The sequence below is a fragment of the Arvicanthis niloticus genome, chromosome 28 (assembly GCF_011762505.2).
Source record: "Arvicanthis niloticus isolate mArvNil1 chromosome 28, mArvNil1.pat.X, whole genome shotgun sequence".
Taxonomy (NCBI): domain Eukaryota; kingdom Metazoa; phylum Chordata; class Mammalia; order Rodentia; family Muridae; genus Arvicanthis; species Arvicanthis niloticus.
The window spans coordinates 20345649-20489827 of record NC_133436.1 but is presented as its reverse complement, the minus strand read 5'-3'; the positions used below and the strand labels follow the sequence as shown (position 1 = coordinate 20489827).

Here is a 144179-nt window from a genome sequence, read left to right as displayed (position 1 = left end):
TCTCTCTGTGTGTGTGTGTGTGTGTGTGTGTGTGTTAATATCTGATCTTCTGAGAGTACTGGCAATATCTTCTTGCTTTGAAACCTCATGGTTATTACCTGTATATTTTCTCTTATTGTATGATCTGTGTTGCTATTCTCTCTTCCTTTGTGTGCTCTGCGACTGATTCAGCCAGTGCACTGAAACTTCCGACAGAGCTCCACCTACCTTCCCTGCTTAGTTTTCAGTTATGTGCACATCAGGAAGATGATACTCCTTTTGTAGATTAGAGCACAGGATCTCAGCAGCCAGTTCACTGCCCAGCCCCAAGCCTTGCTACTCATTCTTACCTCCTTAATGACCTCCTCTCAAGGTGTACTACCATGTTGTATGGCTTTTTCTTTTCCAACTTTGCCTCTAACTTTTGTAGGATCTGCCTGGTTTGTACATAGCTGGCAGTGACTGTTTTTAGGCATGTGTGGTAGTTACATTCATGCTTCTCAGTTCCAAATATACCTTCATTTCCTCCCTAAGACATGCAAACATTTTTCCTTCCTAGATGGTTTGGTATTAAGCCTTTTCTATTGAGGGCACTGGAGGGAAGGAGGAAGAGCTTCTTTTCTGGTCCCTGGTTGTTCTCCTCGTCATTTTTGTGTCTCAATAACCTGAAGCACAGACAAGACATCCTCTGAGAAGCTTCTCATGACAAGATTTCAGCAGCTACTTTTTCAATACTTCTTCAGCACAGCATCTTTAATAAGGGCCCCACCAGATGGGCATCATGGCAGCATCCTTTTCAGTTGGTTTGAATCTTATCATCAGTCTTCCAGATGTGTTTGCATTCTGGATGCCTTTCTTGGCCCTAGAAAAATATTCTGCTTCCAATATCTGTTATCTCTATATTCTTTAGAGTGTCCCTTACTCCTAAGTTGCTTTTCTTTTCATTCCTTGTTTAAGACATGACAGAATATCTTCCAGAGTTAAAACGTGACATTTGCCAACATTCTAAAGAAGCTTTCCCATATAATCAGGATGGCAATCACAAATGATCAGCAGCTCTTGTTCCCAGAGAAGACTCATTGTAAGTACATTCAAAGATGACTTTACTTTCAGCCAATAATAACCATGGTGCACAAGACTTCTTATTGCTTCTAGACATATATCAATTCTAAAAGCATCAGCCTTATCAAACTTTTCTTTGCCAGAGCAGTAATTCTGAGAGGCTAAACAAATGTTCTGGTAAATGGATAAATATTAAGACTCTACAAATGCCTCAGAATCTGTCTTTGGATGGGGATTTAAAAAAAAAGTGTATAAAGAGCACATGGAGCTTACTAAAAGGCCTTTAACAAGCTACCTGGGGAGCTCAGATCAAAAAAACAGAACTTGATGTACTGAAACAAAGAATTCACCACAGCTCTAAAACACTTTAAAAGCACAGACATTTGAAAGGATAATCCTGGATCAGAAGTGGTACCCACCATGTATCTACATTAAGAGTACATGTCTCAGCCCAGTTGTTGTAATTGTTTCTGTAATTGCATTTTGAGTAGCAATCATAACCATCCTGGCCTCCAGCACTGTGTCTGTAAACCATCTCTATCTATATCATCCAAGTTCATTACCATACCATACACATTTATAGGCCTGGTCCCCACCTCTGGTGCCCCAAGAAGACAGATCTGCATCATCCATATGGATCTGGCATCTATCCAGGGACCCTCCCTTCATGTGTCTCATGACATCTGAGATATGCTCTTAGTTGGTAAAAGTGACTATCCAAGTTAGCATTAACTGTAAACTTGGCACAGCCTAGAATCGTCTAGAAAAGCAGTCTCAACTGAGTAAACTGTCTTTGTCTGGTTTGTCAGTAGGCATGTCTGTGGGAGATTATCCTGATTGTTAATTGCAATAAGGTGACCTGGAACTTTAAACCAAATATATTTTTGCTCTCCTTAAGTTGGCCAGTGTGTTTTATCATAGCAAAAGGCTCTATAACAGTGGTGAAGCCAAACCTCCAGTATCACTGGATCTCCCTCATCTTGAAAACCTCTGGTATAGGACCAAAGCTGCCAAAGTTGTCTTCAAGCATGTCCTCATTGGTATTGAAACAGATCCTGCCCACAAAGAGCTTCCTTTCTTCTTAAGGCACAGCGGAGAATTCTGAGTCTCCACTGAGATTTTATAAGAGAACAGAAAATGGTTAGCATATGAGATAAGTAATATAATAAGGTGTCAAATGTGAGAACCAAGGATTAAAAGACTCATGGAGACTACACAAACAAAATTAAATGGGTAGAGACTCTGGGAAAGACTAACAAAGCAGACAATTGTTATTTCTTTATATTAATCTTTCCCTGTTTGTATTGCTGTGTAAATTTCTGGGTGCCAATTGATCCACGAATAACATGATAAACTATAACCTTCTTATTACCATATAATCTATAGAACTATAGTAATGACATCTACCAGAATTCACTTCAATTGTTTTCTACACTCTGGAGAGGGGCAGAAGTGACAGACATAATTGGTTCTTTTCTTTTCCTATGCCCCTTTTATTAAGAATAGATTTTTTTCCCACACAATATATTCTGATTACAGTTTAACCTCCCTCTACTCATCCCAGTTTCTCCCCCACCTCCCCTCCCATCTGGGTCCATTCCCTGTCTCTCATTAGAACAGAACAGATTTCCAGGAGATTAACAACCAAACACAAAATATGATATGCTAATAAAAAGAAAAACCTTTATGTCAATGTTGGACAAGACAAGGCACCAGGAAAATGAAAGAATTCCAAGAGAAAGTCCATGAATCAGAGACCCAATCTTTCAGATACTTAGGAATTCCACAAGAAAATACTTAAGCTGAGAGCTACAGTCTATATGCAGAGGCCCTGGTGCAGACCCAAGACATCACTGTGTGTGCTGCTTCAGTCTCTGTAAGTTCACATAAGCTTTGATCAGTTGATTTACGGGGCCTTATTCTTCTAGTGTCCTCCATCTCCTCTGGCTTTTAAACTCTTTCTGCCTCCTCTTCTGTGGTCTTCTCTAGCTTTGATGGGAGACATATCATTTATAGCTATAAATGTTCCAAGGTCTCACTCTTTGTGTTATGTCTGGCTGTGGGTCTCTGATTTTTTTCCCATATGCTACAGGAGGAAGCTTTTCTGATGATAGCTGGCATTGATCTACGAGTAGAGTAGAATATCATTAGGAGTCAGTTTATCGCTATCTTTTTAAATCAGTACTATTTGGATTTACCTTACGTCTTTAGGCTATCTAGTCTCTAGATCTTGGTCACTCAAGCAGTGTTGGACATGAATGAGCTCCAGCCTGTTGAGTGGGCCGACATTGTTTGGCTAGTCACACAAGTTTTGTGGCACCATTGTCCTAGCATATGTTACAGATTATAGATCAAAGGTCTTTGGAGTGGTTTGTGTTTGTTTTTCCTCTTTTGGTAGCCTACAGAATGACTACCTGTGCCAAAAACATCAGACATAGGGATAAAGATTCTAAATAGGTCAGTTCTTGCCCTCCCCATGTTCAGTGCATTATGTGGGTGTTATCTTCAGCAATGGGGCTTTGCTATCAGTTTGTGGGTAACAGTCTACTGTCTTGGCAATGGCCTGGGTTGTTGGAGGATTTCCACGGTACCACTTTTCTCAAAAACTAAACAAAATGTAATCCAGTCCCTGTATTGAATGCTTAATTTGATGACAAGAGATGGCCAGTTGGGACTTCATCTCCCTCACTGTTTGATCTCATTCAAATCATCTTCATACATTTGAGGAAGTTTCCAGTGCACTAGGTTTCAAAACCATCATTCAAATACCATTCAATTCTAACTGTCTCTCCCTAGGTACCCTTCCAAGCTTCCCCCAACTGATTCTTTCATTCCTACCCCAAGTCCACCCATAAAATCGATTCCATTTCACCCTCCAGGGAGATCCATGTTTCCCACCTTAATCCCTTCATCTCTACCTAAATTCTCTAGGTCTACTTATTGTAGCTTGGTTATCAATATTTATTTAATAAAAATATAAACATATAAGTGAATACATACCATATTTATTTTTCTCGTCTGGGTTACTTCACTCAGAATGATTTTTTTTTTTTTTTGTCTAGTTTCATCCATCTGCCTGTGATTTTCATGATGTTATTTCTTAACAGCTAAATAGTACTTGATTATGTAAATGGACCACACACTTTCATCCATTCTTCTGTTGAAGGAAATGTAGGCTGTTTTTAGTTTCTGCCTATTATGAATAGAGCAGCAATGAACATGGTTGAGCAAGTGGCCTTGTGGTTAGATAAAGTGTCCTTTGAGTATATGGACAAGAATGGTATAACTATATCTTGAGGTAGATCGATTCCAAACTTTCTGAGAAACTATCATATTGATTTCCATACTGACTGCAAAAGTTTGCTGTCCTACCAGCAATGGATGAATGATCCCTTATCCTACATCCTCAACTACATAAGCTATTGTTGACCTTAGTCTTCCTGACAAGTACAAGATGGAATGATGAAGTACTTTTGATTTGCATTCCCTGATGGCTAAGGATGTTTCTCAGACATTTGAGTTTCCTTTATTAAGAATTCTCTATTTAAGGCCTGGTCTTTTCTGAAGGGAAATGGCAGAGTATTTGAATGTGATGGTAGGTTGGGAGAGAAGTGGAAGGAGGGGGACTGTGGTCCAGATATAACGTTGGAGATAAGAATAAAGTATAAATAAATAAATAAATAAATAAATAAGAATTCTCTATTTAGATCTGTACCCAATTTTTAAATTGGATTATTTGAGGTTTGAGTATCTAGTTTCCTAAGCTCTTTATATATTTTGGATATTAGTCCTTCATCAGACAGGGAGTTAATGGGGAAAATAACTTGTCCCATTTTGTAAGCTGCCACTTTGTTCAAATTATGGTCTTTGCATTACAGAAACTTTCATGAAGCCACATTTCTTAATTATTAATCTTAGTGCCTGCATTATCAGTGTTTTGTTCAGAAAATTGTTAGCTGTACCCATGAGCTCAAGGCTCTTTCCCACTTTCTCTTCTATCAGGTTCAGTGTTTCTGATTTTATGTTGAGGTCTTTGATCCACTTACACTTGAGTTTTATGCAGGGTGATAGATAAGGGTCTATTTGAATTTTTCTACTTGAAGACACCCAGTTTGACCAGCACTCATTTATTGAAAATGTTATCTTTTTGTCAGTATGCATTTCTGGCTTCTTTATAAAAAAATCATGTGTCTATAGGTATGCAGATTTATGTCTTGGTCTTTAATTTGATTTCATTGATTAATGTGTCTGTTTTTATGTCAAAACCATGCAGGTTTTATTACTATAGCTTTGTAATACAACTTGAAATCAAGGATGGTGAGACCACGAGAAGCTCTTTTATAGTTCTGGATGGGTAAAACAATTCTAGATTTATTGGGTTTTGTTTTTCTTTTTTTCATGTGAAGCTGAGAATCGTTCTTTCAAGGTCTATGAAAATTTTTATTAGAATTTTGATGAGGATTGCCTTAAATCCATAGGTTACTTTTGGTAGGATGATTCTTTTTACTATGTGAGTCCTAAAAAAAATCCAAGAGCAGGGGAGATATTTCTGTCTTCTGCTATCTTTTTCAATTTCTTTCTTCAAAGATGAAGTTTTTATTATATAAGTCTTTTTACTTGCTTGGTTAGAGTTAACCCAAGATACTTTATATTATTTGAGGATATTGTATTGTGAAAGGTATTGTTGTCCTGACTTTTGTCTCAGTTTATTTGTCATTTGTCATATAGGAGGGCTACTAATTTTTATGAATTAATTTTGTTTCCAGCTACTTTGCTGAATGTATGTATCAGCTATAGAAGTTCCGCAGTGAAATTTTAAGGGTTATTTATGTATACTATTATATCATCTGCAAATAAAGATAATTTGATCTTCCTTTACAGTTTGTATCCTCTTAATCTTCTTCAGTGATCTTATTGCTCTAGCTAAGACTTCAAGTGCAATATTGAATATGTATGGAGAGTGGACTTGCTCTGCGTGGTCAATGTTCGAAAAAGTTCCATGAGGTGAAGAGAAGATGGTATTTTGCTTACATAAAATATTTTGTAAATGTCTGCTGGGACCATTTTGTTCATGATGAGTTTTAGCTCTAATATTTCTGTTTAGTTTCTGTCTGGGTGATCTTCCTATTTGTAAGAGCAGAATACTATCAGTATGAGTATGAAATACTTGGTAGTATGAAATACTACTACGCTGTAGTAGTATTTCCTTTACAAATATGGGTGCCCTTGTGTTTAAGGATAGATGGTAAAAACTAAAATGTCATCTTAGTGAATTTTTATGTAATTTTGTACATTTCACTGTCTCTCCTGATTAGTTTTGGTTTGAAGTCTATTTTCTTAGCTATTATATAGCTGTGCCAGCCTGCTTCTTAGCCTCATTTGTTTAGAATATCTTTTTCCAACCCTTTACCCCAAGTTAATGTCTATCCTTGATATTGAAATTTGTTTCTTGGATGCAACCGAAGGATAGATCCTGTTTTCACATCAATTCTCTCAATCTGTGTCTTTTTACTGGGAAATTGAATTCATTAATATTGAGAGAGAATAATGATCAATGATTGTTAATTCCTGTTATTTTGTTGCCGGCGATGGTGGTGGTAGTGTGTGTGTATGTCTGTGTGTGCTGGTGCATGTGTATTAATCTTGAGAGATATTAATGACCAATGATCATTAATTCCTGTTTTGTTGTTGTTGTTGGTGGTGGTGGTGGTGATGGCGGTAGTTTGTGTGTGTATTAATACTGAAATATTAATGATCAATGATCATTAATTCCTGTTATTTTGTTTTTGTTAATGGAGGTGGTGTTGGTGGTGGTGGTGTGTGTGGTGTTGGTGGTGGTGGTGGTGGTGTGTGTGTGTGTTCGTTCCTTCTTTTGATTTTGCTGGTTTGAGTTTCTTTATTCCCTGAGATTAGTATTTCATGGTTGCAATTAACCTTCTTAGGTTGGAGTTTTTCTTCTAATACTTTCTGTAGGCCTGGATTTGTAGATATTGTTTAAATTTGGATTTTTCATAAAATATCTTATTTTATCCATCTATGGTGATTGAGAACTTTGCTGGGTAAAGTAGTCTGGTTGGCATCTGTGGTCTCTTACAGACTGTAGCACATCTGTCTGGGCCCTTCTGCATTTTAAAGGCTCTATTGAGATGTCAGATATAACTCTAAATAGGTCTGCCTTTATATGTCACTTGGTCTTTTTCCCTTGCAGCTTTAATACTCTTTCTTTGTTCTGTATTTTTGGTGTTTTAATTATTATATGCTGAGAATACTTTCTTTTTGGTCCAATCTACTTATGCTTAGTGTTATTCTTGCACATTTATAGGCATCTCCCTTTAAAGGTTAGAAAAAGTTTCTTTTATGATTTTGTTGAAAATATTATCTGGACTTTTGAGCTGAATTTTTCTTTTTCTTCTATTCTTATGATTCTTGGGTTTTGTCTTTTCAGAGTGTTCCAGATTTCCAGGATGTTTTGTATGAGGAGATTTTTAGATTTAATGTTTTCTTTAATAGATGTATCCATCTCTTCTATCATAGTTCAACACCTGAGATTCTCTCTCATCTCTTGTATTCTCTTGGTGAAGCTTACCTCTGTAGTTCCTGTTCAAATTCCTATATTTTTTTATGTCCAGAATTTCCTCAGTTTGGATTTTCTTTATTGAACAGCTTTATTTGTTTCCTCCCACTGTTTGTTTGTATTGGTCTAGATTTCTTTAAAGGATTTATTGATTTTCTCTTTAAAGACCTCTATCATCATCTTTTAAGATTTTTTTCTTGTGCTTCAGCTATGTTGGACTCTTCAGGACCTGCTGCAATAGAATCACTGGGGTCTAGTGAAGACATATTGCATTGGCTGTTACTGGTTATGTTTTTATTCTGGCCTCTGGCATCTGAGATTGAGGTAATTACAAGTCTTGATGCTGATTTCTGCTTGTCTTTTTGGATGTTTTGTTTCTTGGTTTCTGTTTCCTCTGGGTTTTTTTAAAAAACTTTTCTAAATATAAAAATAAGGAGGTGGTAATGGTGGTACTTCAGTGAGATTTAAACATAAAACAGAAATGAGTGATCATAATAGGAGCAATATTGGTTACCTATCCTTATGGAAGAGCTGATTGTGTACCCTAAAGGATGACCCTGTATCTATATGGGTATGTTTCTGTGTTCTGTTTTTGTATGTATGTGTTTCCCAATGGCATGCTACTTGTCTTCCAAGCTTTTCTAATGTGCAGATTTCAATCTATAATAGCAACTTGTTACAAAGACTATTTTAGTGGAGATTTTGTTTTAAGAGTCTCAAACTCTTGCCTAATCTGGCCAAAAATTCACTGATTCTCAAGCTAGCCTCAAACTATACAAAAATATTGTCAATCATCTAATTCTTCTCAAAGTACTTAAAAATCCCCTGCTATGCAAATTAATTACCCTAACTCCATCTTGTCTTAAGCCAACTTCAAAACATCCCTAGGGCCTCTTCAAAAGTATCTGACACAGACAGTAGTTATAATGGGTTAACATGGAGCTAAAGAGACAAACAGTGATGTCTCAGTTGTTGGTACTGAAACGCTTGCTTTTTCAAATTTTACAGAGGTTGTGAATAAAATAAAAACCCAGCATTTTGAAAGCAGCCCATGCAAGTGAGGACCCTAAACTTTAGGCTTACATGTCTTTCTACCTATTTTGGTTTCCTTCAGTTTTCACAAGACTGCTTTGAAACGGCAGTACAAAGGCAGAGGAACTGGCATCTTCTTGCTGGCTGCAGTGTATACTGCCAACAGAGCTCTTAGTGGTGTCTGTGTCAGGCAGTGGAGACAACAGCATTACTGTAGCATCACAGTGATGAACTCTGATGTTATTATTTCTAGCCATGACACTCTATGCCTGAAACAAAACAGCAGCAGAAAATAGAACTTCAATCCAAACTCTTACTTGATAATGTAATTGAGCCCCATCCTTCAATGTGTTGTTTGTGAAAGACAAGAGGTCTGAGCTCCTCACTCCTATTTTACTGCCTAGTATTTGTAAGTGACAAATTCACATCTATCCCCCAAATCACTGGCTCTTCAGTTTAGTTGGCAGCACTCACCATCTGGCATGTACACAGTGGGGCACAACACGTGGGAAGTGAGTAGGTTACTCCCCGCTTGTTCCCTGAGCTCATCAGACTTGTTCCAGTTAACCAGATTTGCTAAAGCTTCCTCTTTCTGCATTTGTCCACCCAAAGGTTAGTGCTTTACATGGCTGACATCATTTCTCGGTTATTCAAAAAAAGAGTTAAGTACTCAGCAAATGTCTGCTGAGTATACTGTATCATGGTAACTGCTATTTCTGACGGACAGTTTACCTCACTTCTTTGTATTTCTATAAAATGAAGACATTGTTCTAGAGATGATTCCATAGGGTTTCTTACAGAAAAAAAAAGTTATGACTGTAAATACAGCATACACTTTCCTACCCCAAACCACCAACACTATCTTCAAAAAAAAAAAAAAACCTTAGTAACCTCCACCACCCTCACAATGGGCAAAGAACAGTGGCCAATGGGCAACTTGTTAATGGTGGTGTTCTTAAATCAGTCAGGGGCACAGTAATTGATAGACCTTTGTTCATCCTAGCTTGGTTCCTGGCTTGGTTCCAAAGCTGCTTATACTTAGGAAACAATACATAAAAGTCAAATCAATCCAAATTCAGGCAGTACTGCAGGGGAAGAGGAAGACTAGCAGAGAAATACATTCTGCTAGGCCACACAATGAAGGTAGAATAAGACACCCACAGATCTACCCTCCACCCCATGGCACAGGTGAACCGTAGACACACAGAGCCCTACCTATCACCACAGCACAACAGCAAGGAAGGAAGATGACATAGAGACCTGCTAACCATCACGCTACCCACAGACCTGACCTCCTGCACACAACACAGGTGGGCTGTAGACACCTGCTTGCCACCAAGCCACACATTGCAGACTAAGGATTTCACCCAGGGACCCTCCAACCGGGTAGCCAGCCTGCAGCAGGAGATACCTCAATGTGCAAGTTGTGTGGACAAATGGGAGAGAAAAAGAAGTGGAGCAGCTCGAACATTATAAAGAGAAATGGTACTGCCAGCCCTGTTACCGGAGGCCATAGTGAGGTCCCAGCCTAAGCTGCTACTGAGGGCCATGTCTGGGTCCTTGGCTATATATAGACGTCAGTGTCTCATATTATCACTAGAGAACATGGGGCTATCCCTGGTTAGGGCAGCCCATGGGGACCATGTGGATGTCCAGGGGCTATACAGAACTGGTCCCAGCCATCACTGGCTGCATTGCTCTAGAGATCTGGTCCCACCTCTCACTGGCAGCAGATGTAGAGAGAGAAAGGCCCTATGCGTCCACCAGGCAGCACAGTGGAGCTGACCCTTGTGGGAGTTTGGGTATGGATGAGCTAGCCTGGAGGAAATGAGTCGGGAAAGGTGCCCACAGAGTCATGAGCATTGAAGAGCTATCCCTGCCCCTCACCAGCTACAGCACTCTGGACAGAAGGCCTTGCACCTCACCTAAACAGCACAGCAGAGCCGACCCAGAAGCTGGGGGTGCAGTAGAGCTGGCTTAAGAGCAAAAGCATGGGAGAGCTGGTCCCACCACTCATCTTCCTTGAGGTGGCGTGGCCTGGGGTGGAGGGGTGATGCCCTCCCATACCTTGCATCTCAATACCTGCAGCAGTCAAAGAGTAGGCCCCAGGATCAAGGGAGAGGGTGAGCTGGCCCTGTCCCTTGCCGGCTGCAGCACTTGGTAAAGTGGGTCCCATACCTCACCTGAGTACAGGAGAGCTGTCCCTGGTGGCAGGGGCTGTAAGGGTAGGGGTGAGCTAACCTCAAGGGTGTGCACAAGGGAGAGCTGACCTACCCCTCCTCTGCTGTAAGGTTTACTGGGCATGAGGAGAAATCCTCCCTGCCCTTGCCCCTTGTCACCTTTGGCAGTCAGGACAGTGATGTTGGGTCAAAAGAGTGTATGAGCTGGCCTTTCCCCTCACTGGATGCAGCACTTGGGAAAGTGAGCCTTGTACCTTGCCTGGGCACCACAGTAGGGCTGTCCCTGGTCAAGAGGGTATGGGTGAGCCAGCGCTGAGAGTGTGAATGAGGAAGAACCGGCCCCAGCACTCCTCTGTTACAAAGCAGCAAGGGTAGGGGAAGATACCCCCCTCCTCCTCACCTCTCACCACCAGAAGCAGTTGAAAGAGCTAACCCCTGGGAGTTGTGAGAGCAGGTGAGCTGGCACTGCCCCTCACTGGCTTCAGCACTCTGGAGAGCAGGCCCTGCACCTCATCCTTGCATCACAGTAGAGTTGACCCTGATGGTCAAGGCCCCTCCCAAGCTGCAGCACTTGGGAAAGTGGGCCCCACACTTTGACTGGGCAGCACAGTGGAGCTGGTTCTGGGGGCATGGGTGCTAGTAAGACAGTCCCAAGGGCATGAGAGCAGAAGAGATGACCATGTCTCCTGCTAATGGTGACATTGGATGGCCTAGCTGGAGCACTGCAGGAGAACTCCCCCTGGTGGTTCTGCTGAGAGAAAGCCAGTGCAGTGTCCAGCTCAGCAACCACCCAGGCCCAGATCCAGGAATTTAAGTAGGCCCACCACAAAATCTATATCATCTGTGAACAGTTGGTGTTCCTGAAAATGGCCAGTGCTGCTGATCCAAAGCTGCAGGATCTCCGTGACACAGGGTAACAACAGAATAATAGGAAGGAATCCTGATAAGGATCCAACATTGATGGTGTCACAGAAGCCAGAGATCTGGAACCAGACCAGTGACTCACTGCAATGAGGATTTTCAAATGAAGATGTGTGGAAAGAGGGTATACTGTGGGACACACTGTGACACACTGCAGCTTCCACAGTGAGGTGTTTTCTGTGCTTTGAGTGCGTGTGTGTGCACATGAGTGTGTATGTGCTTTGTGTGTGTGTGGGGGGGGGTGTTAGTTATTGAGGAGGGTTGCAAGACCAAAGGGCAGATATAAAGGGACTGGGGCATTCTACGTGAAACTCAATAAGAATCAATAAATTTTTTTTTAAGGTTGAAATTTTTAAATGCAAATTAAAGACCCTCGAGGTATATTTGAACTTTCAGGGAGAAATTTCATCAAAGCAAACAGGATTGAAATGTGCTGATTATTTGATTTTTTTTACCCAAAGAAATTATAAACAATAAAATGTTTATTCATAAGAGCCAGGTTGAATAACCATAAAAACTTTATGTTGTTTGGGGGCTAAGATAAAAATTCTCATAATTTTAAAAACGTTTGGAAACCAAAATGTTTTGCATTTTGGGGGGAATTTGTCACCATTTTTATGCCCACTGTAAATATTACCATGCACATTAAAGGTCTCCTGTAGGAACTTCCTGTTGAATTAAAAAAATATATATATTTTAAACATGTGGGCACGTCAGACTATTTAGTAGATCTCATTTTAACTAAATTCGATTTCTGTAAAGAATAGATATAAATTGCACAAGATCTAACTTGACACAGAAAAAAATAGCTTATGATGCTCTGTATACTTAAAAAATGTTTTACCTATAAAGAATGCCTTCCTCATTAAGTTCCATTATAATCACTGAATGAAATAATTAGATAACTAGTAAATATAACTTGCTGAATTATAATATATAATATATAATTAAATATAATTATGCTATATCTAATCACACTGGCCCCAGAAAAGAAGAAAAGTTTCCAGAAGTTGAATAACTTAAAATGGTGTTGCAGAGCAACAGGATATCAAAGCAAAGTAATGCGAGGGTGGACGGAGGAGAGCAGGCACGCTATCTCTTCTCATACTCTATGCAAAAAGAGAAAGAATAAAAAACATTCTGTAGTTATTAAAGTTCAAGATCAAAACTCAGGCACTTATATCACCTCTAACAACAAATTAGTTGAATAAATCCAGAGGGCTAAGGAGAAAGGACCCTCATGCACATATCTACAATAAAAACTATTTGCAAAGTGTTTCTATATGTCCTGCAACCAAAACTTTTGCCAGGGGCTTTTCAGGCTGTAGCCTGCTGCACAGGACTCAAGGCCAGCAAACTTGAAGTTTGAGATACATCTCAGATACTGTCTCACTAATGACTTGATATCAATGCCTACAATAAGCCTCTGAAACCAATTGTTCTTTTTGTCTCAGAACAAATTATACTCAATCCTCTCTTTAACTCTAATAGTTTCCAATTTCTGCATCCTTCCTGGACATGTCCTTGGTCTGCCCTGGTAGACAGCCACACACAGCAATGCTTCGACTTCTTCCCTAACAAACTTACTATGAGGAATAATAAGAACCAATCTCTGTGCTGTTGTTTAGATTTGTGTGTTAACAATATTTCTTCCTCGCCGGGCAGTGGTGGCGCACGCCTTTAATCCCAGCACTTGGGAGGCAGAGGCAGGCGGATTTCTGAGTTCGAGGCCAGCCTGAATTTCTTTCTTTTAGAAAGTTAAAATAAGATTTTTCTAGCTATTACTTGTGACATCTTTCAAATGATTAAAATATCCTTAATTGTGAAGTTAAAAACAGTTTGATTTACAAACAAACAAAAAAAAAAAGATTAGAGAAGCACAAATATAGACCACTGTCCCCCTATAGGTCAGCTGATATAGACAGCCAGGGTATGCTTGCTGCTACTTAAAACTCATCCTTCAGTCCTTTCTCTAACTCCTCCATTAGGGACCCTGTGCTCAGTCCAATGCTTGGCTGCGAGCATTCACCTCTGTATTTGTCAGGCTCTGGCACAGCCTCTCAGGAGACAGCCATATCAGGCTCCTATCCACAAACACTTCTTGGCATCCACAATAGTGTCTGGGTTTGGTGTCTGTATATGGGATGGATCCCCGAGCTGCAGTTTGCAACCCCATAGGAAGAATAACAATATCAATCAACCAGACACTCCAGAACTCCCAGGGACTAAACCACCAACCAAAGCGTACACATGGAAGGGACCCATGGCTCCAGGTGCATATGTAGCACAGGATGGCCTTGTTGGACATCAGTGGGAGGAGAGGCCCTTGGTCCTGTGAAGGCTCGATGTCCCAGTGTAGAGGAATTCTAGGTCAGGGAGGCAGGAGTAGGTGGCCAGTGGGGAAGCACCCTCATAGAAGCAGAGGCAGGGGAGTATGTGCTAGGGTGTTTGGGGGGGGCACAACAAGAAAGGGGATAACATTTGAAATGTAAATAAATAAAATACCCAACTTAAAAAAAAAAAAAACTCATTCTTTGGAGATTTCCAAAGGTAAAAGGAATTTGCTGCTGCCTCTGCCCCTTCCTCCTCCTCTTCATCCTCTTCTTCTTCCTCCTCCTCTTCCTCCTCCTCCTCTTCTTCCTCTTCATCCTCCTCTTCTCCTTTTCCTTCTCCTCCTCCTCCTTCTCCTTCTTCTTCTTCTTGTCTAATTTTTGGAGGTATATGAACGCAGCAAAAAATTATCATTCTGTGACATTGTCAACTTAGAATGTGGTCACTGTCCAATCATGAAAACAGTTCACAGGAGGAGACACCACAATCAACAACAGACACATTAGAAGGAATGATGGGTCTGAACAGTACCAGGATGGGCAGACTTGGGAATGTGGGTAGACACAGGCACTCCTTGTATTCGGACTGTTGCTTGTTGGCATGTCTGGAGCCTCGGGCAAAAAAGGTTTGAGAAGGGACTTTGCTGCTATATGGACAGCAAGAGATAGAAAACTTTTAATTTATGGTTTTACTGATGACAGATGTACGTCTTATGGCCTGCTTAGTTTTAGAGACTTACTCCTGAAAGTCAAAAAATGATTCCAGTGCCAGCCTGTGCTTTATTTCCATTTGAGGAACTGGTAAGCAGCTCCAGTAACAACAACAACATCCTACACTTGAAATTCCAACGGCATCATTACAGCTCTGAGCAGGCTTCATGCAGAGTAAGTTACATACTGTGTCTCAGCGTGTTTCGCCTGAGTTCTCAAAGGGTTTTTTTTTTTTTTTTTTTTTTTTTTTTTTTTTTGATGCTCTTAACCTTTAGGAATGAATAGTGGAACATACTCTGAGCAATGTCAGTACTGGCCTGTCTCTCAAGATCCCTGGCTCCTGGTACATGGTGCTTGCTCACGCTTGGGTTTGATAAACTCTACAATGGCCTTACCTGTTTCCCTTCCTTCTTCACATCAGGGTCGTTACCCAGGGAGTCCCGAGAAAGGTGGGCATATGAGGATGCAAATCTCAGAAAGAATAGCCCGTTGTATTTCACAGAGATGAAGTCATTTAGGAGGGAACTAAGTTGTTTTACGATAACTGATCACACTGTAAACCCCAAGATTGTGTTGTTGACTGGGGGAAAAAAAAACCTGTTTTTAGTTACGGTGTCACTAGCACACACCTTGAATCCAAGAGCTTTCTGCTGATTGTAAACAGGATTAAATAAAGTCAACCACAGGTCAAGAAGGAAAGTAAGAAACCACTGGACAGGAAGTGAACAAGGGAAAAAACCATGGAGAGTAAGAGGACATCAGAAAGACAGACACACAGGAAGTAGAAGGGAGGGACATTGAGTTTGAAAGGTTTTTGAGATTACATGGAAAAGAAGAACTTCTTTTTGAGACAGCAGCTGTGGAGGAAGGTCAGCTGTGTGGTTTCTCTGACTCTCTGAGCCAGCAGGCTTTCGCACCATCATCTGGTTCCTGGGTCTTCTTTGGTAGAGTCGAATGATTGATATTTTGTTCAAACAAACAAACAAAAACACCAACAACACTATATATCACACAAATGGTAGAATTCCTTGGCGTTGAATTTTATTATGTATTTTATCGCTGTGTCTATGATATATAGAAGGATTAAAATTAAAAGCCCCATGGACAAAAAGAAACAAAAATATCCTGTTTTTTTACTTGAAAAAAAAAGCAAATATTAGACATCGAACACTGGCACATTTAACACGGGAAGCAAAATTGTACAAACAAAAAATTCTCTAGGCAACATCCTCTTCCAATCGCTGCCATCCTAGCTGGTCATTCAACAGCCTATATATATGTACATTAAATCAGATGCCTGGCTGAAGAAATTCACTTCCATCAGTTGATAATTATCCTAGCAACAGTGGACATTGCTAATCCTACATGTACCAAATCGATTTAAAAAAAAAAAAAAAAGGTAGTCTATCACACATGAAAACAAAATAAGATTGCTTGTGGGTTTTGTATTCTCTATTCAGTTAGTCCTGTGCCTTATGTGAGCTTTGGAAGTGCACATGTAGCACGTACTTTGCATTTTTTGGCGTTGTTTGAGAAGGCACAGTCTTCTCATATAATTTGGGCTAGCCTCAAACTCACTATCCTCCTGCCTCAGTTTCCTGTGTGCTTGGATTTTAACTGTGTGCTAGCATATCTAGCTTGCATGTTTGTATAGTGATAGGTCGACAGGTTTCAGGAGCCAGGTCTCTCCTCCTATCATGAGTCCTGGGATTGGTCAGTAGGCAAGTGCTTTTTCCCACTGAGACATCTTCTGAGCCCTGACATATACTTCTTAACATGTTAGAAAAACAATACTTAGTCCCTTGGTATAAATTTAAAATTCATGACTATAAAGCATGACAAGGAAGATGTAACTTGGTCAATTAGCTTTGAAAAACAAAACGTGAAGGCTGTGCCTAGAGAATCCACAGCCAGCTGGGCCTCTCCTGTGATCTGAGCTGTTTGATTTACAAACAGAAGTGACACTTTCCATGAGCTATGTCTTATACATCGATAGCAAAGAAAAATAAATGTTAAGACAGGCTAGTTAACCATCTACTAACTGTATTTATAGACCTAGGGACTTTCCAGCAGGAACGACATACAAAATAACTATGTGACTAGTTTACCTCTATGTTCACCCTGTAAAATTACCTTACCTCAATATGGCCTTTGTGCCAGTTTCTATTCTCAAGCTGCCCAATTCCCAGATATGTGTTTGCTCAAAAGATTCCTGAAACTCAAAATACTACTCAAAAACATATATATATATATATATATTATGCCCCACTTTACCCTCTTATTCTCTAAAAGATAAAAAAAAACAAACTGAAGCTTTTTGAGTCTGTTTTAAAAGATTTGGCATTTCCATGCAAATGACTATATTACAATAGTTGGAGAGAGAGAGAGAAAGAGAGAGAGAGAGAGATTTATCTAACATTACTGAAGGTCAGGACCCAAGAACAGAGAGTAGAAGAAACTTGGGCTCAAGTTTGTTTCCTCAAGGTGAGGCGTGCCATGTGTGGCTCTCTGAATTCTCCAGCCCTTGGTCCACTGTAAGACCCTCAGCTTTGAGGGAAGATAGGGAAGAACGTTAATTGACAAGGGGACCAGGAAAGTAAATACATTGGGCAGGGTCAATGACAGTGTCAAACCCAGGACTTTGTAGACAGGGAGTCCAGTACAAGAGGTATGCAGGGACAGACAGAGAATGTGGAGTCTGATGTGGAACAGAGAGCACATGTAGCATGAAGAAGGCAGAAGAGGTTAAACTGCTACTTGTCTGTGGCTTAAAAAACGAGAGTGCGGTGAGGCGAGCTCACTGCTTGACAGGAGGCAGAGGACATGAAATGAACTTGCATCTTTGTTGTGCCTTTGCACCTTCCACTGCCCCGAGAGCTCCATTCCAGCAACTTCTATAAACAGGCTTTCACAAATCAATAGGAAGAAGATGAAACAGAAAACTCTGTTTGTGTTTGTATGCCCTCACTGCCGTGGGGGGCCAACACTTACTAGCTTACCCTCTGTAGCTTCTCGCTGGTTAATACCACTTGTCCAGACTTAGACACTGTGACTGTGGCTTCTAAGTCCAGGGGAGGCCTGTGCATCAGATTCAAACAGTTTGATGAATACGTACATTCTGTCATACACACATACACACCTACCTACATAAGCTCACAAAAAACAGAATCAGAATTATGTTTAGGCTGCTCTATCATTCCCATTCCAATCTTTCATTATTCTCTTCTGTAAAATAACCATATGGGAAAATTCTTTGTTGCTTCTCCTGTGTGTTTCACCCATATTCTCCTCAAAAACCATTCATGATCTTGGTAGATGAGAAGAAATTGTTCCTTTTCCCTCCGTAGCTGGCTGTCTCTCTTCAAGCAAAGCATATTAACACTTTTTTAGTTTTGTTAGTACACAGGTAGTACAAAAGTAGGTCTGCTTTGGGGGATCATTTAAGCTTCATCTATTTTCAGAGCCATTAACAGTGCTGAAGACATAGATGTGCAGGTGCCTTGTGGGAGAAATAACGGAACAAAAAAAGCTCCTCCCAGAATGAGTCTGTAAGAGCTAACTCCTATCGAGAGCGAAGTACCTCTACTCCTTGATGGAAAGCAAGTATCCAGTTACCACAAATATCTAATTGCCAGAACTGAACTGACAGGAAATTACGTTGAAGCACAGATTAAAGAAAGGAGGAAACAGAGAGAAAGCTACTAAGCGGATTGTCTGATGAATAAGGTCAGATGCCCAAGCATGCTCATCTTTAAGCGTGCTTAGCTAACACTGTCATCATAGCAAGAAAGCGCTGCCCTTGGCAAGCAACAGACCCGAACTCCACTGAAGAAATACAAATGCATAACAATCTCACCACTTTTACACTTTTGCCTAACACAGAGGGTAATGTTATGTGCACTGTTGGTATATGTGTTGGGGAAGGGGAGAATATCGTGTAACATCATGTATATTCTGGGATAAAGCTTGTCTTTGGGAGTGAAGACACTGTAAAAAAATATATATATATAACTCCCTTTGTTATCCAACATGAGCATGTATACTAGACCATGGTGTGAAATGTTCAGTGTATGTGCCCTCTTGGGTGTGTGTTGACTTAATTGATGCACTGCCACAGTTAGCAGGCATGAGCTAGAATTCAGCCTTTCATCCCAAACTTCATCCAGAATGAAGTTTTCCTAGGCTAAGGAGTTAGGTGTTTGTCTCATCACACAGTCTCCATAATTTCTCTTAAATCAACAGAACAGATTATCTGGTGTGTCCCCTGACCTCCACATCTCCTCCATTTACTCTACTGATCAAAGAAAACCAAACCAAACATAGACAGGCCCCAGAGAGTCATAAATAAAACCCATAACCTCCTATATATCTGCATCTATCACCATTCCTAGGGTTTTGTAATTTTTATCTTGGCGTCGTAGGGCTGAGACCCCTACACGAGCAGCTCTGTTCAACCCTATGACAAGGAGAGAATCTAGTAGCACAACAGAAATGGCTACCCCCTTTTTAACCTGATTGCTTGGAAGTGCTAGCTGATTGACGACATCCTCCCCAGAGTAATATGTCACTCTGGGTACAAGCTGTACTAGAACATGAAAATCCTCAGGTGTATTTGTTTTTGTTTTGTTTTGTTCTGTTTTGTTTTGTTTTTTGGTTTTTCGAGACAGGGTTTCTCTGTGTAGTCCTGGCTGTCCTGGAACTCACTCTGTAGACCAGGATGGCCTCGAACTCAGAGATCCGCCTGCCTCTGCCTCCCAAGTGCTGGGATTAAAGGTGTGCGCCACCATGCCCGGCCTCAGGTGTATTTGTAACCAGGCCATACATGCCTGGAGTAAGCTCTGAAGTACAAGCCCACCAAGCATTCTGGAAGCAGCATGTATCCTGCAACAGTAGTGGTTACAGTGCAGTTGCAGAGGTGGCAATAAGCTTGGGGGAGTGGAGTGGTACCTTATTTCCAAAGCAGAGTCACTGTTCAGTAACCAACAGTTCTGTGTTAAGTCCAGGGCAAGAGGAATTAAGAACTGGCAGTCAAATCAGCCTTCTTGCCAGCCACTGTGAACTTGATAACAAAGTTGTTGCATCACCCCCTGGGGCTACTCAGGTAGTAAGGGGGCTACTGGCTGGCACAGCAAAGCAGCAAGCAAGAAGAATCAGGAGCACTGGAGTCAAAGTTTCAGCAGATCGACAGGGTGTGGGGTGACTGACTTTCCATCATTCTTGTGACAGTTCATCTGGAAGTCTCCTCTGCTGGGACTTCAATTGCTGGATCATATCTCTCTTGGTAGGCTTAACATGGGAGTGGGATATCCATGTCCTGATCCTGTCTACCTTAACAGTCGTCAATGTGGTCAGGATCACAGTGTGTGGTGCTTTCTGGGTTGGTTCCAGAGTCTGGTAGTTATGTCTCTTAGTCTAGAATTCATCACCCTCAAAGCAATGGGGGTTAGGGGAAGAGGCAGACTTGTAGACCTGGCAGATGGCAGGCCACAGTTGCTTATGGACCCTATGGAAGGGTTCCAAGGATTTTAAAAACTTATGTTGGTCATATTCAGCTAAGATATTAGATGGAGGTTAGGCAGCATAGGAGGGGGGCTCCCATATAGGATCTCAAAGGGAGAGGGGGGGACCTAAAGTATAGGGTGTTCCTAGCCCTTATATAAGGCATAAGGCAGGAGAGACACCCATTTACTGCCTGTTTCAGGGTTAATTTGGTCAAGGCCTCCTTCAGGGTCTGATTCATCCTCTTTACTTTCCCTGAACTCTGGGGTCTGTATGCACAATGTAATTTCCAATTGGTTCCCACAACCTGTGCTAGAGATTGAATTACCTGAGAGATGAATGCTAGTTTATTGTCATGTGCAAGCAGGTTAGGCAAACCATACCTGGGTATGATGTCTTCCAGAAGCTTCTTTGACACTACATTGGCAGTCACCTTCTACCCATCCTAAAAAGGTGTCTATAGAAACTAGCAAATACTTATATCCATATGTTCCTGTATATTATTTCTCTATACTCTATTTCCCAATTAGCTTCTGGCCATTGGCTCCTGATTCTGATTCCCGAAGTGGCTCCTGGATTGAGGCCTGAGGAGTTCGCAGTCTGGCAAGTGGCACAATTTGAGATTACCTGGTCAGCTTAGTGTCCTAAGTCAAATATTTTGTACCTTGCCCCTCACAGCAATTCCTTCAGTTTTTGATGACAAGTATAAAGGTTGTTGTATCTAATGGATGAGTTGCTTAGCAACCCCTTAGGTAGGATGGTGCAGCCTTCAGAGGTCAGCAACCATGCATCTCTTCTATAAACGTCTTGGCATTTTGCCTAAAGTTGTTTGTCTTCAGCAGTATAGTCAGGGATGCCTGGAGGGTGGGGGTTGGGGGGGGGCAGCAGCAAGGCTACTAGGATGTTGGCAATGGAAGCTTGGGTGGCCTCCCTTTCAGCTTTATCAGCTAGCCTGTTCCCTCGGGCTATTTCTGATGTCCCTTTCTGATGCCCCAGGGCAATGAGTTATGACCACTTTGAGAGGAAGCCATAATGTCTCCAATAAAGCAAGGATTTCCTCAGCAGTCAGTAATCCCATCTGCTGTCAGTGTAAATGTTAGCTATGGCTCCTTTTGCCAGTTTTAAAGCCTGGGTTAGAGCCTTTAGTTCAGCTTTTTGGGCTGGAGTTCCCAGTGGCAAAGCAGTTGCCCAAATAAAAGAGTCCATATCCACTACCGCTGCCCCTGCATACCTGATTCCATTCTGGATGAAGCTGCTCCCATCCATGAAGTAGACACATTCCACATCTGGCCGGGGTATGTATGTCGGTCAGGTTCAGCATGATGTTCTGGATGTGCCCCAGAACTACAGAGCAACCATGCTGTATGTCTGAGGACGGGTCAGGCAGCAGTGTGGCTGGGTTTAGGGCAGATGATGGGTCCTATCTTATGTGAGGGGGATTCAAAAGTAGAGCCTGAAAATGCACCAGTCTGATGTCGGACAGCCACTGGCTGGGTGGATTCTTGAGGGTGCCCTCAATACCTTAGGGGTGGTGATAACAAGCTCCTGTCCCACAGTTAGCATCCTTGACTAGCAGGGCAGTGGCAACTACAATCTGGAGGCAGGCTGGCCATCTTTGGACCACTGGGTCCAGCTTCTTAGATAAATAAGTCACGGGTCTTTTCCATGGTCTCAAAGTTTGAGTGAGCATCTCGTTGTTATTCCCTTTCTCTGATCTATATACAGGCAGAAAGGTTTGTGAATGTCCAGGAGGGCCAAGGCCAGCATCCCCAAAAAGTCTCTTCCTAGAGACTTAAAAGCCATGTCCATCTCGGGAGTCCATTGTCTTCTTGGCCCCTGGTAGCTTCATATAATGGTTTGGCTATTTCAGTGGTATCTTTTGGGTACCCTGGAACCCAAAGTCTACATAACCCAACATATCTCAGAAATTTCCACACCTGCCTTCAGGCTGATGGGATGGGGAGCTAAGGATGGTTTGCTTCCAGGAGTCCAACAACATGCATTGGCCAGCCCCCTTTGAATATGTACCCCAGATAGGTGATCTCACGTTAACAAAGCTGAACCTTCTTGGTAGATTCTCGGTAGCCAAGTTGACTCAGCTCCTGTAGCAGGGCGCATGTGGCCCCCTGGTATGTCTCCAAGTACCTGCAACCCTTTCCTCACAATCAGGATGCCATTTCCATACTGAAGCACAGTTATTTGGGAATGAGCCCACAAGTAATCACCTAAGTCCTACTAAAGTGCTTCCTCAAAGATGGTGGGTGAGTTCTTGAATCCTTGAGGCAGGCATGTCCATGTCAGTTGTTTGTTGAAGCCTCTCTCCAAGTCTTGTTATTCAAAGGCAAATAGAGGCTGGATTTGGGGTGCCAGAGGCAGGTCACAAAGCCATTCAGTGGCTGAAGCTTCCAATGGATGTCAGGGGCAGCTTGGTTAACAGAAGCCATGTTCACAGCTGATTGGTGCTCTCTGCCTTCTGGGTCAAAAGGATGTAGGTCCTATAGGCTTTAAAAACTCCTTCTAGATATTCCCTGAGGCTCTTGTGTTTTTCCTGCATAATTTTGACTTCTCCTGAAAGCACCTGCCTTCTTCTTTTTAGAATTTGTGAGAGTTTGAATAAAAAAAAAGTCCCCATAAACTCATATATTTGAAGGCTAGATTCCCAGTTGGTAGAACTGCTTGAAAAGGATTAGTAGGTGTGGCTTTATGGAGAAAGAGTGTAACTGTGATGAACTTTGAGGTTTCAAAAGTCCATGCCATTCCCAATATATTTATGGAATATGTGTGTGTGTGTGTGTGTGTGTGTGTGTGTGTGTGTGTGTGTGTGTGTGTGTATTCCATATATATCCACATATATATATGGAATGTATGTATGTATGTATGTAGATATTTCTCTGCCTCTGATGTTCACGTGTGAGCTCTTGGCTACTGCTCAGTGCCATGCCGGCCATGCTTCCCACCATGATGGTCATGGAACCTCCTAACCTTCTCAATCCATTGCCTTAGTCATAGTATCTCTTTCCAACAATATAAACTAAGACAGAAATATCATTTGGTTTTGCTTTGTCTCACTTTAGTTGTTTTTGCTTCTGCTTACCACAGTTTCACCAGTCTTTCCGTCAAGTTTTCCCCTACTAACAATACTGTTTGGTCTTGTTTGTGCAAAGCCTTCTTCTCTATTCTGCCACACCATGGTACGCAACTGACCCTTGTTCCCGACTTCCCCATTTCCTCTGGTCCTCACTGATAACATTTGCATTACGATATGGTGTTTCTGCTCTGCTTTTGCCTCTACAAAATAAAGGAAATGTACTTGAGTACCTTTAAAGGGAAGTTTGATTATAATGTAATTTCTCATCTTGTCTCTCTATTGCACAGTGTATGAAGAGTTCAAATTCCCATTTAGTTCTCTTTTGAATCTGTTGTTTCATTGTTTCCTTCTCATTCCCAGGCTCTTTCTTTCATACACTTTAAGCCCCAGTCACAACCCTCCTCCTCCCAGTCCCACCCTCACAAATCCCCCCTCCCACTACACCCTCCCTTTCTCCTCAGCGGACACCTACCCCTTCTCATTCCCAAAGTCATAAGTACATTTTTCTTTAACTTTTCTTTTCAGGACAAGCCAAGTGAAGAAAGAGAGAGAGAGAGAGAGAGAGAGAGAGAGAGAGAGAGAGAGAGAGAGTTAGTTTTGCTAAGCTTTTCTTTTTACCAGTTTGGCCCACAAAAGAATATGTTTGAAATCTAGAAGAAAGTAACAGTATCTTGGTGTGTTCCTTAACGAAGCATGAGATCTTAGAATTTCCTGTGAGAACTCTGAGAGTAAAAAGTTTCATTGGGCTAGAAGTAAAGTTCAGTTTACAGAGTCTCTGAGCATTTGTGAGGCGCTGGGTTCCATCCCAGCATCCCCACACATACCCACACCCCCAAAACATGCCTATAGAGAGAGGCTTGAGACAGGCTCTTCATTGCTCTTCTCCCAGACATTCTTCAGTTCCCCTTCACTGCTGTGTGGTGTTTCTACCTTTGCCTTCCTCTGTTGGCTAACCTTCTCATGGAAGGAGCCCACAGGTTAATGAGAAAGGACAACAGAGAGAAGGCGAGTTTGCTGAGCTGGGTGGCCCTTTTACGATAAAAAATAAATCAAAAGTATGTTCTTCTAGATTTCAGAGTAAGTTGACAGCATTAAAACAATTGTGTGCCAAAGTCTTTTTCTTATGTTTTTATTTAGCAAAACTCACTGAGGGCAAATTGGAGTCATTCTAAAATGTTCTTCAATAGTTCCAAACAATTTTCCAAAGCAATAGAGAAAATTCCACCTGAAAAGGGGCATGTACAGTAGAACTTATATAATCAGATTTCTTACGACATTAAGAAAATTACACACACACATATACCATTATACTTAAAATATTCCATTTAAAATTTAATTTTACATAATACATTATAACCATAAATTGGTTCTTAAACACAACGTCTACATCTGGCAATATTTCATAGGGGAGGCTGAACATCACTCGAGGCTGCTTCATAGACTTAATTTTGTCAAATTACAAGAGAAATGGTTCCTGTAGACAGCTCTGCCCAAAGCAAATGCCACCTCCCATGCATGGGTGTCATCATGCTGAGAAAACCTCCCTCTCTCTCTCTCCCTCTCTCTCCCTCTCTCTCCCTCTCTCTCTCTCCCTCTCTCTCTCTTCCTCCCTCCCTCTCTCCTTCCCTTCCTCCCTCCCTCTCCCTGTCTCTCTCCCTCCCTCTCTCTCTCTCCTTTGCCACATCCTCTGAGTGTCACGATGTTGAGACTATGCACCCTTTTCTGAGTACTACCTAACTTATGATGTAGCCTTATTGTCTCTGTACCTCCCAAACAACCATCTATGGTATCTATTAACACACACTCATAAAATAAGGCAGAGAAACATATTTAAACATCATAGGTTAACTTTTGGCAGTATGGGATTTGAGAGACAAACCTAGGTTTGCATCTGTTTTCCTGGACTCCATCCATGACAACAGAAATGAACATGTGCTTTAAATTCTTTGGGCCTCAACTTCCTCATCTGAACAGGGATGATGAGTTTCCCAGAGAGAACAGTGATGGCATTAAAGATAGGGACGCAACTGGTACACAGTGGCATTCAACTAAAGACAAGTCCCCTCCTGTGCCTTTAACATATCCGTTGTGGTTGGGCACTATCTTCCCGAGGGTGGCGCACAGCTGTTTCTAAATGTTATATCTTGGGAGCCAAAGTTGTGCTGATGTTTGTACTTCTGATGGAATCTAATGGAATTAAGCACATATTTGGGAGGAGTAGCAACTGTGTGTTATACTGCATTGAGTACCAGGTTCCGCCTGTAGCTGTACAACAATCTGTGGACAATCTCCTCAGGCTCTTCCCCTCTTCAACTATGGCTCAGATAAATTAGCCTTGAGAAAACACGCCACAGCTTAAAGTAGGTTAAACAAAATAAAACTGTTTTCCTACATTCTTTGGCAATGGATCAGAACACTGTTTCATTTCCCAACTACAGGGGTAGCAATGTTACCCCAAGAGAGGCAACACTGCAGCCATGACAGTATGAAAAAAAAAAAAACAAAAACAAAAACAAAAAAACCCTAACTTCAGTGAAAGCCAAATTCATTGGATTACAAGCTTCATCTCCTTTCTACTCACCATGCGACTGGGCAAGTCAGCTACACTCAACAAACCTCAATTGAAAAATGGTAGTGAGTAGGAAGGCACACACCTTTAAATCCCAGTTCTCAGGAGGCAGAGGCAGGAGGATTACCATGAGTTCAAGCCTGAGCTTTGTGTATTATACTAAACAAGTAGTACAAACTCTGCCTGTGGGGGGGGGGGGGGGAGCAATAAAAAGACAAGAAAAAACAGAGGGCAAACTCTATGACTGCTGTCCTATTGGGAAGACAGGACATTAGGAGGGTGGGGTAGAGAAGTCAACAACTATGAAAAAGGATAAAGAAAATTACAAAAAGCCATTGTTTTATGACCATGTGGAGCCTTTTGAGTTCTAGTCAGATTTACGTATTTATCCTTTCCACCAGCAATGACAATAATTCAGTTCCCTAAAAAGCTGTGTTTGTGCATGTATGCTCATACAGTGTGTGTGTGTGTCACATTCACAGTTAATGATAAAATCCACTCATCTACTCTCTTGTCTTCTGCATGCCAAAGAGTCACAAATCCATAACAACCTATGCAGAGCCTGTAAGCAAAGGCCCCAGTCAGCGGCAGCAGCAACGACGGGCATACATTGCATAGCCACTGTGCTTTGAGGTTTTCTCACGTGGCATGCAGTTTCCTTTGTAAAATATTTCAAACCTAAGCCCAACCAAGCCACAATAGAAGGTATCTCCAGGTGACACAGGGCAGAGTCCCCCTCAGTTCAGATGGGGTCTTTGTCTCCAGGTCTTCTTCTAGCCCCCCTCCCGCTGCTGGTCACCTACAAAGTGCATATGGAGGAATGAACCTTCCCGAACTTCTGAAAAAAGTCTTGTTGTGCTTGAGCCAAAGCTTCTTCATCAATGTAGACCGCAGGCCTCTTGGCCATGATGAAGTACTGCACCTTGCGCAGACTCCAGCCAATCACGTAGTGCAGCCAGCCGCATATTGCAGCTGTGGAGCGGCCCACCCCAGCGTTGCAGTGAACATACACAGTGTGACCGTTCTCCAGAAGCGCGTGCAAGAGACACACAGCCTGTGGCAGCATCTGCACGCGGCCTAGATAGAGAAAGCACAGAATGTACGTGAATAGAGAAACTGCCACATGTCCGCTAGTAATGATACCAGTACACTGTGGCAGACCACTGAGCTCGGAGGAGACGGCTTGCTTCGTTTATTTTAGATTGAAAAAGTAAAACAAATTTAAAACCTGAGACTACCAAAGGGAGAGAGTATCCCAGCGGCAACAGTCAGTTGTGAATCTGACTACTCCAGGGATACCACTGCTTTTTGAGCGTTAACTACCACGTTTTTTCAGTACGTTTTTTACAACGTTAACTACCACGTGTTTTTGTGAGAGAGTGGGTAGACAAAAAAGGATTTTAACATCTTTTTAGAAGGGTTTGCCAAGATCTGGCAGTGGCTTTAGAGGGTTTCAAAGAAAACTTGCTAAATCCTGTCCCCGTCCATTTTACTTCCTTCCAGGCAAACGGAAAGCACATAATTAGTTCCCACTGGTTAACGACTTGGTCGTACTCACTGATTAGACAAATGAGATTTGAAACCGAATTTAATATGCTGATTTTCATTCAAGTAATGGAGTGGCTAACTTACAGCCAATGCATGTAAGATAGCCAGCCACTCATGTACACCCCCACAGCACAGAGAATACTGGCACGCATTTAATTTCTTCCTGTGTTATTGGAAAGTTGTGGTCATCACTATGACAGTCCCTTGCTGCTATTTTGATGATTAGATTATCCAAATGTCTCCTCATCCTGAGAAGAAGAAGCCAGTACCACACCAGGAGCCAGTACCTCACCAGGAACCTCTTAAACCCCAATAGCTCCTGGCATCCTGCCAGGGAGAAGACTACCCAACGACCAGTTTTGGAGCTCTGAGACAACTAGTATTTCTGCTCACAGGTTCTCTCTACAGAGATACCTTAACAAGATTTTTATCTGTCTGGTATTTGGGTGGACAGCATCATGATCAATTACTTTGGAAGGAAATGAAAGAGGATCACTATACAGAATTATTGGACTTTAACTATGTAGCCGCAATTTAGCATTGTTGTCTAGTTTCTCTGTACCCCATAAAGGAGGAACACAACGGCCCCAGAAGGATCTCCTGGGACTACAGAGAACACACCCATCTAATCTTCATGTTGTGGTGCCCACTGAATGACTGAAGACATGAGAAGCCCCTCTCTGATCTGCAGATCTTTATGAAAGGCTAGATCTCCCACAGGAGCAGTCACTCCTTAGCTGTCCTCTTAGGAAGTATTAGTGCACCAAAAGGGCCAATATAGTACCTCACCAAAAATTAGTACCTCACCAGAGCCAGCACTTCACCAGGAGCAAGTACATTACCAGGAACCAGTACATCACCAGGTGCCAGTACCTCACCAGGAGCCAGTACCTCACCAGGAGCCAGCACCTAGGAACCAGGAGCCAGTACCTAGAAACTAGGAGCCAGCACCTCACCAGGAAACAGTACCTAGGAACCAGGAACCAGTACCTCACAACCAGGAGCCAGTAACTGTGGAAGGTGGGGTTTTCACAGGAACTCACATGGCTCCAAGGCCCCCTCAGTCTTCTATCTCACTTCAGGTTTCTCATGTTCTGAGACAGAAGCAACATGCAGCAAAGTCATGATGGTATTCCAGTCTTCCTGTCTGAATTCTGTCAGCCCCTCTGAGGAAGCTGTATAAAGTTACAGGCACTACACAGCAGTTTTTAAATGTTTTCTCTCAGTTTCTCTGTGTGTCTGTCTGTCTCTCTGTGTATGTATTGTCTCTATATGTGTCTCTCTGTCTCCGTCTCTCCTACAGGCACACACACACACACACACACACACACACACACACACACTCCCCATCCCTAAAAGCATCTGCATTAGTTACAGACCAGCTCCCAGATGTCCACAGAGGCCCAAATGTTAATTTCATTTAATCTGTATTCATGACTTCAGCTAAGTAGCCTGCCACACAATTACACAGGGGGCCCTCTGGGTGGCATTCCATATCCAAAGCATCAGATCAGCCAGTGGGTTCCTCGTGGCAATCTCAGTGTGCCATATCCACCATTTATCTCAAGATCAGAGGTAGCAAACATCCAGGGTATGTTGGAGTGACTATGCTAAGGGTACCATCTGCTCCATCACAGTGAAATCTGTGAGCAATTTCTGGTGTGAAGAGAAACCCCCTGATAATTATGGAATCATGGCTTCTTCCTGTTCTATTCCCCTTGGACAAGTCCCTTATAATAGTTGCCATGGCAGGAATATCTTAAATATACGTTTTAAATCAAATCTCCAATCCATAAAGAGACAGAGTGGCTGTTTGCAGTGGGAGCTACAGGGCTCAATTTCAGCGTACTAGTCTGCCATACTGTATCTTCCACAGAATCAGTCAAATGGCCTCTGTAGACAGACATTCCTCAAGGTCATATCTGCTCCAACAGCTCAGATGATATGATATACTACCCTTTCCCTTCCATCTGCTGAAAGGTTGTGGTGGTTCCTCAGGAAGCTGGGAATAGATCTACCTCAGGATCTAGCTACACCACCCTTGAGCATATACCCAAAGGGCTCTACATCCTACTACAAAGACACTTGCTCATTCTTGTTCATTGCTGCTCTATTCATGATAGCTAGAAATTGAAAACAGCCTAGAAGTCAGCCAATGAATAAATGCATAAAGAAAATGAAATACACATGATGAAATATTCAGCTGTTACAAAGAACAAAATGATGACAGTCCCAGGTAGGTGAGTGGAAGTGGAAGAAAAAAAAAGAAATCACAGAGTGAGGTAATCCAGACCCAAAAAGAAAAACATGGTATATGCTTTCTTATAAGCCATGTTTATGCTAGCTCTTGAGTTTTTGATTAGCAGGCTACAAGACTACAATCTACATAACCACAGAGGATAGGTGTAGAGGAAGGGACTGGTTGGGAAGCAAGGATCTCCATAGGAAGGGAAACTAGAATAGATAGTTGTGGATAGAGTTGGAGACTAGAATAGGAGGATCAAATGGGTACAAAGACTGTAGAAGCCCATGGAGATGGAAGGCAGCAAGGCAGCAAGCCTTTGTAGACACACAGGACTTACAGACATAGGAAGTCACTGAGACTGTGGCAGCACGCACAGGGCCTGCACCGGTCTAACCCAGATGGGGTTCCAGTGTTGAGACAAGTGGATACAAGCCCCCATCCCTATCCCAGGAGCTATCTCCAATCGATAACTGCTCCCAAAGAATATTTCTTTTCTCTGATGGAGTCTCACTGGGTATACAAACCACACTTAAGTACAGGCCCATGCTCAGTTAACTCAATGACATGGTTGGAGGTGTTTGTTTGTTTGTTTGTTTGTTTGTTTGTTTGTTGTCTGTCTGTTTGCTTTTTACCTTACAGAACCTTTGCTTATATATTATGGTGTCCAGTTTTGTCTTTTTTTGTGCATTCCCTGGGTGTGCAAATACACGTGTCCCTATGTCTGCTGTGTCTCTCGTGCCTTTTCTCTGCCTGTTCTCCCAGTTTGTTTTGTCCTATTCTCATTCATTCGTTTGTTTTGCATTTTTCTGTGTTCAGATTCTTGTTTTCTAATGAGAAAGAAAGGTTGTGAATTTGGGTAGGTGGGAGGGGGGCCTAGGAAGGAGGGGAGGGGGACCCATAATTGAATATTTCGTGTGAAAAAAAAATCTACTTTCAATAAATAAAGAAGCAAGACCACAGCTTAGGAGTTAGAGAAGGAGTCTTGGTTATCTGGGAGAATCCTATAGCAGATGCTATACCTTCTATCCTCAGCTTTTGCAGGAGGGAACTGGAGATCCATCTTGATTAAATCTTTAAGAGGCTACTCCATTGCAGCCAGTCTCACTCCAAAGCCAGGGCCTTAGCCCCTGTGCTGTGTTCCTGCCTCATCCACCAGGTTGCTGGTACCTTCTGCCCCATCTCAGTCTGTGTTCTCACAAGTCCCTCCTCGTGGCTGTGACCCTGTGGGACTGCATTGTCTTCCTGACTCTAAGAAGTTTGCATCCAAGGGCCTAAGTCACCAAGGTATGAGAAGAGGATCCTCAGTATACAAGACAGTCTGTGCCAGCCAGAGCACCAAAGGTAAGTTCAATCTGTGCATGCATGAGTGTGTGTGTGTGTGTGTGTGTGTGTGTGTGTGTGTGTGTGTATGTGTATGTGTCTGTGACAGAAAGTTGATAAAGGTTTCCAGCCTTAAACAGTACAGAAAAAAAAAAAAAAAAAAAAAAAAAAAAAAAGAAAGAAAGAAAAGAAAAGAAAATCTGATACTTCTGTAAAGGTTTATTTTATTGTTATCTTATGTGTATGATTGTTTCCCTCCATTTATACACATGTGTCCTAGGCAGATTTTATGCTGGTAGAGGCCAGAAGAGGGTGTCAAATCACTGAAACTAGAGTTGCAGACTGTTGTGAGCTACCATGTGGGTGCTGGGAAGCCAACCTAAGTCCTCGGCAGGACCAGCAGGTGCTCCCAACCACTGAGCAACCTCCCCAGTTACCAGATCCTTTTTTTTTATGAAAAATATTCCATATTTTAAATGTTGCTAACTGAATTTAAAAAAAAAAAAATGCAAACCTTATGTAGGTCAAGCAAAACACTCCACCATCTGTGTTTCTCTCCTTGGAAGCTAAAACAAGCGTTGGGTGTAAGTAGATGCTTGCTCAACAATCACTAGATGCCTCGGTAAAAAGTGAACAAGGAACAACAGTCACTTGTTTGATCTGACACACGATGACTTCTCTGATCTACCTTTTGCTCCTAACCTGCTAAGAGGCTAATCTAAGTCTGGGATGACTAAAAGCTCCCTGAAAGGGAAGCAGGTATTGAACAAGCCAAGATTACAAGAAATGGAAGAGGCTTTTAGCACCTGACTCTTTAGGGACCTGAGGTAAGGAAGGTCAGAAGCCTCCCAAGGCTTTGCTTTGTCTGAGGTTGACCAACAGTGAAATACACAGCATATGTGGATATATTTCTTTTATTACTCTGGGGGTGATATATAACGTACATTGTTATTTTCCTTGGAAAGTCTTGTTTTCCACATCTGAGACATAGTCCAGAGGAGGGTCTATCTTATCTGTAACATCTTTTAGTAGAAACATAAAGAACTCCCACCCCTAACTGAAGGGGCTATGGGCACTTGACAGCTCCTAAGCAGGGAGAGTCACTTTTCTTTGCAAAAGTGTCTCCTGTAGGTTGACCAGGCATCATACAGGCAGCACACTGTGGGCCCCATGATTTATTTACAAAACAAACAAAAAGAGAATCCAAAGTGGGAAATGTGTAAGAAATCGGGGTCTGGGGTGGATCTAGAAGGAATTACAGGGGGGCATGCGGGTGAGCGTGTTCAAAGTACATTTTAGGAAATTCTCAGAGAATTAATAAAATATTTTTTAAACTTGTGACTAATCCTACAGTCTATTATAATCTAGTACAGACCCCATTATAATTAGTACAGACCCCATCCCTGGATGGCCAGTACAGAAATAGACCTGGCTTCATCACAACAACGCTCAAGGCCGACCAGGCTCCAGCAGTCAGTGTTGTAGCAGAAAGGCACAGATGAATGAGAGAATGACTGAAGCTGTGGTAACAAAGCAATACCCAGAATCTTAGAACTCACTGGGAGGAAAGAGTTAAGCTGTCCCAGGAACAGAACAGGGATCACAGCTCAATGGGACTCTCCCTGAGAAGGGAGCTTTAATGAGCAAATGCAGATTATTTCTTTGACTTTGGAGATTTTTTCTTTTTCATCCCCCAGGTGAAAGAGACAAACCATTTTTTTAAAAAAAGAAGAACTGAAAAGCTGAAAAGGAAGAAGATGTCTAAGCCAGCCAGCCGTCCTTATATGACAAAATGTACAACAGAAAGGATCAATAGGACAATTGACTGCAGCCTCTCTATGACAATTGAGTCTAACAGACTCCCCTTCCAGACTTCACCTGACAGCATTATGCAGCAGCTCGGAATGCTTCCAGACAGATCCCACCCCTCCCCTGGAGCTCTAAAAATACCCAGGTGGGTTTATCCACATGTTCATTGCTCTATAATTGCAAGCTACATAGATTAATCTGTTGGGGGAAAGTCACCCTGCCACTCTGGAATGAATGATTAACTCTTTGATAACCTGCCAAGGTCCAACTGAAGCAAAGGAATCCTTTATTCTATGTCAGAGTTTGTGCTATTGCAGATGTGAGCTCCCTGGCTTTCATCCTGTCAGCTCTGCATGGGAGCTAGCCATAGACACCCTGACCTGGTGACTCAGTGGCCCGCCCACAACCATGCTTTGAATACAACTACAATGGCTCCCAGCCGAAAGATGACACCAAACTACTGAGCAAATTGCCTTTTAGACTTGGACCCTTCAGTTTGCAGAGCATCGGATGGGGTGGCCCCATAGCAGTTAGAATTGATGGCTCAACTGCTCCCTGCCTGTCCCCTCCTGTTTACCCAGGTGGGCGGCAATGCTGTGAAATTAGAACCATAGACGCCAAACCAAAGTCTCTGTGCTATAGTTGAAGGCCCGAACAATTCTTTGACTGTTTTAAAACCAGAGAGAGACTCTTCAGAGAGCTAATCTCTCCTTCTTTCTGTTGATGCAAACTCTGCTTTGTTTAGGGTTTAGCCTGAAGAAAAGGCAGGACCCTTAAATTCCACCTGAGGTCTTTTAAGTGTCAAGGTGGCCAGTGACACAGGTTTTCTCACACCGTCCTCGAGGTGTTCTGCTTTACAGACCTCTTGGTTGCTGGGAGATAAATATGTCCCCTCAATTCAAGCTTTGCATAACTGCCACTAATCATGAACACGAAGGACTTCAAACGTGTGGGTCTGGGGACTCTGCCTGAAGCATACAAAGAAGACCGCGGTTGCCACTTTGAAGCTGACTTTGGGAGCAGCTCTGTGAGTCAGAACGCCACCCTTGAAATCTGGGATGGGCCTCCTTCCTATTACATAACCATTTTGTATCTGTCTTTTCCTCTGTAAAATGGGGTGACTACGATATCTTCCTAGAATCTTCTCTGAAGGTGATGAGTTAATCCATTTCGCTCATGAGAAGGTCGGAGACATAGCATGCATTACACAGAGAGAGCTGGGTGGGGGGAAAATGTGTTCTAGCTTCCTCGCCAGGCTTCACTGCCATTCCTTACCCAGAAGAGCAAATCAATCGCCAAACTCCCCAAACCTATGCACTCTCTACAGCTCTCTGCTGCCCCCTGCTGACACGTTATTAATACTGTCGTCGAGAAGTGGTTCTTACTGGAAATGTTAGCTCTACTTTTTTTTCAGCAACTGTCTATCTTATCTATACATGGCTCTTCTACAAATCCAAGCTTCTGTGCCTTTGTCTGTGCTCTTCCTTGCCCCCACATTGCCCTCTCTCTGCTTACATCTCCCCATCCAAGCCAGGCCGACTTCAAATGCCATGGAAATCGTGTAGCCTGTCTGTCTGCCCTCGTCAGAGAGAAGCCATCATCTCCAGAGCACACGGCATCGTTCATTGTCCACTCTTCTCTGCGCTGTAATTGGTTCTGAACTTGCCTCACTGCCGCTTACTTACTATGTCACAACTATGACTTATTCGTCTGCTTCCCCAGAGGTACCCGACCATGTTAACCCATTCATAAAGACTCTTCTCACATGCTTGCCCAGTTAACGCTGACGCCATTACCATGCTCCTCTCCACACCCTCGGGGCCTCACCTCCCACATTATCGCCCATCTTACTGCACCTACGTCACTGGACTCGCAGACCCAGCTCCAAGCTGTTCGTGCAGCAATAGAAACACTTTTGGTAAACAAACTAAAGCAAAAAGAGGCTTCGTGTTCCTTGGCTTCTCGTCCTTTCTCCTGCTGAAGCCATTCTGAGTGTGACGTTGTTTTTGGTACTGTAGCTCAAATCCTGGGGGTACTTTCATAGTCTCAGTTTTTTATCCACATTGGTCTTTCAGATGTTACAACGTGCCACACCCTCTCCCGACACAAGAATTCTTCTAAATTGCTCTTTGTCCCGTCCTCTGCCATCTTGCCCTCTCCCCAGTCACTGCTCAGACAGTACCTCAAACATCACTGCCTCAAAGGCCTTTCTAGACTATCTACACAAGCTCCCCAAAATGTCTGTGTCTTTATAACCAACCCATTGTACTTCTAAACCCTACTTTAGCTGATTCGTTAACACTTACCATCCCCTTAGATTCTATATGTTCCGTGTGTGTGTGTGTGTGTGTGTGTGTGTGTGTGTGTGTGTGTGAAGCCACATTAAATGGAATCCTGTCAACGCATTTAAAGACATATTAAATCTAAATCTTTACATTGATTCCATTTTTGTAATTCATAGTTTAGATATTCAGTTATCGATGACTGAAAGACAAACGGGGCCCCATGAAGCAAGTTCAGCAAGGAACCAGACTGCTACTTCTGGCCCTTACCCTCGGTGCTCATGTCTGGAGTGGGCATCCAGATGTAGGCCAAGCCTTCTTCCTTATACAGCTTCATCATAGTGTCTGGAGTCATGGGTTCCGGGTAGCGGTTGCAGCCTGAAGAATTCTGGATGATATCCCATTCGGTCTGGAAATTCATGACAGCTGTAATTCCCAGTTCATGCTTCAATTTGATGGTCACATGTTCCAATTGGCGAGGGCAGCTGCCCAGCCAGATATTTGGTAGAATTCTAGAAAGAACATACAGGGTCAACAATAACTATGGCGCTAACATGAGTTCTCAGTAACTGCATATAACATATACTATTTAAGTACAATTCATCTTTCAAGCTGATAAGGAAAGGCTGAATTTTTAAGGATACAAGAAATAATACTATTTTTAACAACTACTTGTATTACTGTTTTAAGAAAACTTATTATGAGATCAACAAGCACACCAGGAAGTTGACATTAGAAACTAAACCCAGCAACACATGAAAATGAACTCACCAAGTTGTACGTAGTCTATGACCATTACACAAAATATATCAACTCATTTTAAATATATTAAATGTGAAACCACCTACACTCATCTCAAATTCCAAAATTAAAAAAAAAAAAGCTAAAATACAGCCATCAGGCCTGATCACTAGATAGACTCCTTCCAACAGTGTAAGACCCATGAAGCACGCTAAACTTGGGAAACAGAAAACTTCTGTTGAACAGATTTAAAACCAAGATTTAGTCCATTAGCCTCTGAACATTTTTCTATATGTTCATTAAAGATGTCTTAAAGGGCTCTCCCTTTAAGTTCACCAGTTTATTTTAAAACTATCGGTAAAGATAGATAGATGATAGATAGATAGATAGATAGATAGATAGATAGATAGATAGATAGATAGATAGATAAGAAGGGAAAAGAAGAAGAAGAAGAGAGAGAGAATACTGCCCATTGAGCTTCAGATTTCCAACTATTTCCCAGGTGACCTTGCTTATTCAAATTATAAACCTTGAGAAACATTTCCCTAGAGACTCAATTACACAAGTTATGTGATGTATTTAAATCATTCAGATTAAGATTTGTAGGTGAGAGAAACATAAATAGAGCTTTCTTTGGGCTTGCAACATACAAGGAGAAAAGTAATCGAAAGAAAACGATTCTTGTGTAAAAATAAGAACAAATTCTAAGGCAATGAGAAATATATTTAACTCATAAGAATAATAAAACTTACTGGAAGACAGAAAACAAACAAGCAAAGCTTATCAAAGCCATTAATTGAAAACTCTATTATCATGTATATAAATATTACCAAAAATGTAAATATTTTACAAACCAGCATGCATAATAAATTTATTATAATTTATATTTACATTCTTATTCACATAGCTTATTCCATATTTATGCATTCTCTCCGGAACCAAAGAATAGACACTGTATTCAAATGTCCTGAATCAGTTCATATAGAACTTAACTGAGGCTAGTTGATACACATTACTGAGATTCACCAGTAACTCCAGGTATTCCCTTCAAGCATGAAGAACCAAATGCCCTCTGCTTCAAATTTAGATGTGTTCTGTGCAGCTTGCTTTTGTGGCTAAATGAGTTGAAGCACCAAGTGCCACTTCCCACTGGGTATATTTAAAACTGCATTCACGATTCTCATCCTCTCCTTCCCTGATACAGTAACTGTGAATGTGCATGGGAATGAGCTCCTGAACCCTGACACCATCGAGAACGCCAGCTACTGTCAAAAGGACAGCTGGCCTAGAGAGCTAAGGGCTCGTTGCCTTGTGATGCACCTCACTTGTTCTGCTAAGACAACACCTAAGTCATTGGATGGTTTGAAATCCCTAGTATGTGAGACAGAAGCTGAGCAGAGGATTGCATTTGCAGTAAAGTCCCTTCACATTGGCGTCAGAGCAGGGGTGGTCTGCTGGACCAGCTGGCTTTGGCAGTAGTAATGAGTGCCCTGGGTTGCCACAGTGGGTGGTGGCACGTACCCCCTGGCAAGTTAAGACCAGTAGTGTTGCTGAGCATCTACAAGCAGAGAGGACAGGTCCCACAACAAAGAACTATCTAGTCCAAAATGTCAATAACACACATGTGAAAAAACCTTGGCTTATAAGAATAAAAATGGTATTGGACTCCTTCCCCTTTGAACAGAGGAAGGCCATCCGGGATGGTAGAACTCATAGTCCATACTGTTCTGACAGTAGTATGGTAGCTTATATCACATTTTAAAACACACATGTATGTGGTTGCAAAGGTGGCTCAGCAGTTAAGAGTACTTACTGCTCTTGCAAAGGACTCAGGTTCAGTTCCCAGCATCCACAGGGAAGCTAACAAGTGTCTGTAACTCCAGCACCTAGGGTGTCTGATGCCCTCTTTGGGCCCCTGTGAGTACTGCACACATGAGGTGCACAGACATACATGCAAGCAAAGCACTCATATATATAAAATAAGAACAAATACAGTTTATTGTGCGTCTACGTAAATAAAAGAAGGATCTAGAGAAAAATGTAAGTTCCATATTAGATATTTGAAAAACGCTAATGTTTTTACCTATAACAGAAACGGTATTCCATATAGCCAGAAAGACCAAGTTCAAATGCCAGTACTGGTATTTGGTAATTGTCATATGATTTTAGGCCAAGTCATTTACAATTTCTAAGCCTCTGATGTGCTCATCTTTGGAAGGGGTCTAAAACTAATTGAATCACAGACATTTTATACAAAATAATTATAATTAAGAAGCTATAATCCTAATTCATATTAATCATAATACTGACATATATGTATGACTATATCACACTGACCAAAATTTTATTTTTCTCTATTTTCTTCATTTGAATGCTGCAAAATATAAACAGTTGCGTACTTTTTTAATATGAAGTCCATGTTGGCTTTCTTTCTTTTGTCCTTTCTTCTGTCTAGTTTTTGTTTGTTTGTTCAGCTTCTTCTGTTTTTTTATTTTATTTTTTGCTTTCTTTCTTTTTGGCAATTCTTGCTGTTGTTGATGTGAACTTGAAAACAACCCACTCACTTCAAATATGGGTATTTCTCATCCTCAGTAGAAACATCTCAAAAGACTTAACCAACTTTCTAAGGCTAAGTCCCTGTTTAGCAGACAAGAGGTTATTTTTTTCTCTAGTTAGGTTCTTATCTAGAGGGCTTTTAGACATGTTCTTATGAAATATTCTTATTAGAATATTATGGATTAAATGAAGGTACAAAAGTAAAAAGAACCAAGAAAAGCATAATGATACTGGAGAGATGGGCATGGGATTTCTTGGTCCGGAAGAATTCTGAGATAGTCTACTGGGCACAGTAGATAAGGGAAAGACCAGAGCATGACATGCGCCGAATGTCTAGACCTGGGCTGCGCTGGGCAGGACGATGTCCCTGAGTGCTTAGTGTTCATACAAGTGTAGAACCTTCACAGTTCATTCTGGCCTGTCTCTTCCTCTGCTATGGAATGAGAACAAGTCTGACTACATCTGGACACACATCTATTCCTCCTCCAGGATCCTGCAGAACGCCTGTGCAGTGGTTGTCTGTGACCTCCGAAAGCATACTCTGGAGCTGAACTGAACACACTCAGCTATGCCACACTGTGAGAAAGGGAAGTAGGAACCTTGTTTATATAATTAAGTAGCATAACCTATTGAATAGCATCACATGGTTTGCTGGAAGAAAAATTTTAAGTGGACTGGCAAAATGTCAAAATGTGTATTGATGGCAGAAAAAATTAATTTCAAATGTTACTCAGAGTTCTCTTAGATTGTGTTCACTTTGAATAAGGGGCATTTAATATTTACCTTGTCAATACATGCAAAAATCAAGTGGCTAACTGGTTTTCCACAAAGGGTTTCATGAATGTAAAAAACAGTTCACTCTGATATGCAAAAGGTAAATTGAGTTGAGCACTGGGGGGCAGGTGAGAACAGAATCCCTACTAGAGTCAGGCTATAGAATCCCAATGTTGCTAAAAGGAGCATTGGTTATTCATTATTCTGTTTTCCCATTCAGCTCTACTCTTAAAATGATTTTTAAACAATGGAAAAGTCAAAGCAAAAATTAAGGCCAAAGTTAACATTATATAGATAAATAGAATATGTATCTGACATTACATTTCTAATGAAAATAAGTCTTTACATAACTACATGTGTGCATCACAAATAGACACCAGATTCATAGAATCTGGTATTAGGTATTTCCAATATTTTCATAACCTAAATGACTCTTCCTCTGGTGATATGATAAGCCAAGTTCTAGAATTAAGAAAGGAATATTAAGTGATATCTGATTGTTTTATTTCATTTACTTGTTAAGAATTGTTTATTTATGTATATGAGTACACTATAGCTGCCTTCAGACACACCAGAAGAGGACACCAGATCCCACTACAGATGGTTGTGAGCCACCATATGGTTGGGGGAATTGAACTCAGAACCTCTGGAAGAGCAGTCAATGTTCTTAAGTGCTGAGCCATCTCTCCAGCCCTGTCTGGTTATTTTAAACAAAAGGTTGTGAACCCAGGATACAAATAACTAAAGATAAACTTTGCAGAGACCACTGTACTAAAAAGTGAAGAATGAGTTATGAATAGAATCCAACCAAGAGTTATATGGGGTGTGAACATAAACTCTGGAGTCTGCTAGAAATGCACAACTCAAACACACAAAAGTTTGGTTCTGCTAAGCAAACAGCTGAAGTGTCCCTGAGGGCCATCCTGTTTCTGCTCATTCTCAGAGCAGGCAACATAGTCCTCCTTACATGACGCCCTTGAGGCAATGAGGTGCACACCGCACTTCCTAAACTGGAATTCAGCTTTTGCTTCACTCAGAAGGATAATTTGAAACCATTAAAAATTCATTTTTGTACATCTCAACTTGTGTCTAATCTTTTGGTGCCAGTGGTAATTTAAGTGGTTTTTAATATGAATGTTTTTAAGGTAAAAAATAATTATTGAAATATGAAATTTACAGAATAAAAATCCCCTCTCGATAAGTTTAAGCTTATAATTAAGGAACAGTGTATGCCTTACAGTTATATTATACATTATACTATAAGGCCCCCCCAGAGAAATATTGATGAATAATTTACCTTAGATTCTAAGTTATGATAGAGATTCTTGGCTGCAGCATTATAGATTATTTAGAAAGGTCAGATGGAAGCCACTGTGCCAAATGAATATTAACACTCAGTCAACCCTGAATGAAGTTCCCAAGCCAGGCTTCACCTTCATAATGCAGAACATACCTTTATACAAGCATCGATTCACCAGGATTTCAATGGGCTGCCTGCCTTTTCTGTGTTCTTAGAAATTACTCATTTAAATCTGTGGAACTCTATTTCAGACCCACTGGCCTGGTAAGTGGTGGGAGAAAGTGATTATATAAATTTTAGTTCCTTTTAAAGGGAGTAAATATTTGACAATTAAAAAATAGAAAATAAAAATCCAAGGACATTCAAATCTATATACAAATACACTTCTAAATTTAAATCCACACCCTTCTCCAAAAGACATACAGTCAGAATGAGAAACTAGAAACTACTAATGACATAGTTAAGAAGAGGAAGTGTGTCCATATTTTAATGTACACTGTTCTCAAAAATGTCTAAAATAAGCCTGCTTGTGAGACATGAGAAATATTTAATAAAGTTATATGCATTAAGAATAGAGTACTGGGAACTGCAGAGATGGCTCAGTGGTTTAGAGCAACTTTTGCTCTTGCAAAGGACCCGGTTTCAACTCCCAGCACCCACATGATGGTTCACAGCCATACATAACTCCAGTCCCAAGAGATCCCACACCCTCCTCTGACCTCCGTGGCACAAGGCAAACACATGGTGCGCATACATATTTGCATGCAAAACATGCATTCATATAAAATAAATAAATCTGAAAATATTTTTTGTGAGAACAGAACTTTGTGTTGAGGCAAGAGAGGTGGCTCGTGGTTAAGAGATTGTACTGCTCTTCCAGAGGAATCAAGTTTGACACCCAGAACCCACTTTATGTCACTCACTACAGCCTATAACTCCAGCTGCAAGGGATTTGATGCCATCTTCTGGCTTCTATGAGCACTGCACTCTTGTGCACACATATACACACACACAGAATTAAAAACAAAAACTTGACATGTTGTGGGGGAAAGTGGTATAAAACACTGTCTTCTGCACATTACAGGGATGTCACACACATGAACCCATAGCAGCAGAGGTACCTGGACTAACCCACACGAGATCAAGCCAGTTGAATTTTCCAGCATGGAGCAGGGAGGAGCTCCTCAGATGCCACCTCATGATCAGTTATTGGCAGTTGATGACTGATGGAGGGGGGGTGACTTTTCTTTAGGACTGTAGTCACTGGTAGACTTCCTATTTCCCAGTGGATGACCTCATACATGTGTGCATGTGGGCAGCACTAAGAATTCAGTGGAATAAGTACATAAATAAATTATGCAATTTATTAAGGAGATCATGAAGTTGGGAAGAAACTGAGTTAAGATGTTATAGGAGAAGCTGGGGGTGGGAGTAAGGGATAGAAATAGTCAAGATATAGATAGATATAGATATAGATATGGATATGGATATGGATATGGATATGGATATGGATATGGATATGGATATGGATATAGATAGATGGAGATGGAGATATGGAGATGTGTGTGTGTGTCATATATACCACTTTCAATGAATAATTTTTTAAAAAAAATAGAACATTGTAAAAAAAATACCAACTTGGATTAATATTGTTTCTTTTGTGATTCAATCAACTTCAACTTAAATAAAATCCATCCTAATAACACACCTTAATCAAAGACCATGGGAAATGGGTGGCTAACACTCTGGAATCTTTCTTGCTTATTGCAAATCAGCTTAATTCACCTGAATGAATATGGCTTTGTGGCAGTCACATCACAACACTGCTGCTGGCTTCACCTGACAGGTTGTCGCCTGTGGTATAAGAGCTACTGAGGCATAAGAATCAGAGCTGCTTGCTCTGCATCAGCTGTCAATCAAATCAGACCTCACTGGCAATAATGAGGCCATCAGGCAGAAGGAGCATCCAAGCACTCCACAAAAACTGCCTCCAGGTGTTGACAGGAGACGCTGGCATGGAAGAAGCAAGTCCATTATATGGACTTGCAGTGGATATGTCATCAACTAACAGCCATTAGAAACAGCAGAATAGTTTCTCCTAAAGGGGGGGAATTAGCATGATTGTCTGACCAGAGATAATTCAAAGATTAGGACACTATAGAAATGGAAGAATGGGTGTGTGAATATGGGCTTGGGCCTTCTTGCTAAGCATGCCAGTGAAATGTATTCCAAGAAAAGAAAATAGATCTTACTGAGACTCTGTTCAAAACCCAAAACCCAAAACCCCGTTGAAAACTCGAAAGAGAAAAAAACTGTGTGTGTGTGTGTGTGTGTGTGTTGTGTGTCTGTATATGTATGTATGTATGTGAGTCTGTTTATGTGTGTATGGGTGTGTGTGTATATATGGATGTGTGCATGTGTGTCTGTGTGTGACTGTGTGTATGAGTGTGTATGTGTATGGATGTATGCATGTATGTGTGACTGTGTATGGGTAGGTGTGTGTATGGATGTGTACATGTGTGTCTGTGTGTGACTGTGGGTATGGGTATGGGTGTGTGTATGGATATGTGTATGTGTGCATGTGTGTCTGTGTGTGACTGTGTGTCTGTGTGTGTGTGTATGGATGTGTGCATGTGTGTGTGACTGTGTGTATGGGTATGGGTGTGTGTGTGTGTGTATGGATGTGTGCATGTGTATAGGTGTGTGTGTATGTGTGCATGTGTGTCTGTGTGTGACTGTGTGTATGGGTGTGTGTGTTTGTGTGTATGGATGTGTGCATGTGTGTCTGTATGTGGCTGTGTGTATGGGGGTGTGTGTGGATGTGTGCATGTGTATGGGTGTACAGAAAATTTCACAGTTGTGTAACTGTGCTATATGTAGCTTATTTAACGTTTTATGGCCAACCCAATGTGATATTAATATATGACTTGACTATTAAACAATGAATAAAGAAGAAAATTCTATCAGTCCTATAATTTTGATCTCATTAATATAAAAAAGGAAATATTAAAATCTGCCTCTAGCATGTTCCTGGCCTTATGAGCACATACAGTTTCCATTGCTGAAGTGTGTCCTCTAGCTGCTCAGACGTCTGCCCTCTCTTGGTGCTTGTAACACCTGCCAGTGATCTCTGAAGAACTTCTTGAAGGGAACCTCCAGTCTGGAGAGCGGCACTGATCACTTTCTTAGCCAAAACATAGCTTTGTCCTAGTTTGCTGTAAGTCACAGGCGGCAGAACAAACACAGCACACGCTGATTGGGGAAGCGCTGGTAGCTTCTCATTTTATTTAGATGTGTGATGTAGGGATAATCTGTTGTGTACTGTGTGGGAGCATCACCTGTCAATGACCATCTGATGGCCAGTAAACTGAAGCAGGATTGAAAGATGGGACATCCAGCAGAAAGAGAGCGGGAAACTCAGAAATAATCAGATGCAGGAGGATTCACCACCCAGACTCTGAGGAAGTCTGACATCTGAAACTGAGGAGAGGTAACGAGCTATGAGGCAGACAGAATAGTATCAACAGGATAGTTGAGTTATACGCTACTCATGGAACAAGCCTACCTTTAGGCCTGAGCATCTGTCCACAAACAGTAAGCTCGGAGTCATTATCCGGGAACTGGGGTGTGGGTAGAAAAGCACAGGGTTACAGTGTTACATAGTTTATATAGGTTGTGGTGGTTCACATAAGAAATAGCCTCCATAGTTTCTGACATTTGAGTACATGGCTCTCAGTTGGTATTGCTGTTTGGGGAAGTTTAAGAGACATGGCCTAGCTGAATGAAGTAGGATACTGAAGGTGCACTTCAAGAGTAAACCACTTCATATCCAGTTTGCTCTATTCTATTCTCCTGGTACCTGTCTGCTGTCATGCTGTTCCTACTGTCCCTACTAATATGGACTTTAACTCTATAGACAAATAAATCTGAATATTCTCCTTTTTTTCTATAAGTTGCCTTAGCCACACTGTATTATCTCAGCAACAGAATCTTAACTTATAAAGATACTGTATGAAAAAAAATCTCTCACCTAATGTTCTTTCCATTTTTAATGTTACTAAGTAGTATGTAATTAAATCAATGTGAAGCCCTATTACTGATAGATACTTGTTCTAATTGTCTTCTGCTGTCAACTTCCCACATCAAAAAAAAAAAAAATCAGTAGTATCAGAAGTATCAGTTGAGAGATTGCAAAGATCCAGATTGGCCTGCAAAGGGTTGTCTTAATAGAAGACTGATACAGAGGTGCCCGCCCACTGGGGAAAGTAGCATTTCTAGGTATGTGGAGCTGGTCTATACAAAAAAGTTATCTGAGCATGAGCCTATGAACAAGGCAGAGAGTAAGCCAGATTGTTGACAGATGCTCTACAGCAGTCGTTCTCAACCTGTGGGTCACGACCCCTTTGGGGATTGAATGACCTTCTCAAGAGATTGCACATCAGATATCTTGCATATCAGATATTTACATCAAAATATATAACAGCAACAAAATTAAAATTATGAAGTAGCAATGAAAATAATTTTATAGTTGGGGTCACCACAACATGAAGAAGTGTACTAAAGGTTTGCAGAATTAGGAAGGGTGAGAACCACTGCTCCTTGGGTTCTGCTTCATGTTCCTGCCCTGACTTTCCTCACTGATGAACTATGACCTGGAAGTATAAGTAAATAATACCTATCCTCCTCAAGTTGCTTTTGGTCAAAGCATTTTTGTCACAGCAACATAGTGAAACTAGACCTATACTTTCCCCAAAAAATTCATGGGCTGAATTCTTGATTCAGTCTCTGAAATTGTGACCTTATTGAAGGTAGGTTCTCCACAGAAGCACTCAAGTTACACAAGGTCACCCATGGAAACCCTAACACAATATGACCAATGTTCTTTTAAGAAGAAAGAATCTAGATACAGACATTAAGAGACAAGAATGTGACAACGCAGAAGATGACTGACCACTTGTGAGCCAGGAAGAGGGGCTTGACAGGTACTGGTTCATAACCCTCAAAATAAATCAATGCTATAGACTTCTTAGCATCCAGGAAGGTAAAACACCAGTGTTGTAGGACAGATGCATGATGCTCTCTGTGACTTATTTTAAGAAGTAAAATTGTGTCGGGCAGTGGTGGCACACGCCCTTAATCCCAGCACTTGGGAGGCAGAGGCAGGCGGATTTCTGAGTTCAAGGCCAGCCTGGTCTACCGAGTGAGTTCCAGGACAGCCAGGGCTACACAGAGAACCCTGTCTCGAAAAAAAAAAAATAAAAAAAAAAGTAAAATTGTTGTCTTCTTTACAACTACAATATGTTAGGATAGAGTACAATCCAAATCTAAGGGGGCGAGGGCTCAAAACATGGAAAGACTAAACTACTGGACTGTTAACTGATAGGCCTAGCTTTCAGCTGATACTGGGGGACTGTAAACTCTTCTGTTTCAACTCACTCTTCACTGAGGTGAGTTTTCTGGAAACCAGATGATAGAACACATGGAAAGGACTCATTTGAAAGATCGACATTAGAACTGACATGGGAAAAAAACAGGACAAGTAAAGGACAAGGCACCCTTAAAGAAAAATCTAGAGACAGAGCAGATCCAACAGGATAAAAACATAATATGATAGAGTCTTGATGTTCTAGAAATCTATATAGCAATATAAGACAGTTAAGAATCAATAATGGACTTTTAAGTAGAAGGGTGACTTGGACTGCCTACGGAGAAAAATGTATAATGCAGGAAATGTAGTTCATCTGAGAGAAAAGGAACAACCTAGGGATGGGGAAATGGCTTGGTGTCTTAGTTAGGGTTTTATTGTTGTGAAGAGATTCCATGACCAAGGAATCTTTTCTCTTATAAAGGAAAACATTTAATTGGGGCTGGTTTACAATTTCAGAGGTTCAGTTCATTATCATCATGGTGGGAAGCATCCCATGGCACAAATAGACTTGGTGCTGGAGGAGCTGAGAGTTCTACATCTTGATCCAAAAGCAGCCAGAAGAAGACTAGATTCCACACTCCTATGCTAGGTGAAGCCTGAGCATAGGAGACCTCAAAGCCCACCTGTTACACAGTGACACACTTACTCTAACAAGACAACACCGTGCCACTTTCCTCCTAACAGTGCCACTTTCCATGGGCCAAGCATATTCTGACTATCACACTTGGAAGATGGTTAGTGTGTAGAGAGAGGACATGGATGCATTCAAGATAGGTGTCAGCAAAAGCAACCTTGGAACCCACACAGTGATTGTATGTGATGACTAAAAAAAGATTAAGTGACAAAGTCACTGTGGTACTATAGTTCACCTTCTACCAACAAGGTACTCTAGCAAGACACACTTTTCTAGGACATACCTTTCTTTGAAATCATTCATTTCGCTGAGCACAGGTGATTCATAGATGAAAACAGTCCTCGGAGTTTTATAAACTAAAATCTCTTCCATGTTTCACAGCCCAGGATACCATCATCTCTATTTCACACAAGAGTTTATTTTCAAGATTTGGGAGGGCGGAGGGGGGTTTATTCTGTACTCACTGCTGGGCCCAAGTGTGTATCTTCTAAGCTAGAGATGTCTGGATCTCAAACTTCTAAAACATATGTAGTATGTAAATCACCTGTCCTCCAAACAACAGAAACTATCATAGGCATCTCATAAGAAACCTCAGAGGAGTAGCCAGAGACCCAATGTCTACCTAGTCCTACTCATAAGCATTTCATAAGAGATCTCAATGCAGTAGTCAGAGGAGCCAGACACCCAATGTCTACCTGTCACAATTCTACATCACAGAGACACAGACTTTCTCTGTCCCAAACTGCATCACTGGGAATTGACACGCATCCCACTGACCACTTCTGTTGTTCTGTATTCCTTGTTTTTATCACACATGTCCTCTGTTCTCTGCAAACCTTGTAAGAGTGAAGGTTCCTCAGAGTTCCAAACTCTTGACTTTCCTTCAGTTCCTAGATACCTCACTCGAATACTTGAGCTGCGATCTACATTCTGGTAAACTCAGTATCTACTGCCTTCAGCTCAGACCTCACCTCTGAGAAGTGCTCACTGGATAACCTTCATCCTCACCAATCTACACTGCTTGCTCTCTACCTTCAGTTCTCTCTATCTATCGTAACTGCCTCCATGAACCTAAGCAAGGAAATTTCATTTGGTTCCTTCCACTTTTTCTTCCTATAACCATTAAACCATGTCCACGGGTTATTCTCCAAGGTTTTGATTCCTGCTGATCTTAAATGTCATGGTTTTCCTTCAGATCCTCAACATTAAAAAAAATAATAATAAATTACACCGATGGCCTCCTGAATGACCTCCTGATCTACCTTCTTTCCGCTCTGTATTGGGATGTTCTCTGTAAAACACAAACCATGCAAGTCTCCAGCCAAACACACTGAGGTAACTATTCATTGATTTCATATGACATCACAATTGTTCGTATTAACCCTTTCAAATCTAACACCTATGGATTTTTCTTATCCCATGCCACCACATGAGACTTCCATCTAATTTAGGGGAGCCATTGTGCTGACGCGTGTACCCTTCTCTCTGTCTGTTCTGCCGCTCTTCTTGGATTGCACTTGCAGTGCTCCTGTATTTGAGGATACCGACCAGATGACATGTCCCCATCAGTTCCCTGAACTCCTTCCTATACCCCACAGCAACTCATGCATTCTTTTGTTAAAAGCTAGTACAAGCAACTACCCCCTCTTTGTTTAGACTCCTACCCTTCAACTGTCAATCACTGGTTTTCTTTGGCACAGTGGTGAACTTCCCCAGAAGAAGACATAGCACATTTATTGCCATGACATCAGAGATTAACCATTTTATTCACCTTAAAAGCAAAGGTAATGAAGAAACAACAAAATTAATAAGCACCTGATGTTTCCTTCAAGTAACCCCAGTACCATAACATTGCTTCAACTTTTGTAAAGCTCTGCTGAAGTCATTTTCAACTGTATTATCTCAAGACCATATGTGTTAAACTACTGGTTGAGCTTTACTCCAAATAACAGTTTTCTCGGCAGACAAATGTGAAAGCTGGTTTTACCCAGCATATAGAACAACATAGCCCAACATGTCTCCCTTTTTGCCCTTACTGCCAGAAAACTCAAATTTCCAATTTAATAGTAGTAATTACACTGTCTGGAGTCCTGAGTAATTTGTACTCTACTTGTTCTTCTAGATGAGCTATTTCTGTCCTAAACTCTTCTACTATACGCTAGTGCATTTCTAAGGGCTTCTATTATAAGTAATTATATATTTGTGGGTAGGTGGAGAACTGTGACAAATCCTAATCCTTTGAAATGTTCGCCCCCTCCCCTGTCAGTTTCTCCCATGGTGACAGTCATAGAAAGGTAGAAAATAGCCTGTATGGCTGAGCCACAGATACTCATGGCCACTCATCACAATCCCTAAGCCTTGGTCAGTTTAGAACTACAGCTCTGCATTCAATCCAAAAGTCGCACTCAAACAGAACTGCTTGAATATCACGACTGTCAGTACAGTTCATCGGCAACAATAAAGGACCACTCCTACTTGGAATATGGTCAAGTCTTTTTTATGACTGTAACCCATGGATAGTAAGTGCAAGTTTTATTTCATGCCATATGGTATTTTAAATTCAAGCTGTTAATGAATATGGACATTTCAGCTTGCAAAGCTAAATGAGATTCCAGGGTAATGGTAATAGCCTGGAGTACATACTAGACTCTCCTGAGGGATCTGTTGTCATGATTCTGCTAAATCCTCGATGAAATTATTGAGTCTCTGAGCTGATGAGGGCTCACTCAGAATCCTTCCTTCTAATCACCTCTGAGTGATTCTTCTACACTCTGGGACTTCCGAGTCACAGATGTAGAGGCCATATGTCACCTTCTCGTTGACAGGGCACTGCCTCTCAAGACAGCAAGAATTAAAAATAACTCCACCTTGGAAAATTCCGATTGTGTATTTATCAAACTGAAGTGAAATCAACTTTAAAAATCAAATTTAAAATAAGAAGTTAAAGGTAATTATGCATTTTAAAGGGATTTTTGTCTTGGTGACTGCTAAGCATGGCTTCCACTTTCAGGTCTTCCAGTGGTGACTTCATTGACATCAAGACCTGTATATTTCAGTTATGACTGTGAAAGCTTTGCACAGTCTCTTGTATCTCTCTGGGCCTCTTGTTCCTAAGGTATGCATGAAGAGGACTGGGAAGCAACACCTTCTCAGCTCTCCTGCTATCACATACAGGTATCAAGATGATTCCTAGAGGTGGGAGGGAGGTAGCCAACTTGGAGTCCAGCTCCATTAATTCTGTCTCCTCAGACGGGTTCTTTAACTTAGCTGTATCTTGATGTCATCATCTATAGAATTAGATTCTTAGCACTAAATATTCAATAGTGTTGTGAGTTTAAGTGAAATAATACAGATAAAATAGACTAGTTCTGGACACCTACCAAGCACAATTAGAGCAGTATCTCTAATCTTATTATTGATAATACTCTTGAAAATGATCATGACCCTTAATTTGTTAATATTTGGTGAGCCTCTTCAAAATTATTGAGGGAAAGCTAGATCACATGACTGCCTGCCTTCTTTAAGCTCAAGAATAATGTGATACACCTCTATCTGTCTTTTATTGGGACATAGGATACATCTCTGTCTGTCTTTTATTACACTTAGCTGTTCACATGTATGTTGTCTATACTAAATTTTCTACAACCATAGCATGTTTGAATAGCTGAGATAGAAACTATGTCGTTCACAAAGCCTAAAGCATATCCTATTTACTAATTGAAAGAGAAAATGGTTGTTCTCCACCTTTGAGGTATACTAGACACCCCTATCCATAGTAACATAATCATCAAGGCCAGTTTTATTCCATGAGTGTGTATTTCTACTCTATCCACTTAGCTGTAAAAGGAAAGTACTGTGGTAAGGTGTTTGAGCACAGGGGAGATCAGCTATGGAGGTAGCAGGCTGTGTATGATACATGCTGACAAGACAGACAGTGAACAGCACAGAGATGCCTCTGATGGAAAAGAGACAAAAAGCAATAAAGGAGAAGGTGGGGTCAAAGTTATTAACTTGGACTAAGAATCTTACTGTATATCAACCTAGCCAGAAATCTCAGCAACGGAAAGAACATACAGTGCTAGTGGATGTGGGTGACGCTGTGTTCTGGTATCATCCAGAACGCATGGCCGTTGCATTCATGAGCTCACTAAAGCTACGGGTGTGGTTAGCTTCATGAAACCTGCACAAAATCAAGCCAGCAAGATCCCAGTGGGTAGCACTATCTCTACTTGGTGGTTTACAAAAAGGAGACAGACAGACAGACAGACAGACAGACAGACAGACAGAGAAATAGAGACACAAACACAGATACAGAGACCTGAAAGTGGGAAGAGGTATTCAGGGGAGTCTAGGGGCAACTGAAGTAGGTATAATCAAGATATGTGGTAGACATGTATGAGACTGTCAAAGGATAAATAACAGCTATTGTTTAAAATGCTCTAGTTTGCTGGGTGCTTTCTTTGCAGTGGTTTATATGGGCTGCCTCGAAAAATACTTTATTCACTTATTACTAAGTACACATGCAGAAGAGATGTTTTTGCTATGCTCTTTGATTCTTACAACATAGCAGTTATTGGCCTAATGAATAAAGCAAGGCACACACTTTTAAGCACACTCTGCCATCTAAGCAGTGGTTGACCTAGAGGGCAACTTCATTCTATGAGACTCAGATTTTCCATAGGCCCTGCTGAAACTGCTCCGCTCTAGAATTTGCTGCCATTCTTTTTTTTTTTTTTTTTTTCATTTTTTATTGGATATTTTATTTACACTTCAGATGCCCTCCGCTTTCCCCATCCCCCCCATTAGAAAAACCCTATCCCATGCCACCTTTTCCTTTTTGCATTTATATACTTTTTTAAAAATGTTAATCAAAGGCTTTATAAGTTTGGTAATGCTCAGTCAGAGGTGTAACCCACTACCCAACCTAGATATATCAACTATCTTTGACTGGTGGAGATATGTGGACATCTGCCTCCCTGTCTCCCCCCTCTTTCTCTCTCTCATCACCTAGCTTCTCCTCTCCTTCTTCCCCTCCTCTCCTTACTCCTTCTCTTCCTCTCAGTACTCCTCCCACCTTAGCTCCTCCTACATAGCACCCTTCCTGTTAAAATAAAACTTTTCTCTCAAAATACAATTAGAGCATAATTATGCCTATTTGTACCAGTGAGGTACAAGATAGTCCTAATACCCAGTCCATCATTTTGTTGACTAACCAGAACCTCTGTCATCTCTCTTAAATAAAAGACTTAGTTCTGAACCTGGCTTTTTCTTTGGCTTTAGAATGAAGGTCAGCTGAAAACCATCCACTCAAATCTTTTCTCTCAAGGTAAATAGCCAGGATTGCTGCCAAACTCTTTAAGGAGGAAGAAATGTTACCTAAAGTTCCGATGACCAGGATTTCTCATGCTGTGCTAAACAATGGTTCATCCCATGGCAAACCTTCATACTCTCTAGACATACTAATATTCTATTGCTTTGAGGATGTTCAGATCTCGTGGCAGGGTGGAGTCGGGGCATCTGACTGCATCTTGTGTAGACAGTAACTCTCCTGAAATTTATCTCACAAGGAAAGAGAAAGTAGTGGGGTGCATCCCATGTGAATGTAACACAGGAAGCTACTGAAGATAAAACCTGCACTGACTGAAAGCAGCAGGTGCAAACACGTCTCCTGTATGCCCCTGCCAGTCATCTTTTCTTAGCCAAATGTAAATGAGAAGAAAGAGAATTTAGTGTTTAAAAAATAAGTCTAATTTACTACTGCAGCTATACAATTCATCTTGAAGAAGGAATTCTACATAAGCGTTTTAGGATGATGGTGATTAAGTAGACTACAATGTACTTCCACTGATCCCAGCCTTTTGTTATTTGTGGCACCCTGATGAAAAGTAAGTATGCTTCGGTGAGTTTTCCTCTTAGACGCAATCTGGACCACTTATCTGGGATTCTCAGAAGGGAACTGCCTGGACGACTCAAAGAGAACACCTGCTTCAATCAATGTAAAGGGATCTTTGAGGGAGAGCCTGTTTCTCTGCTAGCCCTGAAATGGGCACTGATATATTCATGAACGGTCTTGCAAGGATTTTCATTTCAAAGAAATCAGGAAGCGCATGAAATGATGATTTATGTTTTCACAGGAGAGAATAAAGAACAGTCAGAAATATAAGATACCAAAAGAGGAAAGTGAGACAAGCTGACACCCACTCTAGTGACCAACACAGCCTCAATAACAATGTCCTTCAGGTGCTTGGGAACATCAAAGCATCATCTACGTAAGATTCTGATAGTTTAAATGAGTCAAAGGACATCAGCAGGAATGCATATTTCATCTTCTGCATGGAGGTTCTGTGTGTGGAAATTCCATCCCTCCTCTTTTCAGTGACGTGAAAAAAAAGTAATTGGCACAGTGTTTGTGCCTCACAAAAGAAAGGTGGTCCTGATGCTTTATTATAGCACTATATTATCCCATTTCTGACTAGGACGTGTAAAGCATCAAATATACCTTTCAAAGATGATTGTTGATATACGACCTATAAAAGGGCAGTGCTATCACCTGGCTTCTCCCCCAGGGTCTAAGAAATACCAAAGAGCACTTCCAACAAATAGAGCCTTTGGCCTCCCTGAGTTCTTGAAATGCACATAAGTAAACAAAATACCAAGGATGTAAAGCCCAATCTCAGATAAGGCTGCTCAAAATCCATCCATGGGTGGAAACGTTTGTCCCCCTTTGCCTATACTTTAGCATCTCTTTTTTTGCCATTAATGAGAACCCAATATTCCGATGGCAACTGCTGAAGAAAAGCACTGCAGTGAATTAGTTTTGTTTATTTACCTTTTATATCCATACTCTGTGAATTTTAAATGCATTTACAAAACAGGGTATACGTGCTGTAAAAAATCGTTTATTGAAATGTAACATTAACTAAAAGGGCTCATAAGTATACTGGTCAGCTATTCTTTCTTTACAGCCTGGGAACAGCCACACAGCGACACTCAGATCCCCAAAGAGGATGTTTTTCCAGCCCCAGAAAGGCTCTGTTCGTGCTCATTTCTAATATTAAAGGGATCGTGATTACCCTGACTTTTAACAGCACAGACGATTTACTTCCTCATTAAGGACGTTCCATACATTGCTTCATCTGCCTGCACAGACAAAGGCACAGAAACCTTAAACTCTCAAAGATCAAGCTTGAGACTCAATGTAGCAAATATTCATAGAACTGCCTTGGCCTCTAAAAGCCTTGCTAAGAAGCAGGAGGTAAAATCTGACAAGATGAACTTTGTTGCACATGAAGCCAATATCCGACTGCTTTAAATACCTAAGGATTAAATGATACTCTCCTTCAGAGTCTATCTGCAGTAGAACTTCTGTGTTATCCCTTCTTCCCAAACCTCTGCCAGCTCCCCATCAAGGAGAAAAAATTAAACATGGGAAAAGGAAAGCAAGACAATCCATATATTATAACCATGCTTTCCGATAATTTTCTCTGCTCAGAACACAGTACTCAAGTGTCATTGTTCTGTGTTAATCGGGATTCACACATGCCCATGAACACACATGCCCATGCACACACACCCTAATGTATCATAAACTCCACTCTATGTAGTTGTTTGTTTGTTTCTGAGACAGGCTTTTCTGTGTAGCCCTGGCTGCTCTGGAACTCACTCTGTAGACCAGGCTGATCTGAAACTCAAAAATTCTCCTGTCTCTGCCTTCTAAGTACTAGAATTAAAGGCATGAGCCACCACTGCCTGGCAATATAATTAGATTTTGTTGAATTTCCTTGATCATGGACTTTGGTAACCTCAAAACTCACTATATTTGTGAACTTGATGGTATATTCTTTATCAATTTTACATGGACTATGAAATCCAAATAGCATTTGAAAGCACAGACAAGAAGGAAACAATTTTAGCATCAAGTTATCAGGCTCCAAATAACAATTTGATATTATATATTACTGAAATCTTTCTTGAATTTGGGCAATACAAAAATTGTCAGGGGTCTTGAGTGGTGGCTCAGTGGTCTTTCAAGGACTGGAGTTTAGTTTACAGCACCTGTATCTGGTGACATGTAGCTACCTGTGACTTAGCTCCAAGGAATCTCACACTCTTCTGGTATCTGCAGATACACACACACACCATAAATGTTTTGACCTGCCACACTGACAGTTCAAGAAGAATCCCCAGTTGCTAGATAGCATGTAACAAAGTCTGTTTTATGTATATGACATCTGACCTACACTCACACTCTCTTGTTACTGCTGAAGCACGGGGAGGAATAAGGACTCTCCTTAGCAACAACACTGAAATGAACCAGAAAATTTGGCTTCTACAGAGAATTTGATAACTGGGTTGGTAGCTAATGCAGACTATGCTTGAATCTTAAATTCTAAAATTTTATTCTTTTTTTTTAGACTCTTGAAACGTCCACTAATATTCCTAAGCTTCCAGGATCCCTGTGTATAAAACTGCACTTTTGTGAAATTGGACAATTATCCCAGTAAGAGTGTCTGTCCACAAGTCACTTTCCTGTTATGGACTGTCAGCTCCTTGAGGGCAATTTTATTATGTATCATTATGGTTGGTTTCCTTGCCCCACCCCAACCATGGTTGTTCTGATTTTCTCAATCTGTCTTGTGTGAAAATGCATGTGTGCATGCACACAGACAGAAGCATGTGCAAAAGCCAACCCCACACTTGCTACCCTGGACAACAACAGAGCACAACCTCAGTTGTGAGGGCAGCAGGAAGCATGTGTCCAAACAGCAATGTTTCACTACAGAATGACAGCAGAATTGGGTTTCCTAATGACTGACTGCCATGACATTCTGTCATGTTTACTTAAGTGCTTAAACATCCATTACTGTACAACTAGGATGCTATCCAAGGAGCTGGGAAAGGGCAAACTCACTATTGAGCATGTCATGTTTACTCAGATATACGCAATAAATAACATCCCAAAGGACTGTCCGTGACTGTGGGGCATGGACTCCGTACCCAGGCATTAAATTAAGATGCAAAGACTCAAAGGCAAATAAGATACAGCCCCTAACTTCAAAATGCCCTCTCAACAGTGACATCAGTCCTTTAAAATAGTATTTGGGAGTCAGGGGTCACAATCTGAAAACAAACTGACTTCACAACAACATCATGACTGAATGAATAGCCAAAGGGCTCAAATTCATGGGTAATTTGAGTTCTTTTATGAAGATGTTGCTTCTTCTGGGTGAAGAGAATCTCTTTAAAACAGGCCCCCCCCAAAAAAAAATTTGGTTGGTGGTTTTATTAAAATTGTCCTTGCAAAACCAAAGAGTATGCTGAGTCAAAAACCTTGGAATTTACTAATTCAAAAATTTATTTTCTAATTAATTTATGGAATCAAAGGTATGTCATGAAGCAGGAAGAAGTCTGGTTCTTAGAGCGGAGAGTTGCTACCCCTGAAAATCTTCAGGTGTGTATTCAAAATGACAGCACAAACATGGAGCTAAGGCCTGCCTTTGCTACCAGATTTGAAATGAAAGTGTTCAGAGGAAACCAGAAGTGCGGTAGCTCCTCGTGGAAGAGAAAAATCAAGCTCAAGGTTTGGTTTTCAAAGTCTGTGGGTGAGGGTGAAACTGAAGTCAGGAAAACTTCAACAAATTCTGCCAGGGAAAATCTGAGAGCCTCCCAAGATCATTTTGTAGCCAAAAATAAAAGATGTATTCAGTAAATATAAGTCTTCATCTCTCCCTATTCATTTCTGAGAATTGGTGTTTACTTTTAATCACATTTTATGAGACAGTAAGACACACAGACAAACCTCTCTAAAATCAGACAGTTCTGTGATTGAATCCCCTCACTGGTTCTGTAAGGATGGTTAATGGGTTAGTTTATGAATGACGAGCTTCCTTGCCAGTCGAATAAGGACACTGAAAGTTGAAAGAATTAAGGGAATTTGCCTAGAGGTAGCCCAGCAATCAGTTTCCCCAGAAAGGCAGCAAAGAGGTTGGAAGTCGGCAATTGGGTCCAAAAGATGTTTACTTCTGGCAATTTAGCTTTATCTTGCTATTCTAGGACTAAAAGCCAGTGGCTTCTGGCAATTTGACTCTTGCTGATAATAGTAGGGGATTAAGAAGAAAAAAGGCTTTGTTACTTGAGCTCTTTTCTTTTTGGCTCAAGGGTCCCTGGCCAGGTGAGAGGCTTGGAATTTGTTAATTCTTTGTGAGCCAGAGAGAAAAAAGAAGGAAGAAAGGAAGAAAGTCTCTGTGTCTGCCTCTCTCTCTCTCTCTCTCTCTCTCTCTCTCTCTCTCTCTCTCTCTCGCCCAACAACTTGTTTCATCAATTTCACAAGTACACATGCATACTGATATATACTTATACTTACATATAGCTGTACATACATATACACAGACAGACATTTGGTGGATGGAGCAGAGCCCCAACAGCCACACTTTGCTTTGGTTTTTTTTTTTCTCTCAGCTTCTTTTATACTTTCTTAGACAAAAGTTCTTTATAAAATTACCTCAGAGATAAAATGTTACACAAAAGGGAAGTTAGAGAAGAATGTTAAAAGTAAGTTCAAAGCAGCGTTTCATTCTTTAAGCTCATTATAAGTTCAAAACAACAGTTTCACATGGCCTTGCTTTATCATAGTGCACACCTGTGGTCTCATTCTTGGACCTGACTTAGAATGAATGTTTTTCCTTGATCACAAATTTGTCTCAAGCCTGTTTCTCTTCTTAGTACAATTTACAAAAGTTCATTATATTTCTTATTATGCAACCTTTACTTACTAGTCTATGAGGAGGGGACACAGTCTATTCTTGATTCTAACTTTATTATATCTTTCTGGCAAAACAACCAAAACCATCCCCTTAGACTTTCTTCCTAAAAATATTTTAATCAAATCGGGAATTTTCTCAAGTCATTAATTCATCTAAACAGCATTCATTCATTAACGTTCATCTTCATGTTGCTCTGCAGGAAATTGTGCAATAGGGTAGGCTGATGCCCAGGAATCCTCAGGCTATGTAATAGTGGTGGAAAGGAATGTCAACAGAGAGAAGCAATCCTAGCACAAAGCCTCTGGGGCTGTGACTCTCCAGAGTGCAACCATGGCAGCCATGCAAAATGGCGGGCCATCTCCAGGAAACACCCTTGCTTGCCACAGCCTTTCCTAGATGGCTTCTGTCAGGAATTCAGCAGGTAGCTGTCTGACTCACTCCTTAGCAGTTAGTAAATGTTCAGGAAAATTCTATTTCCTCTCTTACTAATAACGTGGGTGTCGTCTACTGCTTTCAAGTATTTTTTTTTCTACAAGCTAAGAAAAATATATAAGCAACAGAATAGAAGACTCCTTTAAAATCATCATCTTGAGGACTGGGGACATGACTCAGTGGTAGAGCTTTTTTATTTTCTTGTGCATAAAACCTGTTCAATACCCAATATTGAAAAAAATCAACATATTATATTTCTATTTAAAATAATGTTGGGCTGGGGAGTTTGCTTAGCTGTTAAACGCTAAGAGTTTGATTTCCACCTCCTGGAACACACTTGATCTCATCTATTTAGAATAACATATTTTAACATCTTAAAGTAAGGCCACTTCCAAAAAAAAAAAAAAAAAAAAAAATGGCAGTGCAGCCCCAGGCTTGCAAAACTTCCTTTCCAAACCAAATATACACCAAAAATATATGACCAGGGCTGCAAGTAATAACCTTATGATACTAACTTCAAGAAACAGTCAAAATATAAAAACTCATTGAGTAAATTCAATATGGAAATCAGTGTGGCAGTTTCTCAGAAGTCTGGTACTTGATCTACCTCAGCATCCAACTCCACCATGCTTGGCACATGCCCAAAGAACTTTACATCCTACTACAGAGACAATTGCTCATCAGTGTTCATTGCTGCCCTATTCAGAATAGACAAAACTTGAAAACAGACTACATGTCTATCAACTACTGAAGATATACAGAAGCTTAATTCAAGGATAATGAGAATGCAGTACATTCACATGATGAAATATTATCCATCTGTTAAAAATGGAATTATAAAAATTTTATTGTTACATTCTCTTAGCAGAATAGTAGTATTTGGTTTTCCCCGAGGTCCTTGGCCTATTTAGTATCAGGTTCTTGGCCACATGGTCAGTGGTAAACATTGGTTCTTCAATGGGTGTAGTTTTTAAGCTTTCAATAAAATTACTCCTAACATATATAACTTCTATACTCGTAGATCATTGTCTCAGCTATCATCAGAGAACTTTCCTGTTGCAATAAATGTAAACTAATACAGAAGCCCACAAGTAGAGAACACACAAGAACACTCAGTCCTAAGTAAGATATCTTCATCAAATCCCTCTCCTCGGGGCTCAGAGGACTATGTGGAAGAGAAGGCAGAATGATTGTAATAAAGGCAGATTACTCCAAGGAAGCAATGTCTTTGAGACACAACAGGACTGATGCACACATGAGACCTGCACAGGTTCAAGCCAGATGAGGTCCCGGCACTGAGAGAAAGAAAAGGACACGGGCTCCCACCCTTATCAAGAAGCTATCTGCAATTGATACCTACCTGCAAAGGAAAACTTCGTTTTCTCCAATGAAGCCTCATTGGGTTTATTAACCACACTTAAGAGTACACTCTATATCCAGCAGTAGATCGCCCAGAAAAATAGAAGAAGAAAAAGAAGAGGAAGAGTAGGGGGAAGAGGAAGAAAAGGAGGAAAAAAGAGAGGAAAAATCTCTTTGGACAAAATAAATAATCAGAACATCATTTCTGAGTCTCTTCTACAGACTCAAAAGTTGCTGCACTAAATCCTGTAAGTCTGGACAGATTGGCATCCAAGAGTTAGAACATGCATGAATCAGAGGGAAAGTGGTGAGCATTAATACAAACCATCAAGATGGAAACAGCCTGGAAAAGCTAAGACAATATTTAAGATGTGAGCATAAGTTATACTATAAGAAGTTGTCATAGAATGGAGAAAAGGATACAGTAACATCACCTTAAGTGTCTCCATATTATGGGCAACAATGGTATGAAAACCAACCAGAAGCGAGGCAGTGCTAGCACACGCCTTTAATCTCAGCACTCAGGAGGCAGAGGTTGACAGTTCTCTGACTTTAAGGCCAGTCTGGTCTACGGAGTGAGTCCTGGGACAGCCAGGGCTACACAGAGAAACCCTGACTTAAAAGAGGAAAAAAAAAAAAGCCCAGGTAAGCTGAGCAAAGAGCTTTCTATGCAGGCATGAGGATCTGAGTTTGACTCTCAGAACCCACATTTAAAGGTCAGGGGTGGTGCTGCACAGGTGTGTATCAGTTCCTGGAAGGTGGACACAGACAGATCTCAAGAACTTGCTACCAAGTCTAGCCTAAGTCAAACGCTCCAGCCAGTACAAGACAGTCTTAAAAAAAAAAAAAACCATGTTCATTAAAACCTAAGGGTCAGCATCCATGGTTATCCTATGACTTCCATGCATATGTACATACATGTCTATGCATACTTCCACACACATGAGCTTTCACACAAGCACATGCACACAGAAAAAACAGCTAAGGATATAGGAGGCCATCCAAATATTCTATATCTAACCAAACTAATAAACAAAATAGAAATGTATATTAAATATGCAAAAACAATTAAAATTCATCTTTATGAATCCTTCTTTGGAAACTCAGTCTAGCTAACCTAGTAATGACTTTAACATTGTGAGCACTCGTGTGTGTGTGTGTGTGTGTGTGTGTGTGTGTGTGGTGTGTGTGGTGTGTGTGTATGTCTGTGTGTGCATGTGTCTGCATTACAAGGTGGCGCTTGGCATAGGCATTGCTTGAGAGAAAAGACAACTCCATATATGGAATTGTATGCGCTGAGAGGTGTGATTACCCAATCACCCCACCTCGCATCATTGAGAACGGCCAATCACCAGTGACTTCGTGGCAGCTGCTGATAGGATTAAGGCAATGCTTATAAGGGGCTGCGGGAGCTGGGGAAAAAGAAAGGAGAGAGAGAAGAAGCTCGCTGTACAGGGATAGCTGAATAAACCGCTTGAAGAAGAACACGGTTGCCATTGCCTTATTCCGCAGGTCGGACATGGGTAGCGACACATGTGTATTTATTTGTCTGTGTGTGCAAGTATGTGTGTGTGTTGCTATATGTGAACTGCTGTGTGCCATGAGGGTGTGAAATGCACGGAAGAGGCCTCAGGAGTCTTCCTTGTTCAGTCTCCACCTTCTCTTTTGAGGTAAGGTCTCTCACCGAGGCATTGATCCAGCTTGGCTGGCTAGCCCCTGAGCATCAAAGACCTGCTTCCCCCCACCTACCTGCACTAGCATTATAGACAGTCGCCAGTGCATCTAGCCTTTTACTAGGTGCAGAAGATTCAGACTCAGGTTCTCATGTTTGCACAGCAAGTACTTTACTAACCCAAGACTTATTCACAGCCCAGCCTAAAATGGTTCAAAAATAAAGGGAACGGAGATAAATAGTGCCATTATCATATGAAAGACCCACTAACAGCAAGCAATTAATTTAAATAAATTATGAAGTTTAAACAATTGATTAAAATGTCAAAACAATGTATCATCAAAATAAAATTACATGCAGTTTGAAAATAAAAATAGATGATTATAAGTAACAGAGAAGACTCCAGCTAATAAGAACAAAAACATTGAGATCACTGTGGAGGGGAGGCATTGTTTGTACAATAGTATCCATGGTCTTTGAAGCACCAGTCTGCTGACATTTAAAGATAACCTTTAGTAGAATACAGAAGATCATACAACCCCATTCTCTACTCCTTCCAATTTATCAGAAAGACAATCACATAAAACAGAGGAAAGCTTAGAAACTATTAAAATAAAATACTAAAAGTTAAAGGGTGTAGTTAAACTGAGCATTTTATAACACTAAATATCAAGAGGCTGGTTATACCCTCCCAAAAAAAAGTATTAGTAAACATAAAATTACTAGATGATTATAAAGGAATGCCTTTAAGTGTAAACTGCATACTAAAATTGAAGCAATTTGGAAATGTCCAAAATAAATGGCTAGAAAAAAAAACGTTATCTTTTTATTACTTGTTTGCTAGTAAATTACTGTTTATAAAAATAAATTAAGTTGAACTGGAGAACTGAGTCAGCAGTTAAGAGCATGTACTGCCCTTGCAGAGGAAGGGGGTTCAAGTCTCAGGTCACTACTCCCTTGAACAAGCTCCAGGGTCATCCAATGCCTCTGACCTGCAAGAGTACCTACACTTGCATACACAGATACTCATACACATGTATATAATCAAAAATAAATCTTTAAAAATAAATTAAGGCTTAAGGTGTTTGTTTGTTTGTTTGTTTGTGACAATTATCTCACTATAATCACTCAAAAATCCCCAGGCCTCAGTAGTCCTAATGCTAGAATTATAAGTTGTTAAGGCTCAAAATTTAATAGCAACCGAGGCTTAATTGAAATCAAAAATTATAAAAGAATTTTCTTTACAGGAAAATAAAATGTCTTGACCATTCCATAGCAGACAGCTCTGTGTATAGAAAACTGAGGTTCTGTTTGCTGAAAGAGCATATGGATTTTGTTGTTGAGCTGTTTAAGTATTTCACAAAGACAAGGAAAGGGCTTCCATGGTGAGTTCTGCAAGATAAAATCACTTTCGTGCTTGTTTTTAATAGTTGTTATGAAAATAATTAAGCATTCTATAAAACAAGGCCTTTGAACATAAAATGCAATTTTAAATGAAAGTAATTTAGAAATCTGTAAAATAAATGGTGAGGAAAGTGTTACTATTTTATCACTTTTAATCTAGGCAACAACTTTACAAACTTTTTTTTGTTTGTTTGTTTTGTTTTTTTTTTGTTTTGTTTTTTTTTTGTTTTTCCACACAGGGTTTCTCTGTGTAGCCCTGGCTGTCCTGGAACTCACTCTGTAGACCAGGCTGGCCTCGAACTCAGAAATCCACCTGCCTCTGCCTCCTAAGTGCTGGGATTAAAGGCGTGCGCCACCACTGCCCTGCACAAATTTTATTGTTACCATTACCTGATAATTACCAATAGCTGACTAACTTACCCAGATCCTGCTAAAGAAAAGACTCAAACCTAGCAATCTAATTCAGGGCCCGGACTTTTAATAACAACATTAGAAATGAATTATAAAATGAATTGAAAAAACTACACTCTGAGCATAGGTACACATACATTCAGGCTCCATATAAGCTAGCCAGGTACCATCTATGTAAAGCTGCTGACTGGTGGCCATGCACGTTCTGCTAACATGTCAGTCCTCACCAGGGTAGGCTCAGGACATGCACTGAGCTGCTAGTCAGTGAACATGTAAGGACTTCCCAAGGTTACCCCTACTTTTATGGAACAAGTGCTTGAGTCCTTAAAATTCATGCCTTGAAATCATGAAGTCCCCTGTAGTAGTGTTAGGAGGTAGAGACTATGGGATGTGAAGGGCTCACAAAGTAGAGCCCCTTAGGAACGGGATTAGTGCCTTATTAAAACAGCAAATTAATAAAGCTCCCTTGATGTTTCCACAACTAGGAATTGCTGTGTATAAATCAGAAACTGGATCCCAACAGACACTTAATCTATTTATTCCTTGATCTTAGATTTCTCAGCCACCAGAATGGAGAAACAGATCTCTGTTCTCTATAATCTAGACAGTTTATGGGCCTTTCACTAAATCATCCCGAATGGCCTGACATCCTGTGTCGGTGATTCTCTAGGTTTTGCAGTGGGCCCTTGTGTTCATGGCTAAGTTCAGTATGGTTCAAAGATACAAAGCAAAGTTACTAAGGAAGGAAAGGGCATGGAGAGAGAGGTCTAGAGGAAACCTCGTGCAAGCATCCAAGGGTCCTCTCCAGGATGAACTGCAACAACCTGCCTCACCCCTCCAGCCAAGAGCTGGTGCATCACACAGGAAGTACTGCCTATCAAAAGAGCCTCACTAGAAGATGAAGGAGAGGAGAAGCTAGGTGATGAGAGAGAGAAAGAGACGGGGGGCAGAGGGGGGATGGAGGCAGATGTTCACGTGTCTCCACCAGTCAAAGATAGTTTATATATCTAGGTTGGGTATTGGGTTACACTTCTGATTGAGGATTACCAAACTTATAAAGCCTTTGATTAACATTTAAAAAATTGTATAAAAGCAAAAAGGAAAAGGGGGCATGGGATAGGGGTTTTCTAGGGAGGGGAAATGGGATGGCATCTGAAATGTAAATAAAATCTAAAATTAAAATTTAAAAAAAAACCCAAAAACAAAAACAAAAGAGCCTCACTGGAGGTTCTCTGCCAAGAGTTTTTACTGAATACTGAGAGGTGCCTATCCTTTGCCTAGTACATAACAAACTTCCCCACAAGGAAAACAGGTGTTTAACATAAACACATGCTTGTTGGAAAGACACTCAGAGATTATAAAGCTATTGCCAGCTAAATATGAGGACCTAAGTTCTGATCCCTAGAACCTACTTAAATGCCAACCGGATACAATACCAGAGGAGGATGATTCCAGACAGCAATCGCAGGACTCCATATGCATTTGCACACATAGGTCTGCACAATCATACACATACATGCACAATAAAAATGGAAAACAAATGCTTTTTGCACAGTTTTGGGCATAGTAAACTACATTTGAGTAGGGAAAGGTTCTGCAGTTTGTTTAGCTATTTAATATCAATGTAGAGAACTCTCTCACACCATGTTCTGGAGCCCAGCAAAGGAACAAGCTTGCCTTCAGGCTTCTATAAAAAATACTTTTATCTGAATAGTGAATAGAAAGCACTCAACCATCTGCTTCTTCCTCTGCCTTTATGACTGAAGACTGGAGAGAAAGTTTAGGATGCTAGGTCTACTTTTCTTATAATAAATTTCTTTGTTACTCTCTACTCTGAAGTGCCAACCATAGGCACTAAAAATTATTTTGTTTTAATTACATTTATTTACTTATTTGTATGGGTATCTGTATGTATGTATGTGGCTACTAAATGCCTGTGGTGGTCAGAGGACAACTTTCTGGAGTTTTCCCCTTCTATCATATAGTCCTGAGATTAGAACTCAAGTCTTTAGGCTTAGCAGGAAGCACCTTGGTCCTCTGAGCCATCTAGGACACTACATACTCATAATTACTGGTCCTTTCTGAAACCCCAATCCTTGTGGTCATCAATGCAGAGACAGACTCTGAGAGCCTAGAAGATTAAAATGGAAGACGTCATTGTCTTCATGGTGACAACTCTCCAGCTCTGTGTCAATCTGGCTGTCATCTTCTCCACTCTGATGAGTCACATGAGGCCTGCTACTGAGTTCAAAGGCTTTGAATCCATAGAAGGATGGCAACTGATAGTGACTCATTAGACTTCACGGCTTTCACCCTTCAACCTAGATATAGGTGCAATAGTTAGGTGCCCAATACATTGAAAGCAGTGACTAATGAATGATGAAGCTAAATTCAGGCATGTACTGAGATGGTTCACAGCCTCTTCATGGAGAACATGACATGGGCCACTGGCCACCTTTCACATCAGGTAACCCAAATGCAGGCAGTGGGTCTATGAAAACAATTGAGAATGAGGCCACCCTCATTATAAAGACAGGGGTACAGGGTTGGCCACATGGGACCCACTGGCCAATATCAGAATATGTTCCTGTAATGACATGCTGTTGAACTCTGGCAAACAGGTAGCATGCTGCTGGTACATTTGTAAGGCTACTGACAATGCCCCAAGCCAGTCTTAGGTCATTCTGAGAAGAATGACTTCTTTACCCATCATGGAGTATGCATTATCAAAAACAATGTACTTCTGTCTTAGGTTGGTAAGGCTCTGTGCAGAATCTTACCCGCCCTTGGCTTGCCAGCCTGTTAATTTAATAACTCTGTCTGGGGGTCCATTTTAAGTTTCAAGCCATGTACTTTGGCTGCTAATATGTTAATGTTGTTAAACACAAGCTTTAACATGATGGGCAAGGAATAAAAGTCTTCCGATGACAAAAAGGGCTAGCATGATCATGCTATACATGCCATTCTTGGAGCTTGACCAAAATAGAAATACTGAGCTCAGGCCATGGGTAATTTTATCTGCAGTATCTACTGCATCAATGCTCAGCAGAGCAGCACTCTTGAAACTCATAAGCTCCCTATGTATCGTTAAAACATTCAAAGAGGTGTTAGAATTATGCCAAACACACTACAAGTGTCTTTAAACTTCTTCCTAATTGTAATGACTACCACTGTAAATTTTAGAACTAACATGAATCCAATGGTATTTGGCATGACACTCGAGATGGCACTTTACTCTTAAATTCTGAACCTCCTTCCAATAATTTGAATAGGATAAAGAGGATAGATCCATTCTTCCAAATGCCCACCTAATCTTCTCGTATATTCAACACATCAGTAACATTTTTTGCTAAATGGTTAACAAAAGTAGCTGTCTTAACTTCTTGTGTCATAGCAATTGCAGAAGCAGTTCAGACAGGAATCTAAATTTTAGGCTAGAACAAAGACATAAAAATGACTTTGGACTAGGACAGGGAAATAGGCTCAGATATTTTGGTCATCCTGATAAGCCCTCAGAGACAGTGATCACAAGGGTGTTCACATAATTGGGTTTAATGCCTTGCTTGTTCTTTGACTATTTATGTTTATTGTCTTGCTTGTTCCTTGACTATTTGCATCTATTGTATTGCTAGTCCCTCAACCTAGAACAGACCTTAATACATGCATGTAATAAAAATGGTATAAAAGCATAAAGGAGGAGGGGGGATTGAATAGCAGGTTCTAGGGAGGGGAAAGGAGATGAATCTGTATTGTAAATAAATAAAATATCCAATAAAAAATTTTAAAAAATCTTAAGTCATTTTGATAGTCAATTTCATGCTTTAATCGGAAGACTGGCAGTTTGGTCTTAAAACTGTAGAAGATTTACAACCTCCATCCCAGGGTCTGTATTCAGACAGAATGGGTTCTCACTTAAAGGACTAACCTTCAACCTTGTCCTGTGATGATAAAACCGATTCCCATCAGCTTAGCACATAACAGTTTTTTATTATCAGGCGTGTCTGGAATAAAAATTCACTTCCTGAATTTTTTTGTGTGTACACTATCTACTTGTATAATATCTATATTTATTATTTTTATTCTCCCTTCCCCCAAAGTCCATTTGCATTAGCAAGAAGCCAGCTCAAGACAAATATCTTAAATACATTAAAAAATTATTTCAGTGAATAGGACAAAATACTTCAAAACAAAGTTGGGTAGTAAATTCTGCTTGCATTTATCCAAGGATAGAGCCATATTTTACCCTCTCTTTATTTTGCATTTTAATTATAGATGTGTTCCATTAAATGACTGACCTGTTCTGCACTCTAGAGCATTTTTTAAATTCACGGCCTTCTTATTTTCAATGAAGATCTGTAGTTTGGATTCACCATTTATATCACAATGGATGGCTTTTCCTCCTAATCTCATTTCTCCATGTTGCCTTTACTGTGCACCATTTCCAGCCAGAGAGCCAGTTGATTTCACTGATCTCTCTAAAAGCAAAAGCCTGACAGATGTCCTTCCTGTTTCTTTCATTGAAGATATAAACAAAATATCCTATTGGTCTTATTTCATAATAGTGTAGCTCATTGAATTTCAGATGAACACTGTGCTGCTTTCATTAAAATTCAATTCATAATTAAGCAATAAAAAATCTAGTCTAAGATAACATGTTCCTTATCAGGCTGTTTTGCAAGTTAAATACATAGAAAGTTCTATTTTGTTAAAGTAGTAGAAAATTGCAGTGGCTTTCTAATCTCAAAATGCTAAATTAGTTTGTATGTGTAATTGAATTAATGCCAATTGAACTTTTAACATTTATTTTAGGGTACAGTGTGCTAATTACATGTTCCACATTTACAGTGTAATGAGGAAGGTTAGTTAATATTTTCATCTTCTCATGTTTTTAAAAATCTGTTGATTAAGACATAAAAATATCTCTGTGTAGTGCAGTGAGTTGTTTCAATACATGTATATAATATGCACTAATAAAGGCATGATTAATGTTTTTATATCCTACTTTGTGTTTGGAATTTTGAACATCTCCTTGTCATTTATTAGAGATGGACTGAACCATCAGGAGCTTACTCCTTATATGAGAGTTTAATTCTATCTATTTAGTGTCCCATGAACTTCACAATCTCCAGCTATCTCTTTTATAGAGTCCAGTTGCTTTTTAAAAATATTCTATTATAAGGGAAAACACATGGAATTAGCCTTTGTGTACCTGAGTTATGTGAATTAATATCAGCTCTGATATGGTGCCATCTGTTTTTCTGAAAATGATAAGATACTATCCTTCTGTGGCTAAATAATATTCTACTGTGAGAAAATATGCTTCAAGTAAGACTCAAACCCACTACTCGAGCACACAGAGTGGTCGTATCAACAGAAACACAATGGCAGTTATTGATCTTGCCAATCGACTCTAGATAATTTTTTATATCTCTGTATTGGTTATCTTTTTCATTGATCTGAAGAAAGTAACTGAAGGAGGGACTTATTTTGGCTCACAGTTAGAGGGTAAGAAAGTACTGTCCATCGTGGTGGCTAAGGCACAGTAGTGACATCATGAAGCAACTGCTCACAGTTTACCCATAGTGAGGAAACAGAGAAACATGAATGTCTATGCTCTGCTTTATTTCTCTTTTCTATACAGTCTAGAACCCCATGGAATGGGACCCACACTTAGGGTGGGTCATTACATCTTACGTAAACCAAACTAGAAACTTCCCTACATACACTTCTGGAAGGTTACTTTCTAGATCATTCTAGAAGCCATCAGGTCAGCAGTTAAGATTAACCTTCTTAGGCTCCATTTTCTACTGTGTTTAGAAATCCTTGTTTCTAGGCTTGGTTTCCCATAGAAATTCCCAGACAACTTTTTAGACTTAAAAAGTTGGGTAAGCTTAGAAACTACCAACAAACTCAAACACTTCCAGTTGACATGTGGCAGACACAAGTAAATTAATATTGGAGATTTCTTATAAGATGTTACTATCTCATAAACATATATACATATATATATGCACATATATACCATATATACTTATATTTATATATATACTATAAAAACTATTAACCCTTCTTAAGATTTGCATTGGATGGACAGATGGTATCTAAAGTAATTATCCAAGCAATCTTTCCACATAGAGCAAGGCAGACATCCAACCCAGAGAAGACAGATTGAAGGGTGTAGGGGTGGTTCTGATGCTCTGATTGGGAATCTGCATGTGAACCCTAAATGTCCTGTTCCCCAATTGGTTCTTAATGAATTAATAAAGATGCAGGACTTCCAGTTTTCCCTCAGACAGGCTAGCAGATGCATGAAGGAGGAAAAGTTTTCACCATGCTTTGGAGGGAGAAGGAGCCACAAGCCATGTGAGATCTAGGGTGGTGTCTCCATTGGCCATCTCATTGATTAGGCCTGGAATAGCAGGTGGGACATTAGAGACCAACAGAGCTGAAGGCAGATTTGGGGTGCTGAGCTGAGAGTAAAGGTAACTGAGCAACTAAAGCTGAGGGCAGATTTAGGGTGCTGAGCTGGGAGTGATAAGAAGGGTTCGATAGCCAAGGAAGGCCTAGGAGAGCCCAGCCATTGAGCATATAAAAAATAAGCTACTTTGTGTGTGTGTGTGTGTGTGTGTGTGTGTGTGTGTGTATCTTTCATCAGTTCATCAGTGGATCCAAGGGAATCTGGGTAGGGCTGGTAGTATGATCCAATTGGGGCTTAAAGTGGGGTAGCAAAAACTACACACTACAGAATGGAAAGAATTCAGATAAACTATTGTATAAACCATATACTCTGGCATTGTATGAGGCAAATTCTGATTTCCAACAATGTTTTAAATTTCATTTTTTAAGAAATAAGAGCCTCGGGCCTAAATTTGATAGAATTATAGTTACCTAGAAGCCTTTTTCTGTCCTTCAATATTATAATTACTAAATATACTTTGTTAGAAAATGGGAATGTGGGGTAAATAAAACTTTTATGAAGTTCCTTATTTCATAAAATTTTAATTAATGCGATATCTTCATTTTTTTTAGAAAAAACTGCTCCTGGCTATTAAATATTAAATATATTTTTGAAAGCAAAGTCACATTGCTAATGTAGTTAGATTTAAACAGGACTCTAAGTCCTTGATACAGTGGGGCCACTTAAAGAAAACAAGCTGGAAAAATTCACAGAGACATGAAAAGTAACTTTAACTACATTCATATTTTCATAGAAATGCATATTTTATATGCTGCTACCATGAGACCATCAGCTTATGAGACAGAACAGGTGCCTCTTATACCTAACATCTAAAAAAAAAAAAAAAAAAAAAAAAAAAAAAAAAAAAAAGTAGGCACTCAGAAAATATCCAAACACTGAATGGATGAGGAGAAAATGACCCCAAGTCACCCAATTACCACATCGAGACCAGAAAGCACAAAGCATTCTAAAGCTGTGTCAGATAGGAAGTTCATCCCTGTACAGTGTCTTTACCAACAAAGTATTGAGAACACAATAAAAGAAAGAAAGGGGGTGTGTTTCAGCTTACTTTCTGATGCTGCTAATAAAGGGTCTGAACAAAAGCAACTTAGGACAGGAAAGGATGCATTTTGCTTACACTTTCAGGTCACAAAGGTCACTGTCTATCACTGAGGAAAGTCAGGGCAGGAAACATGGAGGGACACTGCTCACTTAGTGGCTAGTGTGCAGGCTTGTCCTTAGCCCAGGGCCACCTGCCCAAGGCCTCACACTGTCCAACGTGGAATGGGCCCTCCTACCTCAATTACCTATCAAGACAGGTATGGCCTGATAATCAGGCCATTCGATCCAGGAAGTTCCCCAACTGAGATTGCGTTGTCAGATGACTCCAGGGCCTAGAGCCAAGGAAGTGTCAAGTTGACAACTAAAACGACCAGAAAAAGATAGAAAAGAAAAGTCGGGGGGTGGGGGAAAATAAGGCAGGGCAGAAGAAATGAGAGATGGCCTGGATGTGGAAGGAGAGAAAACAGAGTAAGGGCAAGAGAGACGGTAAGTGAAATACAGAAAATGGCGGGAAAATGGACAGGAAGGGGGATACAGCACAGGCACAAATGTAGAAGACAGCAGTGTCTTTTTTATGTAATTTTTACAAATACAGGTCTGAATTCTGCTGTCCACTGGCTGCTCAAACCTCTGATTACTCACCACTGAGATGTGAACTAACTAGTTAATCACAGTTCACAGTCTGGAGGGTGCATCTATTTCCTTGTTTTTACAAGTTACACAGCACTGAGGGCCTCCAAGATATCCCTTGTACGCTATTTATTTGAGTGAAAAGAGACCCTGCTACATAGCTCTGGGAGTATCTACCTGCTTAATATAAAGGAATCTTCATATGGAGTAAAAAACACCTTTGTTGCCATATTAATATGACTATACTGTTAAACCGGACCATTTGTAATTCCTAACACAATTGATATATAATCACAATTATGCTTTAGACTTGAGATTCCCTCATTTACACAACGGGAAACAATACTAGACAAACTCACAAAAGGGCATCTTGAAAGCTGATGTTCCAATGCCCAAGTCCACTTCTGCACCCAAGTGCGCAAGTTTCAATCTTGTGATACCATGGTATCCTACCATCTACTCTTTCCTCACCAACTAGCAGAATTTGATTTGTGTCCTTGGATTAGCAGATGGAACTAGAAATCTCATCAGCTGTAAATAGCTATTATTCTGGCTGAGGACTACTGATGACCGCTCGTGAACCCTGCTGTCTATCAGTGGAGTTATGCAGAAAACAAAAGGCTATCTCAGCTGATCAAAAATATCCTGTCTGCCTTCTGCATTTATTTAATCTGACAGAGTAACTCTTCCTTCATTGTCATAGACACTGTGATAATAGAATCAGGAGACTCTTGTTAAACTTAAAATTCATGAGTCAATGTGTTTACACTCCATCCATCACTCAGTCTACATTTCATTTTCAGGAAGACTTGCCTCTCGCCCCGCCCTAGAACTGTGCTTCCTATTTCACTGAGAAAGCCCGAGGTGATCGAAGTGTGAACTTCTACTTGCTCTCACTTCTAACATCCAAGCACAAACTCTCTGCTTCCTCCTCCGGTGGTGGAAGGAAGAACCACCTGTTCTCCTGGAGTGTGGGCTCTGTCACTACACAAAAGTTTTGTATCTGCTTCTCTCCCCCTTTTTCCTCTTAATCACTTTCCCCCATTCTATGGGATCATTTGCATCAGCGGGAAGCTCTTCCACAGTGACTGTCGAGTTATGTCCTTTTCTCTGACTGTATATATCCCCACATCATCGCCCACAGCCTTTGATAAGGTTCATAGGCGACAGTAACACGGGCCACTTTACTCACATAATTCCTCACGAATCTAATTTCCTTGCTTCTTTATGATAAAAGAATCCTCCGCTAGCCGTCATTCTTCTGGACCTGACCTTACAGCTGGCGAGCACACTCTTCTTTCCGTCCCTTTTCATTCACCGCCGAGCGAGACATTTGAAGACAATACAAAATCACAACTTAAATGCCGCTGCTGTGGATCACGCACGCAACAGCTCAGGATCCAACTGCTTCTTTTATGATCGCGCTGATGCCGTGACAGCATCATCAGCAAGAACTGATGTCTTCACGCGCTTTAGATGACAGGCGACGCCAATTTAGGACCTTTCATGGTTAATATGTTTCTTCTCACGTGATGTTGCAGAATAATTACCCCAGCATAACTATATGTATAATGTAAAACATTATATTTAAATGTTTAACATGGAATATAGGTGCAAATCTAAGAAAAGGACGTGTCAATAACTGGCCATACAAATTATGAACAGTACTATATGTAACCAGGAAAAGGGAACCCTCAAAGGACTCCCACACACCTAAAGATCCTTAGCAATCATCTCCCCCTCCCTGCAATCAGGAGAAGCAGGCTATTTCCTGTTCCTCCGAGTATGGAGAGATGTCATCTCATTTTAAGCTTTAAAGAATCTCAAATCATTCGACCAGATATAAATACCAGTTGTCCTCCTTTGGCCAATAATATTTTGCTTTTGAACCACAGAATAAGGGCAACACAATCCATTACGGGAACATCGGAATTTTGCGGCTCATTTCTATCCATTCCAAAAAAGACATTCTTGCCAAAGTTTGATTATAAACATGAGTGATATAAAAATATTATTATGTAAGAGGCATTTGCATGCCGAATAAAGACAACTGTATGCTGGTATTAAGATACGTATTTGTCAACATAGCTTCTAGGGCCACACAAGTCAAGAAGAGTATCACTTCGAGATGGAACACTTGGTCTCTGGACCTGAAGCCAGAAAAGCTGATGTGAGATAGTTGTTTTAGGTGAACATGATGACCTTAGCTCACTTCTAGAACCTGCATTTAGCAGCCACTCACCATACACGCCTCATTTTGAAACCTAAAAACCGCCGGGCAGTGGTGGCGCACGCCTTTAATCCCAGCACTTGGGAGGCAGAGGCAGGCGGATTTTTGAGTTCGAGGCCAGCCTGGTCTACAGAGTGAGTTCCAGGACATCTAGGGCTACACAGAGAAACCCTGTCTCGAAAACCAAAAAAAAAAAAAAAAAAAAAAGAAAGAAAGAAAAAAAAAAGAAAACCAAAAACCTAAAGCTTGCAGGGTTATTACGGGATGATCCCAAGGTTACCCCGGGAGAAACTAAAAACGAAAAGAGAGTAGACTGCAGACTGTCTTCCTTCTGCCAGAGTAATTGATCTCATTGCTTAAAAAACAATGTCAAATAAAACCAGTATTTTAAAGTATACCAAGTTACTGTGCTGTGTTGTTAAAAATAACTCAGTTTCGAACTTACTATGCATTTTCTTCTTTTATAAAGGGAAGGCCAGTAAGACACAAGCAGCCTTTTACAATATATTTTCTAAATTGTAACATGTCAAGAGTCTATAGCGTTATGTTCATTAAGGCTAATATATGTCTTTTGAAATGTGTTCAATTGGCAATAAACCTTTTCAAGAAACAGAAATAATAGCCCTTTACTACTAATGTTTCATTAAATTAGTTGCCTGTGTCTTTAGTGCCAATCAGTCCTTTTGCATAAAAAAAGTTCTATGGAAGGGAGAGGTGGAGTTTCCCATGTATATCCATCCTGAAGATGGAAATAGAATGTTGATAAATAAAAATCCTTGAGTCTGAATAGTGAGGCAGGCTGGGATGTGTTTCCCCCTAAGGGAAATGCCTGCCAACTGCCTTGTTTCCCAAGTTTAAACTTGTTACCCAAACTAAGTATTAAATCCTTCCTTTGCCTGGCTGTAGAAGACTGTTTAGTCATTTGAATTGGCCATCATCCCTCTGTTCATGTGCACTTGTCAATCTCTTTAACTTGACCGATCTTCCCAGATGCCCTCCTGGAAAACAAACCCACACTCTATATTCCAGTTTAAGTTCTACTTCCTAAAAAGGATTTCTTTGAACCAAAATCTCCTGCCCCTTACTAAGTGCATATAAAACTTCACTGCAACAATAATCTCTCTGCATGATAGATGTGTATATGCCTGTCTTCTATGGTGTGATGAGTCCACTGAGAGCAGAGCCCATGGACAGGCCAGCATTCAACACAGGCTACATCATACATGTTCATGTTCCTGAATGAACAAGGTTTCCATATACCCTGCGATATGTCATTTAAAATATTAGGTATTTGTATTCTTGGAAGACTAATCATGTAATAAACTCTGACAAGTTTTACTTATATAATTGACACCAACCATAAAGAAATTCCACACACAGTCTCATAATCAATCTGAATAATGATAGTTTGAGTTTGTATCCTCTTAGTGAAATCTTAATGTATATGTTATTATATCTGCTCAAGTATATTACCTACCATGAGTATATCTACTTCAAAAGCTAAGATAAATTTACATGTTGTACTTGAATGGATGGTGTCAAACACATCAATAGGGTGTTTTCAAATTAATAAGAAAATATATAAATAGTTTTTCATTCAGACTGAATGCACATTTTACCTTGTCTAGTTTAAAATTGAGGAATGTTGTAGCTGGAATATCAAAGGTGAATTAAACCAAAATGTATGAACATATTTGAAAATATCCCCCCTTCAATCAAAATTGCTGCCTCTTTGGGTCAGATACAGTAGTTTTCAAATACTATGTACACAATAACCACACAGAGATGTTGCAAATTAAAGTCCTCAAACTTGGAAGGATACACACACACACACACACACACACACACACAGAGAGAGAGAGAGAGAGAGAGAGAGAGAGAGAGAGAGAGAGAGAGAGAGAATTATAATTTGATATTTAAATATTGTTTATTTTTACATTTCATTAATTATTCTCTGTTTTGTGTGTGTGCACGTATGTGTATGTGTGCATATGTGTACGTGTGCTGTACAAGCACACACATGCAACCCATATGGAAAAGTCAAATTTGCAGGACTCAGTTCTTTCCTTCCACCTGTGGGTCCTGGGAATTAAACAGAAGTTGTTGGGCTTGGCAGAAGGTGTCTACCCACTGACCCATTTCACAAGCCCCACATTTAAAATAATAATCACACCTAATATTCTACTTAGTTCGATTTTGACACTTACCCATAAAAACACTAGAAGATAACACAAACTATAAATGTACTTTTACATGTTATGATATATAACCGCAGATTGAATTTTCTAAGAATTCATTAAGATAGACCTGAATGTAAAACCATGTTGCTTTAAGAAAAGTAAATTCTACCTTTCCTATAAAGTTGAATATATATTCTACCTTTCATATATTCTAATATATTCTACCTTTCCTATAAAGTTGAACCATCATTCCTTCCCACCTCACATACAGCTTTATGTGTGCACGTGCACCCCTGTACATAAGTTGAGGAACGGCAATGTTCTCAGAAGAGCTGATTCTTGCAGTAAAAGTTACAGCGAGGTGGAGAAACACAGAACCTGCTCACATCAGGCATTTAACCAACACCTCAGACAGAGCAGTCAGTAATGGTAGAGGAAGCTCCTATCTCCTACATGTGAGATAGCCAAGCCAGGCTTTCGTGTGACAAATATGAGCAATTAAAAATCACTGGCCATTTTAAAACTATAAAAGAAATATTCAAAGAAGTAAAGAGCATTTAACCGGGGAGGAAACAGGATCATCTTGGTAGAACTTTTGAGTAACTATAAGAGAGATTCATGAATACATCCATTCGTAAACTAGAACAAAGATAACAAAAATCAAGGTTCAGTTAAAATTCCCAAAATTAGTAAAAAAATATTCTGTAGTTTATTTTGGAAAAATGAATACTGAGAAAGTCTCCAAAATGGAAATCAATAAAACTAGGTGAAAAATATTGACTAACAGCGGAATGTGACTCCAACAGGCCCAACATGCTCCTAGTGAGAATCTTTAGTGACAACAATTGAACACAGTAAAAGAGATGAGAAAACCACGCCCCAGAGGAAAGTCTCTTGACACCACTGCAGGTGCTATAAATGGTCTAGGGAGCTTTGTTCAGGACAGACTGGAGACAAGCCTCATGACAAGAGCATCGTCACGAGAGCTTAGACTGGCTCAGCATGTGCTGCTCTTTCCCTGGACATCTGAATTATACAGACCCAATGCTTTCCTTTTTCATTTCATCTCCATTTCCCCTTTATCTCACTCATTTGCTCCACTATCTCACGATGCTCATCATTCTGAACATCATCTCCAGAGAGAAAACCACCAGATGCATATCACAGGTTTCAAACACTCCTCCAAGTTTCTATGCATCAAACTGCTATGTGTACTGGCATCTTAGTAGCTACCCCACTCAAGCACTGGCAATCCCCAAGTCACCCTCATCTCAGTGAACAGCAGCACCATTAACCATGTAGCTCGGCTCTAAGTTCAAGACTCATGTGTAGCCCCTGTCTCCCTCACACCATACATTCAATCTAGCAAGCCTAACATTAGACATGAATTTGAAAGGCAGTATGTCCAAAACGAATAGCAATGTTCTCACACATTGAAGAATTTATAGTGTTTGTCTATTTCCTTTTTCTCATGAGATCTTATCTAAAAACAATACATTTCTTAAGAACACACTGAAAAACTCCCCTTCAGTGCTTCGCCTAGTCCTTGTGGCTCGGGGCAGACACCCAGATGGTCTGCTCCTGTGTGGTATCATATCCCAAGACATCCTAGAGTGGCCACTGAACTCAGAGCAGACGGGAAGAACAGCCGCCCACTGCCCTACACCCCAGAGCTACAACTGGGAGCAGGGAGCACTCAGGACCCACCAGGCACCCAAATTCCACCCCTGCGGAATACCACTCCCCTTCTGCCCCTCACCTGGTCCTTGTGGCTGGGGCAGACACCCAGCTGGTCTGCTCCTGTGTGGATATCATATCCCGAGACATCCTAGAGAAGCAGCTAAACTCAGAGCAGTGGACACCATATCCTGAGACATCCTAGAGGTGCCACTGCACTCAGAACAGCGGGCACCAATATCCTGAGGCACCCTAGAGGAGCCACTGTACTCAGAGCAGCTGGAGCTCAGAATCACAGGATCACAGAGACATCTGGACTCTGAGGAGTTCTGATACAAGCAAGATAACTGGAAAGGCAGACTCCAGTCAGAGATAGTGAGTGCAGGTAGCACTAGAGTTAACCAGATGGTGAAAGGCAAGCGCAAGAACGTAAGCAACAGAAACCAAAGTTGCTTGGCATGATCAGAACCCAGTTCTCCCACCATAGCAAGCACTGAACACCCCCAGCACACCGGAAAAGCAGGACTCAGAATTAAAATTACTTCTCATGATGATGATGGAGGACTTTAAGAAGGACATAAAAAACACTCTCAAAGAATTAAAGGAGAACACAGGTAAACAGATAGGAGCCCTTAAAGAGGAAACACAAATATCCCTAAAAGAATTACAAGAAAACACAACCAAGCAGGAGAAGGAATTAAACAAAACCGTCCAGGATCCAAAAATGAAAGTAGAAACAAAGAAATCTGAGACTACCCTGGAGATAGAAAACCTAGGAAAGAAATCAGGAGTCATAGACACAAGCATCACCAACAGAATACAAAAGATAGAAGAGAGAATCTTAGGTGCAGAAGATACCATGGAAAACATTGACACAACTGTCAAAGAAAATGCAAAATACAAAAAGTTCCTAACCCAAAACATCCAGGAAACCCAGTACACAATGAAAAGACCAAACTTAAGAATAATAGGTAGAGATGAGGGTGAAGATTCTCAACTTAAAGGGCCAGTAAATATCTTCAACAAAATTATAGAGGAAAACTTCCATAACCTGAAGAAAGAAATGTCCATTAACTATACAAGAACCTTACAGAACTCCAAATAGACTAGACCAGAAAAGAAATACCTCCCGTCACATAATAATCAAAACATCAAATGCACAAAACAAAGAAAAAATACTAAAAGCAGTAAGGGAAAAAGGTAAAGTAACATATGAAGGCAGACCTATAAGAATTACACCAGATTTCTCACCAGAGACTATAAAAGCCAGAAGATCCTGGACTGATATCATACAGACCCTAAGAGAACACAAATGCCAGCCCAGACTACAATATCCAGCAAAACTCTCAATCACTATTGATGGAGAAACCAAGATATTCCATGACAAAACCAAATTTACACAATATCTTCCCACAAATCCAGCACTTCAAAGGATAATAAAAAAAAAAAAAAAAAACCTCCAACACAAGGAGGGAAACTACAACCTAGAAAAAGCAAGAATGTAGTCTTCCAACAACCACAAAAGAAGATAGTTACACAAGCATAATTCTCCCTCTAACAACAAAAACAACAGGAAGCAACAATCATTTTTCCTTAATATCTCTTAGTATCAATGGACTCAATTCTCCAATAAAAAGATATAGACTATCAGACTGGATAGATAAACAGGACCCAGAATTTTGCTGCATACTGGAAACGCACCTCTGTGACAACGACAGACACTACATCAGAGTAAAAGGATGGAAAACAATCTTCCAAGCAAATGGTCCCAAGAAACAAGCTGGAGTAGCAACTCTAATATCAAATAAAATCGATTTTCAACCAAAAGTAATCAAAAAACATAAGGAAGGACACTTCATACTCATCAAAGGAAAAAATGTACCAAGATGAACTCTCAATTCTAAACATCTATATCCCAAATGCAAGGGCACCCACATATAAAAAAGAAACTTTACTAAAGCTCAAAGCATACACTGCACCTCACACAATAATAGTGAGAGATTTCAACACCCCACTCTCAGCAATGGACAGATCATGGAAACAAAAACTAAACCGAGACACAATGAAACTAACAGAAGTTATGAACCAAATGGATTTAACTGATATCTATAAAACATTGCATCCTAAAACAAAAGAATATACCTTTTTCTTAGCACCTCATAGTACCTTCTCCAAAATAGACCATATAACTGGTCACAAAACAGGCCTCAATAGATACAAAAAGATTGAAATAATCCCTTGCACCCTATCAGATCACTGTGGACTAAGGCTCGTCTTTAATAATGACAAAAACAATGGAAACCCCACATACACGTGGAAACTGAACAATGCTCTACTCAATGATGACTTGGTCAAGGAAGAAATGAAGAAAGAAATTAAAGACTTTTTAGAATTTAATGAAAATGAGGACACATCATACCAAAACTTGTGGGACTCCATGAAAGCAGTACTAAGAGGAAAACTCATAGCTCTAAGTGCTTACAAAAAAAAAAAAAAAAAAAAAAAAACTGGAGAGAGCATACACTAACAACTTGACATCACACCTGAAAGCTTTAGAACAAAAATAAGCTAATATTCCCAAGAGGAGTAGATGGCAGGAAATAATCAAACTCAGGGCTGAAATCAACCAAGTAGAAACAAAAAGAACTATATAAAATATCAACAGAACCAGGAGCTGGTTCTTTGGGAAAATCAACAAGGTAGATAAACCCTTAGCTAGAATAACCAAAGGGCACAGAGACAGTATCCAAATTAATAAAATCAGAACTGAAAACGGAGACATAACAAATGAAACTAAGGAAATTTAAAAAAATCATCAGATCCTACTACAAAGGTCTACTATACTCAACAAAATTTAAAAATCTAAATGAAATGGACAATTTTTTAGACAGATACCAGGTACCAAAATTATATCAGGATGAGATGATAAACCATCTAAACAGTCCCATAACCCCTAAAGAAATAGAAACAGTCATTAAAAGTCTCCCCACCAAAAAAAGTCTGGGACCAGATGGTTTTAGTTCAGAATTCTATCAGACCTTCCAGGGAGACCTAATACCAATTCTCTTCAAACTATTCCACAGAATAGAAACAGAAGGAACAATACCCAATTCGTTCTATGAAGCTACTATTATGCTCATACCTAAGCCTCACAAAGACCCAACAAAGAAAGAGAACTACAGACTAATCTCTTCTATGAATATTCATGCAAAAATACTCAATATAATTCTCACAAGCCGAATCCAAGAACATATCAAAACAATCATCCACCATGATCAAGTAGGCTTTATCCCAGGAATGCAGGGATGGTTCAATATTTGGAAATCCATCAATGCAATCCACTACATAAACAAACTCAAAAAAAAAAACAAAAAAAAAAAAACAAAAAAAACAAAAAAAAAAAAAACCACATGATCATCTCACTAGATGCTGAGAAAGCATTTGACAAAATTCAACATCCCTTCATGTTAAAAGTCTTGGAAAGATCAGGAATTCAAGGCCCATACCTAAATATAGTAAAAGCAATATACAGCAAGCCAGTAGCCAACATCAAACTAAATGGAGAGAACCTTGAAGCAATCCCACTAAGATCAGGGACTAGACAAGGCTGTCCACTCTCAACCTACCTATTCAATATAGTACTGGAAGTCCTAGACAGAGCGATTAGACAACAAAAGGAAGTCAAAGGGATACAAATAGAAAAGGAAGAAGTCAAAATTTCACTATTTGCAGATGTTATGATAGTATACTTAAGTGACCCCAAAACTTCCACCAGAGAACTCCCAAACCTGATAAACAACTTCAGCAAAGTAGCTGTACATAAAATCAACTCGAATAAATCAGTAGCTTTCCTCTACTCAAAGGATAAACAGGCTGAAAAAGTAATTAGGGAAATGACACCCTTCACAATAGTCACAAATAATATAAAATATCTTGGTGTGAATCTAACCAAGCAAGTGAAGGATCTGTATGACAAGAACTTCAAATCTCTGAAGAAAGAAATTAAAGATCTCAGAAGATGGAGAGATCTTTGATGCTCATGGACTGCCAGGATTAACTTAGTAAAAATGGCCATCTTTCCAAAAGCAATCTACAGGTTCAATGCAATCCCCATCAAAATTCCAAATCAATTCTTCATAGAGATAGAAAGAGCAATTTGCAAATTCATTTGGAATAAGAAAAAACCCAGGATAGCGAGAACTATTCTCAACAACAAAAGAACTTCTGGGGGAATCACCATCCCTGACCTCAAACTGTACTACAGAGCAGTAGTGATAAAAACTGCATGGTATTGGTACAGAGACAGGCAGGAAGATCAATGGAATAGAATTGAAGATCCAGAATTGAGCCCACAAACCTATGGTCACTTGATCTTTGACAAAGGAGCTAAAACCATCCAGTGGAAAAAGGACAGAATTTTCAACAAATGGTGAAGGTTCAACTGGAGGTCAGCATGTAGAGGAATGCAAATCAATCCATTCTTATCTGCTTGTACAAAGCTCAAGTCCAAGTGGATAAAGGACCTTCACATAAAACCAGATACACTGAAACTAATAGAAGAGAAAGTGGGGAAGACCCTTGAATACCTAGGCACAGGAAAAGTTCCTGAACAGATCACCAATGGCTTATGCTCTAAGATCAGGAATTGACAAATGGGACCTCATAAAATTACAAAGCTTCTGTAAGGCAAAGGACACTGTCAATAGGACAAAATGGCAGCCAACAGATTGGGAAAAGATCATTACCAATCCTACATATGATAGAGGGCTAATATCCAATATATACAAAGAACTTAAGAAATTAGACTCCAGACAGCCAAATAACCCTATTAAAAAATAGGGTACAGAGCTAAACAAAGAATTCTCAACTGAGGAAACTCGAATGGCTGAAAAGCACCTTAAGAAATGCTCAACATCCTTTAGTCATCACGAAATGCAAATCAAAACAACCCTGAGATACCACCTCACACCAGTCAGAATGGCTAAGATCAAAAACTCAGGTGATAGTAGATGCTGGTGAGGATGTGGAGAAAGAGGAACACTCCTCCATTGTTGGTGGGATTGCAGGCTGGTACAACCACTCTGGAAATCAGTCTGGCGGTTCCTCAGAGAATTGCACATAACATTACCTGAGGACCCAGCTATACCACTCCTGGGCATATACCCAGAAGATGCTCCAACTCATAACAAGGACACATGCTCCACTATGTTCATAGCAGCCGTATTTATAATAGCCAGAAGCTGGAAAGAACCCAGATGTCCTTCAACAGAGGAATGGATACAAAAAAATGTGGTACATTTTCACAATGGAGTACTACTCAGCTATTAAAAATAATGAATTTGAGAAATTCTTAGGTAAATGGATGGAACTAGAAAATATCCTGAGTAAGGTAACCCAATCACAAAAGAACACACATAGTATTTACTCACTGATAAGTGGATATTAGCCCAAAAGCTTGAAATAGCCAAGATTCAACTCACAGACCACATGAAGCTCATGAAGAAGGAAGACCAAGTGTGAATGCCTCGGTACTACTTAGAAGGAGTAACAAAAATACTCAAGGGAGCAAATATGGAGACAAAGTGTGGGACAGAAACGGAAGGAGGAGCCACCTGGAGACCATTCCACCTGGGTATCTCCCCATGTGCAGTCACCAAAAGTAGACACTGATGTGGATGTCAGGAAGTGCATGCTGACAAGAGCCTGATATAGCTGTCTTTTTAGAGGTCTGCCAGAGTCTGACATATTCAGAGGCAGATGATCTGATCAAGGGTTTCCCAATGGAGAAGTTAGAGAGAAGACTGAAGGAGCTGAAAGCGTTTGTGGCCCCATTAGGAGAGCAACAATACCAACCAACCAGCGCTCCCCAGGGTCTAAACCACCAGCCTAGGAGCACGTAGTGAGGGACCCATGACTCCATCTGTACATGTAGGGGAGGATGGCCTTGTCAGGCATAGGTGGGAGAGGAGATCCTTGGACCCATGAAGGCTGAACACTGAGTGGTGGGGAATTCGAGAGTGGGGAGGTGGTAGTAGGGGGTTAGGTGGGGGAACATCCTCATAGAAGCAGGAGGATGGGGGATGGGATAAGGTTCCTGGGTGGTGGGGGGAATGGGGTAAGGGGATATAAAAATCTGAAATGTAACTATAATATCCAACTTTAAAAAAAAACACCCTGAAAGGGGCTGGAGAAATGGCTCATTGGCTAAAAGAACTGGAGGCTCTTCTAGTGGATCCAGATTGTATTCCCAGCACCCATATAGCAGCCCACAACTGTCTGTAACTGCAGCCCTTGGGCAGCAGTGTTCTCTTCTGGCCTCCTCAGGAACTGAGCACATACGTAGTACACAAACATACATTCGAGTCAAATATCCATGCACATAAATAAGTATACCTTTAAAACTGCTTTTGGCTGTTGGTATAATCACTGCATGTTCAGCAGGAAATAATATATAATGTTTGAAGATTGATTTTACATTTTAATCAACTAAAATATGAAAGACATTTACTGTATATATTAAAATGTGAAAGTAATGAAATTGAATCATGGGAAATAGGTTTGGAAAAAATAAAGGCAGAAAACACATACGCTTTTTATGAAATAGACAACGGCAAGACACAGTCAAAAACTGATAGATCATAGAATACAATTTTCATGAAGGTAAGCATAGAAATGTTTTGATTTATGTGATAGAGGTTAGTGTAAGAGATAGAAACCAATGAGGGTTAAAAGTCACACTTGTGATAGAGGTAAATCAATACATTAACAAACAAAGGACATGCATGGTATTTAGAATTCTGGGGAGACTAGCCATAGGCAGTTTAACAGTCACTTCTGAAGAGTGACAGTGAAGAAAAAGTAGGTAATCTTTCACTTATCATCCTCTATCATGGCCGTTCTTTGTTATAGTACATGTTGCTACTATAATATGTAGATAAACGAAAAATATTAATGAATGATAAGCAAATAACAATTTACTCTTCCATCTTATTTTTTGCACTAGTAATTGAGAAAAGATTTATAAGGAGACCACAAACATTTGTCTCCTTTACTGTATAAAATAAAATACAGGACACAAGGTGACCTGGGAAATATAAGAGCAATTTTTATAATCAAGCCACTGAGTCAGTAGATTGGTTAACTACTATTCTGTCTAAATCTGCAGAGAGCTGCATGTACATGAAATAAAGAATTCTATTAAAATCATTCACACAGAGACCAGATAAAGCTCGTGCACTGACACACTGGAATTTATCTGCTCACAGCACTTGCAGTTTTGAACTCAGTCAATATTTCCATTGTCCTAACACTACCTCTTGTCCTACTTTGAAGCTTATAAACATGGCACTATTTTTACCTTGAATAATGCATGGCTTGGTGGCCCGCAATATTAAAATAGAAGTCTGTCGTGTGCTTCATTTCATTGGTGTGCCCAGTGGCCTCAATCCAGTGTCCTACTGGGAGACAATAAACACCATCCACCAAGTTGTTCTCGTTGTATGTGCAGCAACGGTCATGGTGAGGTCCATTCCCTAGAACAAGAAATAGCAAACGGCAATTAAGTTTTGCTTAGACAGCCTTGAAATGACTGGGACAAAATTAATAGTAAGATGGAAGTAAACGGAAAGCCTGCTTAATTACAAAATGAAACTGGCTGCAGTCAGAGAAAATTGGGCTTTATAAAGTTACTTATAAAAATCATAGTGTCTGAGTTCCTTCTAAGTGCACAAGTTTTAATTTTAAAAGAGAGATGCTTATTAAGTCTTTCAGAACCCCATGGACTCTCTCAGAGCTATGACTCTTTTTATAGCCAAATAACCATTTGAAACGGTTTCCTAGTTATTACTATGGTTGGATTCCATGTTATCTTTATGGTATGCAAATTACAATTCAGGTTAGTAATAAAGTATCTCAGTACCAATGCAAACAGTAAATATATAAGTATGAATATATTAATAAGTAGTAAAAACAAATGATCACACCCAATCTAATTCTCAGGCGTGACATGGATTAGTTATAGATGAGGAAACTAAGTATCACAGAAGTTAATTAGTTTACTTAAGCCTGTTGAACTTCTAAACTCAGTGTGACTAGTAAACTGACTCTAACAGGATCTCTCTCTCTCTCTCTCTCTCTCTCTCTCTCTCTCTCTCTCTCTCTCTCTCTCTCTTCTACTTCTGCTCCTCCTTGCCTCTTTCACAGGCACAAAAGACACATGATCCTCCTTCCCAGTGCCACACACCAAGGGCCAAAGAGAAGAGCATGTCTCTAAAAACATCACTTGCCTACTTTGCGGTTCTTTCCATTATCAAGTATACTGATCTGAATGCTTGCATCACCCTCAAAGTCACTTGTTGAGCTGAATGCTTGCACCACAGCCAGTGTCCTATGTTGAAACACCTCCATTTCTTCTCCGTGGGAGAACCCAAGGAGAAGCCATCTATGGACAGGAAGGTAAACTCACTAGATGCTGGATAGGACTTGCTTTTCCTTTGACCTACTCTCAGAACTCAGAACTATATTTCTGATTTATTAAATCTCTCAGGCTATGGCGCTTTATTATAACAGGGTAAATAAGACATTGGAGCCTTTATTTCTATAAAAAATAAAATTCAAACTATATTATAATTAGATCTTACATGTTCATCTCACTTCAAATTATCTTCTTTTCTCCTATCTATTATATAAGTAAAACAAATGTCTGTGGTTTGTAGGAATAAATTGTGTTTGTTATAAATATAAAAATTTTGACTCACTTGCTACTTTCAGTCTTAAAAAGTTGTTTGGCTAGTAACTTAATCAAATAAAAATTTTAAAAGGAACAATAAAAAGAGAAGAGCTGAATTTAACCTTAACCTTAATCCAGACTCCACAGCTGCTTCAAACCTGACATTTCTAATCAACTTTTTTGATTCTAAACTTTATAGGATCAATAAATATGCAAGGGCCACAGGAGAGATAAAAGCCTTCCACCTGATGCTCTGGGAAGGCAGAAACTGGAGCTGTGCTCAACCACAGCTCCAAGGTACCATGCATAGCTACTGGCCCAACCTGTAGACCTGAGAGCCTCACCCAGGGGCTGGGTGCCTTCCCAGAAGGAAAGAAAGGTCATGAGGCTGCGTAGGATTACTTCAGTATTAAGGGCTCCATCTCCTGGCTGTCTCAGCTTGGAGGGTAGGGGGAGTGACTGGTGTGCTTGTGATTTCTATGAGTTTTTTAGTTCCTTGTTCCTTCTCTGACAGGTGGTCGATGAGCTTGTGTTAATTCGGATATGTGTTTCCTTAGTTCCTGATCACCCAGTGGAATGATGCTTTGACCTTCCAACCTTTCCCGTCTTCTGTGTGTCTCTACCCTCACTCTGAGCACTTGTGGGTGAAGTGCCAGCTTCTAGGTCCTCCCCTGGGTGTGCTGCTTACCTGGTTTCTCCATTTAGCACAGCTTTCCTGCCCTGCAAATCGTCTCAGCCTGAGCTCCTCCCTACCCAAATTTATAGCAGCCTGACTTCAAATACACAGCCCTGAAGAACCAGACGGGCAAGGTAGGGGTGTGACACCTTATTGGGACTGGTTGGCAACAGTCAGTCGTCAGTGGTTGACGAGGTGGACAAGCAGGTGGCTTTCGGTTTTCAGGTTCCTATGACAAGGGTTTGGGGCTGGTAGCTCTGTGTGAGCTCTTTCCCACAGCAGCTAAGAAATGGAAAGACAAATAAAAAGACCCGAGTACTTCTTCTTCAAGCTGAGGTTGTTTTTGTCAAATGTGTCTTAATAAAATTCAAATTGAAGCAGAAAAAAAAAAGTTGCTTGGCATAAAATCTAGAAATATTCCTTAACTAGCGGCTGGTTCTCTAGAATAGAAAACTACTCTCCCAACAGATCATTGCTGATCCTCCTACATTCCTCTCTTTTCTCTTGACAGCTAAAAGGCACTGCACCATCAGCCCACTAAGTCCTTTGATACTTAGTAGATGATATGAAAATGGACCGGCAATTCAACTCCTGCAAGAATATCCAACAGAAAAGTATGTAGAGCAGTACTATTTTAACCACAAATGTTGTTATAATGTTTATTCCTTCTTCAGCAAATACTTGTGTGGTGTATGGAGTCATGGTTAAGATTTCGGTACTTAAGAGAAATTTAAAATTTCCAGTTTTAAGTAGCCATATGATGAGACTATACTTTTATTCTGAAATGACTCTCAGATCAGAGGGAAAAATTAATTCTGGAATAATGAAGCTGAGAGTCCAGGAGCCTGGCCAATAGTCCAGTAAAGTGCAAGGACTTGCATTCGATCCCAAAAGCTCATAGAAAAAGCTGGCTCAGCAGCCATGCTGTAACCCCAGAGCTGGGGGAGAGAGACAGGTGGATCCTCGGGGCTCACTGGCCATCCTGCATGGCCTATTTGGTGAACTCCAGGCAAATGAGAGACCCAGTCTCAAAAATGAGGTAGATTGTGCCTGAAGAATGACATCCGAGGTTGGTTATTTTCTGGTTTGCACACATATATGCTCCCATGAATATGTGAACACACACACACACACACACACACACACACACACACACACACACACGCACAGTAGTTTAGTCCATTTAGAAAATGACTGTATTAAAGCAGGAGTGTGATGAGGAAATGTTGTTGGTAGAAACAGAAACATTATGTAAATGCAGAAGAAAAAAGCTACTAAATTTGTGACTAATCAGACAAGTAAGGAGAAGATGGTGGAGGAGCAGTAGAGACCTCTAAACTGTCAGTGAACACCATACTATATAGAGTGGTACCATTTACTGAGAGGAAAGGTCTGGAGGAAAGCAGCTTGAGAATAATGGAGTGTGGGCGCTGAGTACTCTGATGTCTAAAGGAGAGTATCAACAGAGCTGGAGTTGTGGATTTGACACTTGGGCTAAGGACTTGGACTAAAATGAGTTAGGGGTCATCTGTATACATCATCCTGGTATATAGATGAGTCACTGAGAGAATACTATATTTGTACACTCAGTAGCTGAAGAAGGTAAATGACCTTATAGATGTACAGAAAGAGAAAGTGGAGGGAAAGACAGAGAGAAAATGAGGAAGACCAACCTGAGTGAAAATGAAATGTAGACAAAAGTAGACAAGTCGTGTACTGTTATAGACAATCCATGTATGCAGTTATAGACAAGTCATTGTGTTGTTATAGACAAGGCATGTGTGCAGTTATAGACAAGTTATTGCGCTGTTATAGACAAGGCATGTGTGCTGTTATAGACAAGGCATGTGTGCAGTTATAGACAAGTCATTGTGTTGTTATAGACAAGGCATGTGTGCAGTTATAGACAAGTTATTGCGCTGTTATAGACAAAGCATGTGTAGACAAGGCATGTGTGCTGTTACAGACAAGGCATGTGTGCTGTTACAGACAAGGCATGTGTGCTGTTACAGACAAGGCATGTGTAGACAAGGCATGTGTGCTGTTATAGAGACAAGGCATGTGTGCAGTTATAGACAAGTCACTGTGTTGTTATAGACAAGTCATTGTGCTGTTATAGACAAGCCATTGTGCTGTTATAGACAAGTCATTGTGCTGTTATAAACAAGCCATGTGTACTGTTATAGACAAGCCATTGTGTTGTTATAGACAAGTCATGTGTGCTGTTATAGACAAGCCATTGTGCTGTTATAGACAAGGTATGTGTGCTGTTAAAGACAAGTCATGTGTGTTGCTATAGACAAGGCATGTGTACTGTTATAGACAAGTCATGTACGCTGCTATAGAGAAGCCATTGTGATGTTATAGACAAGGCATTTGTGCTGTTACAGACAAGGCCTGTGTGCTGTTACAGACAGAGCATGTGTAGACAAGTCATTGTTCTGGTACAGACAAGGTATGTGTGCTGTTATAGGTGACTCATGCATGCTGTTATAGACAAGGCATGTGTGCTCTCAATAGTGGATGTCTCTATGAAGTAAAACTCAGTGGAGGGGATTATACCATGCTAACCTATCCAAATTGACAGATTTGTTTCAAAGAATAGGTTTTAATAAATGCATAACTCATTCTCAGACGTATCTGAAATGTTATCAACTTAATAAAAGAATGAATATCTTTCCCAGTGATCACTATGATATACTTATGATGACTTAAATAATACCTCTGAAATATATATAACTATTGAGGAGCTAAAATATAGATAAATCATAATGTTAAATTATGAATAAAAATGCTTTATACTATCTTTCAAAGAATTTTCACTGCCAATATTTGTCTCTGAATACTCATTCTTATACATGGATGTTTTAGGCAATTTTCACAGAAGTCTTTTATATCTAGTAACCTATATTATAAAAATTAAGTTACAGTGATTAAAGCGTCTTTTAGAATGGGGTGATTATCTTTTGAATTTAACCTAGAGAAATATCAAAAACAAGTAATAAATTTTAGTTGGTGGAATTTCTACATCTAGGACTATGGAGCAGATTTTATTTTTCTTTTCCTTTCAGAACTGGACATTTAATGCACAACAACATAAAGAACTTAGAAGAACAAGGAGAAGAATAAACCACCTGAGACTCTGGAGTCTAAGGGACAGCACAGTTCTGGCTTCTGTGGGGCCTTGTTTATTTTATATACCCTAGACTTGGATCTGAAAAGCCAGCAATCTCCTAACACAAATGGGCACAGACAAGGGAAAACACACAGAACTGCAGTTTCCATCAGAAAAAGGAGAGGAGCAGCTCAGAAAAATAGACCTCTCTCTTGTGTGTGTGTACCAAGTATGAGTGCGTGTGTTTACAGAAGTATAAGTGTGTGTGTTAGCTGTTAGTGTATATTCACGAGTTGTTATATTTGTATACATGAGTTGTCTTTGTATGTGTTATAGGTTTGTATGTGTTAATGTATGTGTTATATGTGAATATGTGTTGTTTTTGTATACTTGTGTATATGTATGTTGTATGTTTGTGTGTGCATGTTATACCATTGTGTGTGTGTATATGTGCATACATGTGTGTTGTATTTGTGTCCATGTGTGTTGCATGTATTGAAATGTATATACGTGTGTGTTTGTATAAATGTGTGTTGTATGTTTGTTTATGTGTTTGTGTGTTGAATATCCTACTATGAGTGCTGGTATTAGTGTTTATATGTGTTATATGTTTATGTACACATTCCTATGTTTTTGTCTATGCACATGAGTATATAGGTACATTTGTCTTTGTGGGTAAGAAAGATCTCTCACTAAATCTACAGCTTGCCATTTTGGATAGCTAGCCAGCAAACCTCTAGGATCCTCCTACCTCCCAACCCTCAGCACTGGAGTTCCAGATGTGCTGACACACCTGGCTTTTAGACAAGTACTAGGGGTTGAACTCACATTCGATGCTTGTGCAGCAAGTACTTTAACCACTCATACAACTGTAATCTTGAAGTTAATATCTGCTGTAGTCTCGTTCCACACCACTGATAAAGTATGAATCTCCACCCACCAATACAAGCAACCTCCATGCATGACTCCACAGTCAACAACCTGAAATGAAGCACCACAAGCCACTCACTGGGGTAGTATGAGAAGAGGCCAAATAGAGGATTGAGACTTCCAATGGTTTTCATCACTGTATCCCTGGAGACCAGGTGGAAGGTGAATGTCTGTCTCCACGTTAGTCTTACATAGATGTCTGTCTCATCCTTTGCCACTGAATAAACACAGTAGAGAGTCAAGATTGTCACCTCCCTTCCCACCACTACTAACAAGGATGTCACGTAGGGTACAGTAACAAAATATTTCTATATCCCTCAGAGGGAGCGGTATCAGTGGAAGCTTATGGAGACTTTGAATACCCATCCACTGAATAATAATGTGACTGCAATCCCTTGATTACCAACAGAGACTGAGTGAGAAGTATCAGTAATGACACAGCATCTTCACACTCCTACTGAATCGGTACCAGAGAGGCCAAGTCAAAAACAAGATTCTCCCAAGATCCAGAGTCTCATTGGGCATTTCCCAAAATGGTCAACTTCCAAACACAAGAGATTCACTGTGTCTAAAACCATGACAACCTTAAGCTTATTCCTTAAGGAAGATGCTTGATAGATCCCAACACCTAAAAGAAAGAGATTATGAAAACTCAACAGTCTCTTACGACCAATTTGAAAAAAATGAAAACAGTTTCAGTGAAGAAAAAAATATCAAAGATACTGAAAAGCAAATGAAAATTTTACAATTAAAAAATAATGGAGATAAAAACACAATTCAATGGATAAACGTAAGAGTAAAATGGAAAGAGTCAGAAAACTTCAAGAGAATTATAGAAATTCCCCCTCCAGGGGAAACTGAGAAAAACAGAAGACAGTCTCTATAGACAAGGAAAGTATGACATTGAAGGACATGATGCCTTGAAACTTCTGAAATCTGTCAAGTACCATAAGCGCAGACACATTCAAGATGCTAGTAAAGCCTAACCTGGGTACATCAAAAGAAATCCACACTAAGACTCACTGTAATTTCTGAAAACTCACAACAGAAAGTTTTTAAAGCAACCAGAGAAAAATAATAAAAGCAGCTCCAGCCTGGAGTACACACTTGCCTGTAATCTCAGAGGTTTGTACCAGGAGGTGGAAGCAGAAAGAAGTCAAGGTCATCCTTGCTACAAGAGACTTAAACAATAAGAGCAGAAGAGAAAAAGAAGGTTGTTCTCATGTCAGCTATCTACCTACCATCAGAAGCCATGCAGGCCAAAGGATATAGCATGTTTCAAGCTCTGAAAGAAAACTATTCACCAAGAATCTTTTATTCAGTAAATACATCTTCCAGAAACAAAGAAAATACTATCAAAGCATGCTCAATGCAATAAATCTAAGAAAGTTTCTTGCTACTTGAACTACTTTTAAAACTGACTAGCAGAGGGCTGGGAAAAGGCAAGGCATGGTAGTGAGAGCCCTTAATACCAGCATTCAGGTGGCAGAGGCCAGTAGATCTCTTGGAGTTCAAGGTCAGCCTGGTCTATATAGTGAATTCCAGGCCAGCCAGGACTACACAGAGACTCTGTCAAAAAAAAAAAAAAAAAAAAAAAAAAAACAAAAACAGACATGTTGTTGTAATGGCTTTAAAAAATTAATTTTTTAAAAATCTGGGCATGGGAAGAGAGTGAATTGAGTGAATTACCTGTCCAGACTAGACCTGGTGTAGATCAATTATTTATTATCTTTCATTTAAAATAAATAAACAGTTCATATGGTTGAAATAAAGACATCTCAATCTGTATTATTGCTTAAAGTGTAGAAAAGGATTTGTTTAGCCAACAAAGCACCTGCTTCCTCGGAGTGTATTTGGCCACTGTGCTTAGCAATTGAGCCAAATTAGGTGAATCTGAAAAAACTGGAGACTGGTAGCAGGATTTGCTGCTCCATTCTCAAACTGCAGTAAGAAGAAACCTCAGAATAAGCTCACTGTTCTCAGAAGTTTTATAAGACCAAAGGCTGAGGTTAAAAGAGGTTTAGTTTTTATAAGGTCATAAATTGAAATTATATTAGATAAGCATCACTTATTGGATAAGTGTAGACTTCTTAAGTAAAATAAAAATATATTTATTATTCATGCTCTCTGTTTAAATATCTCCTCCTTGGAATTTAATTACTTGACAGTTTTCACTTCTAGCATATGAACATAAATCCTGAACCTAACACATTAATCTCTGATTTTAGCTATTAATTCACCCCATCTGTCACTGCTTCAGAAAATATTAGTGAATAAAGTGGCCAGATATACGGGAAAGTTGTTGCCAAGTCTTTTGCATTGCAATACTGATCTAATGGAAAATAAATACAGAAAAAAACACATTTAAGATGTGCTTGCCAGCTCCTTCTCTTTGAAAGGGTGGACTGGGCTGCAGCAGACCTCGGCAAGATAAAATGTGACAGTAGAAAGCAGTTGAGTTTGGCTGCAATGATGGAGAGCGCTGGCCTGTCCTGCATAATAGAATACGGGCTGAGGTGAAATTAAAGAGAAAGGGACTAGAGAAAGCTGTGCAGATGTTGAAGTGAAGACAGTGTGAGACAGAGCCCTTCATCCCCATCAAAACCCAGAAAACAATCTCAAGATTCATATGGAGGTACAAAAGACCTTGGCAAGCTGAAGCAACCCTTAGCAGGAAGAACAACACTGAAAGTGTCACCTACTAGATCTCAACAAACATTCCAGAGCCACAGGAACAAAAGCAACATGGTGCCCGCACAAAAACAGACATGAGAGCACTGTAATACAAGACTAAGAAAACAAGATTGTTACAGCAACCTACTTCCCGCCAGGCTCTCAAAAGGACTGACAAACAGTGCTGGGAACCTGTGTTTCTACATGCAGGAGAATGAAACCAGATTCCTAGTCTCTCATCTTTCATAAAAAACAACCCAAAATGGATCAAATACTTTCATGTAAGATCTCGAGCTGGAAAACATGGATAGAAACAGTTCAAGATGTAAGCATAGGGGCTGGATCGATGGGTCAGCAGTAACGAGCTCAAACTGCCCTTCCGGAGGACACCAATTTGGTTCTCAGCACCCATGTCAGATAGCTTGAAACCACTATAACTCTAGCTTGAGGGGTTCAGACGCCATTTTTCCATCTCCCCAGGCACCTGCACACACATGCACAAATGCCCATATACACATAATTAATTCAAAAATAAATTTTAATAGAGATGTACGCACAGACGGGATTCTAATTGCATAGAAAATGATGCCAAAAAAAAAAAAAAAATAACAAACGGGATTGCATGATGCTAAGCTTTAACAAGTCAGAGGAATAAATCACCAGAATGAAGAAACAACCTTGAGAATGAGGAGAAAAGTATTTGCCAACTACACATCAGTCGAGGGACTCATACTCAGGCTACATAAAAGCTGTAAAAATTAAACACCTAAAACCCACGTCATCCAATCAATAAAGAAGCTAATGGACTGAATAGATAGTTCATAAAAGAAAAAGATACAAATGGCCAATAACTATCGGAAAGTGTCCAATATCCCCAGCTATCCAGGAAATGCAAATTAGAGCTACTATGAGATTCCACCTCAGGTCAACATGGCTTTGAGTTCAGATCCCTGTAACCCACTCAAGAGCCCAGCAGAGACGCTCCCATTTTTAATGTCATCGTTGTCGAAACAGACACACAGATTCTTAGATAATACTCGCTAGCCTGGCTAGCTCAAGCCGTGAACTTCGGGTTTATTGAGAGACCCTTCTCTAAAGATAAAAGGAAAATAACTGAAGAAAGTTGTCAAAATTATCCTCTGGAGTGGGCTCGCAGGCACGAACAAAACAGTTAAGACGGATTAGTGAAGATGTGAAAAGGAAAGACTTTTTTCTCCTTTTCTTTTTATTTATTCTTCTCACATATATTATCCTAACTATAGTTTTCCCTCCCTCCTATCCTTCCAGTTCCTCCCCCAACCTCCTCTCTCTCTCCCAGATCTTTTCCTCTGTGGTCTCCCAGGGATATCAAACAAATGTAGCATAACAAGCTAAGATAGGACTACCCACAAACCCTCACATCAGGGCTGAATGAGGCAAGCAAGGAGGAAAGAGGTCTCTGAAGTAGCCAAAAGAAAGACACCCCCCACTCCCACTATTAGGAATCCCACAAGAACACCAAACTACACAACCACAGCATGTATGTAGAGGACCTAGGTCATATCTATACAGGCTCTGGTGTGTGGGAATATAAACTCATGCAACTTGTATGGAAATCAATAGAGAGGCTCCTCACAAAGCCAAAATTAGTACCACCACACAGTACCCTTGAATGTACACCTGAAGGAGTCTAAGTCAACAAGCCATGGAGATACTCGAACATTCATGTCAGCACTGCAATATACATAACAGCCAGGAAATGGAACTGATCTAGCTCGATGCCTATCACCTATTTGATGGATAGATAAGAAAGAGATGGTGTGATACATGATGGAATTTTCTGCAGTTGTAAAGAAAAATGAAACCATGGCATTTGTAGGAAAATGGTTGCAATTAGAAATCACCAATTGAGTCAAATAAGCCAGACTTACCCCAAAAATCATTGTCCCCATACATATACATATATATACATACATATATATATATACATACATATATATATATGTATGTATATATATATATATATGACATAGGTTAAAAATGATAGATTGTATGTGTGTTTAGGTCACAAAACTAGGAAGTGGATCATGAGAGGAAAGAAAAAGATCTCAGGGGAGGGGGAATAAAGAAGGCAATATAATGAATGTAATAAGGAAATAGAAGAAGGTGGGACCAACTTTTTTTTTTTACGATTTATTTATTTATTTAATGTATGTGAGTACACTGTAGCTGTCTTCAGACACACCAGAAGAGGGTATTGGATCCCATTACAGATGATTGTGAGCCACCATGTGGTTGCTGGGAATTGAACTCAGGACCTCTAGAAAAGCAGTCAGTGCTCTTAACCGTTGAGCCATCTCTCCAGTCCGGGACCAACTTCTAATTGGTTGAATAAAATAGAGGAAGAAAGGGAACAGTGAAATGGGGGAGGGTCATAGGCGAGGACCCTGGGGGAGGGTAACAAGTGAGAACAAAGTATAATGAGGCCACAAAGAAACTCACCACTTTGTATACTAACCTAAAAATTAATTTTAACATAGGAATTTTTTTCAAAAGCAAGACGTTAAAGTGTCCAAGAAGTTCATGCAGAACATCAGTAATCATTTGGATAATACAGATTTAAAGTACAGAAATGTCATCATTGCACCCGTTAGAATGATGCAAAAAAACTGCAACCATTAGTGAGGTTGGAAAGCAAAGTTCACAACACTGTTAATGAACAAATTAGTACACTTATCATGGCAAAGATATACCTCAAAAAACTAAATAGAAAAATCATAAGGGCCAGGAGTCCACCTCTCAGTGTGTACACACAGACACACACACACACACACCCCCAAAGCATTTTAAATTAATCCCCTATAGCATATTCATGATATCCATGACGTATCATCAGCCTGAGTGTCCATCAACACAAATAAAGAAAATCTGCTGTATATACATAAGAGATTCTAAAAAGACAACCTTAACATCTGAAATAGCATGCATGAGCCTGCAATACCTTATGTTAAGTAGGACAGGCACCAAAAGACAACTCAAGATCATACTAACACGCGAAATCTTACAAAAAAAAAAAACAAAAACAAACAAAAAAAAAACTTCTGTACTCATAAAAACAAAGAGTAGGAAGGTGGTTACCAGAGACTAGGGGAATCGAGAGGAATAATGAGATTTTGTTCAAAGTTTACAGTTTCACTTAGGGGAGACCAGTGAGTTTTTGAGATCTACTGCATAAAAGAATGGTAACAGTAAAGGATTTAGATTTCAAAAATTAGAAAGAGTATACATCAAAAGCTTGTTCACAAAATAGTAAGTGATGTATGGCATCTTAATTAACTGGATTTATCCAGTCATTCATGCATGTAAATTAAAATACCATATTCTGCTACATGGCTAGGGATTGTTAATTTAAAATATTAATGATAAAAAATGCATGGAAACACTATTTTAGCAAGGTTAAAATTTCAAGTAGCAGGAAAAAAAATCAACCACAATAGAATTACCTCAGTACTAAACATTTGATATAATGCTCTGTGTGTATCTGTGTGTTTGTGTGTGTGTATATATGTGTATGTCTGTCTAAAGGAAGAAAATAGTGTTGAAAATGCTGCTATTTTATGGAGAATTGTGCAATGAATGCAAAATACATAATCACTAGCCTTTCTGCGTACCTTTCTTTTTAGTTGCAAATGAGCCACACAGCCTTAGAGCAATTATTTAATAGAATTACAAGTGAGTGGACTAACAGCTCTGTGCAGAAATTGTTGAGCCTCATTTGTTCTCATTAGCAATCATGCCTTGGATTCTTTGAGAAAATAGCTAAGTCCTCCAGACAGCTGTGTAAAAGCCTGTTACAATGTTTTGCTCCTCTTTAAGGTACGCCTGAGGCATACAGAAAGAAAGAAGGTAGCTGGGCAGTGGTGGCACATGCCTTTAATCCCAGCACTTGGGAGGCAGAGGCAGGCGGATTTCTGAGTTCAAGGCCAGCCTGGTCTACAGAGTGAGTTCCAGGATAGCCAGGGCTACACAAAGAAACCCTGTCTCGAAAAAAAAAAAAAAAAAAAAAAAAAAAAAGAAAGAAAGAAAGAAAGAAAGAAAAGAAAAGAAAAGAAGAGGAGGAGGAGGGGAGGAGGAGGAAGAGGAGGAGGAGGAGGGGAGGAGGAGATGTGAGTAACAGGACTTGGCCTCACTGCCCTGCCTCCAGAAAGGCTCTTCAAAAGGAAATTCCCAAAAAGCCCAAGTCACTTCAGCTCAGGATTTTACAGAAATGTTTCATTTTAAACAGCTGCTAAACAGACCAGACAAGATCAGAAGTGAAACTCCTGATTAGAGAAAGATATGGTACAGCATATTTTCCAACATAAATCAAAGAAATATGATGATGAAGGCAGACCCGAATTGGGGTGACTTCTTTCTTAAGATATTTACTAATGATTTAATATCTCATTGACATGGACTGAATTATGTCTATTCGAATTCAACATATAAAAGCCCTAAGTCAACAGACCCATATTTGGAAATAGAAAATAATGAAGGTACAGTGAGATAGGAAGGGTGGGTCGTATCCTAACCTGTCTGAAGTCTCTATCAGAAGAGGAAGAGACAAGAGACTGTTAATTCTTCCCTCCTTGAACTCCTCTCCATATAAGCATTGAGAACATAGTCATATGCAACCAGGGACCAATCTGATCAAATGCCAAATTTTCCAACATCTTCACACAGGACTTCTAGCCATTATAATTGCTGGGAGATGAACTTCTGTTATTTGAGCCACATAGCCTGCGTTCCTTGCTTGCTGCGGCCCGAGTACAGCATTACTCTCATACGCAAAATACTCCAGAGATTAAGCCAACTAAGAGCAAGTGTTATTGGAAGCTGGTTTTATATCTACTCTTGATAGTTGACATAACCTATGAAGTTTAAAATGCCGCTACTACCAGGAATGAATGGTCTTGTTGATTAGGCACAATTTTTCCATGGCAAGAATTATTTAAATGAGTTAAATTGTGAAATTGTAGAATTCACACACGATAATCAGAATATTCATAGACTGTGGAGAAACTGTGTCTCGATGCCATTTTCCAAGTGAGGTGACTACAAAACAGTGTTGAAATGGATTCTTAGGAATAACCAGCTCACTGTAAAGAGAACTACAATAGTCTGTCACAGGTAGAGAAAGTTGAAGACGATGCCCACTGGAGAAGGTTGCGTCAGTGAGAGCGGGAACTTAGCATTTATGATAGAGGGGTGGATCTTAGGCTGTGATTGACACATATGATGAGCACAACAATCTATGAATGATAATGATTCAAGGCAGCTGCTGATGAGAAAAAAACTGACCCAGCGGGTAGAACAACCACCTTACAGTTCACAATGCCCATATTACGTATGAAAGCATACACTGTAATACACGTGCATTTCATCTCTTGGGTAAGGAGAGAAAAGAATGATACCCACCTTTAATCACTGGAAGGCATACTTGCAAGTTCTTTCACTGTAATGAAACCCCTGAGGGAGTTAACTTATTTCGTTCCATGGTTCAGAAAGCTCCTATCCAAGAATGGGCCGCCTTACTCAGTGCTCTGAGCACTGGAAGAGGTACCACATGGCAATGGTGAGGAGGCTGTGGTAAGCCAAACTGCTCACCTCATAAACCAGGAAGCAAGAAGTGGGAACAAGAATCGGAAATTGGGGTCACATTTCTCCAATCAAGAGCAAGTCCCCAGTAACCTAGGGGCTTCCTCAAAGCCCGAAAGCACCTTCCAGCAGTACCACCCTGGAGACTAATGTTTTAATGCACCGTGCTATGGGAGGTATTCAGCATTATCCATTATACATCAGGTATTAATACATTTACCTGTCACTTACATTTCCATTTAAAATTCAACACAATAACCAAGTTCCCCTTTATAATTTCCAGAGGAAATCAGAAACTTGGGGGGTCAAATCACTTGGTAACTAATTATACTGTGGTTCAAGGGATAAAACAAAGACCAGTTTGCTGACATGATATATTCTGAACGACTGGAGATACCTGCAAGATCCTGCTTTTACTGCCCATGTCACACACAGAGATGTATATATTCATGAGTTTATTAAGTTTTTACTTAATTGGTCTAATACATTTTTGGTGGTGTTTCTGTTGCTGTTAAAAAACAATTTTATAGTCCCGTCTAGACTTTTGCTACTGCTGTCAATAGTGACAGGTTTTTTTTTTTTTCCTCTCCAATGATCTCCTAGAACTGACTAGTGATTTCACTGTTTCACCACATGAACACAAGTCCAAGTTTTAAAAGCAGATACACCACTTACATCAGTATTGGTCTCGCTAAACAAAACAAACACTAGGTCTCTGAGATGACTCAGTGGGTAAGAGCACTTGTCACTAAGCCTGACAAGCTGAGTTCCATCCTCGAGAGGTACATGGTGGAAGGAGAGAACCAGCCTTCAGAGTTACACTCTGGCATTCAAACATGCACTATGGCACCAAGTGCCTGTAGTAAGAATTTTGGTTTCTTTAACAACCTAACTGTTACAGGAATTTTGTTTTAAATCCAGGTGTAGGATATGGGGTTGCTTCAGACTGTCCACAGCAGCAGATTAGGATTTGCCCCGTGCTCTGGTGTAGGCACGAGTTTGCAAGCTGCAGAAAGGTTTGACTTTTGGAATTCTGGGAACTCTTGAGAAGGTATAAAAGTGCTGCAGCCCGGAGAGGAGCTCTAACAACATTGCTAATCCTCCTGCCGTTGTTCTTGCTGTTGCTGGTTGTCCATTTCTGGTTACCTGTCCTGCTTGCTGGTTGCTAGTTGCAAGTTGGAGATATCCTGATGACAAAGACCAAAACTGCTTGAAGGAACTTGATGTCCCTAATCAGAAGGAAGTAGTCTAACCATATCAATGCCCTCATTTCCTCTAGCCTTCTTTCTCTCCTACCTAGTGATGGGGGCGTGGAAGACAGGTGAAGGGTGGTAGACATAGGACCACATAAAGCAGTAAAATGTTCAGCTACAAGTGCCCATATACATACACATGAAAACACACAAAAACAATTACTCATGAAAAAAAAATGAAGCAAATGTTCCCAACCAGATTTTGATACCTTATCTGTCATACCAAGAAGCCTTATCAAAAAGCTTCCTTTGTATAAACAGATGCACCAACAACAGAGAGCCACAAGCCAGTGTCCTCTTGGGAGCTATACCTCAACACAACCAATGTTCAGATGCAGAGAACCCAGAACCATCATACTGATCCTGGGAACTCCTCGGAACAAGTCTTGCTTTCAACTCCACCCCAACACAGCCTGGCAAACATTTAACAATTTCACAGAAGGTATTTTGGCATAAAATATCTCTTCAATTAAGATTTTTTACAACATAGATTGAGTAGCTTAATAAAACATTCCCTTCGGTTGATCTAGCTCTGCTGTCAAAACCATCTCTGTTTTATGTTTCAGCTTCTTCCACACAATATATTTCATGCGTGTTGTGGACACACAGCTACAATGAGCATCACATGGACCCTGTTCTAGTTACTGGGAAGAAACCAGAAATGCAAATCTAATTGTAATAGCGGACTGAGCTTTCAAATATAATTTTTAAACACTGCATTGTTCTTGAAAATGATAGAGCACGTAGTTTTAAAGCCTTTCAATGGGATGTTATATGAAAGATGGTCTTCTTAACTAGGGAGCTCAAATCACACAGAAATTTCGTCTCATGATATATACTGTGTTTATGAGGATGATCCTATAAAATTGCATCATGACTGAGGCTATTACATCTTAGCTTCTCTTGCATACACTTAATGTTTGTATAGTGACAAAATTGCCTAATAACACATTTCCAGAACAAATCTCTGTAGATAGACATCGTGGGACTGTTTCTTAGTATTTGCCATCATTGTAAATAGCAAAGGTTGAGGGCTACTTCTAAAAAATAATAATAATAATAGTGGTGACTTAAATAAATAGAATTCTGTCCCACAGAATGAGGATGAAAAGGCAGAGAGACCAGAACCAAGTTCCTTGTAAAACTCCAAAGCTTTGTCACCCTGCATATACAAACTCTATTGTTATGCTTACCCTGTCCACAGAGAGTGACCCCTTAGCTTCCTCTCTGGAACCCTAGTGAAAGGTTAATTAGTTGAATGCCCCCTTTTAGGAGAACAGTTAATGCTTTCCTGGCAACTTAGTCCAAAAGATTCCACTCATCTCATTACCCACAATTAACAGCAGATCTAGACCTATAGATGGCTAGACATGGGGAAATAGATGAAGATTCTGTTAGCTGTGGAAAATGGTGAGAAGCAAATGCTTCCCACGGTTAATACATCATCTTTCTCAAAAATAAATCTGTAGGACGACCTGACTTAATTAAAAAGTTTTCTTTACTATAACTAGTGTGTGTGTGTGTGTGATCATGCTACAGAGCACATATAAAAGGTAGAGAAAATCTGTCAGGGTCAGCTCTCTTCTTCCTCCATGGGTTCCCAGGTTCACACTCAGGCTGGCAGGCTTGTGCAGCAGTAGCTTTTACTTGCTGAGCCATGTCTCTTGCTCCTCAATATATTACATTGTTAGGTATATAATACTTCTAGTTAAGTAAACCAATAATAAAATAATATTTTAATGCACTTGAAAAACTTGAAAAGAACATTGAGGGTACTCAGACACATAAACAGATTATTTCTCTGGTTTGTTTTGTTGTTGTTAATTTATTTATTTATTCACTTTACATCACAATCGTAGCAACCACCTCCTCCCAGTTCCACCCTTACAAGTCCCTCCCCCATTATCCCCTCCCCTTCTCCTCAGAAGCCACCCTTGGGCGCCACCCCACCCTGGGACATCAAGTTAAAGCAGACTTAAGCACATCCTCTCCCAATGAGGTCCAACCAGGCAGACCAGCTAGGGGAAGGGGATCCAATAGCAGGCAATAGGGTCAGAGACAGCCCCCAATCAAATTGTTAGGGGACCCACATGAGACCAGGCTGCACATCTGTTACAAATGTGTAGAGAATCTAAGTCTAGCCCTTGCATGTTCTTTGGTTGGTGGTTCAGTGAGCCCGTGTGCCTAGGTTAGTTGACTCTGTAGGTCTTCTTGTGGTGTTCTTGACCCCTCTGGCTCCTTCAGTCCTATCCCCGACTGTTCCACAAGACTCCTTGAGCTCTGCTGATGTTTAGTTGTGGGCCTCTGCATCTGTTTCCATCCACGGCTGGATGAAGCCTCTCAGTAGAGTTCTTAACTGTATTTACTTCTGCAAACTCTTTCTCCTCTCCAAATCAGTACATTAAACCGTCCAACAAATTCGTTCTATCCTAGTTTTCCAACTGTCTATCCCTCTACAGATCAAACCCAGGAAGGGCCTCAAGTATGTCGGGCAAGGGCTCTACCACTGAGTTCTTTCCCCAGCCTACTTTGTCATTATTTTATTTAGAGGTGGGGTTTACTAAGTTGCCCAAACTGGCCTTTAATTCATTCAGTAGCCCAGGTAAGCCCTGAGTTTATGATCCACCTGTGGATGGGAATATCAGCCTATGCCACCAGTCCCAGACAAACCATCATTTCTTTTAAACTACCTCTTCTATGGCTAGCCTGCCTTCACCAAACATTCCCACCCACCCCCATTACTCTTCACTACATCATAATATGCCACTTGTCCTCAGCTCTCCACTGCAGACTTTAAATGAAGTCATATCCTAACTGAAGCGTTACTGTTTCATCTTTCTTTACCTGCCTGTGATATTTAAAATCATAACATCCTCTGGCGAAGCCTTCCTTCTGTACTCATCACACCATTTTCCTGGAAGACCTCAAGTTCATGACCTTGTGATTCAAACTCAGACTTCATCCCAAGGCATACTGTCATGCCTCTGGGTCCAGGGATGCCTGTGCTCTCACATAAAGTGGCACAGCATTTGCATATAATATACCACGCATTCTCTCTGTTCCTCAAGTCAGCTCTAGGCCACTTACGCTACCTAACATGATCTTAGAGTGACATGAATAGCGGTAGCACTTTATCACTTAAGAACTAATAACAAAAGAAAAGTCTGTACACGTTGAGTACAGATGCCATTTTCCTGATTCAGATATTTCTGACTCAGTGTTGGTTGGTGGGCTCCAGATGTGGGATCTAACGATACAAAATTCTGAGTGTCTTGTTTACTCTTCCCACACAGTCAGTAATGAGAAAATCATTTCAGCATCCTGTACTTCTGTTTTCTCATTTGCAGGAAAAGGACAAACAGTCCTAACTACTTCATGGGGTTGCTGTGAGGGAATCAATTAGATAGTCCATTAAAAGGATTTAACACAGGAACTAACACAGTTGGTGTTCCACAACTCACTAACAGCTCTTAACTGTGATTCTTCTCCAGCATATTCTGACCCTTCTAGCATGCATGGAAATCTGTGCACTGACTGGTAGGACACCACTAAAACATGCTCACGTGATTCTGACAACAGCCTTGTGCAGAGCTTGTTTTGGAACAAGCTCATAATAACAATAACTCCATATGGGCTCATGTGATTTTTCCCAGTTATTCATCTAGTTTTCAGATTCTAACAAATTTCTACCCAAACCATGGAAATTGCCCCTGAAAGCTGAAAGTCATTAGAGCTCCAAAAACCCTTCCTCCTGGCTCTTTTCAAGGTAAACAGTTTCCTTGTTTTCTGTTCTTGGAAAATAATGCAAATATAAGAGTTCATTTTTACTGATTTCTTATCGATTCATTTCTACTTGGGGGGGGGGGAATCATATTTGAAAGTTAATTTCCTCAAACAAATTTTCAAGTCCCCCAATTTTCTCTTGCCAGCAAGTTTGACAAACATGCTTCCTGATGAGCAGAGGAGCAGGGAAGACTTGATCAGGGGGTTCTTGCTCGCCACACTGGCAAATTAATCAGAGCCCTGTCGGATCCATGTGCTCACCTTCCATGAATCTACTTAACTAACACACTACCCAGACAACTCCATTTTTTTTTTTAATTTATAGACAAAGAAAATGTGTGAATTCTCTGAAACATTTGCTGAAGCTAAAAGTCACCATTCCTGACTCATTTTACCACTTGTGCAAATGGGGATTGGTGCTTTATCAGAAATAAATTCAAAGGCAATTTTTTAAAACACCAGAAATACATCATGGTAGTGAAATGGAGGTGGTTTCTAAGTCCCTTTATAAATCAGTGCAAAATTGTGAACTAACATCATCAGAAATATGTCTTAAAGCCTTACCCACAGAGTGTCCACAAGTCTCCGGGCTTTTGTACGGTAGCTAATAATCATGACCCAAGAAACAGAAGAGAAAGCAGGTCTAACGATGCAGCCCTGTACCCCTGTGCAATTTGGAGGTGGACTTCATAGAATCAGAACACAAGGTCATTGTCCTCTACATAGTGAGTTTGAAGCTAGCCTAAGGTGCATAGGGCTGTGTCTGGACAAAACAAAACAAAAAAGCAAGGAATTGGGGTCAGGCCTTGGCAGAGTACTCTAGACATTTTAAAACAGAACAAAATAAAATAAACATTTTCTTCCATGAAAACAGGAAAGAATGTATTTGGCAAAAAAAGCAATTAAAATTTTGTATCATGTTTCAGCTGTTTAAAAGCAAACATAATCTCTATTGAATCAAATTTTATAAACAACTCTAAGTAGCCTAATTTTTCAAAGCAGTTATTTCCTCTTGGATAAATTACAGTACCTGTGGTGGTATCAAAGTTGCCCCTGCCTAAGTAGACACTAGAAGTCATTATGGTGCTGAGTAACTGGACTTTTTAATTTGTAACAGGATAAGAATCTTGTAATACACATATGTTCACTCACAATAAAACCTTAATACCAACAGATGTCAGCGGGGGATAATTTATCACAGTTCACAAGGTACTTTTCTTATGCAATTCATCTCCTTGAATTAATTCTCCAGGAAATTCTGACACAGAGCACACTGATATGAAACCACGATAAAGCATTTCCCCAGCATGTCATAAATATCAAAGACACGGGTGTAACGATAGCAGGACGATCTGATATAATGAGCAATGCCTTTGTTGTCGGAAGCATCCACGCGAAGGCTCAGGAGATGGCTCAGTGGATGGAGCACTTGCCCCTTAACCCAGAGAAACTGAATTTAAAGCTGAAGGCTATAGTGTGACTCTGTCATCCTGGTACCACCTCTCAGAGGTGGGAGGAGGCAGGAGGATGCAAACAGGCTCAAAGGCCAGCCAGACTGGCCTCTGTAGCAGCAAATGAGAGAACCTAACTTAAATAGGGTAGAAAGCTAAGATCAACACCAAGATTCTTATAGGTAATTTTAATTACTTTGTAGGTGATAATCACAGCAAAGTAATTTACATATTTTGGAGCAACATAAAACTAATAACTTAACCTCTTCACACAGGGAAGAATTCTAAAAGTTCTAAATATTATAAAACTCTTTTGGGCCGGGCGGTGGTGGCGCATGCCTTTAATCCCAGCACTTGGGAGGCAGAGGCAGGCGGATTTCTGAGTTCGAGGCCAGCCTGGTCTACAGAGTGAGTTCCAGGACAGCCAGGACTACACAGAGAAACCCTGTCTCAAAAAGCCAAAAAAAAAACCAAACCAAAACAAAACAACAACAACAAAACTCTTTTGGGAATTTTTTTTTTTTTTCAGAATTTCCTGGAAAGAAATAGGAAGAAAGAGAAGGCTGAGGGAGAATAAGGTACTTGTTTAAAATAAAGGAAGCTGGATGTGGTGCTACATACACATCTTTAATCCCAGATCTTGGAAGGCAGAGGCAGGTGGATCCCTGTGAGTTAGAGGCCAAGCAGGTCTTTCATACTGACTTTCAGGCCACCCAGAGGTAGATAGTGAGACCCTGTCTCAAAACAGAAAGAGGGTAGGGGAAGAGGGAGAGGGGAAAGAGGAGACAGAAAGGTGGAAGAGGGAGAGAAAAGGGGAAGAGGAGGGGGAGCGGAGAGACAGGGAGAGGGAGAACACGGTAGGGCACACGCAAACGGCAAATCAGTGTACTAATGAAACACTGCCACCTAGTGGAATCAGAAGTCAGAGAAAAGTCTGAGAAGGATTGCAAGAATTCGAGGCACTTTTCAGTTTAAATAATAGGAGTTACTCTTCAAACATGTGATACCTCAAGAAATCGAGCTGTACTTGTAGCAGAGGTGTTATTACCCCTTTCCTTGACTCTGATAATGGAGTCCATGTTTACTTAGTAGCAAAGCCTATGGCACTCTCCTCCCATCTCCCCTTGTTTATCCACAGGGCCACTTCTCAGGAGTCGGTGAGTCCTGCTCTTGTCCAACCTGACCTCCACCTAGGGTTAGACTCAGATTCAGAGACAATCAAGGCTCCAGACATGCCCAACGTGTCTCCGTTACACAGCCTGAGTGAGAACTTCATTGACCTGAAAACTCTTGGAAGACTTCTATTATGTTCTTTAAAAAATTGTAAGATGTTTCTAGTCCAGGGGTAAGTGTATCTATTTTAATTTTTAAATGTTTTCTGGCTGGGTGATGGTGGCGCACGCCTTTAATCCCAGCACTTGGGAGGCAGAGGCAGGCGGATTTCTGAGTTCGAGGCCAGCCTGGTCTACAGAGTGAGTTCCAGGACAGCCAGGACTACAAAGAGAAACCCTGTCTCGAAAAACAAAACAAAAAAAAAACAAAAAAAAAAATGTTTTCTGTTTTCAAACGACTCTTTTTTAAAGGTGGAGTTCTGGACACTGTGGTATCTTTATCTGCTGTTACACACTCAGCTTCAGTGGCACATGATGGCACTGAAGAAGAGAAGACAGAGAACATGAATACTTCAGTTAGATCCTGAAAAGTGACCTTCTCCAGTTTGTTCACTCGTCTGCTGTTTAATGAAATTTCCAAGCATTGTTTTAGGCTCTAAGACGTGCTGGGATGATACCACGTGTTTCCACATGGTAGAAAGATAATTATTTTAAATTATTTATTTAGATGTGATATGCTGATATATACCAGACACGCAGACAGAAAGAAGGTCTTTATAGTACCTTCTTTATATATATAGTACCTTCTTTATACCTGGCTATAGAGCCTGACTCTAAGATCCAATTTTTGCACGCATCACTATATCACTACAAACCTGTCAGAACCACTCATGTCTACATCATAGCAAGGTGGATTATTGTACATATATGCAAAGTTGTCGCTAGTGGTGTGAGAGCATCAGGGCTTATATGTACAGTGGTGTCTAAAATAAATATACTACTTAAGTAATTCATAGACTCCCAAGTTGATGAGGTTGAGTGACTGTCAACAGACAGGAAGTGCACAATCCATACATACAGAGAGATGTGATTTCCATACAATGACAGCTCGCCTCATAGCTCAGGAAGATTTCCTCCAGCTAGAAGAGGACGAGGTGTCTCTTCTTTCTATTGATGTTGAAGGTTATGTCTCATACCAGAGGCTCTGATGAAAGTCCCATCTATACTGTCCAGGCACCAGATGGTAGGTGGAGATCTACTCCTAGAGTGTCACTAATGGATCATGGCAGATGCACATAAGGATTCTTATTCACAAGGCTTATGGTGGGGAAGGATGCATTTTCTGAATCTGTGAGGTGTGGTCTCCTATAACTTGGGAGCTTGCCTGGGCATCCTGAACCTCCTTCCTATATACTAGGATTACAGGCATGCAACACCAAACCTGGTTGCTTTTTTTTTTTTTTTACTGAGAAAGGGAAAGTTATGGTGATATTTTCTCAACAACTAAAATTAAATTTAGGGAGTGATAGGAACTAAGGACAAGAGCTTGAGGTCTGCAAGGTGACTGCAGGTTTAGGAAATTGATTTGCCTATATTCTTCCAGCCCTGGACTAGGAGGAAATCATTTAGGCAGAAGTCTGAGACAGTAACGTGCCAAACAGTAGATATAAGCAGGTGACCCAAAGTGAATGAGACACAAAATGTGGGTCTAGACATTTTGTTACCTCATGAGACCTTCTGTTTTTCTGCAGAAGCAGCTTCTATTCAAAGGTCTAAGAAATATTAAAGCATGGGATTTAGTGAAATTAACAGACTTTAGGTTGTATAACATTAGCCTTCCACTCACAGAATATCTAGTTTCCTTTCTTTAAACAGTTTGGTTTGGATTATGTCTTTCTACATCTTATTTCCAGTCTCATTGACTCATGCATGGAGTCTAAGTATCCAAAACCAGGGGACATGCTCCCCCAGAGACACTCAAGGACAGGATTCGCTGCAATAACAGGAGGTTTATTGATGATAAGATGTTAGCCAGTATACCGGGGTTCCCCTATACGCAGACGAGAGGAACCCCAAGCCAACGCTGGGGGCAGCTTTTATACAGAGCTCAGGAGGGCAACCACAAAGGCTGACCTTCTCAGGTCCGGTCTATAGAGGACTCAGTTTCGAACATTACTTTTATGACAATGAGTGTCTTCCCTTTGCCCAGGTTTATTACATTTATTCCTGACCCCCTCCCATCATGGGCCCCTCTCCTGGAATGTGTCTCCGTGCTCGGGGACCTTCCCCACCCGCAGGTGGGTTCCCTTCCCAGTGGTCTGAGGAATGTTAACCAGCCTCTCCCTTCCTCTTCTGAATGTTAATCCAGCAAGTGTCCTCTGACTCAGGAATAAAGTACTCCTCCCGGAATGTGTCCCTGGGGCAGTGAATTCTATGTTCAAACTGAGACTTGAATTTTAAGTTCAAACTGAGACCTGAATATCTCACACGTTTGGTTCTTACACTTTCTCTAACAATAGAACCTCTTCATTCACAACCAAAAGGCAATCAAATCAAGTGAAAAATCTCCTATCCAAATTCACAAAAGGAACACTGAAGGCTATTTTACACATAGACACACACATGCTGAGTCCAGTTTAGCCACGTAAGCAATGGAATGACATGGTTCCTGCCTAAGGAACAAAACCAGCAGGATGTGGGCCTCCACAGGTGTTGATGGTTGCTGGGGCTGGAAGGCTTGCTTGTATAACACTGTACAAATTTTCAGGCTCCTTCTTCCAGAAATGTCCTCTCTGCCCAGGTTAATGACTCCATGATAATCAGAGACAGAGTCCAGGAGATTAGAGAGTATCTAATGTCTCAGCAAAATGGTAAATGCTATGACCTTCAGGAAAGCCCTTAAGGCTGTGGGAAAGAACTGAAAATGTGAGCTCAAAAATATGTAATTTTCAACTATGCAAAATATAAGGAAGCAATATGAATTATATGAGGGGCTTCACACACATAGAAAAACAGAGGCAACTGCAAAAGGAGCCAACATGTCAGAAAGAAACTAAGGGGAAAGAGATAAAAAGATTTAGGGAGTGGTGACCGCAGGGCAAGGTCCTACCCAGCTAAGTTTACAAAGGCAGGCCGACTTCAGAACTCTTTTGCAAAGTTAAAAAAAAAAAATGTACTTGCACTCCTTTCCCTAAGAGTCAAGGAGTTTAAGGTCGTGGAATGCTGTTTTGTGGGATGGTCTAGCGGGAACCTGGAATAAATAACTACTCCAACAGTACTTCTGTCCTTGATCGGAAATCCCTAGAATTACTTAGAGAGCCAGCAGAGCTCATTTAGAATGGGCAGGGGTGGCTACACAGAGAAACCCTGTCTTGGGGAAAAAAAATAGAATGCTTTGTAGCAGCCATCCAGCCAAGGCTGTCTGAAGAGAGAACACAGCTCTTTTAGAATATTTTCTGGCTTTCTGATTTTGATTGAGAAAACCAAGAATCACTTTTAGACTTTTTCTAACAGGGTTTCTGACTTGGTCAGAAAAATCCAAGAATTTTTTTTTAGCAGTTTTTCTGACTTTGGTCAAAAAATCCATGAGCTATCCAGAAAGCTTTTAGAATTTTTATAGTAGAAAGAGGTGTCTCAATGACAGAGAGCTGTCATGCCGGGAGCCAAGCCCAGGAAATTACCTGCTGTTTTAGAAAGTCTAGTCAGTACAAGGTTAAGAAAGGACATTCACAGGTCTCAGGTCCCAGGAACCTAAAGAACGTCTGGCATTTCCTTGGAGCTGGCTATGACAGTGGGATGGTCTAGGGTGATAAGGTTATGACAGTGGGATGGTCTAGGGCAATAAGCATTCCATAGTAGGATAGCCCTAAGCAATGACCCTCGCCCAAACTTCCCGGTTTGCTGTGTCTTTATAACCTGCCCCCAAAATTAAAGTTTCAGAGCTTGATCAGAACCTCAGACTTGCTCTCATTCTTTGTGTCTCTTGTCCTTTCATTCGTTCGCCCCCTTCCCTAAGGTCTCGTCGAATCCCCGCGGGCCAGGGCACTGTCATAAGCAGAAAGCTAGCTATCTCAACCAGAGAGAGCGGTCTTGAGCAAAAGCTATTGAGAGGCCATCTTGGGACCAGCCTCCATCTTGAAGAAAATAAAAGCCTGAACTTGACCTGTAGCTTAACCCAAGCTGCACCCACACACCAGGAAGGACCCCACGGTTGTCCTTAGTTCGAGTTACTCCCTAGCTACTTCTTAGCAACAGTTAATCAAAGATTAGTCTGATTGTTTCAGATGTACTTTCAGACAATTCATGATTACATACGGTCTTGCTTCAGAGCACCCACTTGTCAGCCAGCCTACAATAGTTATTCAATTAGATACTTGCCTGGCTAAACTCCCCTCGCTTGCTCACCATTTCCTATAAAGCCTTGTCCTCCTAAAAGCTTGGAGCCTCCCTTTCTGCTGTCAAAGACCAAGCTTGAGCTTGTAAATAAAGACTCTAATTCAAGTGATTATATTGGAATAGTCTTCTTAGTGCTCTTTTGGCATTCACAAAAACTTCCTGGTACAACACTATCTCGTGCAGACAACATAGCCCAAGACCTATCTACTGGAAGCTGTCAAGGGAGTCGTCTCGAGCATACTACAGGCTGTCAGCTTGGACCCACAATTTGACTTCAAGTTGCTTCTTTTTGCCTCTCCCAGACACACCTTCTCTCAGGACCCCTGACCAAGCCAAGGCACATACATACAAGCACACACACACACACACACACACACACACACACACACAGCTTATAGGAAGAGCTTTTAGAACGAGCATCCATCTCATCCAATCTGCCTTGACTACCACTACCCCGTACACTACCACTCGCTCATACAATAAAATACCACCCCAGAAAGCCAGCTGTACAGATATCTTAAAGCAGACATGAGAACCCCTCACAAGTCACAGTTATAAACCCACAACTACATATTCAGTTGATCTTTTATAGGAAGTATAAACTCATGTTCATAAAGAGTATTCGTATGTGTTAACTCATCTATCTACCAAAATTATCCCGAATTTGAGTTAAGCCAATGTCTTCTACACGTCTTCAGAATTACCTCTACCTCAGCATTGAATGGGTAACATTTATGATACTTCTAAGTATCTAAGATGGTTTAACTAACAGTGTAACATCTGAACCTGATTTTTCAAGTGTGAGAGAGTCTCCACTGCCAGTCAGCTAGTTAAGGATTATCTGGTTTGAAGGTCTCTAAGAATGGACCCACCCTCATAAGAAACAGCCTGCAAAAAACAGGAGCTGAAACTGTAAGGCTTCAATTCCTGGTCAAAACAAACAAACAAACAAACACAACAAAAACAAAAGCAAACAAACAAACAAACAAAAAGCCAAGATCTGAATCCTGTCCTTGGCTCTTGATGGATGTGAAACATTATAAACTACCCCCGAAAAGATAATGAGATATTGTCTAGCATGAAGCCTTCTAGTAAACAACAAAGACAAACCACAGTCCCTTCCCTTAAGAGTTAATTCAAATAAACCTACCACTCACCCATACAACAAAATACCGACCCAGAAAGCCAGCTGTACAGATATCTTAGAAAATACTATGAAGCCTACCTACACATGTAGGTCAACACAGTGGTCTCTCAACCCTTGGGAGCATTTTCCTCTACAATTGTCCCTTCAATCATTGCCGATTCTGACCTCCTGAAAGTGTTTTCCTCCATAGCAGACTCTCAGGCCCTGTTAGCACTCACCCTGACAGCATTTTCCTCTGTAATTATCACATTAAGCGCTGTCTACTCTCACCCTTTAAAATGCCCCCACTTTCCTCTAAACAGTACACTCAGCTCTCTACCTGATAGAGTTTCCTCTCCAAAGCCATCCCCACTCTAATTATGAGAAAGACAACAGGAACGTTTTCAGAGCACCTGATAAGAACTCTTTATAACTATGACGGTCACGTCAGAGACAAGGAAGGCTGCCTGAAGCAGTGGTAATACACTTGAGATTCTTCTTCTCTCCCACGCTGGCTTCAAACTCATAGAGATCTGCCCACTTCTGCTTCCTGAGTGCTGGGATCAAAGGTGTGCCCCACGCTCAGCCCAAGAATGAGCGTCTAAGTAAGAAAAGGTAAACTGGGTTAAAAAGGAAGTCTTGAACAAGTAGACACTCTCATTAATAATGTATACATATATCAGTTCCTTCATTTTTTCTTTTTACAAGCGTAGAAAATCAATATGAGATGTTAGCAACTGAGAAGGACCCAAGGCACATAACATATAGTGTTCTGTAACTTCTCGGAACATCTAAAAGTATACTAAGTAGTATATTTTTTAAATTCATACAATATAAGCCAAAATATGTTTTTTTTTTCAATTGACAAGTGAAGCTCAGCTATATCACACCAAAAAAGGGCGGCGATTATTTCCAACAATGTCAAAAATATAATATGAACAACACTTAAATGTGACACACTTACGGGAACCAGAAGGCAATGTCTGTGGGCACATATTCAGCATGGTCAAGAATTTAAAGAGCATGAACTAATTAAGAGAGAAAGGAAATATGCAAGAAAACTGAATGACACATCTATAGATGAAAATACAGGATCTCAGGGGCAAAGCCACAGCCTATCATTGATAACAGAGAGCCACCTTCTCCTGTGTATAATAAAGAAATGAATATCTGCCTCTGGGTTGGCCTGAAGACCAAGGATGATTTAATGAGAAGCAAGGAGGAAGTCGCTGGGGCAAGGCCACCTGGTAGACACCTGATAATAACATCCTTTTCTTTTGCTCTGGGCCCTGTTCGACCATCCCATGGTCACTGAGCAGCTGCAATGCAGCAACTACAATAGTGAGATGCAAATGAGAAACAAAACACATGATCCCTGCCCTAGTGAAGCTCACGGTATGGTAGGAAGACCCATGTTACACAAAAATGGTACTTGATCTCTTTTGTTTTAAAATGTAGTAGACACTGTTTTAGTTATCCACATAGAGCCTACTCCCCCAACTCTTCTTGGTAACCACAACTACAACTTTCTTCATGCGGGCAGCAGAGTGTTGGATCAAATTCTATAGGAGAAACACGGTGGTTTAAGGAGAAATGTCCCTTAGAAAGTCATGTGTTCAAACATTTGGTCCCCAGTCAGTGGTCTGTGGTTATGGAACCTCTGAGAGGCACAGCCATACTGAAGGAAGTACATCACAGGACCCACCCTGAGGGTTTATAGCCTTACCTCACTTCCTGTTCTTTCTCTTTACATCCTATGTGTCTATAAAATGTTATCCACCAGCTTCCTGATCCTTCTGCTGAAAGACCCCCGTGGAGGGGAAACCCTCACTCAAGTCTCGGGATATCACAGCCACCCAATAACTCACAAGACACTAAACTCAATGCAAGTGCAAGAGGTTTATTTCAGGATCAGAATCAGCATGCTGAGGCCGAGACTCCAAGGAGTGTCGACCTCGAGGCAGGGGTGTACAGGGTATTTAAAGGAAAAAAAAAAACACAAACCAGGGGGAAAGGGGGAAGGGGAAACCAAGGAAGAATATCATAAAAATAGCAAAAAGTCCCAGCCCATACCATAAAAATAGTGGAAAGTCCCAACCCATTATCCAGGCCGGGGGTGTGGGAAACATCTTTTACATATTTTTTCAAGAATGTAACCTTGTTCAACTATATATTTTGTGGTCAGCCAGTTCCTGGAATGAACCGGCTAACCTGTATTCTTGGTTCTGCCATTGTGTGTTCAGTTAGGTTCCTGGAACATAGCTGGCCTGGCTTCATTCTATTTGCTAGGGGTCTCAAAAAGTTTCCATTCTTTTCATTCCCTACCTCCTCCATCCTGGAATGTATCCCCATGCTTTGGGCCTTCCCCACCCGCAGGTAGGCTCTCTTCCCTGGGGTCTGAGGAATGTTAATCAGCCTCTCCCTTCCTCTCCTGAATGTTAATCCAGCAAGAGTCCTCTGACTCAGGAATAATGTACTCCTCCCAGAATGCAGAATATATCCTGGGGCAGTGAATTCTAACATCTGAAAATCTCACATTTAGTTCTGCTTTCTTTGTGGAACTAGTGAACCAGCTGGCCTACATTTTTGGCTCAGGTCAGGGTGTCATAAAAACTTTCTATACTTTTCATAAGTTTTCTATATCTTTCACTGCTGTGCCATGCCTTCCCCACAATGAAGGACTCTATCCCTCTGGATTCACAAGGCATAATAAACATTTTCTTCCTTAAATTGCTCTTGGCCAGATTATTACTACAGTGACAGAAAACTGATAGAGATAGCCAGCATGACAACTCTGGCCAAGTCTAAACATAAAAGAAGTGGGAGGGAGGGGAGATAGTATGCTAATCCTCGAGCTCTCTAAAGCAAACTCTTAAGACTGACTTTTGCACATTTCTGTCTTCTTCTAAATTCCACAGGAGACAACTCTGATGCTCAGAGCAGAGCTCTGACAACCATCTTAAGGGAAAAGCCAAGGAATTGCAGTTAGACTTCTCATTTGATATTTAATTTTTCTTTTCCCTAAACATAGGCACATGAACTCCTAGCTTGGTGGAATCAGTTAGATTCAGAAAATGAGTTAGAGTCTGGAGAAAGTAAACCCAAGTGGCATATTGAGAAGAAGTGAGGAGGGAAAGGCTGTCTGCAAGCTTCTTTCAGCTGTATATATAAATTAATAGATTTTCAAGCTAATTCACATTGTAAGTTCCCAGTACTTACAGTTGCAGAGTCTGATACTGAAAAATGAAAAATTATAAAAATCATTTTTATAGAATATATATACACATATACATATATATACATATATACATATATATGTATATATATGTATATATATATATATATATGCTTTTTAAGTTCTTTTAGGGACATGGAAAATTTTCTCTGAAACAAGCCAGGCCAGTTTCAGGAACTGGCTGTAAAGAATGAAAGTCATTCAGGTGGCAAAACACAATGACAGGGCTGTGGCTCTACAGCTGGAACAAGTGAGAAATAGTTAATAAATAGTTGGTAAATGACAGGGTAGGGCACAGTGACATGGTAAAACCACATTTTTGAGAAGAATGAGTGTACTGAGTAATTTCCACAGCTATTAACCATTCAGGGTGGGCTTCTCTGGAATGTTTCGCTATTCTTATGTTATGTATCCTTGGCAACCCCTCACCCCCCCCCTTCCCACTCCCCTGGTTTGTGATTTACCCCTTTAAAAACCCTCCTCATACTGACTGGCTTTGTCAAACTCTACTCCTGTTCCAGTGTGCAGTTTGACCGCTGGCTGCCAGCTCTCTTCCTAATAAACCTCTGCTGATTGCATCCAGGTATGGTGTCTTGGAGTTTGTGGGTGGTCGCGACTTCTGAGACTTGAGTAAGGGTCTCCCTAGTTTGGGGTGTCTTAAATACAATCTAACCTGTGGTGGTTAATTTTGACTGCCAACTTGACAGACTCGAGAGTTACTTAGGAGACACCTCTGCACAGACAAACATAGCTGCACAGGAATTTCTAGATTAGGTTAGTTATGTGGGAAAACTAAATATAAATGTGGGCAGCATCGTTCTCCTACATTTGTTTTGTTTTGTTTTGTTTCAAATTTTACTTGTTAATCACATTGAAACTTAATATTCCTTTTGGTAAGTTCAGTTACAAACTATGAATTTTGCATACAGTTTGACAGCACTCTCATCTCATTATGGTACAGTTTCTCCTACAATTTGACATCTTTTACCAAAGAAAAACTCATTATGGCTCTTTACATTATCTTTGTACTCCAGTCATATTATTGATCAGTCATAAATTTAAGTGTATATCTCTTGTCCATAATTATTCATATATATGTCATTTTGTTATCCTCACTCTGAAACACAAATTCCATTCGAAATTTTGATAGGAATTCTACTGGATCTATAAGACACATTGGAGAATATTTCCACTTTAATCATAACTTCAAAAATTAACTACATTTTCATATTGTTTTATTGTCAGTATATTGTAATAAATTTACTTTGTGTATTTTCTAACTTTATTTTTAGGGTTTTTTTTTCCTTTTTTTTTTTTTCCTTTTTTATTATTAGATATTTTATTTACACTTTAGATGCCATCCCGTTTCCCCATTTCCCCCCCTTAGAAAGCCCCTATCCCATGCCCCCTTTTCCTTTTTGCATTTATACATTTTTTTAAAAATGTTAATCAAAGGCTTTATAAGTTTGGTATTGCTCAATCAGAGGTGTAACCCACTACCCAACCTAGATATATCAACTATCTTTGACTGGTAGAGATACATGAACATCTGCCTCCCTGTCTCCCCCCTCTTTCTCTCTTTCATCACCTAGCTTCTCCTCTCCTTCTTCTCCTCCTCTTCTTACTACTTCTCTTCCTCTCAGTACTCCTCCCACCTTAGCTCCTCCTACATATCACCCTTCCTGTTAAAATGAAACTTTTCTCTCAAAATACATTTAGAGCATAATTATGCCGATTTGTACCAGTGAGGTACAAGATAGTCCTAATACCCAGTCCATCATTTTGTTGACTAACCAGCACCTCTGTTGTCTATCCTAACTAAAACATTTAGTTCTAAACCTGGATTTAGGATGAATGTCAGTTGACGACCATCCACTCAAATCTTTTCTCTCAAGGTAAATAGCCAGGATTGGCTATGAGGCTATAAGTTTTCAACCCCGTCAGAGATCCAGAATGACTGAGTTAACTATAATTGTGGGAAGCACAAAGCATAGCTTCTAAAACTTAGCCAATTTATAGAGACCTCTGAACACCTGGACAGTCCCTCTACTTCAAAACGTTGGAGCATCTGTTCTTCTGCCTTCTGGCCCAGGATCATCTGACAGACCTTAGTGCTGCAGAATTATTAAGGGCTGATTACTCTGTCTAGGCAGATATAATCAGTCGACTATTCTGCAAGTGTGTCCTTTTCTGGACAGTAATTTGTCTGTAGAAGGAAAGAGGCAATTCTTGCCTAGTGGCTGTCTCACCACAACTGGAGTAACTCCAAAGATGCTCAATTTCTTCTTAGAATTCAATATAGGAAGCTATCAGGGTTCTCCTACATTTCTGTTCTCCTATATTTAATAAAAGGGAGAAATTTAAACCTCAATATTCTTCCCTCTGCTTCCTGACTCTGGGTACAATGTAACCAACTGCTTCCTGCTCCTGCCAGTATGCCTTCCCAGCTATGATAAGCAACACCTCAAACTGTGAGCCAAAATAAACCCTTCCTCCAGTCTGTTGCTTTTCGTTACATATTTTGTCACAGTAACAAGGAAAGTAAGTGAAACACAATATGACTGTAAACTGTAATAAGTTGTTATATGAGGTATGAGGTAAAACAACAGAGAAGTAGAATAAGAAGACAATAGCTGGGCTGGAAAGATGGCTCAGAAGTTAAGAGCACTTACCATTCTTACAGAGGACCCAGGTTCATATCACCCACATCAAAACTACCTGTAGTTCCAGTTGCAGGAGATCTATCTGATCCCCTCTTCTGGCCTCCATGGGCATCTGCACTTTTCTCATGAAGGCACAAACTTATACTAAAAAATAAATCTTTTTCAAAAGATGTTAAGGAAAACTTCTAGGCCAACAGAAAAATGGGAGACCTAACAAGTAAGCACATGCCAGCCTGGAAAATCTCTGAAAGAAAGCTTTCACGCCAGCATCCCTCTGCCCCAGAAAAGGCCACCAAGAAATGAGTGCTCTGCAAATGTGGCAGGGAAAGGTTTCCTGGGAAAGATCCTACTGTGAGTGAGGTGTAGCGATCTACCCCAGCTCACTGAGGTATCTGAAACCCAATAGCCATAGAGTAAAGGTAACAAGGAGGTCTGTGCCTGGAGCTGATCCTGTGCCATAGCACTTCATGTCCAAATACCACCAGAAAAAAAGCTGGTCTCCAAGGACTGCTGGCACATCTGTGAGCACAGGTAAGACCACCACTTCTGCTTTGTGGGACCTGACAGAGACCTCAGGACACAGGAACCAAGGAGCAGCCTGAGACAGAATCCTTCCAGTTTCCCTCTGCACCCAGAGCTGACCCTGTGCCACAGCTCTTCATACCCAAATTCATCCCAGAGAGAACTGGTCTCCCAGGAGTGCTGACACACAGGCTTGCAGGAGGGACAAACTACAGTTAGAGACAACAAGACCAGGTAACATGAGAGATACCCAGATGGCAAGAGGCAAGGGCAAGAACATAAACAACAGAAACCAAGGCTACTTGGCATCATCAGAACCCAGTTCTCCCACCACAGCAAGCCATGGATATCCCAACACACCGGAAAAGCAAGATGCTGATGTAAAGTCACATCTCATTATGATGATAGAGGACTTTAAGAAGGACACAAATAACTCCCTTAAAGAATTACAGGAAAACACAAACAAACAAGTGAAGGAATTGAGCAAAACCATCCAGAATCTAGAAATGGAAATAAAATCAATAAAGAAATCAAAAAGAGAGACAACCATGGAGATAGAAAACCTAGGAAAGAGATTCAAAAAGAGAGACAACCATGGAGATAGAAAACCTAGGAAAGAGATCAGGAGTCATAGATGCAAGCATCCCATCACCAACAGAATACAAGAGATAGAACAGAGAATCTCAGGTGCAAAAGATACCATAGAAAACATTGGCACAACAATCAAAGAAAATGCAACATACAAAAAGCTCCCAACCCAAAACATCCAGGAAATACAGGACACAATTATAAAACCAAACCTAAGGATAATAGGTATAGATGAGAGTGAAGATTCCCTACTTAAAGGGCCAGTAAAGATCTTCAACAAAATTATACAAGAAAATTTCCCTAACCTAAAGAAAGAGATGCCTATGAACATACAAGAAGCCTACAGAACTCCAAATAGACTAGACCAGAAAAGAAATTTCTCCCATCACATAATAATCAAAACACCAAATGCACAAAACAAAGAAAGACTATTAAAAGCAGTAAGAAAAAAATGTCAAGTTACATATAAACTCAGAACTATCAGTATTACACCAGACTTCTCTACAGAGACTATGAAAGCTAGAAGATCCTGGGCAGATGTCATACAGACCCTAAGAGAACACAAATGCCAGCCCTGACTACTATACCCAGCAAACTCTCAATTACCATAAATGGAGAAACCAAGATATTTCATGACAAAACCAAATTTACACAAGATCTTTCCACAAATCCAGCCCTACAAAGGATAATGGATAGAAAACTCCAACACAAAGAGAGAAAAAGCAAGAAGTAATCTTCTTTCAACAAACCTAAAAGAAGATAGCCATACAAACATAATTCTACCTCTAATAACAAAAATAATGGGAAGAAACAATCACTGTTCCTTAATACCTCTTAATACCAATGGACTCAAATCCTCAATAAAAAGACATAGACTAACAGACTGGATATGTAAACAAGACCCAGCATTTTGCTTAATACAGGAAATGCACCTCACTGTCAAAGACAGACACTACCTCACAGTAAAGGGCTAGAAAACAGTTTTCCAAGCAAATGGTCCCAAGAAACAACCTGGAATAGGCATTCTAATATTGAATAAAATCGACTTTCAACAAAAAGTTACCAAAAAAGGTTAGAAAGGACACTTCATACTCATCAAAGGAAAAATCTGCCAAGAAGAATTCTCAATTCTGAACACCTATGCTCCAAATGCAACGGCACTCACATTCATAAAAGAAACTTTACTAAACCTCAAAGCACACATTGCACCTCACACAATAACAGTGGAGGATTTCAACACCCTACTCTCAGCAATGGACAGATCATGGAAACAGAAACTAAACAGAGACGCAGTGAAACTAACAGAAGTTATGAACCAAATCGATTTAACAGATATCTATAGAGCACTTCATCCTAAAACAAAAGAACATACCTTCACTTCAGCACCTCATGGTACCTTCTCCAAAACTGACCATATAATCAGTCACAAAACAGGCCTCAACAGATACAAGAAGATTGAAATAATCCCCTGCATCCTATCAGATCACCATGGACTAAGGCTGGTCTTCAATAACCACAAAAACAACAGAAACCCACATACACATGGAAGCTGAACAATGCCCTACTCAATGATAACTTGGTCAAGGGAGAAATAAAGAAAGAAATTAAAGAGATTTTGGAACTTAATGAAAATGAAGGCACAATATGACCAAATTTATGGGACACAATGAAAGCAGTGCTAAGAGGAAAACTCATAGCTCTGGGTGCCTCCAAAAAGAAACTGGAGAGATCATACACTAACAACTTAACAGCACACCTGAAAGCTCTAAAACAAAAAGAAGCAAATGCACCCAGAAGGAGTAGACGTCAAGAAATAATCAAACTTAGGGTAGAAATCAAACAAGTAGAAATAAAAAGAACTATGTTAGGAGCCGCAGTGAGCGTGACAGCATTCACCATTACAAGATGGCTCGGGCATCCTGTGCTCCCAGAAGTAAACAACTAACTGCGCAGGTGCAAAAGGCAAAAGCGCGCCAAAGTCACTGCCCATCCCAGGGCGTAATATGGGGTGATGATTGAACAGCCAATCAGAAGTGAACACACCACTCTAGGGTGCATATAAGCAGTGCCTTTCCCGGGCTTTGGGTCTTCCGCTTCTGCTGATACAAGAATAAAACCTCGTTGTAGTAACTACCCGAACACTGCCTCACGTGTCTCTTTCTCGGGCAAAGGGGACTTGGAAGGGGTGTGGAACAATCTCTTGCCGAAAACCCGGGAACTTCAAGGCGCCGCGGAGACCCCCCCCCCCAGACTCGGGGCGGGTTAAAAGACTACAGGATCGAGGTACTTCTCTGAGAAATATGTTTGGGGTGGAAGCCTTCGTTGCGAGCTGATTTTCACCCATTGTCACCGCTGCACTAGTTGGCCTCTTGCTTGTGTTGCTTTAGCTTTTAGCTTATTTGTGTTGTGGGGATCCAGCTCGCAGCACAGCTAGTAGTGCAAGTCAAAGGTTTCAAGAGAGGTCTACTCCAGGGTATCAGAAACAGAGCGTGTTAGCCGGCATCAGGCCAAGGAGCCTGGGGAAAAAGATAAGGCCAAGGAGCCTGGAAAGGAGAAGAAGGCAAAAAAGCCTGGGCAACAGAAACAGGCCAAGGAGCCTGGTCAAAGAAAAGAGTACTCAAAAGGAACAGGGGCCACTGCAGGGCTTGTTAAGGTTAAGGACCCTTCACTGGCTGGTGAAGAGAGAGTGGAGGTCAAAAGGACCCCCCTATACCCCATTAAGGAGCTTGCCACCATAGACTTTAGCAGCTCCGAAGAAGAAAGCCTAGAGGAAGAAGCAGCTGCCTATGCAAAAAATAACCGTTCTGAGATAAGACTAAGAAAGACCTTGAGCCCCTCGGCCCCGCCCTTGCCTCTGGCCTATACCCTGGGCAACGTCTCTAATTCATTTCTCAGCCCAGGAGACAGCTACAGCTGGCATTTCCGGTCTTTGACGGGGCGTGTTCATGCCCCAGTAGAGTATAGGCAGGTCAAAGAATTAGCTGAGGCAGTACACGCATATGGAATTGGGGCTAATTTTACTGTATCCCAAGTGGAGAGATTAAGTACAGCTGCTATGACGCCAAGAGACTGGCAGGACATGGTGAAGGCGGTACTTAACAATATGGGCCAATATCTAGAGTGGACGGCCTTGTGGCATGAGGCACTGCAAGCACAAGCCAGGATTAATGCAAACACTGAGGGACAACAATTATGGACTTTTAACATGCTTCCTAGAGTTGGCGTACACTCGAACAACCAGACCACTCATCCCAGGCAGGTCTACGCACAGATAGCATCAGCTGCAATAAAGGTATGGAAGTCTCTCCCTAGGAATGAAGGCAGTAATCTTTATTTGTCCAAAATAACTCAGGGGACCAGTGAGTCCTTCTCTGACTTTGTGGCCCGTATGACTGAGGCAGCTGGCAGACTCTTTGGGGAACCAGAGCAAGCAATGCCATTAATTGAACAGATGATCTTTGAAAATGCCACAGCTGAATGCCCTGCAGCCATTGCTCCTCGGAGAGCCAAGGGATTACAAGACTGGTTAAGAATCTGTCGAGGCTTGGGAGGTCCCCTCACTAATGCAGGACTTGCGGCAGCAAATTTAGAGATGGCTGCTGTCCTTCTCCAAGGTCAGGGATGAGATAGACCCCCGCCATGGCTGGGGAGGGGAGCTGTCTGTGTTTTTTCACAGGGTGAAGACAATCCAATTTGGGTCCCCACGAGGCTGGTGTAGATTGTGAAGAATGAAGCTAGATTGCAAGATAACGGCTCTGATTCTCCTGGTGCTGATGTTCGATTTGGGGATAAGTATACCACTATGGGACATAGTTAGATCTTGGCCTGTTCCCATGCCAGCACATTCAAATTCTGCAGTGCTGCCATTGTTTACAGCTACTGAGTATTACATGGATGCCCGTGCTCTCGGCGCACCTACCAGCAGCCTGAGTTATATAATGCTACAAGTTTTCCATTAAATTTTATACTTTGTTTTGTGTCAGCAAGCAAGGATAATAAGACAAGTAAACTACATACACCTTGTATGATTCTTAAGAAAGCTACTCTTGCTAATTGGGTGGATCCTGTGACTTACAGTAAGGTAGAGACAAGAGTGCTAGGGGCTGTCTTGAATCAGATTAGTTCAGGACAGATGGAAGGACCGGGAAATATCGGTCTGAATTAATCAGCACCTATAAACATTACCACCACCATGATTAGAAGTAATGTTACTATAATTAAGAGGTCCAATTGGCATACCAATAATGCCACTTCACAACAGATGATACCGTGGTACTATCCAGATTTGTCCTTTCCAGTGGTGTTTTCACCTTGCCAGTCTAAGATTAAACCCAAGAGACAAATTGCCAGAGGATTTAATTTATCCCTGCCTCTCGATTTGGCTATAATGAATAATACAGGTAAGAGCACTGACATAGAAAATATTTGGCCCTTTTATCATTGGGTGTTGAGTAATGAGGCTGGAGCTAGTGCCAGTGTATCTGCCTTTGCCTTGTTGAATGGTATATTTCATGAATTACAAAATGTTTCAGTTACACGATCTAATATCTCTAGCCATTTGAATAACATTAAAATTAATAAGGTGTTTAGGAATGCATCTACACAACCGGTGTCGGTGTGTGTGGACTCCCCATTTTTCTTTATGTTATCCAACTTTCAAAATAATTCTGATATCTTGGATTGTAAGAATGTTACATGCTTTTTAGCACAATGCTGGAATGGATCACTAGACCTAGCCTTGGTTGTGCACGTGCCTACCTTTGTGCCCATCCCAGTAGAAGCTGATCCTGAAACTTTCCCTATTACATCATTAATAAGACATAAAAGAGACTTTGGCATTACTGCAGCCATTATCACTGCTATTACCATCTCTGCAGCTGCAGCTGTGACAGCCGGCATAGCCTTGGCTAATCAAGTTACAGCAGCTACTGTTGTTAATCAAATTTCAGAAAAGACTTCTGAGCTTTGATCACTCTACAGAAAGTGGATGCACACTTGGCATCAGGCATTCTGTTGGTCAATCAGAGAGTTGATTTGCTCCAAGCCCATGTGGAACAACTCACAGATGTGGTTCAATGAGCTGCGTGTCAGCAACCCCATATCTATGTATTACACCTCTGAGATTTATGAATGATACATTTATTCAAAGCCATAATCTTTCTGCTTATTTACAAGAGAATTGGACTAGGGAGCTGGACCAGATGCAGCAGCGATTGCAGATCCGGATCTTGAGCCTTGATGGAACACGAGTGGACCCTGTTGCCTTTGGTGATTTTACTTCTTGGCTTACCTCTGCCTTTTCTTTCTTTCTTAAAGGGTGGGGATAGGCCTGTTTGGTGCAGCCCTATGTTGTGGATTAGTGTTCATGTTATGGTTGGTCTGCAAGCTCAGAGCCCAACAAAAACGTGACAAGGTCGCTATCGCCCAAGCACTCGAAGCCTTGAGCAAGGATCTTTCCCTGAAATTTGGCTATCTAGCCTAAGAAAGTATCTGATGACTGAGACCCTCAGTTGATGCACCCCAAGGGTTCAGCCCATTGCACTGGGTCGATGAGAGGTCTAAGTCTAGCCAGCCCTTGCCTGAATAATTGTGGTACCTGAATATTTAGAGGTGTTTGCAAGTGGGTACTCAACAGGGAATGTTCCACGAGTGTGGATAGATTTCCCAAAAGTATGCCTGATTGCACAAAGGTTTGATGCCAAAACCTCCTCTCCGCGCTCCAGAGTGGAGGCTCCCTTTCCCCGACAAAAAGGCATCGAGATGGGTATGGGAAGTATTACTCATTGCACGACGACAAGAGAAGAAACCCATTACAATATCTCATTTTGCACAGGGGATCAGGCCTCTGCTTTCCCTCACTGAGTTGGTGCCGCGATTGATAGGCAAAAGGCTGTTCCATCTTAATAAAATTGAAAGGGGGAGATGTTAGGAGCCGCAGTGAGCGTGACAATATTCGCCATTACAAGATGGCGTGGGCATCCTGTGCTCCCACAAGTAAACAACTAACTGCGCAGGTGCAAAAGGCAAAAGCGCGCCAAAAGTCATTGCCCATCCCGGGGCGTAATATGGGGTGATGAGTGAACAGCCAATCAGAAGTGAACACGCCACTCTAGGGTGCATATAAGCAGTGCCTTTTCCAGGCTTGGTGTCTTCCACTTCTGCTGATACAAGAATAAAGCCTCGTTGTAGTAACTACCCGAACACTGCCTCAAGTGTCTCTTTCTCGGGCGAAGGGGACTTGGAAGGGGCATGGAACAGAGCTATACAAAGAATCAACAAAACAAGAATCTGGTTCTTTGAAAAAATCATCAAGATAGATAAACCCTTATCATGACTAACCAGAGTGCACGGAGACATTATTCAAATTAACAAAATCAGAACTGAAAAGGGAGACAAAACAACAGAGACCAAGGAAATTCTCCAATCATCAGATCCTACTACAAAAACCTATACTCAATAAAAATGGAAAATCTGGATGAAATGGACAATTTTCTAGACAGATACCAGGTACCAAACTTAAATCAGGAGTAGATAAACCATCTAAACAGTCCCATAACCACTAAAGAAATAGCAGCAGTTATTAAAAGTTTCCCAACCAAAAAAAGGCCAGGACCAGATGATTTTAATGCAGAATTCTATCAGATCTTCAAAGGACACATAATACCAGTTCTCTTCAAACTATTCCACAAAATAGAAACAGAAAGAACACTACATAATTTTTTCTATGAAGCCACTATTACGCTCATACCTTAACTACACAAACACCCAACAATGAAAGAAAACTTCAGACCAATCTCCCTTATGAATATCGATGCAAAAATACTCAATAAAATTCTCGCAATCCAAATCCAAGAACACATCAAAACAATCATCCATCATGACCAAGTAGGCTTTATCCCAGGAATGCAGGGATGGTTCAATATTAGGAAATCCATCAATGTAATCCACTACATAAATAAACTCAAAGAAAAAAGAGACATGATCATCTCACTAGAGGCTGAGAAAGCATTTGACAAAATTCAACATCCCTTCATGATAAGGTTTTGAAAAGATCAGGAATTTAGTGATCTTTGACAAAGGAGCTAAAACAGTCCAGTGGAAAAAAGACAGCATTTTCAACAAATGCTGTTGGTTCAACTGGAGGTCAGCATGTAGAAGAATGCAGATATCCTTGTGCAAAGCTCAAGTCCAAGTGGATAAATGACCTTCACATAAAACCAGATACACTGAAACTAATAGAAGAGAAGGTGGGGAAGACCCTCGAATACCTAGGCACAGGGGAAAAGTTCCTGAACAAAACACCAATGGCTTATGCTCTAAGATCAAGAATTGACAAATGGGACCTCATCAAATTGCAAAGCTTCTGTAAGGCAAAGGACACTGTCAATAAAACCAAACGGCAACCAACAAATTGGGAAAAGATCATTACCAATCCTACATCTAATAGAGGGCTAATATCCAATATATACAAAGAACTCAAGAAATTAGATACCAGACAACAAAAGAACTCCATTAAAAATGGGGTACAGAGCTAAACAAAGAATTCTCAACTGAGGAAACTCGAATGGCCAAGAAGCACCTTAAGAAATGCTCAACATCCTTAGTCATCAGAGAAATGCAAATCAAAACAACCCTGAGATACCACCTCACACCAGTCAGAATGGCTAAGATCAAAAACTCAGGTGATAGCAGATGCTGGTGAGGATGTGGAGAAAGAGAAACACTCCTCCATTGTTGGTAAGATTACAACCTGGTACAACCACTTTGGATATCCCAGAAAACTGGACATAATATTACCTGAGGACCCAGCTATACCACTCCTGGGCATATACCCAGAAGATGTTCCAACATATAACCAGGACACATGCTTCACTATGTTCATAGCAGCCTTATTTATAATAGCCAGAAACTGGAAAGAACCCAGATGTCCTTCTACAGAGGAATGGATACAGGAAATGTAGTACATTTACACAATGGAATATTACTCAGCTATTAAAAACAACAAATACATGAAATTCTTAGACAAATGGATGGAACTAAAAAATATCATTCTGAATGAGGTAACTCAATCACAAAAGAACATACATGGTATGCACTCACTGATAAGTAGATATTAGCCCAAAAGCTCACAATACCCAAAGTACAATTCACAGACCACATGAAGCTCAAGAAGGAAGACCAAAGTGTGGGTGCTTCGGTCCTTCTTAGAAAGAGTAACAAAATACTCACAGGAGCAAGTAAAGAGACAAAATGTGGAGCAGAGACTGAAGGAGGGACTGTCAAAAGACTGCCCCACCTGGGGATCTATCCCATGTGCAGTCCCCAAATGCAGACACTGTTGTGGATGCCAGGAAGTGCATGCTGACAGGAGCCTGATATAGCTGTCTCCTGAGAGGCTCTGCCAGAGCCTGACATATACAGAGGCGGATGCTCACAGCTAACCATTGACCTGAAAACGGGGTCCCCAATGGAGGAGTTAGAGAGAAGACTGAAGGAGCTGAAGGGGCTTGCGGCTCCATGGGGAGAGGGAAATACTAACCAACTAGAGCTCCCAGGATCTAAACCACCAGCCTGGGAGCACCCATGGCTCCAGCTGTATATGTACAGGAGGATGGCCTTGTTGGGCATTGTTGGGAGAGGAGGTCCTTGGTCCTGTGAAGGCTGGATGCACCGGTGTGGGGGAATTTGAGGGCGGGAAGGTGGGAGGGGTAGATGGAAGCATAGAAGCAAGAGGAGGGGGATGCGATACGGGATTCTTTTGGGGGATGGGGAAAGGGGATAATATCTGAAATGTAAATAAATAAAATATCCAATTAAAAATATGAATAAATCCTAATGTTACCAAGTGAGCTTAACAAAAAAAAAAAACTTTGAGTGCACTGACAAAATTATTAAATACCTGATTTTTAAACACTCAAGTGGAAAACTCATAAACAGAAATATACCCAACATACAGAAGGTGTATGTCTATCCCATTTCAGAGGTAAAGATAAAAACAGAGAATCAAATACTCAAAGAAATACTTCAGTGGGTTGAAGAAAATATTAAGGGAAACAATTGTCCAACAACACAAAACACACATCCTAGCACAAATATATATATAATATATTATATATAAATTATATATTTGTATATATAATTTATATATGTAAATATTATATATTTATATATTATATATAAATATTATATATATAAATTATATATATAAATATATAATTTTAAAATATATTTTTTAAATTTGAAGCTTCAAAGGATGACGAAGCAGATTACTTTCATCAAAAAGAAAAAGGAAAAAAGAAACAAGGAAAGATAGAGGAAAAGAAAAACAAAGTGCTGACTTTGACATTTGAAAATATGTTCAAAGTTGGGGCTCAAAGGTCCCGAGACAAAGCCTGCAATAGGCCAATGCCTTAGAGAGGAGAAGGCTACTGCCTTGGAGATCTAGGAAACGGCTAATCCCGAACTCGGGGGCTCAGACGTTATGCCCTGCCACTTTAGAAACTTGTATTTGAGAATACAACAAACCAAACGTTTATGTTCCTGGAAAAAGATGGAGTGGAATGCAAAGCAAGGTGACACGTGAGCGCTTGTTAAAGTCTCCCAGCGCTGGCTAAGGTCAAGAAGCTTCACATTAGTAAGAACTACAACAGAAACCCCACGTCTGCAGGGAAAGGTGTTTGCAGAGAATAAACAAAAATACATTCATCAAACCCTGTGATTAACCAAGAAACCTCAAGGACTAGTATAATTCTTCTGGTGAAAAGGTTAAGAAGAAATTTGAAATTAAGTTGCAGAAGAACGGAGAGAGAAGAAGCCACCATAAGGGGAGATGGATGGTGAGCACATGGTAAGGAGAAACAAAGAATCCAGATTACCAAACTCAGTGCCATAGAAAATCCCCTCTGGTCCTTCTAGTTTCAACCTGCACCCAGAGCAGACCTGGGCACTGGCTTTGCACCCACTCCTACAACATCCAGAGGGAGCCCAACTCCGAGGTGCTCTGACATAGGATCATAGGTGAGGCCACAACATCTGCCGCAACACCGGGAGTAACTGTGACTCCTGGTATCCAGGGATGCAGGAACCCTGCCCAGCCAGAGACATGGGTTCCTTCCAGCTTGCACCTGTGCCAGGAGCAGACCCAGGGCTCTGACTCCCCACCCACTCCTGGAACACCCAGAGAAAACCTAACTCCCAGGAGCTCTGACACGCCCAGGATCACATGATCCCAGAATCACAGAAACAGCTGGACTCTGAGTTCTGACACAACCAGGATCACAGGGATCACAGGAGGGAGAGGCTGAGTCTGAGTCAGCAAGGGAAGGTAACACCAGAGATAACCAGATGGCGAGAGGCAAGCACAAGAACATAAGCAACAGAAACCAAGGCTACTTGGCATCATCGGAACCCAATCCTCCCACCACAGCAAGTCCTGGATACCCCCAACACACCGGAAAAGCAAGATTCAGATTTAAAATCATATTTCATGATGATGATAGAGGACTTTAAGACATAAATGCCGGGCAGTGGTGGCACACACCTTTAATCCCAGCACTTGGGAAGCAGAGGCAGATGGATTTCTGAGTTCGAAGCCAGCCTGGTCTACAGAGTGAGTTCCAGGACAGCCAAGGCTATACAGAGAAACCCTGTCTTGGAAAAAAAAAAAAAGACATAAATAACTCCCTTAAAGAAATACAGGAGAACACAGGGCAGACTGAAATATATGAATATATATATTTCCTCTTTAAGGGTTTGTACTACATAATATGAACACACACACACACACACACACACACACACATACACACACACACACACACACACACACACACACACATATATATATATATATATATATAAATATAAAGTAAAATAAAACCTGAAATAATTTTAAGCAAAATTTCAGCAAGATTATTATACTATATTATAATATAATATCTATTATCATGAAGAAAATTTGTCATATTATGTCATAATATAATATTCAAATATATTAATTATAATATATAATTATATGTAACATATAATATGTTATATAATACATATAATGTATATAGTTATATATAGTTATGTATAGTATGTTTCATATATAATATATATTTATATATTATATAGCATGTATACTTTATATATAACATTATATGTATAATATATGTGTAATATATATCATGATATAATATATATCATGATGTTATATATAATATAATGAGTATAGTAATATATTGTATTATATATTATGTTATATATCATATATTATACATGATATATTAGGTAATGTATCATATATAACATATGATATATATCTATAATATATAATATATGATATTATATGATATAATATGTCATATTATATGTGATATATTATAATGTAATTAAAAGCAAGGATAATTGTGTGGGAGTGGCTAAACTGTCTAACCCAGAAATATGGTTCATTAGATCAGGGCAGACTGGTCTATATATGTCTATTATATGTGACATAATATATCATATATAATATTATATATTATACATGATATATAATATATAATATATAATATATAATATATAATATATAATATATAATATATAATATAATATATAATATATAATATATAATATATAATATATAATATATAATATATAATATATAATATATAATATATAATATATAATATACAATATATAATATAATGATTAATAATTATGAGTGTCAATATATTTTAATATAATGCATAAATTATTGACATATATTAACATGTATAATATGCAATTTTGTTATATTATAATACTATATATAACATTATATTATATACATATAGTATAGTGAAGAAAGGAGACTTCACCCATCCTGAGACAGCTTCTGCTTCTGGAAATTCATTTTCTTTTTCCTTTTTATTTATTAGTAAGTTTGGTGTTTTTAAGATGGTGTCTCTATGTAGCTCTGGATGTCCTGGAATTCACTTTGTATACCCAGCTGGCTTCTGAACTCTTGAGTGCTGGGATTTAAGGCATACACACCTTACCCAGCCTCCTCTTTTTTTTTTTTTTTTTTTTTTTTTTTTTTTTTTTTTTTTTTTTTTTTTTTTTTTTTTTTTTTTTTTTTGAGACTGAGAGTACAAGGTCTTAGTTTGCAATGACAATGGCATGGCAAAAATACCAAGCACAGTGGTTTACTGTTTTGCAGCACTCCAGAGGCTGAGGAAGGCAGGATGCTACCAGCTACAGGCTGGTTGTACATGCATTGCTTTACATCAGTCTGCCCTGATCTAATGAACCATATTCCTGAGTTAGACAGTTTAGCAGCTCCCACACAATTATCCTTGCTCTTAATCACATTATATGACATATAATATGATACATTATATCATATAATATGACATCATATACTATATATTATAGATATATGTCATATATTATAATGATACATTATATACTATTTCATATATCATGTATAATATATGATATATAATATGATATATTACTATATATATCATATCATATTATATATAGCATCTTAAGCACGGCATCTCCTTATTAATTTTCAGTCCTCAGAACCAACCTTTCCATGTACAAGAAGGCTCTGGTAACTGAGAAAACAGAATATGAACACATGAAACTTAACTCAGAAACAAACTCAGAGTGCGGAGAATGAGAAGGGTGTCTGTTATTTTAGAAATCTTTTAAAACAGAAATTTCTTTAATAGGATAAAATGAACTCTATAAAATAAAAGTCAGTATCACACCTATAATTTAAAATAAGGATATTAAAACCAGCAAGGAAAGGGTAATGAACATGGACTAAATTCTTCATATTTTATATTATATACAGTTGCTAATTTTATGCATTTCCAGCAGGTGTCAATAGATACTAATTTTTGCAAATTACATATAATGTATGTGGTAACTTTCAGAAAAACTGAAAACAGACCAGTTAAAGTGGATGCATTAAGAAATAGCAACCCACCCGTCAGCACTTTGGGGCTATTAGAAAAGCTAATAAAGGAGGGGACCTGGAAATGGAAGACCTAGTGCATTATGCACTGCTATTAAAATTATCAGATGTTATTTTACGGTGGGAAAGAACACAGTAAAGGCAGGCACCCCTCACATATGAATAATAATAACATAATGAAACGCTAGCTGACCATCAAACCCAGGAGTGGCCAAAAAAGACCAGCAAAAGTAAAAAACATATCCCAGTAAACCATGTGCTCTTTTTGGGTTTTGGTTTTGGTTTTCTGCATTCTTGGTTCCACAATAACCGGCTAACGACCTATTTTCCTGCCCATATGAACTTCTCAAGAAGCATTCCCTCCACAGGACTGAGAGAACCACTGAGCCATGCAGGTTCAGTTTTCCACAGTGCTCATTTCCTTCACAGAAAAGGCTGCCTCGACCCACCCAGTGTGGTCGGTGGACACGCTGGTACCGCTTTTTCAAGGCATTTCTTACTGAAATGTAAAGTGGCGACATTTTTGGCTTCTTTAACTCTATTGTACAGAAACACTTCCAAAAGCTAGAAAGAAAACTGCACTTGGATTCCAATCCAAGAATCTCGAAAACCAAAAGGTACCTTAATGCACAGTAACAGGTACCAGCATTTTTTTTTTCACTTAAAAAGTAAAAACACCCATATGCAAATAAGCCTGACCTATGTTAATAATATTGTTAAAGAAAAAAAATAAATATTTAAAATTATATATATATATATATATATATATATATATATATATATTGTACACTATTAGTTCAAACAGTTGCACAGGCACACGCATGCAGGCAATGTGTTTAGGTGTTGTATGGTAGAAATGCTGCTTTCACCCATATATTCTTATTATCATATTTTTGTGAAACAAGTTCTCACTTTGTAGCCTAGGCTGGCTGGGCACTCCCAGCAATCCTCCTGCCTCAACCTCCCAAATTCTGAGATTACAGATCTGTGCTATCACACCTGGCTATTCCCTGTCATTATTTCTTCACAACCGATAATTACTCTTTACATATTTTAAGAAATCAAGTTGTCTTCTCTCTTGGTGAGCTGACTTTGGGGGAGGAGCTTGCTATTTCCCACTGATTCAGTCTCAAAAAAAAAAAAAAAATCTAAGAGCAAATTCCCTTTGTAGTCTGGGCTGGGCCACTTTTGAGTGGATTAGACAGAGGCCTGGGGCTGGCAGAGCAGAGGCAGGAGAAGCACCCGGCTGGGTCTTGATCCGGCCCAGGGCGGCAGACGGGATCGCGGTGCAGCGGGGTAGGGTCAAGAGGGGAGGGGCGGAGCGATGGCCAACAGTGGGGTGCACGGGGAGCGGCGGGAGCGCGCGAGCTGCGAGATGCGCGCCTCCGAGGCCGCGGCCGGGGTGCACGGGGAGCTGCGGGGTGCGGGGCCCCGTGGCCCGGGTGTGCAGTACCTTCCCAGTGCAGCTCGCCTCCCGGCTCGCGCTGCAGGAACTTGTACCAGAACGTGTCTACGCGGCCCGGCTCCGCCCCGCCGGCCGCCTCCTCGTCCGCCGCCAGCTCCACCTCGGCGAGCCACAGGCCCGGCTCCTGCATCGCCAACGCGGCCGCGCCCGCCGCGGTACCCGCGGGCCGGAGACGCACGGCGCCGCGCGGCTCCCAGCGCCCCAGCTCCGGCCGCGATCCCGCGAGCAGCAGCTCCTGCCGAGCACCGGCCACCGCGGGCGGCACCACCACGCCGAAGCGGAAGAGCATGACGGTGGCCTGGGTCCTGGAAGCCTAGCGAGCGGCGGCGGCGGCGGCGACGGTGGCGCGAGCTCCGGGACCGCGCGGACACGTGCGGCGCCGCGCGTTTGTGGCCCGGTCACGCGGCCGCGGGTTTTGGGTTCCCAGCCGCCCAGGAGCTGCAGCGGCAGGAAGCGGGCATTCGGGGCTCGTGAGAGGCCGAGACCCACACTGGAGCTAAGTGAGGAAAACGGCACCCCGACGTTGTCCAGTCGCCTTTCCAGAGATCTGAAATCACTTTTACTAAGGAAGGCGGAAAAAAAGAGCGTCTAGCCGGAACCCTAGCCTCAGTGAAGTTGACGATGATCTAGGATTTACCTGTAACCCTCAATCAAGCACCCCAACATTTAGTTCCTAATGGCCTCTGATTATAAAGTGTGAATAGTGCATATGAATAATGGTCTTTAGAGACCCTCCACTCCAAAAGCAAAAACCCAGAGTTATCAAACACACAAAGTACTTTCCCTTTCCTAGATGGACTACAGAAAAGAAAAAAGACAGCCCCCCCCTCCCCCAGCATATAGACGTTGATCTCAAGATCAAAATAAGACAAAACCTTGATTGTGAGATCACAAAGTTGAGAAACAGGGTCTCACTGGAAATCAGACTGGCCACAAACTTTTGAGATCCTCCTGCCTCCACTCCTAGGATTACAGACCTGCATCACCAGAGCCCAACTACTTCTGTGATTGTGTGTGTGTGTGATTTTTAAAAAACCTGTTTAAAATTTGCTTCTTGGGAAAAAAAAGGAAGATAAATAAAATTTGCTTCTTGTAAATATTAGTACTTTAGGTCAAGAAACAGCTATGTCATTATTTGGCCAAAAGAAAGAGCTACATCTTTCCAGGAGCAGAGGGGACTGTAGAGTGAAAAATTATAAAGACCATTTTATAAAATATATACAGGCTTTTTCTTTACCCCTAGACCTGAGCAAAAGAATGCAGGTTCCAGAAAGCAGAACTGAATGTAAGATTTCAGGCCTCCACTGCTCCAGGATACATTCCAGAAGAGTTACATTATCCCTGAGTCAGAGGACACTTGCTAGATTAACATTCCTCAAAGCCTCAGGGAAAAGAACCCACCTATGGGTGGGGAAGGCCCAAAGCAGGAAGACACATTCCTGACCACAAAGAGAAATGCAAGTCATCTAGGTGAGACTGAGAAATAGTTGAGCAAGTGACAGGGCAAGACTACATTCTGAGAATACAGAGTGTTTTCCACATAACCCTGATTCACTTAGGTTGCGTTCCTCTGGAATTCTCCGCTATTTTTATTGTTATATTTCCTTGGCAACCTTTCACCCCCTCCTCACTCTCCAGGTTTGTGGTTTCCCCCTTTAAAAACCCTTCTCAGACTGATTGGCTTTATCAATTCAACTCCTGCGTGAGTGGACCGAATTGACCTTGGCTAGCCAACTCTCCCTAATAAACCTCTGCTGACTGCATCCAGGTATGGTGTCTTGCGATTTTGGGGTGGCCATGATTTCCCAAGACTTGAGTAAGGGTCTCCTGAGTTTGGGGTTCTTCAGGGGCCACTTCAACTTGTTATTGATATGAATAAAGAAATGTTCTGCTTATGTTCATTGTTCTTAATTGTGTTATAGTATTATTTTTATATTCTTGAATCACCAACATTTAATCTGATACACATCCCCAAAATGAGCTTTAAAATCACAAGCATAGCTGTCAATATTTGGAAGATGGTGTAGGAGAAAATCAGAATTTTATGCACATATAGAAAATCTGTCAGACAACTGGGGGGGAAAAAACCCTAAAATACACAAAACTCAGTTTACAGAACAGTTAGTAAACGAATACTACGTGTCACTCTTAAACACTCTAACAATTTAAAAATTCTACTTAGAATTTGCTTGGTTGCTATGTTTAAGGATAAACATGAAAATGTGAAAAAAAAAAACAAAAGTAAAACCAGGCTGATCAAACTGCTGATTCCGTAACAAATCAGAAGGGAGCTGAAAGTGGCTCGGGCTATTTAAGTGTGTGTTACATACAGGACACTCTTGGAGTAGTTTTGGGAAGACAATGGTCATTTGGCCATGCAAAGAGGACTACCTGTCTTTTTTTTTTTTTTTTTTTTTTTTTTGAATTCAGACTTCAGTGACTGGTTTCTGCAGGAAGCAAGCTCTAACTATTGTGTGTGGTGCTGCCCGTATCATGGGGTTTTCACATGAAATTCTTCCTGCCAAACCTCCCTTCACGTTCATAACTGAAATAACGGCTGAAGAGAAAACAATGATGGTTCAAAGGACCTTTACTTTTTTTCTTCTTTTTCATCACAAAGAGACTAAATGTTTTAACCATTGGAAGAAGAACCCTTCTCAGCCAGTAAACAAAATAATATGATCATTTATTGAAGGCATGGATCTAAGCGGGGTGAAAATTTGATGGTTACATTGTGAACCAAGAAAACAGCAAGTCAAAAAGAGAATACCAAATTAGGAATTACCCAACATATGTCAAGGCCTCAATCGAATTTTGACTGTCAATCATTTGGCTCTAGCAACCATAGTAACAGTGACTGAGACCTTATTATGAGTCAGACAAGGTTTTTCTTCTTAGATTACCTCATTTGACTCTCAACAGTCCTTTGAGGTAACTACAATGTTATCCCCATTTTCAGATGCAAGGTAACTGAGGTACAGAAGGGCTCAGTCCACAAGAAGCAAAGGGAAAAGTCACATGTTAAGAGGCATCGATTTTGCTAAATATGCAGAGAAATGTATATATTTCGGTAGGACATTTTTGTACGAAATGAACTTAAATCCTTGTGTATTTTTTAAATTGTGTGTGTGTGTGTGTGTGTGTGTGTGTGTGTGTGTGTGTGTGTAAGTCAGAGTACAATTTTCAGGACTCAGTTCTCTTCTTCCACCATATGAGTCTTGGGGATTGTAGTCAGGTCATCAAGCTTGACAGCAAGCACTTTGACCCCCTGAGGAATCTCATCAGTCTTCTAAGTTACGTTCAAATATTATTCTCTTTCATCTTTTAACAGAAAATGAATGTCTTATAATTCTCTACAACCAAATTCATCCCTAGGAATGTGAGATGACAAACTCTCGATGAAAATTTAAAATTATCAATGAGTCTGTGCAAATTATTTTGATAAAAAGGGGAGATTTGACTTTAAATCATAAGAAATCAATGTTTATGCTCTTACACTCTTATATATGGGCATCTCATATAGCCAGACTGGTCTCAAACTTAATATATGTGCTAATTCCCCTTAAATCCTTGATCCTTCTGCCCCAGCCCCCCAAGCTCTGGGATTGCAGGCTTGAACTACCACATCTGGTTTGTGGATTTGTTGTGAAGACACCAGAAACACATATTTAAAAATCCCTCCTAGAGTATACATCCAGTGATTAAACTGCAATATACCCAGGTGTTTTTCTTCCTTGAATTTTCTTTGTTAAATCTCCCTCTATATTTCAAAGGGTATTAGTATTTATTCAGAGATATTACCTATTAAATCCATTTGTAGTTGGACTTAAATGTAACAGTGACATGCTGAATTTAGAGCAAAAACTGAGCTCCGTGGAGTAACATCATCCTGGTAATCATTTTTAAAAGACCAACCAATTTTTCTGTCATTGAACTCCATTTCTATAATGCCATCTTTATAACTGTAATATTTCTTGGAGGATGGGTAATAAATTCAAACCTAAGAGTTTCAAGATCCAATTTAAATATGCATTCCTTCAAAGTCTCCTTGGGAAAGCCATTACTTGGTCCTGTTGTGATTTACGTTCCTGACTCTGTCTTTCACCAGCCAGGGAGCTGTAAATCTTCCCTTATGATTCTGTATATGTAGATGCAGTCACATGTTCGAGTAACACTGGTGCAGCTTAAGTATCAGTTTATTACTTCAAAGAACACAACTAAAAGTTAAATGTGGTGTATATACTTTCCTGATTTTGTACCTTAAAGAGCAGAGCCCAGTGAAAGTTTGAATAGAGCTTAGAAGGTAGGCATTAGTTAATCATAGCTATTTTTCTTCTGGAATGAACACAGTGTGTTAGGCTATTCAAAACCCCTCTGGAAATGTGGGAGAGCGGAAGGGAATATTAAACTATATTTATGGTTTTTCTCAAGACCCCATAGCATGTCCATCCCGTCAGAGAGCCTTTCCTTCCTCTGTATGTCATCACCTGCATCTTTGTCATGCTCCTCTGCCTTATTTACACCATATTCCTCATTTATGTTATCATTCCTCATTTTACTGTAAAGATGTTTGAAAGCTATCCCCAAGGGGCTGGAGACACGCTTCATCAGTTAAGAGCATATACTGCTTTTGAGGGTCGGAGTTCAGTTCTCAACACTGCCTATAACTTCAGCTAAAGAGGATTTAACACCTCCTCTCCCCTCTTCAGACAGCTGGAATCACCTGCACGTACCTCGGCACAAGTATACACATAATCAAAAACAAAAAGAAGATCCCCACTGTGGTGGTGTGAATATGTTTGTGCCAAGGAGTGGCACTATTAGGAGGTGTGGCCCTTTTGGAGTAGGTGTGGCCTTGTAGAAGGAAGTGTGTCACTGTGGGGGTCGGCAATGGGACCCTCTTCCTGACCACGTGGGAGCCAGTCTTCTAGTGCTTTTCAGATGATTATGTAGAACTCTCAGCTCCTCCTGCACCATGCCTGCCATGATGATAATGGACTGAAGCTCTGAAACCGTAAGCAAGTCCCAATTAAATGTCTGCCTTTATAGGAGTTGCCTTGGTCATGGTGTCTCTTCACAGCAATAAAACCCTAAGACCCCACTATACAAATACAATTACAGTGAAGCATATACCATTTCAAAACACACGATGCTACCCTCTGCCTGCTCCTCTCCTCCCACCCTCATCACTGTAAAACCACACCTCCTTCCTCATCAGAGAGCCTCTACTCAAGCAAGGCCTTTGTCAAGGCAGTGACCTAAATGAAGTCTGCCAGGAGATAATGAGGGCCAAGTTGGTTAGACCTTGAAGTTTAAGGCTTCCTTCAAATATACAAAGATCCTAAATCTGTGGTAGGTTGGATGACGGATACCTAATGTCTTTCTTTAAAACACTGAGTGGTAGCTGGAAGGGAAGTTCTTATGGGTACTAGAAAATATTTAGAGAAAAAGGGTTGGAAGATGGTGAAAGAAAAAAGAGATTTTTTTTCCTGAGAAGTGGAAACATGGGAGGGGGCAAACTTGGCAAAAACTAATTTTTAGCAATTTGAACTTTCTATAAATAACTTTGCTTATTTTTTTCTAACTACTGTGTGTTATAATAACAATAGACATAGGTGGGTTTTTTTTTTTTTTTTTTTTGTCTTATGTTTTGAAACATCATATCGACTCCCTACTTAGACCAGACTGGCCTGAAACTCATCCTGTCTTCTGAGTGAGAGGATTAAAGGCATGTATCCCAACTGAATAAAAAAGTATTTTAAGTTTAGCTGACCTGGTTCCTTTCCTCATTGGGGGCCTGGTTATTAATGGCTGCAAACAAGTCTCTGGGCATAGTGTATGTAGCCAGATGTTTGTACTGGTGACCATGAGGTGGCAGATCCATGGAGACAGTTTCTGGAGGATATTGACATGTCTGATCTCCATGCTTTCCCAAATCTAGGCTTCAGACAGGTGCATAGCATGCCATTGAGATGCTCCAGCACACAGTCGCCAGGATTCTCATTGGCCAGACCATCTTGTCCATCCACTCCAAGCTGTAGAATAAGGAGCAAAGGATGGAGGCCCTACACAGAGCCATGTTCAAGTTCCTTGGAAACCAAAAGGTCCACATCTCAAAGAAGTGAAGGCCTTCACTTCTTTTAAAAGAAAAGAAGGGCTCCACTTCATTTAACGGGTAGAAGACGTGGTAGCTGAGAAGTGGCTCAGGCCTGATGGCTTGTGGGGTCAGATATATCGCCAATCCTTGTCTCCTGGCAAACAGTGGACCCTGCAGTCCTGAGGGCTTTGTGTACTGAATCCCATATACCCTGCCAGTCAAACTTAACCAACATATCTCACATCAAATCTAGAGTAGAAAAGGGGTATTTTAGACATGAAACAGATTGGGTCTAGGCAGAAAGTAAGTTTGAAACCACTGTTTTAAAAGATCTTATTGTGCGTATTTATTTGTATATGCCCATGTGCCTGCAGGTGCCCCATGGAAGTCAGAAGTGGGTATTGGAGAATTCACAAGAGGGAAGTCTCACCTTCAAAGGGCAAGGCACTTCCAGGATCAACAACATTACCTATTTGCTTCTGCTTCTTCCTGAACCAGCGATCCTACCTTTTCTGCTTCATCTTCTCCTGCCACCAGACTCCAGCTTCTTCAAGCCTTCCACTATGATGACTATTCCCAGCTATCAATTTGACTATATCTGGAATAAACTACAATTCAGAATTGGAGTATATACCTATGATCTGGATCTTGAGGCATAGTTGCCATGAAATGCTTAGACCCAGGTACATGCTTTTAATCCCAGGAGACAGAGGCAAGCAGATCTCTGAGTTCAAGGCCAGCCTGAGACAGAGCAAGTTCCAAGTAGAGAACAGCATAGGTCCAGACACGGTGGAACATGCCTTGAATCTGGGCCATACCTTGTGCTGGAGGCCTACATATGGACAATGGAATAAGGAAGGCTCCCTTCTTCTTCCCCTGCTTGTACTTACTTGCCAGCACATCTGTTGGAACCTACTTCTTCAGGACTTTAGCTTATACAGACCAACTGAAACATCTACTAGACTGGGACTGAACTGTTAGGAGCCACATGAGCATGATAACATTCCCCATTACAAGATGGTGCGGGCATCCTGTGCTCCCACAAGTAAACAACTAACTGCGCAGGTGCAAAAGGCAAAAGCGCACCAAAGTCACTGCCCATCCCGGGGCGTAATATGGGTAATGAGTGAACAGCCAATCAGAAGTGAACACGCCATTCTAGGGTACATATAGCAGTGCCTTTCCCGGGCTTGGGGTCTTTCCGCTTCTGCTGATACAAGAATAAAGCCTCGATGTGGTAACCATCCGAACACCGCCTCACGTGTCTCTTTCGCAGGCGAAGGGGACACGGAGGGGCTCGGAACATTGTTGGACTGAGGCCCTATCGTGTAAGCTAATATAATAGATCCTCATTTAGAATGTATATATGTATACAGACACATGCACATACGATTGCTTGTGTTCCTCTAAAGAACCTGCCTACTACTGGGAGGTAACATACCCATATTTACTTAGAGGAACCAGGCACATAGTTCAAAGTAAATATTTGAGTGTGTAATAAGGACTCAGTGAAAGTATAATTTTTAAAAATAATTATTATGTGAATACAATGAGAGACTGGCAGGTTGGTGAACTAGTTGAAGAGAATACAACAAACACTGAAAGAAAGCAGAAGAAAAAGTATTAGAGTACAGTGTAAAAGCTGATTAACTTTCTACTGGGCTATTAAAATGCATTTTCAGCAGAGAATGTGCCTGCATCCTTAATGGATAAATATGTACAAAATTTCATACATAATGAACATTGGAGGTTGGCCTTAATAATAGATAGTACGGTAAATCAAGGCATGGAAAGCATATGAAAAACGAAATAATTCTTATCTGGGCAAATCTGAATAATGAGGTGACTGAGGCAGGGGGCAAACAGCAAGCTCACAGCCATGCTAGGCCAGTTGGTCTTGACTTCCCTGATGTTCCTGTTTCTATTACTCAAACTATATGCCAGAAATTAAGTCCAGGCTGTTATTTATTCTCCTACTTGAAGAATCTACTGGTTAGCCCCCTTCAGCTAATAGCATTTTTAAAAATATAGCATGAATGTGGAGTTTTTGGAAAATCCATCTAATGTTCATAAAGAACATAAGATAATGAAAATTTGACGGTTCCTCCAAAAGTTAAACAGACAGTTGCCAAACAACTCATCACTTCCTTCCCTTTACAAGAAAACATGTCACTCAAGAGCTTTTGCAAAAATTATAACAGCAACACCACTCAGAATAATCCAAACTGAGACAACCCAACTGTTTATTAACTAATAAATAGATCTATACCTTTTGTATCATCAGATGGGATAGAATCAAAGCAGTGAGCTATTGATACTTGTCATAACACAGATGAACCTGAAAACATGATGCTAAGTCATAAGCGCAAAGCAGCATGGGAAGTATGATTCCATATGTGTGAAATGTGCACACTACGCAGGTCTGCAAAGGTAGGAAGCAAGCTGAGTGTTGCCATGGGCTGAGTGTAGACATAAAGAGAATGGGGAAACTATAAACGAATCTAGGGTCCTTTGGGGAGGTGACAAAATGTTTCAACATTAGTTGTAGTATCAGTTATACAACGCTGTGAATATTCTAAAAAGTCACTGGTTTTATACTTTTAATAGGTAATTTGGTCAGTGGAGAGATGGCTCGGTGGTTAAAAGGCACTGTCTGCTCTTCCAAAGGACTGGATTCAATTGCCAGCACCACGTGGTAGCTCAAAATTGTCTGTGACTCCAGTCCCAAAGGATATGACACTTGCTTCTGGCCTCCATTGGCACTAAACTTACGTGGTGCCCAGACACACATGCAGACAAAACATCCATACACACAAAGTAAATAATAATAAAATTATTTTTAAGTGGGTGACTTGTATATCATTTATACTAAAGTATTTTATCTGGCTTTATTGAGTTATTTAAGTTTGAATCCCTACTTTATTGAGACAGAGTCTGGTAAGTAGCCGAAGCCAGCCTCAAACTCCCATGGATCCTCCTGCCTAAATCTCTTAAGTACCAGCATTGCCTAGTCCACAACTTTCAATGGAAAGTGCCCATAAACCTAATTACTCGGAATTTAGAAAAGCAGAATTTTCTCTCTCTACCCTACAACAAGATACTGATTTGCACTTTGTAGTGGTAGACGGGGAAAATCATTTTTAATTTATTCAAATTCTTTCCCCAGATACATCTCTTTGAAAAGCAATCCATTTACAAGTGCTTTTGAGGAATATTTCCCTGAGGTAAGTCACTTGAAGCATACACATATATCCAAGACAGGTTTGTTACCTCACAGAGCTCAGCATAGTTGCTGAATATAAAAACACAGAGTTGAATGTAAATATCTTTCTAAATTGCTTGTGATGGAGTGATGTCTAATATAACCCATAGTCTGTTGCATGGTCAGAGTAGGCTGAAGCATAGAGAGCCTGGGAAGCTTGGGTACGAAATGTCACCACAGAGGACTTGCAACCAAAACCTGTAGTGTTAACAAGAAGGACAAGGATGCTGTCCCTGCAGGTGGAAGGAAGCTGGTTCCCAAGCAATGTGCCAATATCAACAAAAGCAGAGGTGGACCATGTCAGGCATATCACTTGAGAGTAGTGAATTCCAGATCTCATAAATTATATATTAAGATAATTATATGGCAAACATATTTGCCTTTCTCAGTCACCTTTTAGACTAATTCTACACCGTAGTGCATATGTTTCCCATTTCAAAATTTGTAATGTAGACACTAAGTAAGGAGACATGCATGCTAGGTCTATAAAGAAGAAAATAAAAAACAAAGAACAAAGTATTTTGGATGTTTATTGTGAAAAGGGAACACGAACCTTATTAAAATCAAGGGATAAGCCATCCCATATGCCCTTGGTTAACAAAAGACAGTGGTGCTTTGTTCAATGGTTCAGTGGTGCTGTCTCATTGTAGCAGAAAGTTGACAGTGTAAGCAGTTGCAACCTGTTTCCACATTACTTTCAGGAGCGTGTGTGTTCATAACACCCACAAGCTTGCCTGGCACATATTATCAGTCATGAAAGTGTGCCAGGAAGCACTTGTGAAACCCAAAAGACCAACCAGGGGCCAATTCTGATGCAATCACACTAGGGTCTTTATTTACAAGCTCAGACTTGGGCTTACTCACCTCCAACCCACAGGACCATTTGGTGAAGCAGTCCCAAATTCTCATAGGGACAAGGTTTTATAGGAAATGACAAGCAAGGGGTGTTTCTAGCCTGGCAAGCATCTTTGGGGGGGGGGTGTGGCTATGGTTGCCTTTAACGTAATTGGCTGAGCCAAACCATAAACTTTACCTTCTGTTTTCCTTCTTATTGGTGGTTGTTAGGAAGTAAAGTGTCAGGAGCAGGCTTGTAGCCTAGAGGAGCGGATTTGCTGGAAACTGGTACTAGACTCAGGTTTTGTTGGGGGTTGGGGAGGCAACCTGAAAACTGGTGCTAGGTACCGGCCTGTTAATCCAAGTTCAACTTTAGGTCAGGTTCTCAAAGATGGAGTCTGAACCCAAGATCTGGTCTCTCACAAGGACTAGCACACACTTAATAATCTCCTAAAGTTAACAAACTTATTAGGTGCTAAGTAAATAAAATTGCTTTAGCAAGTAAATGTCTTCGTAAGACAAATATATTTTCTTCTTAGAAAATATGATTTATTCTCACTCTGAGGAGATGATTAATTTATTTCAAAACCTTTACCTATCAATCCATCAATTCTAACATAGCTTACATCAACATCAACTCTGACACAGTCACTTCAGGGCCACTAACGCACCTAAATCTAACAACCTCACAGTTGAATTGATTTGACATGTTCCAGGTGAGGTGGCAATTGATTCTCTGGATGTGATTAGAATTTTTTCCACACAAGATGTAAACACACAATTCCATTCCGACACATCAGTGCCTTTAATGGTCAATTTAATGTACTTGGTATTATGGCTAGACGTTCAAAGAAAGAACTGTTAT

The 144179-nt window shown here is 40.5% G+C and overlaps 1 protein-coding gene, 1 long non-coding RNA gene and 1 other non-coding gene across 3 annotated transcripts; 2 read left to right on the top strand and 1 right to left on the bottom strand.

The window, feature by feature from the left end:
- Nucleotides 1–24489: 24489 nt before the first annotated feature.
- On the bottom strand, nucleotides 24490–133560 carry Epm2a (EPM2A glucan phosphatase, laforin). Its single transcript, XM_076926855.1, has 4 exons — nucleotides 133110–133560; nucleotides 84217–84391; nucleotides 35420–35661; nucleotides 24490–27022 (listed from the first exon to the last, which is right to left on the bottom strand). The coding sequence occupies exons 1-4, from the start codon at nucleotides 133408–133410 to the stop codon at nucleotides 26745–26747; spliced, it is 996 nt and encodes a 331-aa protein (XP_076782970.1). The 5' UTR covers nucleotides 133411–133560; the 3' UTR covers nucleotides 24490–26744.
- On the top strand, nucleotides 83690–93571 carry LOC143440161 (uncharacterized). The gene is made up of 4 exons (XR_013108018.1): nucleotides 83690–83717; nucleotides 85062–85313; nucleotides 86775–86877; nucleotides 89335–93571. It is a non-coding gene; the product is annotated as an uncharacterized LOC143440161 (long non-coding RNA).
- Nucleotides 133561–138874: 5314 nt separating the features above from the next.
- On the top strand, nucleotides 138875–139015 carry LOC143440198 (small nucleolar RNA SNORA70). Its single transcript, XR_013108040.1, has one exon. It is a non-coding gene; the product is annotated as a small nucleolar RNA SNORA70 (small nucleolar RNA).
- The last annotated feature ends 5164 nt before the right edge of the window (nucleotides 139016–144179 follow it).

Excerpts from the sequence above, each read along its gene's own strand:
- Epm2a (XM_076926855.1), bottom strand. The coding sequence starts at position 133,410 with ATGCTCTTCCGCTTCGGCGTGGTGGTGCCGCCCGCGGTGGCCGGTGCT. Across the intron at positions 84,392-133,109 it reads AGGCGAGCTGCACTGGGAAG|GGAATGGACCTCACCATGAC; the intron begins GTACTGCACACC and ends TTCTTGTTCTAG. Across the intron at positions 27,023-35,419 it reads TCCAGACATGAGCACCGAGG|GCCGCGTGCAGATGCTGCCA; the intron begins GTAAGGGCCAGA and ends TTCTCTATCTAG.